Here is a 144,179-nt window from a genome sequence, read left to right on the forward strand (position 1 = left end):
ATGTAGCTTGCATAACAAATAGTGATGGGGAAAGGGAGTAGTTCATCCAACATCTGGAGGACTACATGCTACCTATCCAGTTAGAGGTGGTGGTTTGCCTTTCATGGCTTAAAGGAAGTATATACTATGGCTACCTAATGTACAAAGAAAGGGGCAATACAAACCACTGTTTTGGTCCTACTGAATGAATATATGGTATATTACAGAAGTAGAGTAGAACCTATATGCCATAGGCAATTAACGTCTGATTAATAAAGATAGTTTTCTTAAACAAACATCATCATCCAAATAAGGCAGCTGGAAGAGTGGGGAAAGTATGATAGTTTGCTTGAAGTCCCCATAAAGCAAGGGGTGGCCAGGTTTGGATCCTGTGCACACTGTTGAGTCCTGTTCCAGCCCTGCTCACTGAAACTCCACACACCCCCAGGTTCCTTGTGAAGGGCAGCGGCTGAGCTTTGAATATCACACCTGCCTTGAGCTAGGGGAAAAATCCTTTTGGGACTACAATAATTCTTAGCCTATATGGATGATGACCATGTGGCCATACTGACCGGGAGGGCTCTAAGACCTGTAGTACCAAAAAAAGGGGGGGGCCCTCCCAAGCTATGAATGACCTTCCCAGACCTCATAACTTCTCTGAATGGCCCTGGTTTCCAAGATGAAAAAACACAGAATAATTCATCAGCTGCTTAGTGGCATGAGGGTGGGGGGGGCAAGGCTTAGGGATTCAAGAATGGTATGAACTTAACACATTAAAAATAAAGGCTGTAATGCATGGTTTGTCAATTTACAAAGTGAGTTAGCAACTTGGCTGTGACTTTTGATCTGATCTCACACTGTTATTCAAACAGCAGCACTGCCAACAAAATGCTGGGACACGTGCATGAAGCTGTTACTTTGAATGAGTTGCCTCAAGTGCAAGAATGCCAACTTTAGATGACATTTTAGAGCATATTGGAGAGTTTGACTTATATCAGAAAAGGGCTTTTTTTGTCCTGTGTTTGCTCTCTGCTGCTTTCACACCCATCTATGTAGGCATTGTCTTTCTAGGTTTTATACCAGAGCACCATTGCTGGAGTCCCGGGGTTGCTGAGTTAGGGCACAGATGTGGCTGGAGTCTGGAAGAGGAGCTGAATTACACATTGCCGGCTCGAGGAACCCATGGAGATGCTTTTGCTAATCAGTGCAAGAGATATGATGTGGACTGGAACGTAACTGAGTTGAGCTGCACAGAACCAATTGATTTTTTCACCACTTACAGGAATAAAAGCAGTATCCCGCTCATTCCCTGTCAAGATGGCTGGCATTATGATTTCTCAGGATCATCTATTGTGACTGAGGTAAGAAGAACCCATACATCAATATAGTTGTTTTTAAGCAGATAGTACTAACTGAGAAGCAATGTACAGTAGATGAGATAATCTGCTCCACATTTAGAAGTGGTGCTCCCTAAAGTGATAAAAAAAGAGATCTTATTAACCTAGCAGGAGTGTTATTTCCATGTTTTGCAAATTATCTTGGTTTCTTTGGTAATTGTTACCAGGAGGTAAACACAGATTTCAGTTGTAAGGAAGGCTGCTCAGATATGAAACTCTGAAATAATCACACTGCTGATGGGAAACCTGTTCTCAGCTTTTTATTATGAGCTCAGTATCTCATCATACAGCCAACAAGGCATTAGACACAGGGGTGACCCAACTATGAGGCAGAGTGAGGTGGCAGCCTGAGGTAGCAGATGCTGGAAGGCAGGGAGCAGCAGTAAGGTGTTGGAGGATGAAGCTTTGTGTGTGTGCCACACAGCTAACTATCCCCCTCTCCTCAAGTGCCAAAGTAAGATTCAACTGCCAGTCTAGCACATTCTGTACCTAGAACTGGGATACGTGTATCCCATTTTGCCGCTTCATCTCAATAGCAATATTTCTTGGGCTGGTACCGGCCACAACCTAAACTGTCAGAGAGCAGGGTGCCACCCATAGGAATCAACTGGGCAGATAAGGTAATAATCAGCGGGCCTTCTGCAGGTTTTATTGTCCACAGATAAGTTATATAGCTCAATCCTCACTCTAGATCTTCTTTCCAAGGCAAATCTGTGTGGCATCTTTGGTATTCTGTTTGTGACATGAAATAAAATCTGTCTTATTCTGAGTCCCAATAATTCAGAATGAGAAACAGTACGGGGATGTGCTTAGTGAAATTGTTCTTTAGAAACAAACCATCCTGATTATGATGTAATTCCAACTCTTTCCAAAAGCATCAATCAGTGGGGTCCGGACTTCCTCATCCTTATGTGGCTAATTCAGTAGATCCATTGAAATCAATATGACTTCCAACAGGACTAGCTGATTTCAGTTGGTTCATACTAAACATGACTAAATAAATCTAAATAGGACCTAAGGCCTTCAAAGCTCACTAAAATCCAAAGGAGGAAAAATTATCTCTGCAGTCTAAGGAAAAAAAACATAGTCTGGAAATAGAAACTGATGGGTTAGGGTCAAGTTTAATATATTTTCTCTAACCTCAATTTGTATCTTTCTTAGTTTAATCTGGTGTGTGAGGACGCCTGGAAACTGGATCTGTTTCAGTCATGTGTGAATATAGGATTTTTTGTAGGTTCCATAAGCATCGGATACATGGCAGACAGGTTGGTCAGATTTCATACATTCTGGTGTGTTATTTTATGTTTATTTGGAAGAATAAAAACTAGAGAGCCAAACAATATTCAGAATAGAATATAGTTTCAACCAACTTTGAAGGGGCAACTGCATACAGAGATGGCTACCATATTTTCTCTGGTCACTGATCCTGGTTAGATGAAAATCAGATACCTTCTCATTTTGTTTTGTGACATTCCACATAATTTCAACAATTCTGTCACCATTAACAGCTGTCTGAATTCTAGGTTAGTGCATTCATTCAATCAGAATGATGCTTGCCCAAAATGTTTGTATTAAGAAGCAGACAGACAACTAACTAGAGTCAGATTTATATCTGTGAAAATTCTCAGTCATCCAGGTGAGGTTACCTGGAAGTTGAGTCGTGGCAACTGGACTTCTTTCTTGTTAGGCTGAAACATTTTGCAACTTATCCAAGTAGCTTTTTCAATCTGAGGAGAGTTGGTAGGAGATCCCTGATATATCCTCCATGTTGGCCTGTGTATATCCAAAATGGACCTTTAACAAGTCAATGTCCCAAGCCAGCAGGACAATGGAATGGTCTGAGACCCAGAGCTGATGGAAGAACCTGGTCATTCCTTACATGGTGGGTGTGTCTGAAAAGCGCAGAAGGATTTTTGGTAAACACCATATACCCGGGCACTTCAAACCTACAAACACACTAAGGCAGAGACATCCACTAAAAAGACCGGACGCCGAAACACAACAGGAGCAATATAGTATATGTGGTCCAATGCAAAGAGAAGTGTTTGGAGCTCTACATTGGAGAAACCAAACAGCCACTAAACAGGAGAATGGCCCAAAACAGGAGGGACCACAATCAGCAGTGTTCTTTCCGTTGAAGGACAAAGGACACCCATTTGATGACCCAGATGTACTCATTTTGGACTGAGAAGATAGGTGGTTTGAGAGAGGGGTCAGGGAGGCCATTCATGTGCATATAGAAAATCCCTCACTCAACAGGAGTGGAGGCCTTAGATACAATCTGTCTCCTATTTATCATGTTGTCCTTTCATCCTACCCAGAAAGACTGGTAAAGGTAAAGGTTCCTCTTGACATTTAGCCCAATCGTGTCCGACTCTAGGGCATGGTGCTCATCCCTGTTTCCAAGCCATAGAGCTAGCGTTTGTCCAAAGACAGTTTCCGTGGTCACATGGCCAGAAAGATTAGGCTCACACAAATCAGAAAGACCACTGATAACTACTGTGAATGACCCATGACAATAGGTGGAGAAGGACTTCAGAAGTGGAATTATCCATCATCCTCAGTCCTTTGTCCTTCTAACAAGCCTATTCAATCCTAAGGGGAATTATAACCAAAGTCAGGGATCTCCTACCAACTCTCCTAAAACTGAAGAAGCCACTTGAATGAGTAGTGAAACATTTCAACATTACAAGAAAGAAGTCCAGTTGCCATGACTCAACTTCCAGATAGAGTCGGATTCATGAATGTGCAGTTGGGCTGATGAAATCTTATTTCATTGTCTTGTCCACTGCATTTTAAAACCTTCAGCTTACTGAAGATACTACACAGAAATTTGAGGAAACCTTTGAAGGGATATGCTCTGGTGCATTGGGGAAGGTGGCAAACTGAGCAAGAATCTGTGAGTGGAAGCCTTTGGCTCATGAGAGGCCAGCCCCCTGTGTTCTGGAATAGCTGACGATAGTATGCTATAGATAAAATTTTAATTCTTCTAGCATACTCCTCTTCTTTGTTGTACTTTCATTTCTGTTGAAGGGATGTTTCAGATTTTTGAAGCTCTGAAGAGCACCTACAAGATCTGTGAACAAACAATAGGAAGTGAATATTTTTCCACCTCTGAAAAATATTTCACACTGTTTTAAGAGGAAGCTCCCAGAGAGGGGGGCAGGAAGAGTGCTTTATTGGATTAAAATGTTTTTTTTCCTTTAGTTTCAACCAGTAGTAATTCAATTTTCATTTTCATAGCATTAATTGTGATGTGTGTTCCTTCTTTTGTTTAGCTAATAACAACAAATGTTGTATATCTTGTCTCTCCAGGTTTGGACGTAAACTGTGCCTGTTAATCACCATCCTTATCAATTCCATCTCTGGTGTTCTCATGGCTGTTGCACCCAGCTATATTTGGGTGGTAATCTTCCGGCTGATACAAGGACTAGTCAGCAAAGGGGGCTGGTTAACAGGCTACATCCTGAGTAAGGTTCTTCAGCTTTGTTTCTCCTGAGAATTAAACAAGGGATTTAGAATGTTTAATAGGCCTGATCTCCCAGAATTGCATATGGGAGTTGTAAGTACTTCCAGGTCAATAGAAATCAAATAGACTATGAAATTGGTCGTAAGAGGTGGAGTAGCTGTATTTTCTCTGCCAAAACAAGACCGGGAACAGATTGCGGTGCTGATCATGAACTGTCAATACCCAACATTAAAGCTGAAAAAGTACAATAACAGAAATGTAGGGCCAAAATATAATTTAAACAATATTCCTGATGTATTTAAGGGCCACATAAGGAACAGACTTGCATTATGAAATTCAAGTGAGCATGAACCAGAAGAATTATAGATTGAAACTAGAGATGTTGTTAGGGAAGAATGCAACAATATAATTCCTATAGTAAAAAAGAAAAAAGAAAAACTAGGAAAACCATGGGACAAACACTTAAAATTGTAAAGGGCAAGTGAGAAGCAAAAATAAAAGGTGGCAGAAATAGGGTCAGAAAACTGAACGCAGTTTTTCAGCAACACTCAAACAGAGACAAAGAGAACTATTACAGTAACCAGTACAACACACACACACCCCAAAAAAGCAGAGGAGAACAACAAAAGGAGGAAAAAGCAGGAGATCTCTTCCAGAAGATCCAAGAAATCAAAGGAAAATTTCAGTCTAGGTTAGCAACGCTAAATGACCAACAGGGAAGCACGTTATCTCACCAGAAAACAGAGAAGGTGGAAATAGTATACTGAAGGCCTATATAAACGAGATGAAAGGATGACAGACCCCTTTGAAGAAGAATGATGAAGAAACTGCAGTTCTAGAAAGTGAAGTGAAAGCTGCTCTGAAAACACTAGGAGGAAATAAATCACCAGGAGTAGATGAAATACTAATAGAACTATTTCAAGCCACAAAGGTGGAATCTGTCAATCCTAACTAGAATATGCCAACAAATATAGAAGAGAAGACATTTTGGAGATCTCTCATTCATAGCTGGAAGAGACTTGACAGCATGTAACAACAACAACAACCCCTGCCAAGGCAGATAAGGATCAATGAACCATGCAGTGCAAGCCTTTAACACTGAAGATGTGAGTACTTTTTACAGGATACAGAGGCAAGCTTTGTAGATACAATGGGATTTTTAGATGAATATGTATAAGGCTGCAGATGGGTTAGCTGGTATATTTAAAAACACACACACACACCCAAAAAACAAATGGAATTGTGAGAAAAAAATTTCATTGCAATTGCCTTCAAATGTTTTTCCTCACTGTTTACTTACAATGATTTTGTTTCCTCCTCCACCCCTCTTTCCAAAGTCACAGAATTTGTTGGCTTGAACTACAGAAGAACAGTTGGAATCGTTTACCAAGTGGCTTTTACAGTTGGGCTCCTTGCACTTGCTGCTATTGCCTATGCCATTCCTCACTGGAGGTGGCTGCAACTCGCGGTGACTCTGCCGAACTTCTTTTTCTTGCTCTATTTCTGGTAAACAAGGCTTCCACTACAAACCTCGCCCCCCACAAAACAAAGAGAAACTTAGAAATGAAGTAGCAGCTGCTGAAATCACAGCCAGTTACATTTTGACAAAACATGCCGAGTTTGCTAAATTATCCTAAATTCAATGTTCCACAAAGAATGCACCAGTTACCACCAACTTTTGTTTTAAATCCGGTTACTTAATTTGAATTCAACACTGAGTTGATGTTAGAATATTTTAAATATATAAAATTCTGTCCAGAGAGGAAGCATCATTAGAAACAAGAATCCAAAGAGTCTCATGGCACCTTTAAGACTAACTGTAAAGATTCATCTTAGTGTGAGTTTTCATAGATCACAATCACTTTGAAAGCTGCAGACAGCACAACAGAACAACTTGAGGTATACAGTATATCTGCACATTTATTGGGCAGAACCTAAGCAAAATTGCATGGAGAATATTATCATTACAGTGATGACACTGACCATGGACAATCCAGACGGATATGTGTGAATAAATAACCCTGATAAGCATTTGACAGCTACTTTATCGCCAGACTATTCGTGCTAATTGTCCATGGCTAAGATGTTACATAACTTTTTACTTAGTGAATCATAAATTTGTAAATCCTTACTGATTCAATGGGCCTATTCTAGTAGTAATATACCACTGGATTTCACCCAATAGATATAACATTATCATGTTGGAATTAATAAAACAATATTCACTGTTGATCTGCTGCATGGTCCTTATAATTGTGCTATCAAGTCAATTCTTACTTAGGGTGTCTTTTTTCAGGGTTTTCTAGATAGGAAGTACTCAGAAGTGGTGTACCAGTCCCTTATTCTAGGGCCACCCTGGGACTGTGTAGCTTGCCCAAGGTCACAAAGGCTGGCTCTTCTGTGATGCCCAGTGGGAATCAGACTCCCAATCTCTGGTTCTGTAGCCAGATATCTAATTCACTGAGCTATAGAGCTTGCTGCCTGGTTCTTACCACCAGAGATATAGTTGAATAGAAAGAGTTGTAAGAATAAGTAAGAGCTGAGTGATATCAGAACCTTGAAAGGGGTGTTAAAATGTTTGTGTTTGGAGCTGTATGGGGCAAGGGAATGTCTCCAGTAGTGATAAAAATGGGGCTTGCCACAATGGCTTGTGCTAGCATTATAATTAGCATTTTCAGTATGCTGTGTTGCTCTGTTCCTATCCCCTACAATGAGTAGCGGCACCTGAAGTCGTGTTAGTATACTTTGTGCATCTAAGTAAGTGGAGTGTAAGCCACAACAGCACATGTTAAAATAAATCCTCAGAAGTATCAAAAGATACCACAAGACTGTTAAAGGTACCACAAGACTCCTTGATACTTTGTTGAAAGATACAAACATGGCTACTCTCTTGAAAATTAGATATGGGATGGTATGGTTTTGGAAAATCACATCCTAGTCATGTTACTGGCCGAAAGAAAAGTTAAGGTACAATGGTTCCAACACCTGGGTCCCCAATGTTCTTGGACTGCAACTCCCAGATATCCTGGCCAGCATAGCTAATGGTGAAGGCTTCTGGGAATTGCAGTTCAAGAACACCTGGGTACTCAAGGATAGGAACCACTGGTATAGGGCATTCAGCATGGAGATTATTATTATTACTATCCTGTTTCCCCGAAAGTAGGACCTAACCTGAAAATAAGCCCTAGTATGATTTTTCAGGTTGCTCATAATATAATCCCTACCCCCAAAATAAGCCCTAGTTAAGTGAAACCACGCGCTCCACCGTTGTGCAGCAACCAGAAGATGACATGATTGTAAAATAAAACATCCCCTGAAAATAAGCTCTAATGCTTTTTTTGGAGCAAAGATTGATATAAGACCCTGTCGTATTTTCAGGGAATCACGGTATTATTAGTTTTATTTATATGCCACATTTCTCCCAACAAGGGACCCAAAGATGTCTGTCTTGTGTCACACATTATATTTAACCCATCTCAGACCAACTCTCATATGACATTTTCCCTTTTGTTTTTCCATTAGTATCATACAATGACATACATTTTGCCATCAACTCATTGCGGCTATTCTTTTGGTGCTACAGGTGTCTTCCAGAGTCCCCAAGATGGTTGATAGCCCAGCAGGAAAATGACAAAGCCCTGAAGATCATTAAACGCATTGCCAAAGGAAACAGGAAGAAACTGCCTCCTTCTATGGAGGTAACCAGACCTAGTTAGCATTCAAATACTATACTAGGAGAATATATCTGTGAAGATATCCAGGTGAGGTTATCTGGAAGTTGAGTCATGGTAACTGGACATCTTTCTTATTAGGTTGAAAATCCCATCTCTGCAGTCCTTCTCCATCCATTGTCATGGATTGTTAACAGTAGTTAATAATGGTCTTTCTGGTGTGTGGTCCTGATCTTCCTGGGGATGGATGACAGACTGTGGACATCCAAAATGGGTGTTTAACAAGGCAATATCCTGACCCAGTGGGACAATGAAACAGTCTGAGGCCCAGAGCTGACAGAAGAACCTGGTCATTCCTTACATGGCAGGTGTGTCCCCAGAAAGATTAAGACCACACACACCAGAAAGATCACTGTTAACTACTGTTAATGACCCATGACAATGGGTGGAGAAGGACTGCAGAGGTGGGATTTTCCCTCATCCCCAGTCCTTTTCAAACCAGGGGGAAGTGAAACCAATGTGGAGGATATATCAGGGGTATCCTACCAACTCTATTCAGACTGAAGAAGCCACTCGGATGAGTAGCAAAACATTCAGCCTAATAAGAAAGAAGTCCAGTTGCCATGACTCAGCTTTCAGATATACTAGGAGAACTGGCATACAATTGGTATTACGACTGGAAACTCAGCATATAGGAACCAAGTCAACAGACCAAAATACTGTAAATGTGGGTTTCTAGTCTTCTAAGTGCTTCTTGCTTAGCTCAGACCATAATGGTAACTAAAAGCAATCCTTCTGTGGGATCCTTAGAGGGGCATGATAGAAATATAACAATAAATAAATCAAATGTTGTTTGGAGTAATGAGCTGCTTAACAGACATTAATGAACTCCAAAGCAGAGACTATCACAACTAGATTGCTTCCAGAAGGACTAGCTTTGCCGAGAGGCAGACCAAAACAATTAGCTGGCAGATTTTGAAGGATGTGGAGTGAAACCAAGAGTTTGAGATTTAGACACTCCCCAACTTAATCTCCTGCCCTCAGTTACTGTCCCATTCCCTGTTTTCATGTAATATTTCACTGCTTTTTGGTTCTTGGAATGAGGGAGTGTGCTAACTTGTGCAGCAGCAAAAGGCATCAGGTCAGCCTTGATCCTCTCAGTGTGTTCATGAACTTTGAAGCTAGTTAGGGTAATACATGTATGTGTGTGTGTTATACATTTTATCAAAATGTTTTCAAACCACAGAATTATTTTCAAAATTATTCCTGTAAACTGCATGCAATTAGAATAGTGCAAAAGTTTGTACATAATTTTGCTGATCTTACCCTTCAAATTATTGCAGATACTTCTCTCTTCAAATGCATTTAAATTTTGCCCCAGGAAAAAAAATCTAGGGGCATCTTGAAAGTATGAGAACCTTCCCTATCTTGACCCCATCAAATCTCTTTAATGAATTCACAGCAGTTCTGTTTAATTCCTATAAAATGTATACAGATGCTATGCCTGAGCAGGATTCTTCAGATTTATTTCAGACTTTGTTTTTAACAGGAATTTGGTACTACCTTTACAAATAATCCAAATATTATGGCTTGCATAGTCCAGTAGAAAGATGCTCACATAACTTTTCCCGTAATAAAATGGCTTTGTTTTTGCCAAACAACATTGCAACACATCAATGATTCAGTTCTCATACCAGATAATGATTGCTCAGAAGACCTTTTAAAGTTTCTTATTCCTCTGCCTCCAAATGGCTGTCAATCAAGGCCAGTGTGCGCCACAGGATAGTGAATGTTGAACACAGGCTAATGAGGCTTCTCAGTTATAAAGCTCTCTTGATAAATCATCTTTTCCTAACTTCCTTCTGGTGTCATTTCTCTGGATCCAAACCTGGGGCAACCATACCATTAGGCAGAATGAATAGCCTGACTCAGAAACCAAGAGAAGCAGCGGCAACTTGTTGGAGGACAGAACTGTGTTTTCTGAGCAGCCTGTCCTGTATCCCTTGAACTAGTGTGTGCCTTAAGATGCAATGGAGAATGTTGTCTTTTTCCAACTGCTGCACAACTGCTGCTCAGGTCGGCTTATTATGCACATGGAATGGGGTGGGTGGCTTGAATGGCATCTTGTCCTTTGGCTGGTGCAGAAAATGCCTTCATCTAGCCCTGATTGAAGTCATCACATTTTAAGGGGAAATGTCTTTGAAATGAGGACAACTGGATAAAAGCAATTGCTTTACAACATATTGCCATGCTTTCTTTCTTCTGACCATTGATTGCTCTGCAAGAAAGGAAGGAAGGAGGATCTTAGGTAATCAGTTTTAGACTCCAAGCCCTCTTTGTGTAAACAAAATTAGTATTTCCAGGACTTGAATGAGTAATACTATAAAGCATATCCTCGCCGACTTCTCTTGTTCTTTCCTTTTAAGAGCAAAGAGTTTGATGAAATAGGTCATAAACGAAAAATGACATTTTTATTTCTTTGTTTTAAGCCTAGAGACAAATTTTTATAAGGTCTAAAAGTAGACAGCTTCATACTGTGAACTGATAACAAAGCCTTAACTCAAAAACATCCCTGTATATCCCCCTCCAAGTCATCCGTAGGAAGGGGAGTGTTAAATGGCCTCAACAGCTTCCAACATAGAATCCGTGTCCCAGGTGTAATCCAGCAGAACAAGCTTTATTAATAAACTCCAGCAACAAACATGGCCCATTTGGGGGAAATCTAAATATGATGGCATGGTATCACTTTTCAAAGAAGTGGTATCATTCAGAATACTCTCAAGATCTTGTGTCAAGAAGCAGTTCATTTCACCCTCTCTGAGTCAGCTTTGTCCTGGGAATTACCACTGATTGGGAGTTCTGCTCTCTTGATCTCTCTGGATCAAGATTATATCTCTTGAACTCTGGACTTCTGGAACCAGTTGTTGGAGGCACTGAAATTGTATTTTGTGTTGTCACCTTTGTCATTGGGTAACCATAAGATATTCCAGTGGGATGCTTATGGGATGTCTGGTGAGGCACCATTGCGTCAAGATATCCTGAGGCTAGTTTATCACTGCATAGAGTGATACCAGTTAAGGCTGGGGCCACTCCAGTGCCCAGTGCTATTCATCTTCATCCCCTTTGACACCCTACTGATGTGTTGCTCATGTTTCCAAACCCACAGACAGACACACAACAGTCTCATATTTTGTGCACTGTGAGAATGTCTCCAACCCTCACTTGCCAAGCCCAAGCTCTTATTGGAAGACACCCTCCTCAGGACTAGAAGCCCCCTCCTGCTCCCTTGTCAGGGTTTCCTTGTTTCCTGACAGTTCTAGAAGTTTCCCTTCCCAGCCTCCCAGCCTTCTGTCCTTTATCCAAGGGTGTCAGAGTTTTCAACCTCCATTGGGGTGTGGGGTAGCGTGGGCTGGCTTGTGTGTTTGCAGCCATTTGAGGGAGTCACCACGGGTAGTGACGACCCCAGGGAAATTTATCCACTGATACACCAGTGAGGAAGGCACAAAGGTTGGCCTGATGCCAGGTCTGTCTTTTGCCACAATCCCATATATCCTGATAAAATTATTCAAATCATCAGATATTTTAATGTATACACAGAGAAAATATAAAAACACAAGTCATTTATTTTTTATTTGTTACATGAATATCCTACCTTTCTTCTAGTGGAGCTCAATGCAATGTATGCTGCTCCCATATTTCCCCTTTATTCTCACAACAACTATTTCAATTAGGTTAGGCTGGGAGACTGTCTGTGGCTCAGTACTTCAGAGATAGCACAGCAGGGAAATATGGATGCTGTTGCTTTTTGTTGCTAAAATGGCTGAAGGGTCTTAGATTCAACTGCGTTTTTTCTTTTTACGAATGCTGATAATAGAAGTTACTTCATAAAAAGCTGTAGCTGAGATCCTGTTGCTTAGCATAGTAAGTCACATCTAGAGTAGGTCCAATGAATCAGTGGGAATTTGCTGAGTTAACTCCTCTTTAAATTCCACTAATTTAGTAGACTTACTATGCTACGCAACAGGATTTCAGCCAATGTCTGTTATTAGCAGATGCCAGTGAACACTGCTGAAACTCTGCTCCAACAGCATCACAACTGAATGACAGGCTCAAAATGTGTGTTAGTTGAGTTGGCCTAATATATTTTTCCACCTGAAGCAAAGTAGCAAATGATGCCCCTGCAACTTCTACCCAGGTGAAGGTGCACAGGGCACTAAGTTGGCTAAGTTAATTTGACATAAAAGGCAGCATATCCTTCAAACATCTCTTCCCAGTTCTGGTAGTAAATGCATCAAGAGCAAATTAAATGACTAACACAATATGTTGGCCTTTCATGATGACATCTAAGAAAGGATAATTGAGCTGGGTGCTCCCCTTTGGCTAGTGTTAGGGCTGGCCCTGTATGGAATTAAGTTTCCACATGTTTATCCCTCGATGGGTAAGGAAGTATATGCACAGTTCTCACCAGTGCAAGCAGGGAATTTAACATGGAGGAGTGGACTGTAATATTTGTAAGACAGTCTCAAATGCACACGTGTATACACTAATCCTCACCCATAAGTCATCAGAAGAACATTGGTATTTTCAACGTATGTGCTAGAAATGTTTATATGGTACTTTTTTTTTAAAGAATTATTTGTTTCTCCTTCTAGAATTTCCAGGCTGAAGAAGAGGTGGGTGACAAGCTACGTCCTTCCTTTCTAGACCTGGTGAAAACAACTCAGATAAGAAAACACACGCTCATCTTAATGTACACTTGGTAATATAACTTCCTTTTTTAAAAAATTCAAACATGATATATTTTACCACAACATATGCTGTCCATGGTCATGATCATGCAAGAGTCCTGGTCCAAAATGTAACTTTTTCTGGAGCTCTGGAGGAGAGGTCTTTCTGAAGGAGCAGTGCTTTTGGAACACAAATATGGCTTCATTTTGCCTCTATTCTTTGTCTAGGTTCACAAGTTCGGTACTATATCAGGGCCTCATCATGCACATGGGAATTGCTGGCGGCAACATTTATCTCGACTTTTTTTACTCTGCTCTTGTTGAATTTCCAGCTGCCATCATCCTCATCCTTACAGTGGACCGCATAGGCCGTCGCTATCCTTGGTCTGCAGCAACACTGATGGCAGGCACCACCTGCCTCATTACAGCCCTAGTCCCAGAAGGTGAGTTCTGTGGAGAGACATCCTGACGTGTCCCTTCTCTGCACCCTGTTCAAGTGCTGCCATACTTTACTTTTCCCCACAATATTTTTCTCAATGGACAGGTAACAAACATGGACTTTCTTTCCACAAGGAAGATAAGTTTGAGAAGGTTCTCTAAATATGACTTTTTGCACCGAAAAAAGCAACAGAAACCAAGAAACACTTTCAGAGTAGACCTTAGGTCTAGATGGGTGGGATAGAAATCAAATAAATAAATAAATAAATAAATAAATAAATAAATAAATAAATAAATAAATAAATAAATAAATATTTCTGTATATCTTTTCAGATCTTTATTGGATTAAAATGACAGCTGCTTGCTTAGGCAGGATGGGCATTACAATGTGCTATGAAATGGTTTGCTTAGTCAATGCAGAATTATACCCTACATTCCTCAGGTGAGTGAAACATCTTCAGATACTCTATGGTGGCATGGTATCACTTTTCAAAGAAGTGGTATCATGAGGCATTGACAATGGAGCACAGGGTGAGGTGTCTCCGAATGATCCTTCCAGCCGGTGGTGTAGTGGTTGCAGGACTAAGGCCCCAGAACTATCTGAATAGCATGACACCATGATGTATTCCCTGCAGGCTTCCCTGTTCCCTCTGACCTTAGTAGCAAACTTCACAGTAGCTGGAAGGAAAATGAATTTTCCTTGGAAAAGTGTATAGTTGTGAAATTTGAGTGTGGCTTGTTCTTAAACAGGCAGTTAAGAGTCATTAACTTTATTGAAGACCTGTTCCTCATGCAAACAAAATCTACTAAAAGTCCTCTATTGAAATGGATCCATCCTGCTGCCCCTATTTTTTATTTTTATTTTCTTGAATAGGAGTAGCTATAGAATTGTTACAATGGGCATGTGTACAGCCACATTTACCATTACACCACTTTCCACTGCTCTGGCAGTAATGACAGTAACAATGACTCAATGGTTTCCCTGGCAACATTCACAATAAAATACAATATATGAGGTGATGGCCAGCCTGTTGAGATTTCAGCCATTAGCCTTTTAAAAATATTTGCTCAAGACTGAGCTCGCAGTTCTTGAGCCAGTCAGATGCTGAATAGAGAAGGTGGCCAGTGAGGGTACTGGAATGAGAAGAAGCTTCCCCTTTGGTTACTGGGATGACTGTAAGCATCCACCTTTAGCATCTTCATTCAAAATCTCCCACCTGGTTGTTTTTCTTTCTTTTTTTCTTTTGAACCAACCAACTAGATATTCAAAGCTCTGTTATGTACTTTGGTACATAATGGATGAAATCATATTACTTAGTGTAGTACCAGGCAACTAAAATAGGCCCACTGAATCAATAGAACCTATGGAGAAGTTAACCCACTAAATTCCCACTGATTCAGCGGGCCTGGCTAGTGTGACTTATTGTGTTGAGCAACTGAATTTCAGCCAGTATTTAGCTAGCCCTGTAGTAAGGGCAGCAAAAAGAAAGGCAAAATGGCACCAATCTGTTCAGCTCCTCCTTGACCCTGTGTGTGTGGTACATTAGCCATTGAATTCTGCAAAGGAGGAAGGAGAGACAGTAAGAAATTTAAAACTCTGGCTGTCAGCTTCTTAACAGACACCAGGAGTCAGCAGGGTGTGTATTTTTTTTTCACTTTTATCTTCCAAGCAAGAGCAGTCTGGACTGTAAGAATGAAGACTCTTAAATCTTTAAGCATCCTTAATTCACCCCAGATTCGATCATTCACTCATGACAGGGGTCAGTCCAGAGGCAATTCCTACTATATATTACAAAATGTCTTAGAAATATTGAAGACCTCCCAGCAAATGTAATTGGATTTATGTGGCATTAACCCAAGTCTGAGGATGTTCGGAGTTCAGTGTGTTGGAACAGAAAGAACCCAGATATAACCAGATACAACTCTGGTTTGAGGGAGGCACTTTAACATCTTTTGGCCTGATTTTTGACTTCCTGTTTCTCCCTAATCTCCCTCCTTTGCTTCATCTGGATGCACTAACTCAAAATGCTTTCCTCTCATCCCCTACCCTAATGACCCACCTCTTTCCAATCAAATCTCCCATCCCAAAAGATTCCTTTTCTCCACATGCCTATGCCACCGATCACCTTCCTTTCAACTTTGTGCAAACATTCATGACTCTTTCCCTCACATCTGCTGCCTGATCCACCCAAACTGCTTACCTAGATCACTTTCTAGGGCTGATTGACCAGCCTTCCCTTTTCAGGAAGCAGCTGAAGCAGCAACAGCAGCTATGGTTTGTGGGAGCTGGGCAACTGACTATGGAGACAGATTAGTTCTGCAACCAAAATGGAGGATCAGAGTGGAAAACAAGGCTGAACACCAAGTAACATTAAACTTGCTTTCTGTGGTTCAGTAGTGCACAGTATCACAGGCCATGCTTCGTAGTCTATTAGTAAATAGATACTATTAATAGGTACTATTAATAGTATCTAGTAACAGATACTAGATACTATTAATAAATATAATGGTTGTCCCATTCTTTTAAAGGAATCTGGGAGTCCTTGTCTGCTCTTCCATGTGTGATATTGGTGGGATCATAACTCCATTCATTGTCTACAGGCTGGCAGATGTCTGGCATGAGCTTCCACTTGTGGTTTTTGGTAAGAATCTGGTTGTTTTATGTTGCCTGAGAGTAGATAGCCCATTCTGGATCCATGTGTGAAAGGAGCTCATACAGAAGCTATCTATCTGTACACTGACCTATAATTCCTCTGTATGCTACCTTTAAGAAGTTTTGGCTGGGGGGGACCTTTCTGAGCTAGGGTGACTGTCAATCAATTCAGGGGTAATCAATTATTCCCTCTCTGCCTCAGATTTTGAAGAGGGCTTTGTTTCTCTACCTTTCTTCATTCTTTTTCAGTCGGTATTCAGTTAGTGTTGGAGTTAATCATGTAGTGCAGTATGTACAGTCAGTAAGCAGACCATGAGTCAGTTAAGCCCTACTCTTATAACTAGTCATTTTTCCCTACAATATGCTGTTTTTGATCTTTTCAGAAATGTGAGTAAATGGAACTTTTATATTTTCTTTTACCAAATTTCTCAAAATGAGTTACTGAGACTGTAAGTGCCAGTTGTTAACCACAAAAAGAGATGTTGTACTCTAGGAAGAATTAAAGCTAATTCTGCTCCATGGGTCCCTGCACTATCTGCTGTGTAGCTAAAGGTTTTTAGCCAAACATTTCACACTTGGCCAAGAATAATAAGGGAATATCCAGACAGCTACTTAGGACACAAGTCCTGCATATTGTTTGGAGTGTGATATACAGATGATACTTGTGTATCTGACAGCAGGGCTTAAGTTTCTTCTTTTCCTTCAAAAAATTTCTTGGCAGGACATTGTGACCTCATTTATTTAGACTTCTCCTGGTCAAGAGGTTCTTAAGAAAGAACCATCCTGAAATTCCACTGCCAGAAAGATCAGTATCATCCTGAAGAACTCCGCTTAATTATATACCTGTATAATATTGCTCTTGTTTTTAAAATAAGGGGATTCGTTTTATTTCATTTGCAAGAGTCTACGCAGTTTGGAGTGGTACAATGAAAGGATGCAAGGATTGCATGCTACACAGCACCAGTGGGGACAAAATCATTTTGGGAAGGGACAGGGAATAATACAGAGTTGATGTTCGTCAACCTTCCTGAATCTGGCAGGGTGACAGACAGCTCACTTCCTGCCTCTATAGATCTTCAGCAGTGACAGCTGGGAAATGGATTACCAGTAGTGGCAGAAGCAGTAGCATTTTATGAGTACTGGGAGCTACCATTTTAATTTTCCACAGTTCCACAGAGCACTCAGCATAGGTTCAGACAGGGGCACTGGGGAGATGGAAATGCAGTCAACTGGCCACTATGGATGGGCCTGGGCAGGAGTCAGTACTCATAGAGCTTAATGGGATCTTGGCAGCTGCCCCAGGACATTGAACATCCAAAACGAGATCAATGAAAAAGAGTATTGGCTGGTTTTGATCTCTGCACTTGATATTGTCTTTCATTACTTGGCTTAACTGCTGAGTTGGGATGGTAAGGCATCAGCATATTAAGGGGGCACTTAGGTTTGTTGTTGTTGTTTAGTCGTTAAATCGTGTCCAACTCTTCGTGACCCCATAGACCAGAGCACGCCAGGCCCTCTTATCTTCCCCTGCCTCCCAGAGTTGTGTCAAATTCATGTTGGTTGCTTCGATGACACTGTCCAACCATCTCATCTTCTGTTGTGCCCTTCTCCTCTTGCCTTCACATTTTCCCAACAAAATATAGGACATAATACAGTACTGATATTGATCAATGGTTGCAAATATGGCAAAATAATATAAAGCTCACAAAATCAGTTAATTTCAAGGAGAATATATATATAAGATGTTTTATAGCTGGCATTTGACTCCACAAAAACTATCAAAGATTTATACAGATGTATCAAATGTGTGTTGGAAGTGTGAAGCACGTGAGGGAAGTCTTTATCATATGTGGTGGACTTGTAGAGTAGGGAAGCAATTTTGGATAGGTGTACATACTTTGTTACAAAAAATATTGCTTTGTAAGGTTCCACTAAACCCAGAACTGTTTCTATTGAGTATTATACCAGACAATATAGTTAGGGCAAAGAAATACTTAGTTATATACATAGTCACTGCAGCCAGAATTCTTTATGCCAAGAATTGGAAGAAATTGGTGATACCCAGACCAAGAGGAACTCATTGAGAAGACACATGAAGTGGGAGAAATGGATCTCTTATCAGAAGTGCTGAAGGACTGTCCAATACAAAAGGCAACTGAATGATGGGATTTATTATATAAATGGCTCGAATCAACAGATAGTACTTGAATAATATAGATTAAAACTAGGAAGTAAATGTAAGTTATAAACTGGAGGGCAATTATATAGTAAAAAAACGGAAAGTCAAATTGATATGGCAATATGAATAGATTGGATGGCCGTACTTTTTGTGTTCTCTTTCCCCTGCTTCCCCCTTCATATCCCCCCTTTACCTTCTGTATCCCCTACCTTCTCCTAAATTGTTAATTAAACAAAAAGAAAAAGAAAAAACATTTTCCCAACATCAGGGTCTCTTCTGATGAGATGGCCAAAGTATTGGAGCCTCAGCTTCAGGATCTGTCCTTCAAGTGAGCATTCAAGGTTTATTTCCTTCAGAATGGATAGGTTTGTTCTCTTCGCAGTCCAGGGGACTCTCAAGAGTCTCCTCCAGCACCACAATTCAAAAGCATCAATTCTTCAGCGATCAGCCTTCTTTATGGTCCAGCTCTCACTTCCATACATCGCTACTGGAAAAACCATAAATTTGACTATGCGGACCTTTGTCAGCAAGGTGATGTCTCTGCTTTTTAAGATGCTGTCTAGGTTTGTCATCGCTTTCCTCCCAAGAAGCAGGTGTCTTTTAATTTCGTGGCTGCTGTCACCATCTGCAGTGATCAGGGAGCCCAAGAAGGTAAATTCTTTCACTGCCTCCATATCTTCCCCTTCTATTTGCCAGGAGGTGATGGGACCAGTGGCCATGATCTTAGTTTTTTTTTATTTTGAGCTTCAGACCATTTTTTGCACTCTCCTCTTTCACCCTCATTAAGAGGTTATTTAATTCCTCCTCACTTTCTACCATCAGAGTAGAAAGTGAGAAATATTTCTTCTGGCAATCTTAATTCTGTCTTGGGATTCCTCCAGTCCAGCCTTTCGCATGTTGTATTCTGCATATAAATTAAATAAGCAGGGAGACAATATACAGCCTTGTCATACTCCTTTCTCAATTTTGAACCAATCAGTTGTTCCATATCCAATTCTAACTGTTGCTTCCTGTCCCACATATAGATTTCTCAGGAGATAGATAAGGTGGTCAGGCACTCCCATTTCTTCAAGGGCTTGCCATAGTTTACTGTGGTCCACACAGTCAAAGGCTTTTGCGTAGTCAATGAAGCAGAAGTAGATGTTTTTCTGGAATTCTCTGGCTTTCTCCATAATCCAGCAGATATTAGCAATTTGGTCTCAAGTTCCTCTGCCCCTCCGAAATCCAGCTTGTACTTCTGGGAGTTCTCATTTTACATACTGCTGAAGCCTACCTTGTAGGATTTTGAGCATAACCTTGCTAGCGTGTGAAAGGAGTGCAATTGTACTGTAGTTGGAACATTCTTTGGCACTGTCCTTCTTTGGGATTGGGATGTAGACTGATCTTTTCCAGTCCTCTGGCCACTGTTGAGTTTTCCAAACTTGCTGACATATTGAGTGTACAGTAGTACCTTAACAGCATCATCTTTTAAGATTTTAAATAGTTCCACTGGCATGCCATCACCTTCACTGGCCTTGTTGTTAGCCAGGCTTTCTAAGGCCCGCTTGACTTCACCCTCCAGGATGTCTGGCTCAAGGTCAGCAACCACACTATCTGGGTTGTCCGGGACATCCAGATCTTTCTGGTATAATTCCTCTGTGGGCGTGATGGGGCTGTGGGTTAAATAGCAAAGCCTCTGGGCTGCAAATTTGAAAGATCAGCTGTTCAAATCCACATGACGGAGTGAGCTCCCATCGCTTGTCCCAGCTCCTGCCAACTTAGCAGTTCGAAAGCAAGTAAAAATGCGAGTAGATAAATTGGTACCACCACGGTAGGAAGGTAATAGTGTTCCGTATCTAGTCACGCTGGCAATGTGACCACAGAAACTGTCTACGGACAAACACTCGCTCTATGGCTTGGAAACGGGGATGAGTACCACCCCCTAGAATCTGACACAACTGGACAATTTGTCAAGGGGAACCTATACCTTTACCTCTTCTTGCCACCTCTTTTTGATGTCTTCTGTTTCTGTTAGGTCCCTACCTTTTTGTCCTTTATCATGTCCATCTTTGCACAAAATGTTTGTCTAACACCTCCAATTTTCTTGAACAGATCTCTGGTTTTTCTCTTTCTATTATTTTCCTCTATTTCTTTGTCATGTACATTTAAGAAGGCCCTCTTGTATCTCCTTGCTATTCTTTGGAAGTCTGCATTCAATTTTTTGTAACTTTCCCTATCTCCCTTGCTTTTTATTTCCCTTCTCTTCTCTGCTATTCATAAGGCCTTGTTGGACAGCCACTTTGCTTTCTTGCATTTCCTTTTCTTTGAGATGGTTTTTGTTGCTGCCTCCTGTACAATGTTACCAGCTTCCATCCATAGTTCTTCAGCCACTCCATCCACCAAATCAAGTTCCTTAAATCTGTTCTTCACTTCCACTGTGTATTCATAAGGGATTTGGTTTAGATTATACCTGACTAGCCCAGTGGTTTTTCCTACTTTCTTCAGTTTAAGCTTGAATATAGGTCTAGACCCACTGAAATACAAAGCCAGCCCCGTTGACAGATTTCACATGTAGGAAGTAATCCATCCTCTGCATTCTCAAAACACTAACAGGCTCAGTGTGAGAAAGCCAGCTTTCAAGATTAATGGCAAGATTTATGGCATATTTCAGGACCCTGTCTGTGCATGCTCATAGCCTGCCATAGTTTATCTGAATTCTGAGTAACATGTAAAAGTATATTTTGCTTATAGTCTTATTGTTGTGAAAACTATGGAGAATTTCAGCTCAGAAGAGACTTTATAGAAAAATAAGGTCATTTGCCAAAACTGGGGGAAAGGGGAAAGAACTTGCATCTATCTATTTCCATTAATATAAGTCAAGTATAATGTTTTGCTTCTCTGGCTCGTAACAATTTTCAAAGTATAACTCCATAGTTAGGCTTCAACTGATTTTTGTTGTTGTTGCATGCTGTTTGTTTTCAAGCTGTTATTGGCCTCATCGATGGTGGTTTGATTCTGCTGTTACCTGAAACCAAAGGAAAAGCTTTACCTGAGACAATCAAGGATGTTGAAAATATGCACAGGTATGGCTCTTTGTCTACTACATGGAGACAAGACTCATTGGAGATGTCAGTAATGGTAGGAGAAACTGAAGGCAGTAGGAAAAGACATAACATGAAATGGACCAATTCAGGAAAGAAAACCAAAACTTTTAATTAGGATGACTTAAGCTGAGCTGTTAGTGAGAGGATTTTTTGGAGACCATTAATTTACAGGGTTGTTATAAATCAGAAGTGACTTGATGGCACAAAACAACAAATGATCCCTGAGTCCTGAAGGGGGGGTTGAGCCCTAACAGCTGTGGATTAGTGGGAAGCTAAAATCTTCTTTAAAATGATCAAAGTACAGTGGGGTCTCTACTTAAGAACGTCCCTACTTAAGAACAATCCAACTTAAGAACAGCTCCATTTGCTAAATTTTGCTTCTACTTGAGAACAGAAATCCAAGATAAGAACAGGAAAAAAAACCTTTCCTGCTCTTTTTTTAACCTTAGGTCATTTTAGGTTAAAAAAATTCTCCCCCTAGTGGTAGAGTATGTATTAACCAGCTTTGCATTAGTTCCTATGGGAACTAATGCTTCAAAGTACGAACGCACCTCTACATAATAAAAAAACAGCCAGAACGGATTAATTGGTTTTCAGTCCATTCCTATGGGAAATTTTGCTTCAACTTAAGAACGTTTCAACTTAAGAACACCATTCCAAAACGGATTAAGTTCTTAAGTAGAGGTTCCACTGTAGTTTCTATGGACGGAAAAGAGCAGATACGGATTAAATGGTTTTCAATGCATTCCTATGGGAAATGCAGATTCAACATAAGAACTTTTCAACTTGAGAACCACCTTCCAATACGGATTAAGTTCTTAAGTGGAGACCCCACTGTATGACAAGATGGCTACTGCATTTGAACTGTCTCAGGAGATACCAAGCTGCATGAATTTGGCCCATCTGGAAATAAGCAACACTGAATTTGAACTGATGGTGAGCATTCTTAGGTAGACATTGCTCAGCATTCACAGTCAAGGCTGACTGAATGGGGAAAGAGAGAAGCACTATGCACTTAGGTGACTCTGGCACAAGAAGAGTTGTAATTTTTCAAATAGTTACCACATCACAGTGAAAGACAGGCAATCCTGCCCTCAGCCACAATGGCCTAGGAAACACCAAGCTTAAGATGTTTCCTCTTAAAAAGTAGTTTGGCAATTTAACCTGTCTCCCAGGATCCTGTTGAAAATTACTCCCTTCAAGAGCTGCTGTTTCCTTCAGGAGGGAAGCCTTCCTCAGTGCCAAAAGGGATCCCAACAGCAGATTTAGAAGAACTGGTAGTTAACAGGAGAAATGGCACTCTTCCTCGGCCACACTTACACACATCCCAGCAGCCCTAAGCATTATCAGGAGCCTTTGAAAGTTCATTAGTAGTTGGGTAGGAGGGAAGGAGAATCTCCGAGCCTAGACAGATATTTATTTATTTATTTACTTCCTGACTTAGTGCTAGGCACCACTTTAAGCAGTTTACAATTGAGGATAATTATCTCATAAACCCGCCCCATAAGCCAAATGTCAGACAGACAAATACAAATAACAAAACCAACCTAGCTAAAAACTAAACGATAGTAGGACTGGGTGACTCACATACAGTATAGACTGACTCAAGAGAGGATGTCCTTGAAAGTTTCTTTAAAGAGTAATGAGATGCATGTAGTTTTGAGGGTAATTATGTCCAAGAAGGTCACGTTAACATACTCAGCTGAAAGGACTTTGCCCCTCAGAGCCCAATATATTTTGTATTTTCACACTGTTCTTCTGGTGTTATTTCTACAGGCAAGAAAGTCCAAAACAGAATATGATTTATCTTCAGGTTCGAACTTCAGATGCGACTTCTCATTAAGATCAGTGGCATTCTCCAAGATTTTTTCCTTGATGATAAATAAAGGAAAACATGGAAAAGGCAACTAGACAACATCTTCTCTTGTCATTCTTTAAACCTTTTTGTAACCTTCTGATTTTTTTCCTTCCTGTAATGACCCTACAGTAATGTGTTTTGAAGAGCTCTGTAGTCTGAAAGAAATAACACGAGGCAGCTCTCAGTGGTCTACAAAGCAGCACAACAGTTTCAGGAAGCTGTTCTATTAAACCACAAGCTGCCACAATCTACCTTTAAGTTAAACAAAAGGCATGGTGCAGCCAGACATAAGTGTACTTAAGCCTTACTGATTCCAATTTGAGAAGGTTGAGGATGTCCTTAACGATTCTGTTGAAATCAATGGGAATTAAATATGCTTGGCTGGATTGTGGTCAAGGCTGCCAGTGTTTAAGGTCAGTTGGAGAACTGCTTTTAAAAGCAACAAATCTTTCCTCTCTCCCACCCCCACATCTGTGTCCTCCTTTGGGCTGTTTTCACAAACTGAAAAATCAAGTGTGAGCACATCAAGTGGGAAGGGTTGCCAGTGACTACTTTCCCCATGAAGATCTTTAAACAGAGGCTTGGCAGCTGAAAGGGTTGCAGGCTGTTGAATTCTGGATTTCCATACAGAAAATCAAATCTAGCAGAAGATTAGTCTAGATCACCTATGAGCCCATCCCCAAGATTGGTTTGATGTCCAACTTATTTTGGCAGTTTTGTACATTCATATTTAGAAGGAAAATCCTTGTTAAATGAATTGGACTTGCTTTGTGATACACCAGAGATGAGAAACACTGTTGTTTTTTACTTCAACGCCAAAAATTATCCAGAGATTCCCCATCCCCCATCCCACCTAGATCATCCCTGGGGGCTTCTGGGAGCTATACTCCAAAAAAGTAATATTTCCTATCTTTGAGGTAAATATAGGCTCTGACAATGATACAGTGAAAAATAACTTACTGAATCGTTATAGAAGCTCATTAAGACAAAGAACTCGTGATCAAAATTATTTAGTTTATCTGACACATTACTGATCTATTGCAGTGGTTCCCAAGTTTGAGTAACTCAAGTATTCTTAGACTGCAATTCCCAGAAGCCTTCACCACCAGATGTACTGGCCAGGGTTTCTGGGAGCTGCAATCCAAGAACACCTGGGTTACCCAAGGTTGGGAACCACTGGTCTATTGGATAAGGAACTTAATTGCCCAATTGACAGAACTTGGATTTTACAGGAAGTGCTACAGTACTGCTGGTTAAAGAAGGACCCTGTCTCACATGGTGAACTTGGCCACAAGGTTTATTGGAAAAGATGTATGAATATCAGCCCAATGAATGGGAAGAGTAACTGCCAAACACTGCTTCAGAGAGAAAATGCTATGATAATACTGGCGAAAGAAAAGACTCAGCATTTATGAGAAAATGCTGAATGTGGTGTGGAAGGTACAATGTCAAAAGTGCCTTTACACCAGCCAGATAGATAGTAGTTCCCAAGGATCAAAAGGCAGCTGACACCTACTTGCCAGATTCTGAACTGTATTCACTATTTAGAGAGCACCAGTGGTGTATTGTGTACTCAGAGAATGTTTTGATTCTGTCTTACTACTTTTGGTCATTATCCAAAACAAATTACATTTAGATCTTATTGATGTCAATGGGGAATTAAGTATTTTCTTAAATTAGAAGAATGAATTGTGAGTATCCTTGAAGTGTCTAATTTTGGTTAGTTTTTGTCCTTAACCTTCTACACACACACACACACACACACACACACACACACACACACACACACACACACACACACACACACACACACACACACACACACACACACACACACACACACACACACACACACACACACACACACACACACCACCACCACCACCACCACCACCACCACCACCACCACCACCACCACCACCACCACCACCACCACCACCACCAAAACAAAAATAAGCCATCCAATCTTGTCCATCCACTTCTGGTATCTATTGTTCAAGCTTGTGCCAAATAATAAGCTTGGTGCCATGAGAGCTTGTGTATTCTTATTTGAATACTGTTGCTCAATACATCTAGTGCAGAGGAGAGTCTCTTGATGTTCAGTTTCCCTTGAACAATAAAGCAGAAGTTCTAGAAGTAGCTTTCTACCTACTGAAACCTGTCATATTATTTATTGTCACGATAAATGAACAGAACTTGGAAAAGTTATTTTTCTAGACTTTTTTAGGCATGCTGGCTATGGATTACTATCCCAAATGTAAATGTTTCCAAGTTATGCAAATGATATCAGATCTTCAGACCAGCTGGAAACAGCCATAAATACATCCACACAGTGGACATTCTGGTGCATGTAGATTTTTCTTCATGTGCATGCATGTGGGAGGAAGGGAGTCAGTAAAGATCCTGTTTTCCATGGCTATGGATGGAAGAGGGAGGAGCTAATGGCCTATCCCAAAGAGCATATTTGTCACATTTATATTGCACTCTATCATAAAGAAGCTCAAAGCCAAACTAGACATTTTGGACTCAATACATAACCTCTAATGCAATAGAAAAAGTGTGGGCAAGTGGGTGGGTGGGTAGTCTGTGGCAGGACCACGACACATAGGAATGGTGTGCTCAGCTGGCTTGTTACACTCGCAAAAGCAAACTCTAGAGCTGGATAAGGTGCAGGAAAAGTAGACCAAAATTACTAGGGCACAGGAGCAACACTCCTATGAGGAAGAGTTAAACGTCTGGAGCTTTTAGTCCTTTGTTACATTTCTTATCTTACCCTTTTTGTTAGGGATCTGTAAAAGAAAGCATGGGGAGTGTTTTGTGGCCAGTGGAGGCAATTATTTCCTTCCTCTCAAAAATACCCTTGAGTATTTCAATATATCATGTTGTAACATCGTTCTCAATACAGTCTGTCCTAGGAGTGCAGCCAGGCTGCAGCAAAGTTAACCAGGACCCAAGAGGAGATATAAAGAAAGAACCTCCTTTGCAAAAGATGACTGTTTATCCTAGCAAAATCTTTTCTTGCCCACAAAATCTTTAAAAGTAAGAGGAAGATATTCTCACTGCCAAAAACCCGAATTCTTAGAATTTGTCCAGCCTGCCCACTTTGCCAAGTACCATCTCTTTTGGTAAATAAATAAATGGTCCTATGAAATGGTGGGCGAGTGCCAGCTTCAAAAGATACAGAAGGAAGAGAGAGTTAACTTTATTTTCACAATATTACATGTATTAAAGAGCCATTTCATAGAACTAACATTTTTATTTGGTGGTTTGTTTATAAAAGCAGCTGTATACAGTTTTTCAGCCATAATACTTTTTCTTCTGGTCATCTAAAAGCTATTTATAGACAATAGCTGAAAGAGTGCATTTCAACTTCACAGTGTCTTTTACTTAAGTTGTTTAGAATGGTATCGATGAAAGTTTTCCACATCTTCAATGGTGTCAGGCAAAGTTCTTCCCTTGGTCTCAGGCAGAAGTAACACCGATCCAGCAGCAATTAAACTAATGCCAGCTGTCAAAGAAATGAATGTGAAGCAGAGTTAAAAATCAAATGTATTATTTTGCACTTAAAATGCACATACCTTGGTTTACAAATGTCTCGGTTAACGTAATTTTTGGTTTATAAATGGAAATCCAATGTAAATAATGCCTTGGTTTACCTTTTTTTGTTTGTTGTTTTTTTCGGTTTGTGAAGGAAGTTTCCCCAGGATGCCTTGTGCCTGGAGGTTTATACCACCACCCCGTTCCTATGATAATCTGCTTTTTGGTTTACAAATTTTTTGCTTTATGTAACTCCCGTAGAATGCATTAAATTTGTAAACCAAGGTACTACGGTATAAATTATAAATCACTACAGTGGTCCCCTGCACTCAGTCACCCAAAAGTTAACTGTATTACATTTATAGGACTCGCCCAGAATCAAACTAGTCAAGATGCGTCTGTGCTAATTTGAGAAATTGTTTCAATTTATGTTCATTGAATTTCCTGTAAAACGTGACAGCTCCTCACTGACAAGGAACTTCTAATGGCATATGAGTAAACTCAAACTGCACCAGGCATGAAGAATTCAAAAACACCCTACCCCAAACTGGTTGTAAATAGCTCTCAGCTCACCTTAAGCAACGTGAACATAAGAACAGCCCTGCTGGATCAGGCCAAGGGCTCATCTAGTCCAGCTTCCTGTATCTCACAGTGGCCCAACCAGATGCCTCTGGAAGCACACGAGACAACTAGATACCTGTCTCCTGATAATACCCCGCTGCATCTGGTATTTTGAGGTACCTTCCTTTCAAGCCTGGAGATTATACATCCCCATCATGGCCTGTAACCTTTGGTGGACTTTTTCTCCACAGATCTATCCAATCCTCTTTTCAAGGCATCTAGGCCAGACGCCATCACCACATCTTGTGGCAAGGAGTTCCACAGACTAACAACACACTCTCTCCATTGTGAAAATTGCCCATTGACACCTACTCTCTGTTTCCTGGTTCTCAACCAATTCTCAATCCATAAGAGGGCCTGCCCTCTTATCCCCTGACTGTGGAGTTTTCTGAGCAGCCTTTGGGGAGGGACCATGTTAAATGCCTTCTAAAAATCTGTGCCTGGAGAATAATCTCTGTCATGACCATCTTCAGACTTTCATTCATAATTTTTCAATTCTAAGCCTGAGGAAGTGAACTTTATTCATGTTTGGTTTTTAGTGGTCTACATAAAGGCGTGACGTGACCTCTTCTACCTCTGAAAAAAAAGTTTGACCATCCCTTCTCATAAATCTTCCCCCACTAGGCACCACAGTAAAAAACTTCCATAGTTAATTTCGGCTATCAGTCAGCCAGCTTCTAGGCACCTGAGCAGCCTTAAACACCCTGCATCTGATGTGCAAAATATGCCTCCAAGTTCTATGAAATATCCATACGAGATACACAAGTGGCCTTGCTGAACAAACATGCAAACTGATTATCTAAAAGTTGGCACAGGGTTGAAAATCCTGCCCTTTGTGAACAAATAGCTGACTGCATTATGAGTTAGGTATTGTGATGGACAGCTCACACATCACTCCTGTCCATCAGGATAGAGCTCTGGTGTGGGAGCCTATGACAGGACAGAGGGGCAGAACCAATGGAACTAAGGGGGGGGGGAGACAGTTTGGGACAGTTAGGGCAGATGGAGAGAGAGAAAGAGAGAGAGAGAAGAGACAGAGAGAGGGGGGGATTGAAAGTGTTAAGATAGACAGGTTAGGATTAAGACAGGGACTTGGAAAGCTGGTGTAATGACAACTGAAGGAGCTACAAGAAATAAAATAAACTGTTTGAATATTGTAACACAGTAATTAAAGTGAATCTATATAAGTAAATATATCTAAAGTACAAAGCACGTTTAATGAATGAATAATACAAGTCCATCCATTATTTTCCTATTTACCTATTAACCTATAAATAAACATCATTATATTTGACAGCATTGATCCATTATTCATATTTGGTATAGTGAGGAGAATATCCTCTGGTGGCAGCATAAAAAGGAAGAAAAGAAAAAGTCGTGCCCAAAGGTGAACCTGGGCATGTTAGGGAAAACAAACAGGGGAGCTGGGGGTGCGCGACAGGTATCTGGCCAAGGAGCCATAGACTGGAGGTTCGATTTTTCACTGTGCATCCCAGACAGCCCTCCTTTGTGGCCTTGGACAAGCTGCACAGTACCAGAATACCTCCAGAAGAAAAGAATAGCATGCCACTTTTGAGTCCTCTATACCTAGAAAACCCTGAGAAAAGTTGCCGTAAGTTACACATCAGAAAGCACTTAATCAGCTTTTGATGACTCCAAAAGAAAAGGATATGCCACTACATCTGATTGTTCCAGTGTGCAATCCATACAGTACACAAGAGGGTAGCTTGAGACAGAATAAGGGGAAACAATGATATTCATTGGCAAAGGTATCAAATAAAGTTTTGCTTCATTTCCTTGTCTCTGCAATATCTATGCTGAACATACCATGGTGAAAATTGGATTAGAGTGAGATAAAGGAGAGGTGAAAAATGATGGAAGAAATATTAAATTTAAATTATGCAAACAACACAGTCTTACTGCTAGAAAGCACCAATGACCTGAAACAACTGGTGAAGGTGAAAGTAGAGTTGCGAAATTGGTTTTATAGCCAAACATCAAGAACGCTAAATTAACAACTACAGAAGAATTGTATAACAATAATATTGACAATGCAGAAATGTAAATTATTCAGTATATTCTATGCCTTGATTCCATCGTAAATCCAAATGGAGCTTCTACTTAAGAAATCTGAGATGTGGAAGGGTAGTTATGATGAAACTAGAAAAGATTCTTATGTTTAAGGACATACAGCTGGAAACTAAGGCTAAATTATATGCAGCCGAAGCTCACTGGACTCCCGCATGGTGCTCAATGTGTTGAGCCTGGGCTGATATCAAGCAGCATGGCAGCCTTGGCCTCGGCCTCTTGGCATGGCCTGGGTGATGGCGGGAGGGGTGATGCTGTGATGTTCTTTCCCTGACCTCCTTTTAGCTGGAGGAAGCAGTGAGCAGGGATGAGGCAGGAAGGCTTCACTCCAAATCCACGGTGTCATATTTCAAGAGAGTCTAAACTGTATTCTATTTATCTAGTTGTATTCAGCAGTTGTAGATGTGGTGGCTCTGTGGGCTAAACCGCAGAAGCCTTTGTGTGCTGCAGGGTCAGAAGACCAGCAGTCGTAAGGTCGAATCCACGCGACGGAGTGAGCTCCCCTTGCTTTGTCCCAGCTCCTCGCCAACCTAGCAGTTTGAAAGCATGCAAATGCGAGTAGATAAATAGGTACCACCTCAGTGGGAAGGTAAACAGCGTACCGTATCTAAGTCGCACTGGCCATGTGACCACAGAAACTGTCTTCGGACAAACCCTGGCTCTACGGCTTGGAAACAGGGATGAGCAACACACACACACCCCCAGAGTCGAACAGGGCTGACTAAATGTCAAGGGGAACCTTTACCTTTACTATTTAGCAGTTGTGTGGCATATCCAGGCTTGCATATGAGTTTATTGTTCCCACCTACGTTTGTGCCAATCTTCCCCTTATTACAATTTTGGGAAGCAGAGTTGTGGGCATTGGGCTAGATCTGTGGGTGAGGAGCAGAAAATGTAGATGGACCCTTCCCAGTGCTGGCAAGAATCCATTTAAGAGAGCTGGCAGTGAAGATATGATTAGGTTTTGCTCACGGGTCAGAAACTCAGATTCACCTTCAGGTGACAGGGAGCCACAGAGTCGCTATATAAGGTATCTCTGCAGTCTCCACCAGACTGTCCTTTCTGAGCTCTACCCAGCAGGCATCTTGGTGGGTGGCATCTGACAGAAACTGAGGTTTCTGGATGCTCCTGACACATCCCCCTTGCCCTGCCAGGAATACTGCTGCTGTAACCAATAAAGATACAGCCTCACTTTTTCCCCATGCTATGGTATGCCTATGGTCATTTCCCTTCCTCCCTTGAATGCCTGAGGCCATTTTAGCCTTAAGAGTGCAACATCCATACTATGCTATTTCTAATTATAGTGCACAGATGTAAAAGCTGGACAATGAATAAAACTGACTGGGGAAAAACCCAATTAATTTTAGATATTGTATTGCAAGAAAGTTTTGCAGGTACTGTACAATGGACCAAAGGATAGGTCAATAACTTGTTTGGAGAGGCAATAAAGCTTAAATTCTTCCTAAAACCAAAAAGGAATTGTCATACTTAGGACATGAGAATATTATACTTGATTAAAAAAGGCAAAAATGCTAGGAAAATGGGAGACAGTAAGAAAAGAGCAGGACCTAACATGACATGGACTGACGCAATAAAAGAAGCTACTGACTTTAGCTTGCATGACCTAATGTTAATGTTAGGAATTTTTGGAGGCCATTGGCTCACAGGGCCTCCATATGTGCAAAACAATTTGATGGCTCAGAACAACAGCATAACTATCCATGCTTCTGCAATACCCATGTTACTTTGCTTCTATGTACTGCAAGTGAAATAAAATGCAACCTCTCAGTGGCACTCCCCCCTCACAGGGAGCAAGGACCTATTTCTATGGTCCGACCTCGAAGGCTACTGGACCCTGTTGGATTCCAGGAGGCCATGAGAGGTGTTCCGGCTGACCTGGCTGGCGCTCCTGTCGAGGCTCTGGTTGACAGCTGGTCCATCGCTGCCACTAGGGCTATAGACACGATCGCACCTAAACGCCCTCTCCGGCTGAGAGCTCGGCCTGCGCCCTGGTTTAACCAGGAGCTCCGAGCGATGAAGCGACATAGGAGAAGGCTAGAGCGTAGGTGGAGGAAAAACCCGACGGATTACAATTGGACAGCTGTCAGGGTCGCAACTAACCTTTACCTGACTAAGGTAAAGGCTGCATGTAGATCATTCTTCGCTAACCGGATAAGCGAAGCGTCCAACCAGCAGGCGGAGTTATTCCGTATAGTGCGCGACCTATCTGGAACTGGTTCAGGTGATAGGCCTCCCCCTAGTTTTTCCCCTGACCAGTTTGCAGCCTTTTTAAAATCTAAAGTGGAGGCCATCCGCCGGGAGCTCTCTCCGTTTTTAAAAACAGTGAGTCGAGCAGAGATGTTCAGCGCTCCGTCTTACCCAGTGACTTTCGATTCTTTTCAGCCTGTAACGCCTGATTCCGTCTCCAGGGTGCTTGACCGCTGCCGAGCCACCACCTCCTCCTTGGACCCTTGCCCGGCCTGGTTAATCAAAGCAGCCAGGCCGATAACAACAGAATGGGCCACAGTAATAATAAATGAGTCTTTCCTTGAGGGTAGATTTCCATCCGCCCTCAAGGAGACACTCATTAGGCCCATAAGAAAGAAACCTAGTTTGGCGGTGGACGAAATTGGCAATTACAGGCCCGTCGCCAATGTTTCTTTCATGAGCAAAGTGGTTGAGAGGGTGGTGGCCGATCAGCTCCAGGCTCACCTGGACGAAACGGATGCCCTGGATCCATTTCAGTCGGGCTTCAGGCCGCGCCACGGTACTGAGACGGCATTGGTCGCCCTGTACGATGACCTGCTGAGGTAGGCCGACAGTGGCAAAATCTCCCTGCTGGTCCTCCTCGACATCTCGGCAGCCTTTGATACCGTCGACCACGGTATCCTCCTGGGGAGGCTCTCTGAGTTGGGAATTGGTGGCTTGGCACTTGCCTGGCTCCGTTCCTTCTTGGGGGACCGTCCCCAGAGAGTTCAGCTTGGGGAGAGCGTCTCAGCCCCGTGGAGTCTCAATTGTGGGGTTCCACAGGGGTCGATTATCTCCCCAATGCTGTTTAACATCTATATGAGGCCGCTGGGTGGGGTCATTAGGGGATGTGGGGCTTCGTGTCATCAATATGCCAATGACACCCAGCTCTATATCTCCTTTTCACCCACTGCAGGTGATGCTGTCCTTTCCCTTCAGCGTTGCCTGGGGGCCGTACTGCAATGGATGCAGGAGAACGGACTGAGGCTGAATCCGGATAAGACGGAAGTTCTGAGGGTGGGTGCCCCCGTGGTAGGTGGCTTGGGTGGCTCTCTCACATTTGGGGGGACCACCTTGGCCGCGAAGAGTGGGGTCCGCAGCCTCGGCATATATTTGGACCTGACGCTCATGGAAACTCAGGTGGCGTCGGTAGTCTGCACCGCATTTTTCCATCTTTGGCGGATTGCCCGGCTGCGACCCTATCTGGACATGGGGGTGCTCACTACCTTGGTGCATGCGCTCGTAATCTCAAGATTAGATCACTGTAACGCGCTCTACGTGGGGCTGCCTTTGAGGCTGACACGGAAACTTCAGGTGGTGCAGAATGCAGCGGCCAGGCTCCTTACAGGAGTGAGAAAATATCAACACATCTCTCCAATGCTGGCCGCATTGCATTGGCTGCCCATCTGTTTCCGTGTCAACTTCAAAGTTTTAATGCTTACTTATAAGGCCCTAAACGGTTTAGGACCTCGATATTTGGCGGAACGCCTCCTCCCACCAAGGTCTACCCGGATCACCCGCGCGAGTCAGGAGGTGAGGCTGGGGAGCCTGACGCCGAGAGAGGCCCGGAAGGAGAAGACACGAAACCGGGCCTTCTCGGCGGTGGCTCCTCGCCTCTGGAACAATCTCCCTCCCGCGATTCGCACAGCCCCCATGCTGGGCACCTTTAAAACCCAATTAAAAACATGGCTGTTTATTCAGGCCTTCCCTCCAGCCAACTCTTGATTTTTTTCTTACTTTTCCTTTTTATCTTTACTGCTGTTCTTGTTTGATTATTATGTATTTGTCTATGTTTTATTATTTGATTTTATATTTGGAAGCCGCCTAGAGTGGTTCGGTGGGCCAGATAGGCTGGGTATAAATTAAATAAATAAATAAATAAATAAATTTCCCTGTGAACTGTATGGAAATGGTTCAGAACATGCTTAGTGGATTTCTAATCTGCTGATCTGAAGGTACTTAATCCACAAATGTTCATTACTTAGTTCATGAATGTTAATTACTCACTTTGTGTTTTTCAGCAGAATTTAGAGTCATGGTTTTAACTTTAGAGTTCTAAACAGCTTATAATTTGTGTATTTTGTCTTTCACCTTGCAAGGCAGGTTAGTCAGCTGGTACTATATATATCTTTCAGATATCAGGTTAAACCCTCTTTATTTACCAAGATTTCTTAGGGAGGGGAGTGTTTTAGTTTAGTTTAGTTTAGTAACTGTTGTAATTAATCAAAGCTATTATTTATACTTTTGTTGTGTGTCTTTATTATTTGGGCTGGTGAATTTCTTTTGTAAGCATTTTATAGTTGAAAAGAGTCCTTAGAAGTATTTCAAATAAAATAAAACACACAATTTAAAACTAAGCCTAAGGAGACTTATTCATGGGTATGTGAGCTAAGCATTGCACTATCAAGAATTAAAGGTGCACTAATAACCCACTGTAGAATATTAGAAAATATGGAATGTCCTGTGTGGTGTAGTGGATAGAGTAATGGACTAAGACTCAGGAGACCGGAGTTCAAATGCCCACTCAGCTGTGGAAGCTCACAAGGGTGAGGAACAACAATAGTAAAATCATTCCTTATATATCGGACTTGTATTGAAAGCCTTATTGGGTTCACTTTAATTCAGTTGCACCTTGGTGACACATAACACACATGACATAGAATATTACTTACTGAAGACAAGAAGAGGCAGCTGGTGCCAAATCTCTGTCAGCCTATAAACAACAAATGGGGATATTATCCCACCAAGGTCACACATGGAGGAACAGATCATCACCCCGAGGTTTCTAAATGTGAAGGAACAAATAATTATATTTAAAGTTTGCAAATATGTATATAGTTAGTTCAGACAGCAGAGCTTGAAAACAGTTTATGGCTTATCAAACAAAAATTCTTCACTGTGGAAGAAGGAAAGAAGCATACATCCCACATTTTTTTAGACCAGCGAAGAACATTTAGCTTCTCCTAGGTGAGGGAACTAAAGATTGCTGTGGTGATTATGCCATAGTTTTATTTATGGAGAGGAAATCGAGATGTAATGGAAGCAAAAAGATTCTATGGATGCTGTTTAGAACATCTCATAAAACGACATGGACCACTGTCCCTAGCAGCTTCAAGTCCTATCAGTGGCAGCCAGTATTTTACACATTCCTTGATTTTAGACATACGGCAACTTCTGGCTGTCTATGTCCTCCTCTAGTCTCTTATGGGTAATATGGATTAACCCTTTCATACTAACTTTCTCATCTCTGTTTTTCTCCACACCCTGGTTTGGTGCCTATTTCCGGTTTTCAATCTCCCTTACAACTACTGTGCAGTAGCTGACAAAATTATTTCCAGATAATTGTTCTCTGTACAGCTTTTTGTGTACACTAGATAAATACTCCAACTATTATCACCATTCTGTTTATTTATGAGCAGGCAGTCTAAATGGAAACAGAAGGTCAGCACAATGACTTCTCGTGACATCAAGCTGATTTTCTTTAGAACTCAGTAAGAAATTGTTGGGAATTAATTCTTCCCGGGGAAAAAAAACACCCCCGCCTCCTGATTCTTCATTTTGACATTGCGAAGAATGTCCTAGATATGCAGTTTCCATTCTGGAATTCGTACTAACATACCTGTAAATCTATGGTAGCAGTGCAGTGACAAATAGAAGTATTAAACATTATCAGAAGTCAACTTCTCTTTGGTAATAAACACACTTACCTCAGGAATGTTGGATACAATTCAGTATTGACAAAGCACACCATTTCAAAAGCCATAGTGACTCCCAATCTGCCCAAGCAACTTGCAATCTCCTTTAGCCAGTACATGTCTGGAAAACAAACAATAACAGGTAATTTTCCAGAGCGGCATATTGCAGGAAGGCAATTTCATACCTATGTCATGGTAGACTATAATTTTCAAAAGAATTGGTGATGAATACATTCTTCATTTTGGAGCAGCCCCAAGTTCCATGGGCAGTGTTAACATTTCTTTTAATTTTGATTTGATGAGAGCACATTGAACATCCCTGATGTCCTGGTGACAGCTTTGCTTTATTTACACATGGACAGAATGTACGTCATTAGTCTATAATGTCCATCAGATGTTATTGGACTGCAACTCTCATCAGCTCTTGTGTCTCAAATGGCAGCATCTCTAGTTAAATCACTGCTGCAAAGCCTCATTCGCCGTGCTTTCTCATTAATCCTTTTTAAAAAAACGCTCCAAAGTTATTTAAATACATATGTCAATATGTAAATATTGTTATTATTGTTATTAATATCTTAGTGGTGCATGTGATCTGCAGGCTGTATTAATAATAATAATTTTGAACATATTTCCTAACGCACACATTTCTAATGTACAGTATTATCTCAATGTCCAGATTTTCAAATGCTCTTTGGTACTCTTTTGCAATGACAACTAAAGCACAACATGCAGCAAAGTGTAGTAGCCAGATGGTAATTATTATCTGTGCATTCAGGAACTGCAGATCAAATCAATTCATAGCTGTTTTTTTAAATGATTACTTTGTATGGAAACTAACAATCTAAAATTGATGCCAATGACTGAAGAGAATGTATTTATTGAGGAAGTTACATGTCTGTAGATAAAATCTGTTCATTATCTCTATGTAACTAATAAGATAAAGACAAAGGAAGATGAGAAAGTAAAGTTGATTCAACCGTATTAATGAATGCTGAATGAAACAACAGGAAACAGAAGTGAAAGAGGGTGCAAGCTAGGGAACCTTGATCACATGTTTTAACTTCTACTGCTCCCTGTGGGCATAGAATTGCTAGCACAAAGCAACAAAGTTGTACTTTCCCACTTCAAACAGAACAGCTAAATTCAATCATCATTTCCACTTGCCAGAATCATTCCTGCCCTTTTGCTTTTGGTGGTCCCACCTGATATCATTCCTACTTGGCTTCTGTAACAAGAAAGTCAATGTTTGACTTGCCTTCTGGTGTAAATGCTGTAACAAAGCAAGCAACTCCTGCCAGCAGATCTGCTGTGGCCCAGGGATAGCGGCGACCTACTCGTTCTATTGTCAATACAAGAATGGCAGCTGCAGGAAATTCAATCAGGGAAGAGTAGAAAAAATCCATGTAAACATTGTTTCCAGAAACTCCAATATGCATGATGAGTCCTTGGTATGTTATGGCGCTTGCAAACCTAGGAAAAGAGCCATTCAGAATTACAAGAAAATTCAAACTCTGAAAGCAGACTAATTTCTTTTAATAATAATAATAATAATTTATTGTCATTGTAAGTATATACACATACAACGAAATTCTAGGTATATTTCCTCTAAAATAGGTCATTGTTTTCTAAAGTATATTAATCAGGCTGATACATGATAAAATTTGATTTAGAGCATGTCTTGTTTTCCTTGTATCTTTTCCGATTTAGGACAGGCTTGGTTCATACCATCTCTCATTCTAGTCTAGCTTAACAGTGCTATATTCAAACCATAGAAGTAACTAGTTATAAATAATGGAATTATTGTTATATGCCATTAAATCACATCCAGCTTATGGTGACCCTATTAGTGACCTGCAAAAGGTCCTGTCATTAACAACTCTGCTCAGGTCATACAAATTCAAGGCTGTGGCTTCCTTTATTGACTTAATCCATTTCATATTTAGTCTTCGTCTTTCACTGCTCCCTTCAACTTTCCCCAACAACATTGTCTTCTCCGGTGAGTCTAGTCTTCTCATGATATGCCCAAAATACAATAGCCACAGATGAGTCATGATATGCCCAAAGTACATGTTGTTGTTGTTCAGTCATTAAGTTGTGTCTGACTCTTTGTGACCCCATGGACCAGAGCACGGCAGGCCCTCCTGTCTTCCACTGTCTCCCAGAGTTTGGTCAAATTCATGTTGGGAGCTTCAATGACACTGTCCAACCACCTCATCCTCTGTCATCCCCTTCTCCTCTTGCCTTCACATTTTCCCAACATCAGGGTCTTTTCCAGGAAGTCTTCTCTTCTCATGAGATGGTCAAATTATTGGAGCCTCAGCTTCAGGATCTGTCCTTCCACTGAGCATGCAGGGTTGCTTTCCTTCAGAATGGATAGGTTTGTTCTCCTTGTAGTCTAGGGGACTCTTAAGAGTCTCCCCCAGCACTACAATTCAAAAGCATCAGTTCTTTGACGCTCAGCCTTCTTTATGGTCCAGCTCTCACTTTCATACATCACTACTGGAAAAATCATAGCTTTGACTGTGCGGACCTTTGTCGGCAAGGTCATGTCTCTGCCTTTTAAGATGTTGCCTAGGTTTGTTATCGCTTTCCTCCCAAGAAGCACGCATCTTTTAATTTTGTGGCTGCTGTCATCATCTGCAGTGATCATGGAGCCCAAGAAAGTAAAATCTGTCACTGCCTCCATATCTTCCCCTTCTGTTTGCCAGGAAGTGATGAGACCAGTGGCCATGATCTTAGTTTTTTTAAAAAAATATTATTTATTATTCATTTATTTTTTCTACATATAAAAAACACACACACAAAAAGCAAAAACAATACAAATAAAAACAAAAAACAAAGACAAAACAAAACCCCACATATATAGGCAGGGGGTAGGCATTTCCATACAGTATTGTCCATTCTTAAAGGTCTGACTGCATCAACCTTATTACTCTAGAAGAATTTCAAATATAATTAGTCCTAAGGTTGTACTAATTCTAATAATTATTTGTCTCACATCCTTGGCTACCAATTATTCCTCAAAATATTTATGCTACCATCATGAAGAATCCATATTTCAGCAATAAACCACACCTTTAAAAAGACAAAACAAAGCAAAACCACAAAATAATATATCTAACATTGACTACTTAATCATATTATACTTCATATGTGCTTAGTTTCTTTATATAAATGCATTGATTGATCTCCTACATTATATTAGCTTCAGTTTATAGTCTATGCAAATATGTATTCCATATCAGGATTTCACATGGTATCAATATTTCAGAGAATAAGTATGTTATATATAAATTTAATCATATTGCCATTCATGTGTTTTTTATTCTTTAAATATGTGCCTTAGAATCATCAATTTCTAATATTATATTCATCATAAATAAGATCCCAAGATATACTTATTTAGATTGATAATCTCCCGTGCTCTATTAAATTCTATTTTACATCTAAACATACATATATTTCATATCCAAATTTCACATTTCATCAGCATTTCAAATATTGTCCAAATCTCTTATGGCTTTAATTGGCTACAGTTGCTTTACATCTTAAAGAGTACCTTAAGATCCACAATTTCTAATGTTAAATTCATCATACATATTTCATTTTACATAATTGATAAATCTTAATTGCCCTTTATCACCAAATATAAATCAGAATCGTTTTGTTATTGTATTCATCAATTCTTATTGTATTCATCAATTGTCATTTCCCCTTATTTTTATAGCACTCTGAACCTAAAGCTAAAATTTTCTCCTTTTTTTTTTTACTAGATTTTTTTTTATGTTGAGCTTCAGACCATTTTGCCGCTCTCCTCTTTCACCCTCATTAAGAGGTTCTTTAATTCTTCCTCACTTTCTGCCATCAGAGTGGTATCATCTACATATCTGAGGCTGTTCATATTTCTTCTGGCAATCTTAATTCCTGCTTGGGATTCCTCCAGTACTGCCTTTCACATTATGTATACTGCATATAAATTAAATAAGCAGGGAGACAATATACAGCCTTATCGTATTCCTTTCCCAATTTTGAAACAATCAGTTGTTCCATATACAGTTCTAACTGTTGCTTCCTGTCCCAAGTATAAGTTTATCAGTAGATAGATAAGGTGGTCAGGCACTCCAATTTCTTTAAGAACTTGCCATCATTTGCAGTGGTCGACACAGTCAAAGGCTTTTGCATAGTCAATGAAGCAGAAGTAGATGTTTTTCTGGAATTCTCTGGCTTTCTCCATAATCCAGCACATGTTCGGAATTTGATCTCTAGTTCCTCTGCTCCTTTGAAATCCAGCTTGTACTTGGGAGCTCTCGGTCCACATACTGCTGAAGCCTACCTTGGAGGATTTTGAGCATAACCTTGATAGTGTGTGAAATGAGTGCAATTGTACCGTATTTGGAGTATTCTTTGCCACTGCCCTTCTTTGGGATTGGGATGTAGATTGAGCCTTTTCAATCCTCTGGCCACTGCTGAGTTTTCCAAACTTGCTGGCATATTGACTGTAGCACCGTAAGAGCATCATCTTTTAAGATTTTAAATAGTTCAACTGGAATGCCATCACCTCCACTGGCCCTGTTGTTAGCCATGCTTTCTAAGGCCCACTTGACTTCGCTCTCCAGGATGTCTGGCTCAAAGTCAGCAACCACACTATCTGGGTTTTCAGGGATATCCAAATCTTTCTGGTATAATTCCTCTGTGTACTCTTGCCACCTCTTCTTGATGTCTCCTGCTTCTGTGAGGTCCCTACCATTTTTGTCCTTTATCATGTCCATCTTTGCACAAAATGTTTGTCTAACACCTCCAATTTTCTTGAACAGATCTCTGGTTTTTCTATCATTTCCCCCTATATCTTTGCACTGTACACTTAAAAAGACCCTCTTGTCTCTCCTTGCTATTCTTTGGAAGTCAGCATTCAATTTTCTGTAATTTTCCCTCTCTCCCTTGCATTTTGTTTCCTTTCTCTTCTCTGCTATTTGTAATGCCTCGTTGGACAGCCACTTTGCTTTCTTGCATTTCCTTTTCTATGGGATGGTTTTTGTTGCTTCCTCCTGTACATTGTTACCAGCTTCCATCCATAGTTCTTCAGCCAGTCCGTCCACCAAATCTAGTCCCTTAAATCTGTTCTTCACTTCCACTGTGTATTCATAAGGGATTTGGTTTAGATTATACCTGACTAGCCCAGTGGTTTTTCCTACTTTCTTCAGTTTAAGCTTGAGTTTTGCTATAAGAAGCTTATGATCAGAGCCACAATCAGCTCCAGGTCTCGTTTTTGCTGACTGTATAGAGCTTCTCCACGTTTGGCTGCAGAGAACATAATCAATCTGATTTCCGTATTGCCCATCTGGTGATGTCCATGTGTAGAGCTGCCTCTTGTGTTGTTGGAAAAGAGTGTTTGTGATGACCAGCTTGTTCTCTTGACAAACTCTATTAGCCTTTGCCCTGCTTCATTATGAACTCCAAAATCAAACTTACCTGTTGTTCCTTTTATCTCTTGACTCCCTACTTTAGCATTCCAGTCCCCCATAATGAGAAGAACATCTTTCTTTGATGTCAGTTCTAGAAGGTGTTGTAAGTCTTCACAGAATTGGTCAATTTCAGCCTCTTCTACATCGATGGTTGGTGCATAAACTTGGATTATTGTGATGTTGAAAGGTCTGCCTTGAATTCGTATTGAAATCATTCTATCATTTTTGAGATTGTATCCCAGTACAGCTTTTTCTACTCTTTTGTTGACTATGAGGGCTACAGGATTCTTGCGCACAATAGTAGATATGATAATCATCTGAATTGAATTTACCCATTCCCATCCATTTTAGTTCACTGATGCCTAGGATGTCAATGTTTATTCTTGCCATCTCTTGTTTGACCACCTCCAGCTTACCAAGGTTCATAGATCTTACATTCCAGGTTCCTATGCAGTATTTTTCTTTGCAGCATCGGACTTTCCTTTCAGTTCCAGGTTAGCTCTGGAGCTACTTGTACTTGTCTTCCACTCTTCCTCGGTAGCATGTTGGACGCCTTCCGCCCTGAGGGTCGGAAGGCGTCCAATATGATCTTCCAGCGTCGTATCTTTTAGCCTTTGTTTCTGTCCATGGAGTTTTCTTGGCAAAGATACTGGTGTGGATTGCCAGTTTTTGCTCCAGGTGGATCGCATTTAGTCAGAACTCTCCACTATGACCTGCTCATTTTGGGTGTCCCTGCACGGCATAGCCCATAGCGTCTCTGAATTACTGTACTCAAGCCCCTTCACCACAACAAGGCAGCAATCCATGAAGGGGTTAGTCATGATATGCCCAAAGTACATGTTACTTGTAATAAATTTCTCTTTTTGGCAATACAGTGGGGCCTCGACTTACGGATATCCCTACTTATGAAAATTTCAACTTGCAAAAAGCTCTGGTCGCAAAATTTAGCTTCGACTTGCAGCCAGAGCTTCCAGTTACGAATGGAAAAAGGCAGGGGAAAAGGGCGGGAAATTCAAACTGTTGGTGGTGAAGAGGCTGCTTCTTTGTAGCTCTTTTGCCCCAATGGTTAGGAAAAGGGAGGCTCAGGCTCCTGGGCTTCCACCACTGTTGCCAGAGGGAGGGAAGGGTGGCCACGGGGGCCGTCTGCCGGACACAGACTCAGACTGAAGCCTGGCCAACTTTCACCGGCCCTCCGGGGAAAGCGGGTGCTGTTGAACGAACATGCTGAGGCTGGCCAAGGTTCCCAGGTATGCTCCACTTCTCTCGGCTCCAGGGCACCTAGGCTCCCGGAGCCCTGCATGCAAGAGTGCCCTGCGACCCAAGGAAGGGCTCTTGCTGCCATGGGATGGGAGTGGCAGGGAGGAGAGAAGGAGGGGGCCTCACTCCTGTCTTGCTTAGTTGCCTGTGCGTCCCCGTGAGACTTCCTTGCTGGACAGCCTTCCCCCCTGGGATGGTGAGGTAATGGGTGGTGCTGGAAGCCCAGGTGGTGCTAGAAGCCTGGGAGGCCTCCCGGCAGTGGTGCTGGAAATCCAGGAGGCCTCCCAGTGGTGGTGGTCATGGCAGCAGTGGAGCCAGGGCCAGGCGGCAGCAGTGAAGGTAAGGTGCTGCTTTTAGCTTTTTACTGTTTTGGGTGGCTTTTGCAGGGTGGGATTGGGCTGGTGGGATTAAGTTTATGTTTATTTTTAGATTTATTTATTTATTTTTTGCAGCTGCAGGGGCTTGCAGCGTTCTATTTTTATTTGGGGGGGAGCTATTTTTTCTTCGGCCGTAATGGATTATTTAGTTTTCAATGCATTCCTATGGGAAATGGTTCTTTGACATAAAATTTCAACTTACGGCCACCGTTCCAATACAGATTAATTTCGTAAGTCAAGGCACCACTGTAACAAGAATTACTTTTATAGGACTGCAACTGTCAGAATTTCCTAGCCAGGATGACTACTCAATTAGATGAGACCAGTATTTCCCAACTTGGCAGTCGTGACCCCGCAAGGGGCTGCATGTGATTTGCACGCTGTATGATTCCATTCCAATGCCAGCCTTAAGTGCCAGCACCTTGTATGAACCTCACTGTATTTACATGCGGGAGGCAGGTGTATATAAAGTGAGCAAGGATGTTTTTGCGGAGCTTGAAATAAAAGGTCTCTTACCAGTTGTACATCAAAATAAGTGTGTATTTTCGCATCTGGGTTGTCCGCACAAGATCGATTGGTGAAGGGCTCAGTTTTGCATTTTTTTCACTTTCTTCTTCAAGGCTGATGCTCTATAAGAGAACTGTTGTAAAATTAACCAAGAGCAAAGTTTCCTTTTTACACAGTGACATAGCTGTCCTCAAAGCTGCCCTAGAGGGATTTGGGGGTGCATGCGGCTGTTTGCGCTGCCCCCATTTTTAGAATTGCATTGTAACACATTGATTTGCTCTGCGAGCACAAAATCATTGTTGCACTCTTCTGCAACAATAATATAACATCGGCCTCAAGAAGCATCCTAGAATGTTTAGTGACTATTCTGGGGTTTTTTAGGATGGTGGTAGTCCTAATAGAGATATTATCCTAGGATCTTTTTTTTTAAAAAAAAAAAATCTAATATATCAACAAATTTGCAACTAGTTTATAAAGAGAACTATTCATTTTTAAATATTTTCTGTTTCATTGTAAAGTCTTGAACTACCTCCATAACACAAATTTCTCCTGAATGTTTACATTTGATAAATAAAATAGCTAAGTAGCTTAATTGTTTTTGGCACATACAAGAGCGGTTCATACGTTGAAATGTTTGCAACTAGGGCCATATGTAAGTCGAGGGTTGACTGTAGTTGAATATTAACATAATGTTTAGTAACGTTTCTTATGGGACAATAGTAATGTTTCTTATGGGACAATATGTCCTGTAAACTACATCAGCTTAAACTGTTGCTGGGATCTGTGTTCCTGATTAACTTTGAATATAGAGTTCTCTGACTAAGGGCATGACATGTAAAGAACCATCTTTCACCAACTCAGATCAGAACATCTAATTTAACAGTATAAGCTCTCTCCCTCTCCTCCCCCTCGGAAGGAAGAATCTAATCTAACAGTTTACTGTGGTTATCTGGTTTTACCTGGATTCTAAGCCCATTTGCCAGATACATTTCATGCTTATTTCCACAATCAGCTGGCCCAAAAGCATCTTCCTCAAATCTTTGCTTTCCCTGCCTCTGTTACATCACTATGGCCTTCCCCTGGAACAGTGCAATGACCCAGCACTTGCTTTCATATTTTGGTCCTGAAACCTCACGGAATGGGATGAGGGCACCCCAAGTAAATTTATCTGTGTATATTGTCTGCTATCCAAACCCTACAAATTAGAAATGTATTGTTTATTTGAAGACTAATTAATGCTACACAAGGTAGCATTTAACTGACTGCACTTTTGGATTGCCTGATGAAAATGTTTGGGTCATATACACTATATTTTAATTATGTAGAATGAGAATGACAAAACTATGACTGGATGCAGCACATAATGAAACCAAGACAGAACTGGTAACAAATAATAAAAAGGCTATAGCATATGAAATGTAAATAAAACCAGTGGCAAGGTAAGAAGTATAGATCTAACAGTATTAGAAGCAGTTCTTGAAATGCCTGGGAGAATAAAAAGAACTTCGTCTGCCATTTAAAATACCACAATATAGGTGCTGGGCAAGCTTCTGTCAGAGTCTGACAGAAAACACATGCCAGCATCTATACCTCACAGGTGAAAGCAGGTAATGTTCTAAAACTTGTGGGGTTCATGTCTAAAGGAACCCCAAGACCTCCTGAGTTCTAGTTTGACACTTTATCCACTAGAACACCCTTTTTCTGTGTGCCAATAAGCACTCACTGAAATATCTAGGCCCCAAACTATTTGTCCTGCACTCTAGGATTGAGAACAGATCCTGCCCCTTCTCTGGAAGACAAACTCCCAAGTATTTGTAGAGTGATACCATGGAAAGGCATTGATAGCAATGTTTAAAGACCTAAATAGCTTGGGGCCTAGATATTTCAGTGAGTGCTTCTTGCCACAGAGAAAAAGGGTGTTCTACTGATAGACAGACAGGCTACTGTAGTCAAGAGGGCTTTCTATATGAACCAGCCCCACCTCCCATGGAGTTTGGCTCATATGGACAGACTAGTCTGGGTGCAGCCGCCTTCCCCTTTTCAGACAGTTTAAATCTTTTGTGATTAGAAAGATAAAGTAGGGCTTGTTCAAGTCCCTCAACATATGTGGGCTCCCTACACTTAACTGCCCAAAGCATGTCACTAAGTCGGGTGGTATATACATTTTTGAAATAAAATAAAATAATAAGTATACTTCTGAGCATGATTAAATGCGGCTTTACCAGCAGCCAACAAGGAAGCTATTCCCTGATGTATGCTACATTTAAAATTCACCTCAAAATGAGCAGGTAAAACTTTCCCGTTAGTTTTAGCAATATAATTCACAATTTCCATAGCTTTTCCATTCTGTCCTTGAGTGATTAGCCATCTGGGAGACTCTGGAAGGCACCTACAGAGAAAATCAGATGAAGTCAGCAACACTGTAAAGTGTCATATTCTAGAAGATCAATCCATGTGAGCCTGTTTCATTCATCACATTGAATGGGACAATCACGTTCTCTCTTCCACTTGTCTAGAAACTCTTAAATGTTAGATTCGCTACATTTCAACAAACATTTATAAACAATTATTATCTGTTTAATTAATTAATTATGTGCCATCAAGTCAACTCTAACTTATGGCAGCCCTCTGAAAGGTTTTAAGGTATAAAGTATTCAGAAGTGGTTGTTGTGGGTTTCTCGGGTTCTTTGGCTGTGTTCTGAAGGTTGTTCTTCCTGCTGTTTTGCCAGTCTCTGGTGGCCGGCATCTTCAGTGGACAGCACTCTGTGCTCTGGTGTAGTTTGCTTGGGAGTGCTGTCCTCTGAAGATGCCGGCCACAGAGATTGGCGAAACGTTAGGAAGAACAACCTTCAGAACACGGCCAAAGAGCCCGAAAAACCCACAACAACCATTAGATCCTGGCCATGAAAGCCTTTACGAATATATTCAGAAGTGATTTATCAGTCCTGCCTTCTCATGGCATTTTGGGGCTGTGCAGTCTGCCCAAGTTCATACAAGTGGCCAGGCACACAAACCTATCAGCCGCACACATTTTAGGTGATCTCACCTGGCTCTTGTACTGGGAGACACAGTGGGGATTTGAACTGGCAACCCTACCTCCTTGGCCAGGTGCTCCTAACACTCTGAAATAAAACATCTCTATTGTCTGTTCAGATCCCTTAGAGATTTAATTCATCTCTCTAAAACTGTAGGACTTACTGAAATGCTCAAGCTTGATGGCCCAAACATACACCAGAAGTACTCTAAGTGCAAATGCTGCCCTTCAGTGTTGACAAGCAAATGCCATTTAACCTGCCATATTGAAAGTGGCAGCTGTTCTCCACTGGAACATATTTGCCATGTAAATCCCACATCCCATAAAAAAGGACTGCCTTTCTCATTTCATGCCAGGATTTCTAATTTTCAGGTTAGGTGTGTGTGTACAGTGGACCCGCGACTTACAGACGGCTCAACTTACAGACTTTTCGAGTTACAGACTTCTCTGGCTGCAAAATTTAGATTCGACTTGCAGCCAGAGAATCGACTTACAGACCAGAAAAAAACCAAAATGGAATAAAAATAGAATAAAACCCACTGGTTATGGGATTAATCGGTTTTCAGTGCATTGTAGGTCAATGGAGATTCGACTTACAGACTTTTCGACTTGCAGCCACCATTTCAATACGGATTAATTCCTTAAGTAGAGGGTCCACTGTAGATACTACTTATTGCTTTGATTAGTCAAGTCTTTTGGTAAATAATCATTTTATACACTGAATGGCAATTTGGTCCTCAACCTGAATTGTTAGCATAGTAGGCAAGTCAATCCCTAATTATCAAAATAGCAGTGCAATAGCATTTTGGTAGAAATGTTATCAGCACGATGCCTTCTGAGTATGGATCAAACTGTGAGACTGTATACCAAGCCTCCCTAACGAAAGAAATTGCAAGGAGAAAAACTCCATTAGGCCTCTCCCTTTCTGTCAGAGACCCATTCACAGAAACATACTGAATGTTGACCTGAGATGCTTTGCTCCTTCAATTCAAAGAACAATGCAACAACCTCCACCCACCAATTCAAGTGTTTCTGAATCTTATTTCAGGAAGGCAGCAGGCCCTTCTCTTCCTGAAAGGAGGTTAGCTTAAGGGAAGCTGCACAGGTTGCTGCTGCATGGCTCACACGCAGTTTTGTCTTGCAATACTTTCCTCCATTCAGAGCACGTTACCATAGTCTTTTGAGACTGAAGGATGCCTAACTAACTTTACTGTTGCTCTCCAGCATCTGTTGCTAAAGGCAAGTACCTCACTCTGCCTAATACCATGGCCATCCCTGAGCCTGCCACTCACTCCCATTGCCTAGAAAGAAGCCCTGCCACTAAGCAGCAGTCTTGGTAGGAGCAGAGTGAAGGATTTGCCTTTTTTTTTTTTTAAATGTATCTCAGAACCATTCACCTACAGGGGGAAAGAAAAGGGAGAGGGAAGAGGTGATATTCCTAAACTACTGAGGATCAAGGCCATCCTTCTAAGCTGCATAGGCCCAGCCCCTCACAGCTCCATCTGTTGCAATTAGAGCAAGTGGGATGCGGACTTTTGGCAGAGAAATAAAACACTGAAAGACAGTGATGACAACCATCTTACCAGTAATAGAGCATAAGAAGGAAAGTTGGCAGAGTGACAGCAAGCTGAAGCCATCGCCAGTGGGGAATTGCATAAGCTAATGCATCAAGGAGGAGGAGCCCAATGCCAAATGCTGCTTGATAGAGGATGGCCACCGTCCTCCTGTAGCGTGCACCCACGATTTCTGTGACTAGAAAGTAAATGAGTTGGTCTCTGTTTTAACAACTTCATACCCCACATGCACTGGATCATTCCTTAGAGCTGGGCAGGGAAACTTCCAATTAGTTTTGGACTATTGTTCCCATGAACTTTTGCCACTGGCAATAACCAAAGGGAGTTGGAGATTACAGTGGGGTCTCTACTTAAGAATGTCCCTACTTAAGAACAATCCAACTTAAGAACAGCTCCATTTGCTAAATTTTGCTTCTACTTGAGAACAGAAATCCAAGATAAGAACAGGAAAAAAAACCTTTCCTGCTCTTTTTTTAACCTTAGGTCATCTTAGGTTTAAAAAAAAAATCTCCCCATAGTGGTAGAGTACCTATTAACCAGCTTTGGTTAATGTACGAACGCACCTCTACATAACAAAAAAACAGCCAGAACGGATTAATTGGTTTTCAGTCCATTCCTATGGGAAATTTTGCTTCAACTTAAGAACATTTCAACTTAAGAACACCATTCCAAAACGGATTAAGTTCTTAAGTAGAGGTTCCACTGTAGTTTCTATGGACAGAAAAGAGCAGATACGGATTAAATGGTTTTCAATGCATTCCTATGGGAAATGCAGATTCAACATAAGAACTTTTCAACTTGAGAACCACCTTCCAATACGGATTAAGTTCTTAAGTAGAGCCCCCACTGTAAATGCAACTTCATCTCTGCCTTAGTTTTTAAAAAGATGCTAACTGTGCAAAAAACGCAAGTGATTACAGGGAACACAGTTGCTTCAAGAATGGAAGAAATGAAACATGGAAGATCTGCTTTCAAATGAAATGAAACACTCTTTTGTGTCTGTGCATCTCTCTGTGTGTAGCTCAGATCTGTTGGGGTAAGGATGGGGAACAGTGACCATCCAGTTAATTTTGCTCTGCAGCTCACAAGAATTCCTATGCTGGCTTGGCCTGATGAGAGCTGTAGGTGAAAAACATTCCACAGGTGTCCCATCCTTCCAGTAGAGGAAGACTGTAGGTTTTTCAGAAGTATCATAATGATCATCCTTATAAAAATAAGGTTCTTACAGGTACCTTTGGGGCCATAATCAAGTGCACACCTTGGAAAAGTTACCTTTGTAGACTATATCACCCAGAATCCTGTAAAATTCTAGGGAGTGTAATTCAAAAATACTAGGTTTGCTTAAATCCAAGTATCTCTCTTTTACTATTTCATCCCGACATATGTGGCTAGCCTGTGAGACTTACTTAAAACATCACCTGCCATCTTGTTACACTTAGGAAAGATAATTTGCTGGTAGCTTCTATCTCCTTTTAATTTCTGCCAGCAGGTTCTTCAAGTTTTTGAAATACTTTGAAAGCCTGCCAAAATCCATTTGACCAGAAACAGTAACTGGACAGAAATAAGAAAAAATATATAAGGGTGCTTCCACCATACAAACCACAGTTCTGGGCTCAGCCAAGCATATTTTGCAGCCTGTGGCAAGGCAGTAAACATTACCCACTCACCACCCAAATATGTCCATTGCACCCATCATCTTGGTGCAAGATGGAAAGAGAGTAAAATGGAAAAGACACAAATTAAATAACTAATACCTTTTTCATGACACCTAAAATTTTCTATTTGGGGCACCTGCCTCACTATGCTTAACAGCAGGACAGGCTGCACACAGCTATTTTGTAAGGGAACTATTGTCTTCTGTAGCCTTCACTGCTTTGCTTCACTGATGGGGCAAATCTCCCCCCCCCCCCGCCAATCTGTAATCAATACTACTCTCAGAGAAAGCATCAGACTTACTTAGGATGTAGCCTGCTGTCCAACTGCCCTTGCTGATCAGTCCTTGTATGAAGCGAAATATGACGGCGGATAAGTAGTTTGGTGCTACAGCCACAAGGACTCCTGAGATGGACATTACCATGGTGGTAACTAGGACACTTGTTTTTCGCCCAAACCTGGATTAAGATGAATGACAAGCACAGGAAAGAATGTAGAAAAGGCTTTAAAATAGATAAGCAGATGCAGCTACAAGTGGGGGTGGGGAGGGAGGGAGGGAGAAATAGAATGTAAATGGCATAAAAATTATTTCACAAACCTTGGATTCTTTTTATTCTCTGAATAAGGACTATGTGCAGATGAATATGTGATGAACTTGGTGTTCATCACATATTGGTGGGGGCTGGACTTCATTACTCCTGAAGCCCCTTTCAGTTTTTCAGGTCTGTGATTGATGTACTGTTTGATGAGGTCTTTGCTTGCATCAGAAGCATGACAATACAATTAATAAATATACCAGATAGCTTTTGCCCAGTAACAGGCAACATCAAGAACACATGGGGCAGCTAGCATCAAAATTTACATGGTACATGTTCAGGAGCATACAGTGCATTACTATTGAAGTTGCCAGAAGGAATGTGAGGAACGTGAATACATTCAGGTGTTTCCTGAACAATAGCAGCATCCTGTTGGTTGATTCTTCCACTCCAGAAGTACCAAGGTAAGGCAACTCATTGTACAATGAGGTCTATAACTGTCACTCATTTCAAATTAATCTGATAAAAATTGCAACAGCAATGGCACATCTAAGGGACTCAGGGAAACTTTTCAGATTGGCTCCCTAGAGGCATGGCTAACGTGGGAGAGGCAGGGCCAACTTGGCTAATTCATTAGTTTTTCTTTTCAAAATTATTGAATCTCTACCTACCTGTCTGCTATGTATCCAACATATATTGACCCGATGAAAAAACCAGCATTCACGCATGCTTGAAACACATCCAGCTTCCAGGAGTTTTCACACACCAAGTTAAACTGTGGGACACAATCAGGAAAAATATAATAAAAGAGATTTGTCACTAGAACATGGATATGCAGAAATTACAAAGAAAGCTACAATAACCCTAAAGTCTGCTGGTGTAATAAATAATATAAATGGAGCAACCTGCTGTATATACACAGCTTTCATGCAAAAGAGGTTTTAGAGGCAATAGAAACAGTCATTTTCACACACTGACTAATGAGAAGCAATGTGAACTAAGGGTCTAAGCCAGGCTTGTCCAACCTTGGCCCTCCAGATGTTCTTGGACTTCAACTCCCAGAAATCCTGGCCAGCAGAGGTGGTGGTGAAGGCTTCTGGGAGTTGAAGTCCAAGAACATCTGGAGGGCCAAGGTTGGACAAGCCTGGTCTAAGCCATCATGACATGGATGCTTATCGACCTTACGGCCTTTATGTACAGTCATGTGAAAAAGGAAGTACAGTATATCATCTTTGAATTCTATGGTTTTATGTACCAGGACATAATAAAAATCATCTGGCCCTTAGCAGGTCTGAAAATTAAGCAAATACAACCTCAGATGAACAACAATACATGACATACTACACTATGTCATTATTTATTTTACAAAAATCAAGACAAAATGGAGAAGCCATGTGTGAAAAACTCAGTGCACCCTTACTCCTTCCTTAGGAATTAAAAGGCTAAGTAGCAGCCAGGTGCTGCTAACCAAATGCCCTGGTCAGCAAATGTGACCACCTCTATAAAAGCTGAAGTTTTAGCAATTTGTTGGTCTGGAGCATTCAGGTGTGTGTTAACACAATGCCGAGGAGGAAACACATCAGCAATGATCATAGAGAAGTCCACCAATCTGGGAAGGATTATAAGGCCATTTCCAAACAATTTAAAGCCCATCATTCTACAGTGAGGAAGATTATTCACAAATGGAAAACATTCAGTACAGTTGCCAGTCTTCCCAGGAGTGGACATCCAAGTGAATTCACCCCAAGGTTAGACTATGCAATGCTCAGAGAAACTGTAAAAAAACTCCAAGAGTTACACCTCAGATTCTACAGGTCTCGGCAAGTTCATGGCACTGCAAATAGAAAAAGACTGGACAAGTATGGTTTGTTTGGAAGGGTTATCAGGAGAAAACCTCTTCTCTCTTAAAAAAAGAACATATCAGCATGGCTTAGGTTTGCAAAATTGTTTCTGGACAAAGCATAAGCTATCTGGAACAATGTCATTTGAACAGATGAGACCAAAATAGAGATGTTTGGCCATAATGCACAGTGTCACATTTGGCTAAAACCAAACAAAGCAAATCAGCACAAACACCTCATATCAACTGTCAAGTGCAGTGGTGGATACGAGCCTCAGGCACAGTGGTTAAACTGCTGTACTACAGCCAAAACTGGACTCATGACCCAGGGTTCAATCCTAGGTAGTCGACTATCCCAGCCTTCTGTCCTTCCGAGTTTGGTAAAATGAGTACCCAGCTCACGGGGGGGGGGGGGGAGCAAAGTGTATCCTGCATAATTAATGGAGTGATTCAGTTAAGGGCTCAGCTGAGAACCAATATGTAATTACTGAAGGATCCTAGCTAAGGACTTCATCTGAGAGAAATGTAAAGACATGGACTCCCCATATAAGGCAGGCTCCCATGATGAAACAGTGCAAGAAATAACTGTTGTCTTTACCTGCAACTTGCCTTGGTATTTCCTGGAGTTATCGTGACCCTTGGACTGGACCTGGACTTAACACCCAGAGAATGTTTTAAGTGCTGTGGGGGAGTATATAAGCAGCACACTTTGCTTTGCTTTGCTTTGCTTTGCTTTGCTTTGCTTTGCTTTGCTTTGCTTTGGAGTGGTGATGATTTGGGCTTGTTTTGCAGCCACAGGACCTGAGCACTTTGCAGTCATTTAGTTGACCATGAACTCCTCTGTATACCAAAGTATTTTAGAGTCAAATATGAGGCCATCTGTCTGACAGCTGAAACTTGGCTCAAAGCTTGGATAATGCAAGAAGCCAATGATTGCAAGCATACCAGCAAATCTACAGCAGAATGGCTGAAAAAGAAAGTAATCAAGGTGTTGCAATGTCCCAGTCAAAGTGCAGACCTCAATCTAACTGAATTGCTGTGATGGGACCTTAAGAGAACTGTGTATAAATAGGTATAGGTAAAGATTCCCCTTGACAATTTTGTCCAGTCATGTCTGACTCTAGGGGGAGGTGCTTATCCCTGTTTCCAAGCCATGGAGCCAGCATTTGTCCGTAAGCCGTTTCTGTGGTCATGTGGCCAGCACAACTAGACATGGAACGCCGTTACCTTCCCCGTGAAGTGGTACCTATTTATCTACTCGCATTTTTACATGCTTTCGAACTACTATAGATAAATAAATGCCCGCAAACTAAAATGGACTGAAGCAATGTTCTAAAGAAAAATGGGACAAAATTCCTTCACAATGATGTGAGAGATTGATAAAATCACACAGAAAATGATTTGTTGTTTGTTGTTTAGTCATTAAGTCATGTCCGACTCTTCGTGACTCCATGGACCAGAGCACACCAGGCCCTCCTGCCTTCCACTGTCTCCCGGAGTTGGGTCACATTCATGTTGGTAGCTTTGATGATGCTGTCCAACCATCTCATCCTCTGTCATCCCCTTCTCTCTTGCCTTCACATTTTCCCAATATCAGAGTCTTTTCCAGGAAGTCTTCTCTTCTCATGAGATAGCCAAAGTACTGGAGCCTCAGCTTCAGGATCTGTCCTTCCAGTGATGACACAGGCTTGATTTCCTTCAGAATGGATAGGTTTGTTCTCTTTGCAGTCCAGGGGACTCTGAAGAGTTTCCTCCAGCACCACAATTCAAAAGCATCAATTTTTCGGCGCTCAGCCTTCTTTATGGTCCAGCTCTCACTTCCATACATCACTACTGGAAAAACCATAGCTTTGACTATGCGGACCTTTGTCAGCAAGGTGATGTCTCTGCCTTGTAAGATGTTGCCTTTGTCATCGCTTTCCTCCCAAGAAGCAGGCATCTTTTAATTTTGTGGCTGCTGTCACCATCTGCAGTGATCATGGAGCCCAGGAAAGTAAAATCTGTCGCTGCCTCCATATTTTCCCCTTCTATTTGCCAATAGAAAATGATTACTTCAAGTTAATGTTTCTAAAGGTGGTTCTACAAGCTACTGAATCATAAGGTATACTTACTTTTTCACACATGGCTTCTCCATTTTGTCTTGATTTTTGTAAAATAAGTCATGACACGTTGTAATATGTCATGTGTTGTTGTTAATCTGAGGTTGTATTTACCTAATTTTCAGACCTGCTAAGGACCAATTAATTTGTATTCATAGGCATCCTTCAGTCTCTAGAGACTATAGTGATGTGCTCTGTATGGAGGACTTTGACCCTGTATGCAAAGCTGGAGTGTCGTCTCCAGAGCACGAAGCTTGGGTAAAACACTATGGAGGATAGGCTGCTACCCAAGCAGCAAATTCCCCCTCTCCACATCACTGAAATAGTCCAATGGAAAGGCAAGAGCCAATACAACTGGTTCCAGCAATGTCGTAGGAGTTGTCAGAACGACACGAACTGCCTCCAGGACTCCGGCTCCGGATTTTGCCTCGAGGTTTATTCCTGAAGCCTTTTCCATCAGTGGATATAGCCACAAGGCAGTGGAGGTTTGAAATCGGAGTTTTCCTTCTCCTAGATGGGCTGCCTTCCAAGGCTAAGGAGTCCCACCTACCCGGGGATTTTTATTATGTCTTGATATATAAAACCATAAAAATCAAAGAGAGTGTACTTTCTTTTTCACATTACTGTAGTTCTACTTTGTTCCGTTCAAATAGACCTTCTGCAATATAAGCCAAGTTCTCTGATTGTGTCCAGACAGGATGTGATATGACGGCATATTTATATACTGATTGTGACATAGTTCCATTGGGTACTCTGTTGTTAAGTGAGGTTAAAGCTAAATAAATCATCAATATCTAGCAGAAACTGATAGAGTTAAAAGCACTTGATAAGTGGTTACTTGGACTCTGTAATTTTGCCACTCAAAATAATTCTAAGATGCCAGTGTGTTGGCGTCTATTGAGCCTACATGTAGGCAGGCTGAAGAGGCTTAGTGATAGGCAAGAATACAATGCTCATGAACCCTGTGTCTGCTTAGGGAACTTGTGGTGCTCCAGTTCCTAGCCCTCACCATTGGCTGTGCTTGCTAGATTTGATTTACAGTACAACATCTGGAAGGTCACAGTGTGGCTTACGGTAATGCTGCCAACAACATACTCACTGGTATGAATCTTCTTTCCTCAGTAGATCTCTCTACCCTATCATTGAGATGATGGTGGTGATGATTCTGGTTCTTATGCTGTCCTTAATGTTATTTTTATAAACTAGCTTAATGAAGAGTTCTGAAGAATTGGAAAGTGTGCATGACCTTTTGTGGCAATTTAGTTTGTCTTAGGGCCCCTTCGAATTGTTCTTGGTTACATAAGAAGTTTTGTGGTGCAGTGGTTATACTGCAGTATTGCAGTGAAGATTCTACTCATGATGTGAGTTCAACCTATGGTTCAGGTAGCTGCTTTGAGGTTAACTCAGCCTTCCATCCTTCTGAGGTTGGTAAATTGAGTGCCCAACTTGCTGGATGGAGGGCAATGTGTAACCTGCATAATTAAAATTGTAAATTGCCTAGAGAGCACTATGGAGTGTTATAAAATCAGCACACTTCATATCTTTTTCAGCTTACATAACACTACAAAGGTGGCCAAAGACGTAGTTCTTTTTCTTTCTTTCTTTGTATTACACAGCTTCTCATCATTCTGCAGCTTCCCATGCTTGCCACAATGAAAGAAAAACCACCTGTCAACCACCTAAGTATGAGAAGATGGAGGTTCCTGAACCTCACCTAAGACAATTTCTCCAAAATGTTTCCTACCTTGCAATTCTTTCCAAAGAGTATTTCTTTTCTATAAATTGCAAGAACATGATCAGAATTTCTCATAAGGGGATTTTTGGTTTAGCACTATACTTAAATAAATGTTTGTGTATAACAGGTACAAAAATGACCTTTCAATGTTGTTTTTGTTTTTGTTCTGTTGAGTTATTTGAGACTGATCTTGTTTTTCTGTTCTCACTAATTGGGCTCAAGCTGTTAAGTACCTGTAAAGCTAATGACCATAACATATTAAAAAGGGCAGCAGTTCATTTGGAGGAGGGTGTTATCCATCACAATGTCTTGGAAAATTTTCCTCACTCTGGAAAAAGAAAAGTTAGCCATTGATGCAAGAATCAGTTATATTAGTTTAAGTCAGGTGAGATTATTGGAAACAGATAAAAGAAAAATCTTGTTTCCCATTCACTGGAAGAATTCTATATGCATATATACCTTGGTACAACTGGGTATACTGTATACGCAGAACAATCTTTAACATGTTCTGAATGCCATGTATATGGAGGGTGAGTTTGGGGGGTAGTGTTGGGGAGGTAGACACTAGGTATACATCTGAGGCCAGTTATTTAGGCATGCAGTCGTATGATTCCTCTCATGCACTGGATACACAAAGCAGATGTCTAAACCTTGCTGTTGCCCGCATCTTTTTGAATGGTACAGCTCTTAATTGTTTGCATCTGTGCCTCTGTCATCTTATACAAATGTTTTTCAGACTGTGGTCCATGAAACACTGAATTTCCTCTAAGGCATATGACAGATCCTTACTGTGAAGGAACTTCTAGTGAGGTACAAGTTTCCCTGAAAGACAATTTGACCATTCATCATCATAAATATTCTCCTGGGCACAGAGTTTGGTTAGTTTTAAAAACCATCACAGTCAATTTAGGCCAGCAGTCAGCCACCCTCCATTCGCCTGAGCAGCCCCAACTGGAATGCTTATGTTCTTTAAAATATGTCCCACAATTCTGAGAAATATGCACTTGAGATACCCAACTGGCCTTGCTTAACAAATGTGCAAAATGATTATCTAAAAGCTGGCATGAGGATGAAAATCTCTGCCCTACATGAAGAAGTAGCTGATAAGCAATGTGCAGAAGCTACGGTAAGGAACTAAACAATCATCAACTTACAGAATCCAATATTACTTTTCTCTTCCCCTACACTTTGCTCTCTAAAGCTACCTCTTACATTCTTCAGGAGTGTAAAGAAAGTATCTATCTATCTATAACATAGATAAGTCAAAGGAACATATAGTTATATATATTATTACAGCAGCCAGAATTATGTATGTTAGAAATTGGAAAAGTATGACGGTGCCGGAACAAGAAGATCTTATGGAAAAGATACGGGAAGTTGTCGAAATGGACATCTTATCGGAAGTTATGAAGGACCAATCCCTGCAAAGGGCAACAGAAAGATGGGACTTATTTTATAAATGGACTGAATCAACAGGTAGTAGCTGAATATATATAGTGAAATGAGAACCTTATACACAAGGCAGAAAAGAGTAAATAGAATGATTTTGGATTTGATATGGCAATAGGTATAGATTGGATATTAGTATGCTATGATTTTCCCTTTCCCTCACAAATCCCTTTCCCTCACAAACCCTAACCCCCATGTTCCTATGTCACCCTTTATGTAAAAAATAAAATAAAATTATTTTAAAAAGGAGTGTAAAGAAAGTAAATAGAAATTATTTGCATTTGCTTTTTCAGTATTTCTATATATGTACAAAACGGACCTCTGTAGTATTTCTCCCATGTTGAATTCCTGTTTACGGTGTCAGATTGGAAGCATTAAACCTGCGCAAAGTGTGTGTTATGTGTTGTTAAGTTGCACCCAACTTAAGAATGACCTAAGGGGGTTTTTCAAGGCATGTGAAATATTGAAGGAATGCCTTTACCAGTACCACTCCCCCGCCATATGTTTCTATGGCCAAGCAGAGGTTTGAACCCTGGTCTCCTGATTCCTAGTCTAGATGACACTGGCTCTCACACACATTATATCTACTTCCTACTTGTTTATCTTCTGCATTTTTATTGTTCTCCTTCCTCAAATGAGGTCAAGAGAGAATACCTGGCTCTGTTTTCTTCACTTTTATCCTCATGAGAACCTATGAGATAGGTCAGCCTAAGAGAATTGACTGTCTCAATGTGGAGACAGCAAGCTGGATCTCCCAAGTCCTTGTCTGACAGCCTAGCTGCTTTACTGCATGAGTTTTGACAGGGGACACAGGGTTATGCACTCCCCTAATAACCTGCTTTGGTCATGTTGAATGGCAAGGCCTGAATAGGACTTCTACTTAATTTTCATAGAATCGCCATAGATTGGAAAGTACCTTGGAGGTCTTCTAGTCCAACCCCCTGCCCAAGGCAGGAGACCTCATACCATCCCGGACAGATGGCTGTCCAAACTTTTCTTGAAAACCTCCAGCATTGGGGCATAACTTTTTACTTGCTCAGAAGGTTCTCTGGATCAGAGGGGGCAATCAGATGAGTATATACCTTACTATTTGGTTCACTTTTGGTGCCCTATTTTCCAGCAACCACATATGTTTTAAGTAAGAGTGGTGCATCCTGCCCCTTTTGCAAGCTGTTCTGTCCCTTTCTGGCACAGCACTAAGGCTGCAGTTTATTTGGTGGAATTGGAATTGCTCCTGATTATCCTGTTCTGCAGTTTGTGTGGTTGCTTAATTCACTCCCACATAGAGCTGTGAGTAGCACTCTCTTTGATGACAACCCTGTGACATATGCAGTGGGTTATGACAGTAGAAAGAACAGTAGAGAAACCCTCTCCTCTGTTTTCCTCTCTAATTGCTATTTCAGATATAAGGATGATGTACTGCTGTAGCACTATGCCACTTCCTAAATTAAGCAAAAAGAAAAGAAAGTCAAACCATCTTTCAAAACATGGCTGTTTAGAAAGGCTTTCCCAAAGATCATATCATCATAACAGAGCAGTTTTTCAGCACTTATATTATCTGTTCTGCCACCTTGTCTTTTCAAATTAGTTTTAGTTATTTTGATGTTGTTTTCTGTGTATGTGGACTGATATGTTTGATTTTGGTTTTTCTTATAGCTATTGTATTTAGTGCCTTTTAAAGTGTTGTATGTTTTATTGTGTTGGGAACCCCTCAGAGTGGCCTTGGTAGCCAGATGAGTTGTGCAGAAGTTGAATGAACGAATGAGCCAACAAACAAGCAAATCACTACAGTGCATAGAATGACGGTCACGACAAAAGACAAGGAAAGGAGTGGCGATGTCAGTAATCAGAAGAAGAAGAAATTGGAGTGATCTGAAGAGCTGTCTGGATCCTTCTTGTGGGAGAAGAAATGTCTCTCATATGAACAGAAGGATTCCTCATTTTCGAGATAAAATAGATTGCACCAAAGATACCAGACTTTTAGAGCTACCCTAAGACTAGAGAACACCAGAGAAGCACATTCAGTTTCTGACATCAGCTGGAGGCCTAGAATGATTGAGAACTGCAGTTCCTGTCTTCCAAGATTTTTTTAAATTTAAATTTTATTTCTAAAGAAAAGACAACCCATCATGTTACAAGTAATAAATACATAGCTTAACAAAGTAAACTGTGATCTTACTTGTTATATAATTTAACCGTTGACCAATTGCTATTCCCCACAAGTCTCAAAATCACATTTACGCCATTCCCCGTTTCATCTTAAAAGAAATATCGACCAACAATTTAAATGCTCCGAATTGTTTTCCAAACCACGTGTCTCAATTTTATTGGCACATTTATTGGCATATTTTATTGGCATATTTTAATAAAGGCTTCCAATTTTCAGTGAATTGACTGTGCCTTATTTTTCCTCTATATAGTTTAACTTTATTAGTCATTTTTCCATCAACATTGTATGCCATATCTTATTTGTAAATGCTTGTAATGAGAGATCTTGAGTGTTTTTCCAATTTCCAGCGATCTCAGATCTTGTGGTGCCTATAAGATTTGCAACTAATTCTTTATTTTCAAGTTTCTCATTTCCCCCTGTAAATAATGAAAATAACAATAATGTTTCATTCATATCTATTTTTTGATTGGCCAGCGTCTCTATCCATCTAATTACCTCATGCCAAAATGCTTCTATTTTGGGGCAAGAAATCCACATATGTTCCAAAGTTCCTTTTTGTCCACAGTTCCTCCAACATTTATCTGATATATCTTTATTAATTCTATGTAAATTTGTAGGATATAAATGCCACCAATGCACTACCTTCAGAACCATTTCTTTCACATATGCTGATATACATTTATATGGGTTTTTATTCCATATTCCTGTCCAGACTTCGTCGGGTATATTAATATTTAAATTTGTTTCCCACAGTGTTTTAGGTCCTCCGCCTTTTCCATATTCTTTTTCAATAATACTTTTATATATTAGTAAGGTTAGACCTCTCTTTTTATTTTTATCTTTTTGGATACAATATTGTTCAAATTCAGCTAATATTCTTAGAGAGCCAGTTTTTTGTCATGAGTGAATAGTGAAACTTTTTATTTGTTTTATTTGTAGCCAATTGGTTTTTATTTGCTTTATTTTATCTTCTATTTGCCTAATAGTGTTTGGTTCCACTGAATCAAATAAGTCAGTAATTCTATATACAGTATTCCTATTTGTTTCCACTCCTTAAATTGTGCATATTTCTCTTGATACTTAAACTTCGGGTGATCCAAAACGGGACATAAAGGGGATATTGGCAGGGCCAAAGTTTTACTATGTTTTCACCATATCCTTAATGTTTCGGAAATGAATGGGTTCTGTATCTGTTCTCCTTTTCTAATTATTTTAGTGGTATAAATATACTTATTTACTATGTCCATTTTCATTTCATCTTCCATTTCCACCCAATCAGGATTCTTGCAAGTCTTGTCGATTTGCATAAATTTAATAATTTGGTTTATTTGTGGTATCCCTAATCCCCCTTTTTGACCCCATCTATATTTAACACTATTTATGAATTGTGTCTTCCAAGATATCAAGACAAGAGGGCTGCAACACCTGCTTATTCAACCAGCCACAGAAAGGGCTATAGCTTTCTTCCCTTTCTGCCAGCACAAGTGCTTGGGAGCCATGGAAATCACATATCTACCGGCCACAGGAAAGAGTCACCAATTGATATTCAGGCAAAAAATGAGTTCCATATTTTTAAATATATGATTAGAAAGATTGACATTGTAATCTGGAAGACTGACATTGTAATCCAGAGGTGCCTGCTTCAGGAACTGGAATTTGTCTTTAGAGCTTGATAATAAGAAAGCAAGCAAGCAAGAAAGAAAGCAAGACAGAAAGCTGCAGTAGCTGCTACTCCACCAGCAATCACCAAGTGATTTACATATCAATTGGACTTTCCTCCAAGGAGTTCCTTCCAGTTTAATTTTGAAGACTGCTGTTACCCTTATTATGCTCAAATGATTCTGGAAAATCAAGTCCTTATTTACTATGATTGTGATTGACCAGGGCAGGTTTTTAAAGGGGCCTATTGTTAACTCATGGAAATTACTGTTTAATCTGGGAAAGCTGTTCCATTTTGCATTATTTTTATTTAAGGTGATGGAAATCTAGTAGCTCCATTAAGTAAATCTTTATCTTTAAGCAAAGCTTTACAGAGCCTTGGGTCCCTTATGGGGAGAAAGGTGGCATATAAATAATTTAAATAATATTAAATAAATGGATACAATAAAATAAAGCTCCAACTCCAGGGGATGCCCAAAGTGAAGAAGGCTCTGAGTTTTATGGTTGCATCCTCTTTGGACTGCTGTCTTGTTTGTGATATATGCCGCCTTGGGTCCTTTTTAAGGAGAAAGGTGGGTTGACAATATTTTAAAACGAGCAAACAAATGAGTAGATAACTTATTATGACATTTTTGGTGTCAGCCTTTTGGTCCCAATTCATCCTTGGCATATGCCTTCCAAGACCTTGACTGCAGTTTAATTGGACCCTTGCGCTAAAAGAGATTCCCTGTCTTAGACTTACAAAGTTTATTGCTAACTAACCTTATTACTGGCTTTGTATTTGTTTTTTTTGTATTCATCAGGAGGGAAGTATCTTCTCCAAAATGCATCCATTTTCATCAGTAAAAAGCAGGCTCTAAGACTGGTTTCTGTCTGGCTTTTTGTTGTATTTACTATGCCTCTTTCCTGTTTTCTCTTTCTAAAAGTGGGAGTCAAAACAACTTGTATATAATATTGAACAGTGCTGTTGTACTAGAATGACAACCCACACCCTTCTTTCCTGTTCTGGTTTAAGCTGTTCACTGGATATTAAGGTAAAATATAGGAAAGACACCTGCTTGTCCTTACCTCACTCACAATGGACTGTATGGAAGAATCGTAAAGCCAGCCGTCTTGGCAGGGGATGAGAGAGATGGTGCCATTCTTGTAACTGCTGAAGGATTCCAATGGATTTGTACAATTCACTTCAGTTGTGTTCCAGTCCACATTGTATCTCCTGCATTGCTGGATGAAAGGATCTCCTTCTGGGACAGTGTGATTCAACTCTTCTTCCAGAGTCCAGCCACATCTGCTGCTTATTTCAGCAACTCCAGGACTCAAACAACGGTGCTTCGGTATAAAACCTAGGAAAACAACCCCGACATAGATTGGGGCAAAGACAACAGAAAGCAAGCAGATGAAGAAAAAGACTCTTTTCTGGAAAAAATCAAATTCCCCGATGTGCTCTAAAATGTGATCCAAGTCTGGCATTTTGGGGCTAAGACGGCTGTTCACCACTCAGTGCTTAATTGTTCTCTAAATAAGCTTAAATAGCAAGGCATTTGACTGAAAGCCAACGAGTTACTTTACAAATTATTAAGTCACTTATTGCAACTTTTATACAGGTTTCATTGGGGAAAGGCCAGTCCAATTCAGGGCTCAAAAGGCTATCCTTGATGACTGAAATAAGTCAGGCTGATTGCTAAACTGTCACAAATGACTACTTTTTCACTGATTTGTTTCTGATGACAGCTGGTACAGCATTTGGGACTCTAGGAACAGACATGCAAATGTAAGGTAAAGGTTATAAATGCTTTCAAAAAGGTCAGTTTGGGACAACACAGTTTTAATGAGGCAAACAACTGCCTCCCTCTCCCTGCGTAAATATGTCCATCCTTGGACACTGGAACTGTTTTGACATAAACAGATTGTGTCTTATCTCTGTTGAGGGCTCTGTGGGATGTTTCTTCACGTGCTGCCTCCGCCTGCGACTAATAATAGATGGGTGAAAAGATCCTGGGGAAAAATGTGAGCATTGTTGTTTTAAAAAGATGTTTCTCTGAGGTTTGGAAATGCCCACCAATGTGACGGGGAGAGAATAAAAGAGAGTGGGGGGGGGTAAGGCTACATATTAGAGAGACTCTTGAGGGCGTGAGGTATATCTCTTGGGGCGCTGCATCCCTGTTTCTGGAAGCTGGGCTACTCACTGTCATGGTGGGAGGCACACAATTTCCCTACTGGATAAATTTTGCTATACATCCCCTATGTATGGGATAGAGAGTGGTCAGCTTCAGAGGCATACTCATGGATACCTCTGCTGTGGGGCTGGCTTAGGTTTGCCTCAGTGACATGCCCAGATTCACCCTCAGTTCTGTCCCACATCACAACAACCCATCGTCTCTGTCACAGACACCACAGCCGGTCTACATTATACTGTTCTGTCAGCGGGGGGCGGGGGGGAGAGAATGCTAAAGCTTCTGCTGAACTGGTTTCGTTTATTTGAAAGACTCAGAAGCCTCTGTGCTGTAAGGACTATAGATCTACAGCTGTAAGATCGAATCCACGTGATGGAGTGAGCACCCGTCGCTTGTCCCAGCTCCCGCCAACCTAGCAGTTCGAAAGCATGCGAACGCGAGTAGATAAATAGGGAAGATAACAGCGTTCCATGTCTAAGTCGCGCTGGCCATGTGACCACGGAAGATCGTCTTCAGACAAAAGCTGGCTCTATGGCTTGGAAACGGGGATGAGCACCACCCCCTAGAGTCGGACACAACTGGACAAATTGTCAAGGGGAACCTTTATCTTTACCTGCCTTGCCTTGTCTCAGCTATTTAAGGTAAGGGAGGACAACCGGTATAAACAGGTGAATTAAGTTAAATCAAAACATGTTAATGAAAGATGTTTTAAAAGCATCCTTGCTCTTCTGTACATGAAGGGTTTTTGACCCAGCAGAAAGGGAGAATGTACTATTTAGCCATTTCTCCTTCCCATTGCTCAAATCACCATACTGTTCTGCACAGTCCGCAAACCATGTGGCACAGATTTTCAGGGAGCGCGAGATGGAGGGGTGGAGAGCCAAAATGGGCACCCCCCCTCCTTCTGCCAGCAGGCACATTGCACAGTGTTCTGCGGGACTTGCTCTTCCAAATAAAAGTCTCACGCCACAAATGGCAGGTAGGTGGAAACATTGCCCCTCACCTTCTTTTGCATGTTGCCATCCCATGGGACTGCTCAGAGACAAGCATAGCCTAGAGAGAAAGGAATGGACAAAGCGAAGCCCTGGGCCACACTGGCTCCTTCAAGGCTGTGTTTAAATGGCTCCTAGCCCTGTCAGGCTCTCCACTCTCTCCAAAACAGCTTTTCACAGCAGAACCGAACTTTAAAAAACCCATACAAAACAAAAAACCACCACCTCACCAGAAGAAGCCTTTTGAAGAGGCCACAGAAACTCCCTGCAGTGTTTCATACATACACACTATAGTCATTTTGCAGAAACTGGGCCCATTTCCAGTTCTCTGGCCTCCCATTTTTTTCCACAATTTTGACAACCTGGAGGATCCCAGGGACAGAAAATTGGCCTCTCTGACCCACTGAGGTTGACCATCCTGCTACAAAACATGGTTCTTTCCTTTTATTCTGCTTCTGCGACAGATGGACAAAATGGAGGTAATAACCAGGAATCTTCAAGTCCCCTCAGACATTAATGAAAAATCAGTGGCCTGATTCCAAGTGCCTTCTTTTCCAAGACCAACTTTTCAAATAGGTAACTACCAAAATGTAAGCAAAAGGTTAATGGATAACCGAAGTATTGACTTACAAGGAAGTTCATGGCTGGTTAATGTATATTTAGTTGGTGCTGTTTGTATCTTTACAACTTTGGATCATAGCTGCACATGGTGACACAGCATAAAATGTAGCCATAGTCTAATGGAGTGAAGATGGGCTTTTAATGATTCACACAAATCTCACTGAAAAATATGTTGAATACTTAAAAACCTTCCTATGCATCAATACTTCAGTTATTCACCAGCCCTCCAGTTAAGACCAGGCCATCCATAGGCAAAAAATAATTTATTTAGAGAAGCCTTTTATAGGTAATCTGGGTGGCTGTAAAAATAAGTGTTTAATTTAAGAAGGTGCTGCCTTAACATTTTTTAAATATTTGATTGTTACAATTAATTTGTTTTTATATTTGTGTTTAGAGGTTGAAGAGAACGGATAAATGATGAATAGATAAATAACATATTGGCCCAAGTCCTCTTGCCTAGCAACACAGATGTAAAAAGTTTTAACTTTGGCACTTTGTCTCTAAATTATTCTGTTGGTATTATGCCGGGCTATGGATGTTTTGGTTTTTTTTTTTTACTATAAATCCCATACTTCTCCATTATAGGAGTTCTGCCTGTTAGACACCTTAATACAGTGATCCCCAACCTTTTTAATACTAGGGACCGGTTTTCTTGAAGACCACTCTTCCAAGGACCGGTAGGGTGGGGGGGGCGGTGGGCTGCCGCCACCAGCATCTGTGAATGGGGGCGTCCGTGCGTGGGGGTAATTGTTATGCAGTACTGTAGTATGTTATGCATTAAGCACCATTTCCCATTGAAATGCATGGGAACAGGATTAATCCGTTCCAGCATTTCAAAAAAAAATACACAAAATAAATAAAATAAAAATAAACAGAGCAAGTCCCATGCTGGGACTAAGAAAAAAACCACCACAAATCCAAAAACAAAACAAAAAAGCACAGAAAAATAACCCCCAGTCCAAACCCACCCAGAAGAGTTTTTAAAAAGGAAAAAGCAGCATTTTATCAGTCCAAAGCCTCCTCAACCTCGTGGACTTCCATAGCTGCTGCTGGGAGGCCTCCGGCAGGCCTCCCACACTTCCACCACTGCCTGGAAAGTAAGCAGCTTTGACGGGCCCAGCGGCGGAACGTAAGAGCCCGGGAAATTCAAATGGCCTCCCCACTGGGCTCTGTCTCCAACTGCTGGGTCCATCCGCGGGGGTGGTGGAAATAGTAGCCTTCCCCTGGTACGACTGCACTGCAAACATGCAGTTCCTGATGGACGCACATTTAGACTGGTTTTTCGGGGGTGTTGGTGGAGGTGGGGGCGGGGGGCGGAGGCTGTAATATCCTTCCTTCCTACCTCTCCCTGGAGAAAGGGAGCTTTCCAGGAGGGGATGGTGAACAGGAAAAGGGTTTGAGAGGGAAGAGCTCAGCCAGCACCCACCCTGCCCGCCTTCCTCGCCTCGAAAATATGCAGCCACCCCCTGAAGGCTTCCTATGTATGCATTTAGGCTTCACCGGCTTTTGCCCCACCCACAAACACGGCCAAAGAGAGAGAGAGATTGAGCCCTGACAGGGCAGACGAGGACAAAGCGGCCGCCCTGAGGGGAAGAGGTGGCAAGAGCTCTCTCCCTCGGGGTGGCGGTTTTGGTGGGACAATGTGCAGCTGGCGGGGACTGAGGGAACTGAGACCAGGAGACAGGGAGGAGGGCGGGGGGTACACCGGCAAGACGCAGGAAAGGCTGAGAAAGCGGGACAAGGAGGCTGTCCGGGCGGTCCTGCTGCACTGGAGGAAATGGCTTCCCAGCCACCTCCATTCCCTCTCATGCAGCGTGATGAGTCCTTGCTGAATGGCGAGTGCAGCCAGGCAGGTGGGCAGCCCTGGGCGAGGATTGGCCGCCATCCCGCCATCTCCAGGCAAAGGCAACCCTCAGCTGGGACCAGCCTTGCCCAGGGCTGCCCACCCTCCCTTGCTCTCTGTCCCTCTTCTTCACTTAGCCGGGAAAGAGAAGAGCAGCAAGGACAGCGGCGGCGGCGGCCCGCTGTCCTCTCCAGCCGGCTCCTCTGCTCTTCTCTTTCCCGGCTAAGTGAAGAAGAGGGACAGAGAGCAAGGGAGGGTGGGCAGCCGATGGAAGGTGCTCAGCAGAGAGGGAGGGGGCCATCCATGCTGCGTATTGGAGCTAAGGCCAGCGCGACCCCCTCCCTCCCTGCTGAGCACTTTCAATCAGCGAGGCAAGCCGGGCTCCAGTGGCAGGGGATGTTTCCCCTGCTGGAGAAGGAGGAGGCGAGGGCTCCCGGGCAGGGCAGCCAGGAGCAATGGAGCCGCTGCTGCAAGGGCAGGAGTGAGGCTCCGATGGAGGCTCCAGAAGGCCAGCCCCACTCGGGGGCAGCAGCGGAGAGGAAGCCGCCCTCCTGGATCCTCTTCCACAGAGGAGGAGCAGCGCCCCTTGCAGCCCGGCCCAGCCCACCTTTCCCGCCCGGGAAGAGGCGGCCGCAGCCGGGCAGGAAGCAGCAGGATCAGCCGCTCGCCCTGGGTGGGGTGGCGCGGAGCACAGTGACCAGTCGTTGGAGCTTCCTGGGCGGGCTGCCCACAACAGCTTCCCTGCAGCGAAGAAGCGCTGGGGGACCCATTAGGATGGAAACACACCCCTCAGCCAGTTCGACACACCCCGCGGGGGAGGCGGGGGGGCGGAGACTTGTCTCCGCGGCCCAGTTCTGGTAAGCCCGGGGACCGGCACTGGGCCACGGACTGGGGGTTGATGACCCCTGCCTTAATGGATCTGCAGGTTTTATTAATAAGTAGAAGTGGTCTCCATATCTGTAGAGTACCTATTGGCCAAAATCTTCTTGTTTAGTTATACTATCATTAAAGAAGGCAGTTTTTTGGACTTCAAAATCCATAATTTTCCACTCTGGGACAGGCATACAGACAACTGAGAACAGACAAAAGAAAATATTTCCTTACACAGTGTGTTCTTAGTCTGTGGAAGTCCTTGCCACAAGAGGTGGGGCCTAGATGCCTTTAAAGGGGGACTGGACAGATTCCTGGAAGAAAAATCCATTGCAGGGTAGAAGCTATGATGGGGATGTATAATCTCCAGGCTTAAAAGGAAGGTACCTTGAAATGCCAGATGCAGGGGAGGGGTATCAGGAGACAGTTATCTAGCTGTCTCATGTGCTCCCAGAGGCATCTGGTGGAGCCACTGTGATATACAGGAAGGCCTTTGGCCTGATCCAGTAGGGCTCTTATGTTTTTATGTAACTAAATACAGCTCATCTGGGAGAAAGGCTTCTATAGGGAGGCTTTGAGGCTTAGCTAGTCCTAGCTCCACCTAACTTCCTGTTTAGAAAGAAAGCTTCCAGGTAGGAACAGGAAGCTTGGGTGGAGCTAAGAAGTAGTAGCTCTAAACGTTTACACAGATTGACTGTACTGGATAAGCCCTAGATCTGAAGGTCATGCAGAATCCATACTTTGCCAAATGTATACCACACTACCATTTAACTCGAACTCACAGAAGTCCTGTTGTGCACTAATGGTTGTTGTTGTTTAGTCATTAAGTCGTTTCTGACTCATCATGACCCCATGGACCAGAGCATGCCAGGCCCTCCTGCCTTCCACTGCCTCCTAGAGTGTGCTCAAATTCATGTTGGTAGGTTCGGTGACATTGTCCAACCATCTCGTCCTCTATCGTCCCCTTCTCCTCCTCCCTTCACACTTTCCCAACATCCTGGTCTTTTCCATATATTTTAAAGCTGAGGCTCCAATACTTCTCATCTCATGAGAAGAGAAGACTCCCTGGAAAAGATCAGGATGTTGGGAAAGTGTGAAGGGAAGAGGATTGAGATTTTAAAATCTAGGACATTGGTCACATTACTGGACCTCCCAAGCTGAAAATGGCAACAAATGAGATTTATATCACTTTCAACAGTAACACTCCTTGTCCAGAAGACAAAAACCCTAACTATTCTTCTCACATTGTGTTCCATTGCAACAGAGGAACAAATCTGGTAAGAATTATCTTTAATCTGTAGTGTTTATGGAGAAGGGAAGATGTTTTATTTTGGAAGAATTGGGAACAAAAGACAACATTCCAGAATAGTGTAGATTCCAGTGTAGTGCAGAATAGATTTCTTGCTAGACCTCTAGAAATATCCAATATTTGTCCATCTAATTCCTGTTCATCCTTGAGAGGAGGGCAGCAATAACATTCACTGTAGCTGATGCTTTTCTTCTCACCACTCAAAAAATAGATTTAACAGACTGTTTAAAACAAAAGGCTCTGGAGTACTTGTGAATGCAACTCTGTGCCTTTCTAGACCATATTTAAAACACTGCAACCAGATTGAAATATAATTTCAAATTATCTTCCAAACAGAACCAGTACAAAAGAGAAACTTCTGCTGTTTTTGTAAAAAGGGGAAACCAAAGCATTTGGTAATGGTATTGTTTTACAAATAACAGGGAGCAGGAGATGCTTGAAGGGGGCAAGTAATGGTAGAGGAAGTAGCATTGCTCCTCTTTCCATGGGTTCTTAAACTTCTTGAGCTGCAGCAGTGTATGGGGAGATGCCCCATTTCTTCAGCTCCCCTGCTGCTCAGATGCTGTAACTGTGGACCTACATCAGGGCATCTCCAGTTCTAGTCTCTCTCCAGTCTCATCTGGGACCATCCAGATGTATTGAACTACAGTTTACAGAAACCTCCCACCCAACTATGGTAGGTGTAGAATTCTGGGAATCAACGTACCCATTAATTTTCCCACCTCTCATGCGCAACTTCATCACTGTGTACGCACGTGACTCCAGCGTGGGGAGGCAGAGCCACACATGCACGCAGCTTAGAGGGAACCTTGCTGAAATTGCAGTTTAATTCTGGGGCTGAATGAAAAAATATTGTATAGTATAAAGATGTTAGCATATTGTTAGCTATGCAAGATACATCAGTGGGTCCTTTCTGAGAAAATATATTTCTACAAGTGAAGAAGGGAAGTGGGAAGTTCAGCTGATAGAAAAACAAACACAGTATTTTACTCCAGTAACACTGAATATAATAAATAAAAACATACCATGGTTGTTGTGGGTTTTCCGGGCTGTTTGGCCGTGTTCTTAAGGTTTTTCTTCCTAACGTTTTGCCAGTCTCTGTGGCCGGCATATTCAGAGGACAGGAGTCAGAACTCTGTCTGTGCTCTGTCGTCTGAAGATGCCGGCCACAGAGACTGGCAAAATGTTAGGAAGAAAAACCTTAAGAAAATGGCCAAACAGCCATTTTCTTTTGGAAGCCAGGCCCTCCTGCCTTCCACTGCTTCCCATAGTTTGTTCAAATTCATGTTGGTAGGTTCGGTGCTACTGTCCAACCATCTCGTCCTCTGTCGTCCCCTTCTCCTCTTCCCTTCACACTTTCCCAACATCAGGGTCTTTTTCAGGGAGTCTTTTCTTCTCATGAGATGGGCAAAGTATTGGTGCCTCAGCTTCAGGATCTGTCCTTCCAGTGAGCCCTCAGGGTTGATTTCCTTTAGAATTGATAGGTTTGTTCTCCTTGCAGTCCAGGGACTCTCAAGAGAGCCTCGTGGCGCAGTGGTTAAAACGCTGTACTGCAGCTAAAACTGTGCTCACGACCTAGGGTTCAAATCCCAGGTAGCCGGCTCAAGGTTGACTCAGCCTTCCATCCTTCCGAGGTCGGTAAAATGAGTACCCAGCTTGCTGGGGGGGCAATGTGTAGCCTGTATAATGAAATTGTAAACCGCCCGGAGAGTGCTTGTAGCACTATGGGGCAGTATATAAGTCCAAAAATAAATAAATAAATAAATAAGAGCCTCCTCCAGCACCACAGTTCAAAAGCATCAATTCTTCGGCGGTCAGCTTTCTTTCTGGTCCAGCTCTCACTTCCATACATCGCTACTGGAAAAACCATAGCTTTGACTATGCAGACTTTTGTTGGCAAGGTGATGCTTCTGCTTTTTAAGATGCTGTCTAGTTTTGTCATCATTTTCCTCCCAAGAATTTTCATTTATTTATTAAATTTATATCCCGCCCATTTAGACAAAGTCTACTCTGGGCAGCTTACAATAAAAAAGACTAAAAACATTCTAATATATCAAACAGTTTAACAACAAATACAATATCATTCAAAATGGGAAAATAGAAATCATGCGGTGACAGGAGAGAAGGCCTGCCTAAATAGCTAGGTCTTCAGTTGGCTCTTTAAAATACCCAGCGAGGGGGCCAGGCAGATCTCGGAGGGGAGACTATTCCAAAGGTGAGGGGCCATTGCTGAGAAGGCGCAGTTTCTTGTTCTTTCTTTTTAGTCCTCCCTCGGCGTTAGGCCCCTCAGCAGCTCCTCCTGACTAGAGCGAGTGATTTGAGTAGATCTAGGTGGGAGGAGGCGTTCCTCTAGATATCAAGGACCTCGAGATGACGAAGCAGTTGTCTTTTAATTTCGTGGCTGCTGACACCATCTGCAGTGATCAGGGAGCCCAAGAAAGTAAAATTGGTCACTGCCTCCATATCTTACCCTTCTATTTCCCAAGAGGTGATGAGACCAGTGGCCATGATCTTAGTTTTTTTGATGTTGAGCTTCAGATCATTTTTGGCACTCTCCTTTTTCACCCTCATTAAGAGGTTCTTTAATTCCTCCTCACTTTCTGCCATCAGAGTGGTATCATCTGCATATCTGAGGTTACTGATATTCATCCGGCAATCTTAATTCCGGCTTGGGATTCCTCCACTCCAGCCTTTCGCATGATGTAGTTTGCATATAAGTTAAAGAAGCTGAGTGACAATATAAAGCCTTGTCAGACTCTTTTCCCAAATTTGAACCAATCAGTTGTCCCATATCCAGTTCTAACTTTTGCTTCCTGTCCCATGTATAGATTTCTCAGAAGATGGATAAGGTGGTCAGGTACTCCCATTTCTTTAAGAACTTGCCATAGTTTGCTGTGATACACACGATCAAAGGCTTTTGCGTTGTCAACGAAGCAGAAGTAGATGTTTTTCTGGAACTCTCTGGTTTTCTCTATAATCCAGCATATGTTAGCAATTTGGTCTCTAGTTCCTCTGCCCCTTCAAAATCCAGCATGTACTTCTGGAAGTTCTCGATCCACATACTGCTGAAGCCTGCCTTGGAGGATTTTGAGCATAATTTTGCTAGCGTGTGAAATGAGTGCAATTGTACGGTAGTTGGAACATTCTTTGGCACTGCCCTTCTTTGGGATTGGGATGTAGACTGATCTTTTCCAATCCTCTGGCCACTGCTGAGTTTTCCAAACTTGCTGGCATATTGAGTGTAGCACCTTAACAGCGTTGTCTTTAAAGAATTTAAATAGTTCAACTGGAGTGCTGTCACCTCCACTGGCCTTGTTGTTAGCCATGCTTTCTAAGGCCCAATTGACTTCATGCTCCAGGATGTCTGGCTCAAGGTCAGCAACCACACTATCTGGGTTGTCCGGAACACCCAAATCTTCACAGAATTTGTCAATTTCAGCCTCTTCAGCATCTGTGGTTGGTGCATAAACTTGGATTACTGTGATGTTGAAAGGTCTGCCTTGAATTCGTATTGAAATCATTTTATCTTTTTTGAGACTGTATCCCAGTACAGCTTTTCCCACTCTTTTGTTCACGATGAGTCCTACAGTTGCCTCAGACCTCAGAGGATAAGAGACAATAGCAGTGTTGGAACAGAGAGTTGGTTACTATGTGAGGCTCCTCTACACTCTACCATTGCTTTTGAATGTTGTAGGATGCTTCCTCACCTTCAATATGGAAGGAAGACTCAACTGCCAGAGTACTAGGCGTTTGCATGTCAGATGTAAGAGGTTTGCCTCTGGCAGCAAAACATCTTGAGATGATCCTGGTGCCAGGCTTGCAGTGCAGTTGCAGACCTCTGCTGGTGGAACCTACTACAGTACTTAAAGGGCAAGACCCACCTTTTCTCCTTCCCAGAACTTAAATAAAACATGGGGGGGGGCAACAAGGGCATATGGTAAATGACCGCCCAAACCTTGTTCCTGTAAATGGAGACCATCAGAACTGAGATCATAATTTTTCCAAGAAGGGATGTGAAACTGCAGAATTGCAGGTAGAGTGTTGTGGCTGGGAAGTAATAATTAACATATTCTCATGGCAGGACCTGGGAATATATACTGTTGCTGTCATTCATATGCCACTGATGAAGGACAGACACAAATGCTATAGACAGTGTGTAGCTAGAGTTGAAAGCATATGGAGGGTTGTGACTGAGGCAGAATTTCATGTTTGAGAAATCAGATTTCAAAGGAATCCTATGTTTAAATCCCAAAGTCCTACTGCAAAACAAAGCAAGATAATTTGCAAACTATGGGAAATGAGAATACTGTAGATTCTTTTACATACTCAGATGCATTCTGAGGAATTCCCTATTCTAGTGATCAGATTATCCACAGTATCTGTTTCTCTCTGTAGTAATCACAAATCTGTCATCTGTTCTTGGTGCAAAGGTGCTTGTGTAGTGTGCAGTTGAGCTCAAATGCTTCCTTGCTCCAAAGCAAGTGCATGGAGGCTCGATTAAGATCAGGATCACCGTACATGTAAACCTTTCCCCCTTTAATTCATCCATTCATGCAAACTGAAGTTTTCTTCTTTTCAGCCCCCACATGGTGAGGAGATAAATTTAAGAGATGATGTGTCAGGTCAGGAGGTTAAGCTTTCCCTAGTCCCTGTGCCAAAATTTGAACATGGAAATATTAAGAAAGAAAACACGAATCACCGCATGCTATGCTTTTAATGTAGTGCATGATTTGGCCCACAAGGGGAAAGGTTAGCCATTTTAGTATTTTCTTTGCATGAGTAAGTATACACTAGAAAAGTTACATTTCTCAAGCAGAACTTCCAGAAACCTTCCAGTGTAACTGATAGCCTTGTTGGTGAGAGAATTCTGCTGGTGAAAGTCCAAAAGAAAAATGTTTTTAAGACTCTGATAGAGACAAATTCTTGTCATATTTGCCTTGTTCACAGACACACAGGGAGAACCTAGAACTGGTGGCAAACAGCAGAACTAGGACCTTGTGTGTGGTCCTAGGTCACAGAAGGGTCATAATGCAGTGGCAGGGCACGTACCAGCTTTAGGCCTTCAGGGTGGACTGAAAAAGAACCAATGTGCAAGGAAGGTCTCCTTTGTATTTTACATGAACCTAAAATCCCACTAACTCAATTCGAGGTGCAAAACTGTGGAACAGGCAAGCCCATATAAACAAAGCCTTAAGCATGGCTGGCTTTACCATCAGAGTGTAGCTGTTGTCCCAGAATTTAGTTGTCAGGAAAGGGCAGCAAGTTGTTGTTTACTCAATCTGATTTTGCAAGCTGGCATGTAAAATTAATTTGATTACATTTGGGTACTATGCCCTACCATCTTGGTGGTGGGTGGGATTCTTGTCCACGTCTGATCACTGAGTCAGTTTTATTTAATTAAAGTGTATTCAAAAGGTACGAGACCCTTTGGGACCCCTTCAGCCACTGTTAGGAAGGAGCTGGATGCCCCCCCTCACACCACCCCAGAAGGAGCCTTTCAAGAAAGTCCCTGCGTTCCGTTTCTCCGGGTAGTTCTCAGGTGGCGTGTGCCCCAGTAAAAGAGGAACTGCGACTGACCACATGAGTCTAGGTGTCCCGTTGAATGGAAAACAATGCTTTTATTAAGCTGAAAGTGTTTAGTAAATATGCCAGGCTAGGCCCAAGTCATGGCCCTACTGGATTCTAAGAGAAGTTTATTAACGAAAAAGGAAGCAGAAGTTGCCATACATTGTATTTTAATCATTTTATTTTTATTGAATTTTAATTATTGTAAGCTGCCCAGAGACCTCTGGGTAGAGTGGGCGGCATATAAATTAATTAATTAAATAAATAAAATAATTGCCTGATGTCTTGGTCTTAGAACATATGTTGAATTATAGGCAGTTGGCATGCACACCTTTACACAGCAGGGCAAGGCCGAGTGAGATGAACAGAGGACCAGATTACCTGAATTTTCTCATTGTTAATGTAAATTTGTCACATACATGCACAGGGTGTGAGTGGCTGGTAAGGCAGCCACATACTAATACTGTCCAGCTTGTAGCTTAAGCTAATAATGCCCTGGTGCTCAGTTTCCATTTCATTAACTTGCATCGTCCTTGGTCTGGATTTTAAACAGGACCTTATAGGACAGTGATGGTGAACCTTTTTGAGTCCGAGTGCCCAAACTGCAAAACAAAATCAACTTATTTATTTCGAAGTGCCAATACTGCAATTAAAACCCGAATGCTGTGGTTTTAGTTTAGAGAAAACAACTGCCCCTGCATTGCAAGGGTTAAATGCTTGTGTTTTTTCCTAGGGGCAGTATTAACAAAGAAATACTTTCTGGTCCTCCAATCCCCCATTGGGCTAGACTGGTAATGGTCGCCATTGCACCCCTCTTGCTGGACCACTGCACTAGCAGAGGGGAGTGCCAAAATCTGGGATCGAAGAATGAGTAAGTATTTCTCTATGGCGACCTATGGCTCGTGTGCCAGCTGTGGCATGCATGCCATAGGTTCGCCATCTCTTATAGGAGATTTGGAGTCTTGGGGAGGAAACATGGTCCATCACCCAGGACAGATGATCTCTGGAAACTGTAATCTTCAGGGCTACTGAGGTAGCAATAGAAGCATTGATTCTCTATCTGCTCTTATTTGGGGGGGGGGAGTACTCGTGCATGGGGAGGTGGGGAAAGGTACGTCTGCCACAGGGAGCAGAGTACAAACAAGCCCAGTTGGAAGTTCAAATCCCTGAGGCAGTGAGTAAGAGACTTCTGCGTTTGGTGTCTACTTAGCTCACATCAAACTGTTGCCAGTTCAGATAATCTGACATTACACTCAGAAATTCATGTGTATACTGCTAGAAAGGATACAGATATTTTTTTACCCAGATGGTGACTAACCTTTACTTTTCCGCTTTGCTTTGCAATCATGATTATGATTGTCAGCCCTTACTAGAGCACATTGCGTTGACAGAAACGGCTGCATGTGGAGGGAACAGAATCTGGCAGCATGTAACTCCAGCCAGTTTTGGCTATGCTTCATCTCTAGACTCTCATATTACCTGAGCCTGGTTGTAGAGACCTCACAGGACTAGCAGCACTAGTGATAAAGAGGGTTCAGGAAAAGTTGTAATGTTGGATTCTGGATCTGTTTTGTTCCCAGCGATTAGTCTGTGGGATCTGGCTGCTATGTTGCCTTGAAAAGATAGATATAGCCACTGGAGGTGTGTAGAGTGCGCCCTCACCCAAAGTACCACCCAAAGCATCACAAGGCTGAAAAATTGAGCTAGGACGTTGATGTCTTTTGAGTTCTGCAGGCATAAGAAAATAAACATCTGGCAGAATTTGTCCATGCGCTCAGGTGCCAAGGAAATTTGGCTTCCTTTAGCACTGATGTTACAGTACATGCTCAAAAAATATGGATGTCAAATAAATCTGGGTGATCAAATAGGAAACAATGTTCAAAAAGGCAAGACATGGTATAATTGAGATTCTCAGAGAATCAGATTGACTTAAAATATGTCATTTAATATAGAGACAATTGCCTTGAAGACAGAGATGAACCACTACAAAAAACTCATTGAGTTTGTAATAGCCATGGCCCTCTTGTTAGGCTGAAGGTGAGAGACTTGTATTGGTAGTAAATGGAGCTGTACGAAGTAGGAATTTTCTGGACTACTGTGCAATGAGAATAGGAACATTTCAGAATGGTAGAAATGGCCCTTGGTAGAGAGCCTTCCCGATTGCACATAAAGTCTGAAATGACAATCTGGTCAGCCATGTTATTTGAGACAATGAAAATGGAGGTAAAACACCTAAGGATTCAGTGCTTTTGCTCATACTGATAATTGAAGTCACTGTTCTGCATGTGGCCTCATAGTTCTTAACTTTGCACATTTTTCCAGTTTAGATTTGGCTGAAGATGAAGGCTTGCAGGAACCATGACTAGAGGAAGAAAAACAACAAGAATTTTTTTTATTTTTTAAAAAAGGCAGAAGATTAAAATTACTAAAAGAACAAGAATAGCACAAAAATAAAATAGAAAAGATTTACAAAAAGAAATAAAGATTGAGCTGGGCAAGGAAGGAGTCACAGAAGGAACAAAGGGTGCAGCCTCTTTTTAAAACCATACCAAATAGCCTTACCTCTCCTGGGTGATGATCAGTAAACAATCTAGCTTTCCAGATGTGTTCCAAGTACTACCCAAAAAAGGAATTAAGAACTGAGAGTGTAGTTTTTCTTCTCTTTTTTTAAGTGGGAGATCCAGCAAACACACTCAACATATCCCTCACTTCCTACGTTTGAATATAATACGAACATAAATAGTGACCTATCTACACCAGGAAATCTGAAGCTTCCAAATACCTAAATACTTTGTATCAAGAAGAAAGTTCTTTCTTTTATGAGTAAACGTCTATTGAAATATTTGTGTTGTAGGACTGTAATCCCCTTTCTACATGAAATGGAACAAGAAATAGTTTGTGTAAATGGAAAAAAATAACTGACTGGGAGAAACAATTAAGGAACTTGCTCCACCCCCCACCCCCAGATGATCTTGAATCCAAGATCCCATCAGTTCCTGAAAGCCTGGACAGTGAGAAAGAATGATGGAAGCAGGAGTTCATTATCATTGGAAGGTTCCCTGGACTGCCTTGAGGCACAAGTTGCCTTAGGTGATCATCCAAAGAATAATGCAGAAATAAAAGAGTTATTTATTAATGCAGATGGATAATGACTAAATATTACCGCATTTCCCCAAAAATAAGACAGGGGTCTTATATTCTACATTTATTCAGATACTGCCATGTCATCTTCTTCTGGTTGCTGCACAATGGTGGAGGGCGGGTTTTCACTTAATTGGAGCTTATTTTGGGGGTAGGGCTTATGAGCATCCTGAAAAATCATACTAAAGCTTATTTTCAAGTTAGGTCTTACTTTCGGGGAAACAGGGTATTTGCTCTTTGTACAAAATCACTGCAGTTCCTTGAGTAAAAAAAAATTGCAGCAGGTATTTGAATTTATGCAACATTTATGTACCACTAATGGATTCCTAGGGAAACATAATTTTGCTTTTATTGAAATTGTTTGAACACTTTGTAACATTTAATCTGATTCCCAAGTGGAAATCAACCTTAAGGAAACAAGTGTGAACAGAAAATGTATAAAGAAGGAAGAGCATCTGACCAGCTCACTGTCTGTAGAAACTCACTCCTTTGCCCATGAGCCTCTTACAAAAACACACAGCAGATGTCAAGTGCTGTGGGCCAGGTGTTCACTCCCACCAAGGATCTGATTTAATCACTGTGGTTCCAGAAAGTGATTAAATCAGATCAGTTACCAGAAAGTTCAATAATATTTTTGCCTTTTTTTGTTCACATACTGAGTACCGAAAAAAGAGAGTACATTTCTGTGCAAGTAAGTCTTCAGTGAGCCTGTGGCTTTACAGTAGTTCTTTCTCCCCCTTTTTATGGCTCTGAAGCAGGATATATTCCACACACATCCTCCTTGCAAAGGTACAGGACTTTTCCTCTTCAGAGAACATTTGGACTAAAGGAGTTGCAACAGAACCTCTGTGTTCAGTGCTACTCTTAGAGACAGGAAATCATCTAAAAAAAGGCTATCCTCTAATTAGCTCAGTCAGCATTAAAGGAGAGCTCTGGTGTTTTATCAACAGTTCTGCCAATACTGATGAAAGACTTCACACAACCGGTACCAAAAGAGAATCATCATGCAAAGAACAGCCACTGTTCCCAAGGATAAAGCTATAAAGATTCATACCTTCCAGTAAAAACACATTTCAAATTATAACAAGCTGTTTTAAGTTAGGATACAGGAATCAAATGCACAGGCAAGTTTAAACAGACCAGCTCCAAAACATACAACAAAGCAACCTAGCAAACATACATACAGAGAACCCCCTCATCTCCAGTACTTGTGATGGGTGAATCTGTAGAACAAATACCCTGCCTGCAGGAAGAACACGTTGCCTATTATTATTTTCGTGGACCTGAGTCGTGAGAACAATAAATACAAAGGAGAGTGTTAAAATGCAGATCTCATCTTGAAGCAGAGAGGACTTCATCCAGATTTGTTCATACCCTTGGAAAGCATTATGTAGCCTCTACAATCTACACAAAGGGGAAGAATGAGAATTCTGACTGAAGGAGAATAATTACCAGTCAAGTGCACCGGATGCTAGAAATCCAGTAATCATTAAATATATCATTGTAAACAGCTAGGATTGACCCTTCTTCCCCTCCCCTATTTTCCCTTTGAAAGCATTTCCTCACGAAAGGCATCTGAAGCTAAAGTCCTCATATTTGGTTGGAAGTGTTTTGTCCCATCGTAATATATACACATGGAATTTTAACCAGGCACAAGAGAAGTTTTAAACGTTCAACAAGTCCTCATCACTATCATCATGAAATGATACAGCGTTTGTTGAGTTCTGCGCCTTCCGTTGGCCAAAAGCAGTGCTGCCTTTGCTGCCATTGAGCAGCCTTGCCTTATCACCACTTGAATGGTTAAGAGCCTTATTATGATGAGGCCGACTTGTGTCCAAGCCTCTGGAGTGGACATCTCGAGCTGAATGAATCTTCACTTCTGGAATTGTTAGAACTTCATCCTCGCTGTCCATGTCATCAACATGAAGGGATGTCAGGGCCTCTGACCTCACTGTTTTACTGGTTATATGGCCGTTTTCTTGCCCTTCATTTTCTGACTTCTGAGTTGGTGCAGCAATTTCTTCCATGAGCCATTCTGTTTCATTTTCATTTACTTCTTCAGTATTTATCTGTCATGTTCAATAGGGTACAATTATTAGACAGAATTTAAAAGAATTCCCACAGCCACTTTAAACCTATCCAGGACAGACTTCATCTTAAAGAAAAAATTTAGATCAATGGTAGTACACATACTTTTATGCAGGTAGCTCCAAGTTCAATCCCTAATATCTCCATTTTTTAAAAAGTGGCAGAATAGAACTAATGTTAGGAAACGTCTTCATCCCTGGAGAACTGCTACTAATCAGAGCAGACAACACTGAGCTAAATGATCAACTGATCTCATTCAGTAGGAGACAACACTATACAAATGATTTTTTATTTTTATTTTTCTTATTGGCAAAATTCTTACAATATTCAAAAGTTTATCTGAAATAATTTCAATTCAAACACAAGGCAGCAGCTAGTAAGAGGGATAAAGAAAGTTGGGTGAGCTCTTTGCCCCTCAACCTCCTTGGAAAACCCCTAGTAGAAAAATATTGCCTAACATTAAAAGGTGAATCACTGCTCACAGAAGCTTCAGGAGGGCTGAATTATTTTTATGTAGGTTACACACCTCAATCTGTTTAGTGCAAAAACAAACAAACAAACCAAAAAAACAACCAAGCAAGAAAGGAACAAATATCAAACACACACCAAAAAATAAGAAAGCCAACAAATTTTTCAAAAGTGGAAGTGAGCTTCTGACCACTTTAAGTTTAGTTCTACTACATTCTCTTGTTTGTTTTGGCATTTTTGGTGATTTAATCGCGCACACACATGAATTTTGGGGCCTCTCTGGACCATCTACGCATCCACCCCACACCCACATATGAATTTTGGGGCCTCTCTGGACCTATCAAACATTTGGGGCCTTTTAACCTATAAAACTGCCCCACACCCACTCAGAGGGATGCATATCTCAAAGATATGTTTTCTTCATGAAATATTCTTCAAATTATTCCTCCTATGGTAATGTCTACTAATAATGGTTGTTGTAGGTTTTTCGGGCTGTTACCTAATAATGTTCCCTTAATCATGGGTTATATCCAACATGCTCACTGTTTTGGTGGCATACACCCCTCACCATGCTCTTGAAACCTTCCTATTCCTCCACAGCTGGTTTTATAGTGCACTAAGGCTGTAGTCATCAAAGCTACCAGAATGAATTTGACACAACTCCGGGAGGCAGTGGAAGATAGGAGGGCCTGGCATGCTCTGGTACATGGGGTCATGAAGAGTCGGACACGACTAAACGACAACGAAAGCTGTAGTGGAGGGTGGTTCCACAGGATTTCATTGAATGAAGTTAACTATTTGATCCTGCTCTGCACAAGGAACTAGCACTACTGGAAGAAATCTTTATAGACTCGAAGGAGTTTGAATTGTTCATTGTACCACTGTATTTCATTCTTGCTGCTGAACACCTGTTTCCACCTGATATACACAGCTGGGGGGAGAGGGAAAGCTCCTTAACACACCTAGATCTTAAATTCCCTCTCACACAACTGTATAAGATTCACAAATGTTCTGAACAGTCCCCTCCCTTCCTAAGATATGAAGCGTAGACATACAGAAAAACTTCCCTAAAATTCTTCTCAAACTTAGATAACATGGAGGAATTAACTGGGGATCTCTCCATGTGGATTTGATGAATAATTAAGTTTTGTATAACAGGTTTTTTTTTGGAGGAGGGCAAAGCAAAGTTCTCCTTGCCTCTTGTGCATCATGCTGAAGTGAAATTCAGTGTCACTGATTTTAAACAGTTTATAATTATGCACATCTATTGACTAAGAAGACTGGAAAGGCTCTGGGACACTTATATACACATAGGAATTATTACCTTTGTATATTTGTAAGAAACATTTGATGTTCTCCGACAGCAATTGGCTATCTTTTGCTTCATAGTCTCCCTGCAAAATAAAGTTAGCTTCATATATTTTGAATAAAATATCAATTATAGATGCACTGACTCATTTGGCTCCACTGGTAAATTAGCATCCCAGGGCTACTTCAGATATTATAGCAAGATTTGAAAGGTGGATGCATAGAGAGTGAGCAACAGAAGGAGTAGATTCAGTCAGCCATTGTTCAGTGCAAATCTTATTCCAAACGTAAGAAGAAAAATTGCAAAGGAGAGACATTTAATTACTATTCCTATTTACATGTTAAAGGCTACAATACAAAGCAAGAGGGAAGGAGAGGAGAGAGAGGCAGGTGGTCATGGAAAGGCACTGTAGGAAGGGTTGATTCTGCAGAAGGAGCTGAAGGGAAGCAAGGTGACTGGATGATACAGCAAAGGGGAAATGTTCTTTGGTTACAATAATTAAGCATGTTTTGTGGGAATGGAACCAGTCATTTGGCACAAAAGGATGCCTTCAGGATAACTGCACTAAAAGAAGAAATATTTCATAAACACATATATTAGCACCTAGACATTTGGTGCTACTGTTGTTGCTTGAGTGCTACAACTGCTAAGGCACCAATGTTCACCTGTCTGGACTAACACTGATCACACGTATTTGAGAGCATCTACTGCGCTGGTCTAAATATAGGGCACTCACAAACCTTGGTGGCCTAGAAGTACTCAACGTCTCATATAGTTAAGTTTGAAACAGTGCAAAGCTGGGCATGAGGTAAAGAACAGAAAATCATAATAAAAAAAATAAAACCTATATTGATTCTTCTTCTGTCTTACCTTCTTTCTTTTTTGTAAAGTAACAGGATCACAAGACATGCTGTAAGAACCACAAGGAGCAAACTCAGTAGTGCACCAACTGCTTGGCTTCTTCCTGAAAGGCCTTTGTGAAAATGATCTTCCTCATAGGTTTTGTCATTGGTAATTTCAGCACTTCTGTAAACGACAGAAGAAACCATCTCATTGTATTGATGGAGGTGTAGTCCCTTGTACACTGTTCCATCAGGTCTTATGACCCTCAGGGGTGTACCTCTTTGGGTAGAACCAGTGGGCAGGAAGAACTAGAGAACCTGTGGATGGGGCTCTTTCTGTCTTTCTCAGGCAAACACATCAAATCCAGAAGTAGCAGTGCTTGAAAACTTAACTGATGAGATCCAAAGAATAAGAGTGTTTGTTATCAATTGCATTTACTCATTTGACTCCACTGGTAAATTACTGTCCCAGCACAGTAATTTATCAATACTGTCCCAGCAAATGTGAGTAAGTTTGATCACATTTCGTTGGTCCCACCTGCACTGGCTATCTATGTAGTATAAGGCCAGATTCAAGGTGTTGGTTATTAACTATAAAGCCCTCCACAGTTTTGGACCCGGCTACTTATTGAAGGATCTTTCCTTAAAATCATCTGCCCACACCACCTGATGCTGTCAGGCCATGCTCCTCCGGGTTGCCACTCCAAGGTTGGCCAGGAAGTCATCTACCAGAAACAGGGCCTTCTCAGTAGTGGCTCCATCCCTTTGGAATGCAATCTCAATGGAGCTGTGCCTGGGCTCTTCCCTTACAGCTCTGAGGATGCTCAAAACAAAGCTGTTTACCAAATCCTTTGAGAGTATCCTCTTTTAATAGCTTGATGATACCTGTTTTCCACAGTTGGCGCTATGTCGCTGCCACAGGGCACGTGCACACCAAGGAGCCCGGTAAGAGAACTGGGCTGGTCCTGGGGGGCAGGGAAGGACTGCTGGGACACCTGTGCTTGCGTGCTTCATATTTATCTCCCCCGAGAGACAAATACAGAGCCATGACCTCTTTTGGAGTGTAACAATTCAGATTCATGCTCATTCCACTTAGTTTACTGTAACACATTTATATTGGGCTTTCCTTGAAGATGGTTCAGAACTCATAACTGATGTACATACCATCAGTTGCTTAGTTAAGATTTTAAGAGGTATGCTTCCTGGGAACATTTTGCTAAGACTGCACCATTTGCAGTGGGTATTTGTCTAAGCTCTGGTCCAACTCAAGATATTGAGCTTTAGAATCATCATGACTTGGGATCCACATATTTTCAAGACTATCTCCTGGCTACAGAATCTGCCCAAATACTGATATTGTGGCAACAAAGAAGTGTATTTTAGTTTTGAATTTTTGTGTTTAAGAAATGTTTCTGATAAGCAGTAAACAAGTGCATTAGGTACATAAATTATTCCACTAGGGCTAGCTTCAAAACTCAAGGTACCTGGCCAAGAAAGATCTGGGCCAAGATGCAGTGTGAATGTTGCTTAATCTACAGTTCATCATCATCATCATCATCATCATCATCATCATAGTAATAGTAATAGTAATAGTAATAGTAATAGTAATAGTAAGGTTTTCTAGGTAAAGAGTATTCAGAAGTGGTCTACCATTCGCTCCTTCTCGGGGTTTCTTGGGATTGTGCAGCTCATCCAAGGCCACAAAGGCAGGCTCTTCTGGAATGCACAGTGGGGAACTGAACTCCTAGCCTCTGGCTCCACACCCAGATACCTAAGTCACTGAGGTATCCAGCCAGCTATAGTTCATAAACTAGTGGAATAATCAAGTGCAGTTGATGTTTTCTTAGTTGAACTATCTGCCAATCATGGTACTTCTAAAAATTGGGTTGTCTGCCACCTAAGGATAGTTACTGCTATGCAGCCCCCTATGTGTGGTTATTAAATGTTACTGAAAGGGATGTTTCCAATGTAACCTTCAGTGATGAAATCCTCTCTCTCTTGGTAAGACGCAAGAACTGACAAGCCTTGCTTTCAGAAGGATCACTTACACCAGTGGACAGACTGCTGACGTATACCAGGTGAATAAGTACTGGCAATCTGACGATTCATGAAGGAATGCAGGGATGCCTTCCTTAGCCTCCTGACTACAGTGGAAGAAAATAGTTGAGGACGCAAATTTTGTTTTGTCCCTGCCACATCTGGAGTCAGAGGAGAACACAACATCCAAATCATCATCTAGGGTAGGAAAAAGAAAATATTAAAATATTCCGTAAGAAATAGCAACATCATTACAACTCACCTATTAATATTCTATACTAGTATTAATATTCTATACTAGTGTTTCACAACCTGGGGGTTTCAAAATATTTTCAGGATGAGGGGTGACAGGTCACTCTATATGTGCTGCAGCCCTTGTTAAATAATTTCTTCCTTGACCTTCCAGAATGGGATATTAAAGTTAGTAAGATGTGTATATATAAGAAACAGGCCCTTTGGGGGAGAAAGAAGCCTCTAATTTTTGAGAAGGGATGACTTTACCCCTTAAAAATGCCATTTTATGCAAACTGTGTGGGTGGGTCCAGCAGAGGTTACTTGGCAACAAAGTAAAGTGGGGCTCATGACTCAAAAAAGATTGTGAACCACTGTTCTAGACCTATAAAGGGAGTAGGCAATATTGTATCTTCACACCCATTTGGATTAAACCAAATATTAGTGGGTGGACTCGTAGTGTTCTGGATGTTGAGCAAGCTTCTTCAACATATGTCCTGCCTAGAACATACCTCTGTAATAGCAGATAAGAAGAGAATTAACTGTTTCAAGAAAACAGAAAGGACCTACAAATACCTTGCATTTCATAGGAAATGAAATATGACACCTTTGGTTTTTGTGCACCTAAAGTGTCATATGCAATTTTGGAACATAAATTTCTCATATGCACTCAAAAGAAATGCATTGTTAATACTTGTTTACACCTAAATTATGCAATATGTAGATAAGACATGGAAAGTCAGTTGCTAAGTCATAATGCTGATGGACATCCTGTAACATTATTGCCATATGTGTTTCTACAAAAATGCATTTACTGAATTCCACTCGTGCTTAGAAAGTAATTCTACTAAGAGGTCACTTGGGAAAAGGCCAGTCTTTCTTCTTGCCATTTGTGTGATGACTGTGGAGAGAAAGGAAGGTACTAGATCTGTAAGTAACCAATCAATTCATTTTGTGTTCTTCATTTATCTGTAATTCCCATTTTACCTGCCCCAGCCAATGTGAAAAGCAACAGTGTACACATGCATTGTTTGCATACTTTCCTAATCCTACAGTTGCCCTGTTTAGTAGGGCAAAAGGGAAATGTAGTAAAGACAGAAGTATATGCCATTTACTTTTGTCATGTTCTCTGCTTCCTCACCTTTGCTTGTCCCAGCTTGGAAAAGGGAATAGAAGTGGAGCAATGGAGGTGCACAAGAAAGGAAAAGTGACTTGTTTGTATGTTCCTCTATCTCAAACACCTACAAGGTTGCCTTTGAGCTCAGAATTGGACAGCAAAGGAAGACTGGAAGTCCCTTCCATAAAATGGGCTTCTCCATCCTTACCTTTTCATCAAAAAAGGTCCAAGAACCAAGGGGAAAAAGAGTGAAAATAGGATGAAAGAGGGAATTTGTGCATCCTTCTGTCTCTTCTTGTTAAGAAGTCAAGACAGTACCAGAAATATTTTGGTAATAGGCTGGATGCTGAGCTTGTGGGGAGGTAGATAGTAGATAACTTTTTGAAAGAGGTGCTGTTTCGTGTTAGATCACAATTTGCTAAATCTCACTGGAAATTTTGACAATTGTTTTCCATTGCTGCACACAAGAGTTGCAAGCCCCTTGGCAACCAAGAAGGCGGCACTTCAGAAAACAGCAAATGACAAAAACCAACCAAACAAAAAACAAAACACAACTCTCGATATTGAGGTTAACGGCCATGTTTGTTAGAATAATATAGTAGGTTGTTAGAATACATTGTTACTCACCTTGAATATAATATTTAGCTTTGTTAGAAGATCCTATTCTCCGGAAACCAGGTCCTGAAGTTTTAACTTGGCATATATTGGCTCCCATGCACTCCTGGTGGTTGGAATGAGTGATAGCAGAAAGTTGAATCTCATAAATGTAGGTATCACCATTTGCTCTAATATCACCAGAAGCATTGTATAATCTGAAACAGAGGAGGTTTACGTTGAGACATACGCTAAATAAATCTAACCACAATTTTAATAACAAGAAGAAAAGTTCAGGATTATCTAGGAATTATAAATATTCTATTTCTGTGTTACGTACTCACAAATTCAAATCCAGCTCCATCAAACAGATGGGCTGCCATGACCTGACTGTAATTAATCCATGATAGCCACCATCCTTTTATGTTGCTCTGCCTGCACAACAGAAGTGGTGTCACTGGCTGTGGAAATTGCTGCTAATTAAATTATGGGGTATGCAGTGGTGCCTTGCTTGACAATTACCTCGTTAGATGAGGAAATCGCTTTACGATTAGTTTTTTGCGATCACTATTGCGATCGCTAAACAATGACTGAATGGGCTTTTTTCACTTAATGTTGATCGATTCCCTGCTTCGGGAACTGATTTTTCATTTAACGACGATCAAAAACAGCTAATCGTTGGATTTCAAAATGGCCACCCGCTGTGCAAAATGGCTCCCTGCTGTGTTTAGGATGGATTCCTCGCATTACAGGCACCAGAAAATGGCCGCCCTATGGAGGATCTTCACTGCATGCTGAGGTATTTTGCTCATTGGAACGCATTGAACCGGTTTCCAATGCATTTCAATGGGCTTTTTCATTTTGCTTGATGAGGATTTCGCTTAACAGTGATTTGAATGGAACAAATTATCTTCGTCAAGCAAGGCACCACTGTATTTGATTTCATATCATTGTGTGTGAGTTGCATGCATCCCAAAACAAAAATAATGGAACTGGTGACATCACTCCTGCTGCCCAAGGCTAGCTATGCAACATATTAGCCTGCATTTCTAAATACTGTATTTCCCATATGTTCAAATATATTAGACTATTTTGTTCTGCCACTTGTTGCTACAATCATCTTTACTATGATTTGCAAAACCTCACTAAATCTCCCATTCATCTATCTACTGCAGTTTTTGCAGACTGGAGGGCCAAGTCAGAATTTCCTAGCCCCCACCTTCTTCAATTAATTTGTGTATATCTGTGTGTTATGAAATTCAGATGGGTATATTTTCCAGGATTATCTTTTGAGTTTTAGACAACATGATCAGGTGACCTAATGAATCAATAAATACTGTTAAAATAAAAAAAATTCATCATGTCTCATTTCCTTTGTTGCAAGTACTCTTCTAGGGGAAAAACAAAGGATTCAGCACATTTAAAACACATTTTAAGTCACAGCATGAAGCTTTTATCACATATACAAAGTGCTCTTATGTGTGCAGAACCAGGACTAACTTGTGCTACAGATTTCAATAGAACTAATCCGTTCATAACTGCCATTTTTTAAAGAAAAATCCAACATGTTGAAATTATCTACCCTATAATCTGCCTAAAATGCAACTTGCTAATCAAAATTGCAAGCACTTCAGTCCGTTTTAAGCAGCAAATCTGTGAAACTGTAGCAACTTACAAGCTCTATACACAACACAAAAATGAGTAAATTCATTTATGAGAGTGCCTACAAGGCACACTAACCAGCATTTCTGCCATCCTATTTTCCACCTTAACTCTAATCTAAAGGAAATGCGAGTTCAAGACTCAGGATTTACTGTGCCACTGAAAAATCTTAGTTCTGATTAATTACATTTGTCACTTGAAACTTCAAAGAGATGGGCAGTAGGAAATAGATGTTCTACTATTTTTGTTAACTTCTTCAGAAAATTCAACAGTCTCTTAACCCTGTTTTATAACGAAACTGTCATGAGACTTTCCTTTTCAGATGGTTCAATTATATGTTGAGAGACATTATTCACCTGTAGTAAATGTCACCCAAACTGAAATTTTTCCCTGTCACTGGATTTATAATTGTGCCATTCTTTATGTTTACTTCTTGTGGTTTCACAGCACAAGCAGCCCGAGTTTCCCATGTGATGTAATAGGCACAATTTTCTTCATCGATCCTGAGGAGAAAAGCAGGATAGAAATATTTTGAATAAATTAATAATAAATAATACAAAATATTTGAGAAGTGAGCTACAAATGTATCAGCAGTAAGTATAAGTGGCACAGTACCACAGGAGGGGCTAATGACTTAGAAAGCAACAGAAAACCTGTTTTTATCATCACCTCTATGGTATATGCATGAAAAAACATGCAGCTGGGCGATGTGTTTCTTAATTCTTATCACAGCATGTTTCAGTTAATGCTCAGCTTCCATTAATTAGTTTTTACAATTGTCAGAGGCATAGTTTTATAACCCAGAAGGCAGAGTGACATGGACTGGACCCACAAGAGAAAAACCCACCCATCTAAAGGTGCAAGGCTTTCAGAGGGAGAAGCCTTTTCAAAGGACTTCCACAGACTGGAATTGGGACCCAACAGGCTCCATTAGGCCTGAAGCCTGGGAGTTCCCCTCTGTTACTCTAAATCCCAATGACTAATTGGGGTAAATCTCAGTCTGCAGAGGCTTTGCTACTTATAAAGGCCTGAGAAACTAGGAGGGATTTACATAGAATCAGCCTTGTTTACTGTTCTCTATTAAAGGATTTCTTCCCCCCACCACCACTTTGATCCATACCAAACTGAAACATGTCTAACACCGTGCTGTTTGAACAACAGAAAGTAAGACACAGTTTAAAGATCAGCCAATTTAGTGATAATCCAATCTGTTTGAAGCAGTGATTTGACGCAAATCAACAAATACGTATGTTGTGAGACACACAATAAATGTGATACAGCTTCCCACTTCATCACACAATAAAAAATCCTAATTCAGTGTATATTTATCATATTAGTATTACGCTGTTTTCCTTGTATTATTTTAAAGTGAACATCATTGCTGAGGCTGTTGGTCACCCTGTAGATATTATAACCATAGGTTGCATTCAAGGCAAGTTTTACACTATAAAGGATTCCCTGATCCTTATATGATGGAAGAAAATTGACAATCTTGTCTTCCCTGAAAAAGAAATATTGCAAATATTTCCAATATACTCTATTCATAAGGTTGTATTGCTTTGTATTGTATTGTTTACTTGTGTGCTAGTTGTTTTAATTTATTGCATTATTGTGTTTATATGTAGGATGTTAACCGCACTGTTGCATGGTATATAAGTTAAATAAATATATAATACATAAGAAGGCTTTTGAAGGATATGTTGGAGGTTAAAGAAGGAAGAATCTGTTCCACCAATGGGAATAGATGCAATCTTCTACCTTACCTATCAAATCTTGGCATGCCAACTGTTTTTCCACATTTCAGTTCTATAACAGTTGTTGCTTTCTTGTTCTTCTTTTGACACTCATGACCATTTGAGTAACTGATGAGAACTTTGTCATCTGGAACAAAGCATCAAATTCTTCTAAACTGACAACAAAAGACTTCCAAATCAAATTTTTGACAGTGTCGTAACAAACAATGGCTGGAAATGAACCAACATTTTAGATCTTGCTGGATACCACCACTACTAATTTTCTCATCAGTAGCCATCCCTTTGACCTACAATTAGAAACCAATCAAAACACAAGACTTTATACTTGGCCACATGGATACAGTCACTGAGTTAATTAATTTAGTTTCTGAAGATTAACAGTAATCCTTTCATAACCAGCTTCATAACCAGTATCTGACATTTTGGGTGAAAAAGAGAATTATCATAGAATTAATGTCACTTCTGCTGAGGCCTTGATATTAAAAAATGGGGAGAATCCATGTCCAGTGATATCCACCCAGTAGAATGCTATCCAGTTAAAGCAGAATTGGGTTGCAACTATAGATATGATATACTGAAGATATTAATTTCCTGTACTGTACTTAGTTAAAAGCCTAATTCAGGACAAAACAGAATGACAAAGTATAAGGTAGCTTTCAGATGCATATAGAAATAATGGTTCAGCAAGCTTCATAAAACACGTATTGCTTTTTACACAAAAGATTCACTACACCTGACTACTACAGACTATTCTCTGCCTTCTTTCTTTTCCCAGGGGAAGGGTTAAAAAGACATACTATACCTGTCACATTCAGTTTCTGTGTATGCACTAATCCCAGAACCTGTACAGCCCCATTTTGATTTTTTCGGCAAACACTTGCCCGTTCAGGACAACCAGTAGGTCCTTCATGGACTCTTTGACAAAGATTCATGTAGTACCTAGAAATCAGAGGAAGAAAAAAGACAGCTCGGCACTGCATCAGGAAGAGGCCCCAAATACATTAATTTTAAAGCATCCATCCCCTGCTTTTCAGCAAAGAAAGACTTCAGGGGCTCCAAGCACTCTAGGTTAACAAGGCTAAAAGGCTGTAAGTAGCAAACCCTGCAACCCGGGCAAATTATAAAGACCAAGTAAACAGGCATAACTGCTATAAAGTTGCACAATTTATTGTGTTTTGCTTTTCATACAGAAGGGCAAAGAGGGACTGATACACTATCATCCTTAAGCCTGGAAATTTTATTCAGTATCCTCTCTGGACTGGGGATTTCAGCAGACATTGCCTATACACTCTGAAATACACCTTCATAGCCAAAGGGGCTACTGTGGTTTATTTGCTTTTCAAATAAGGGCAGAGATTTAGAAGAAGCAGAATTGTGCCCATCTACCATATTTTGTGTTTGCATGGAATCCAGCATGTGTAGACATAAACACAAGTGCATGTGCACACAAACACACCTCACTTGGTATAATAGATATGATCTCCAAACAATTGTTGCTCTGTGTTCTTTAGTAAGTTTCCAGCACCATGCTATAAATGCCAAATCTGTACTGTGCTCATATCTATTACTACAGTCCAACCTTTATTTTATGGGATGATGCAAACCTCCCAACAAGAATGCTATAGATCAAAGTCAAAATGCTGCTACTCCAGAACACTCCATATCCTACACTCTGGTATTGTCTGCTTCCAGCCCACTAAGCCAAGAAGTATAATATTACCAAGTCGTTTTCATTCTTCTAACAAAAAGGACAACACAAATAGTAACAAAAACAAAATGTTATATTTCCTTAAGTAACAGGATGTAGGCAGGAATGAAATTTGAAATGAATAATCTAACTAAAATATATATCTTGCCTACTTGCATATGAAATACTTTTGCATGAAAAACTGTATTATTATTTTTCACTAGTCATATATCGAAACTCCTAATGCAAGTTATGGTCTAATGTAAGTTAGAATGCAGAAGCAGCTACACAGTTTTGCATTTAGTAAATGTAACTGCATACGACCAAAATCTGTATCTTTCTGACAGTGGGCCTTTGGAAATTTTGATACAAATTACATTTATTTTTGCATAGATTAATTAATATAGTGATAAATTATTGTGCACACCTTTTTGTCATAAAATGGGCTTAAATCCAGCACCAGTGTTGCATCCACCTCACTGTCTGGGCCATCTACATGATGACTACTTATGACAGACACCTCTGCTGTCATTAATTGAGGAAGACACAGAATAAAAATATTTGCGAGAAAAAGCTTTTCTTAGAAATGGGACATCTGCCCATTCTTTCCTTAAACATTTGGAGAATCCCCAATAACCTGGCAAAGAAAGTTCTTCTAATGCTAAGTAACAACTACAATAGAACCATTGAATCAACTGAATGTACAAAGGAATGGACTCAGCTAAACTCCATGGATTCAATAGCCCTACTCTAATTGAAATGTACTACATTTTCTAGATCAAAGCATCTTGCACTTTCTACCATCCGACTTATCCACAATAAATCATCTGAACCTCTGTTGTCTCTCACAGAATATACTTTTGGGTCCTTCTATAAACTCCCATCGTTTTCCTCTGACTTCTTTCCTGCCTGGCAACTTCTTGAATCACACTAAGGTATTCCAATAATAAAGGGCCATGGCAAAGAGCAAGCTGAGAGATAGTAGCATTTTTATCAACAGGTAATCCCTTTTTAAAGTAGTAGCCCTTCTCTATGTCATCTTGATATGTGTACTACATTGTATGAAGAACACAAAGAGGATTAAAGAAAACATCTAGTTAAATGACTTCTCAACCAGGATTAAAACAAACTCACGAGCTGTCCTTGTCAGCAAAGACCCATGATCCTGTGAGGGATGACAGCACTCTCAAATCATAGGTTTTGTGCTTCTGAATAAACTTGCATTCCATTTTTCTCGGTGGACACACAACTTGTGTCTTCCATTCAAATGTCACAGAACAGCCAAGTGTCTCACTCAAGAGCTGAGGGCTCCCATCACCAGCATTTTCATCACACTTGAAAATAATAGTAGATTCCCGGTGCCCAGATACTGTAAGAAATATGTATGTATATCCGTCATCACAAGGAAGTGAAATAACATGGCTCGCTTCTGTAGTCTTATTGGGACAATGAAGAACTTGATATTTCTGTATATCCACCCAACATTAAATTTTCTCAGTAAAAACATTCACTATTACATTCTAACATTAAATGGAGGTTTTGTGTTCTTGTCACAGTGATTTCAGAAAGGATGGTGTAATCTAGAATCTACCTACGATTAGACTTCTGCACGCAGGACGCTGTCTGAGTGGAGGTTTTTCAATGGATTGTTGTACTGCTTTGAATGTGTTTTGGTGTAATTATGTTCTTTAGTATGACATGTTCGATCTTTTTTAGTATTTGGATAATCACTATTGTTAACTCTAATATTGATGTAAGCTGCCTTGGGTCCTTTTAAGGAAAAAGGCAGGGTAAAAATATTTTAAATTTAAGTAATAAAAAAGGATCCTGTTCACGTGCTTCAGTCCCCAGAGATGGGACAGGAACAGTCATGGTTGTGACAGCAGTTGTTCTTTGCCAGAGGAAAATGGAGGAGCAGTGGGGCAGGCAAGTGGTCATGGGGGCTGGTTCAGCATCATCACACCACTCTCACTCCCAGTCTCTGCAAAGTCTTGTGTGTGGTGGTGCCTTCTTCCAAAACTGGTGGAGGGGAAGGAGGAGATTTTCTGTGGATCCTCAGGGCTGAGGGGAGGCAATGACAGTCAGATGGTCCTCTGCAGCATCTGGGGCTGACCTGCTGAGCCCTGGTAACAAAGACACCACCCTCCCTTCTCTTCCACCTCCTGTTCCATCTCTTCATTCCCTCCCCAGCAGTGGCAAATGGCAGTTTCTCACTAGTCCCACAATATGTGTGTGTGTGTGTGTGTGTGTGTGTGTGTGTGTGTGTGTGTGTGCTCGCGCGCGCGTGCGCGTGCGTGCGTGTGTGCATGCGCGCGCAGAGGGCACTGTGGAGCCGCTTTGGCCCCCTCCAGGCCACTATTAGGCAGGCTCCAGACCAAGCAGGTGGGTGGAGATGGAAATGTACCAGCCGCAACCCAAAATTGCCCTCATAGCCCACCAGACTGGGAAGGACAGTCACTGCAAAATCAGTGCTGCCAGGAACAAAACTTTTTTTCTTTCTTTTTTAAAAAAATCTTATCTCGTCCTGTTTCCCCCTCCATGGGGCAGTTCTACCCAGTTACTGACTTGCTCTGACACTACTCATGATCGTCTAGAGCAGTGGCTCCCCATCTTGGCTCCCCAGGTGTTCTTGGACTAAAACTCTCAGAGGTCTTCACCATTAGTTGTGCCGGCCAAGATTTTTGGGAATTACAATCCAAGACCATTGGGGACTCAAAGTTGAAAATCACTGGGCTAAACTGAAAATCTATCAGGATAGCAATATATTTTTGCACCCTTGCTTACCATTTCCACAGAAGCCCCATTTGTTGTCCTTATCCATATTTTCAGTAGTGGCACACCACGGCCGCTCATGTTGCTCCATAATGCATTCACTGTAACTTTGGCCCTTGTATTGAAAAGGGAAGACACAAAGCTCACCCATCTCAGTCACTGTAGATAAAAGGGAAAACCAGTAAGAGGCATTGTGGGCTGCTCTCATGAAAAAGAAATAGCCAAAAATAAATAAAACTTTTGTGAGCAGGTTATTGTCCTACATATTCACGTTAGGAAATAGGTGACTCCTGATTTCAGAAAACTGAAGCATCTGCAACAACCAGTTATGTTGCTACAGGCTGCCCTCCCAAGGCCTTCCACGTCACAGCAAAAGGGGCCAATGGCATCAGTGAGCAACCTCCCCTCACAGAAGGCCTTATACTGCTCATCAGAAAGATGACGGGTGGGCTAAGAGAAAAATCAGACATGCATAACCTTGTTAACCCCCGGACTCTCACGTGCAAGCCTGCAACATGCACCTTGTTAACCTTTCAAGTGTCATCTGTAAGGTGAAGATTTTTATTTTATTTTATTTTATTTTATTTATATCCCGCCTATCTAGTCGCGGTGGACTACTCTAGGCGGCCAACAACAGAGATAAAATACACTAAGATAAAACAGCAAATTACAAAACAATTAAAAGTAAAGAAACAATAAAGGAGAAAAGAAAATCAAAAGTAATCTGGTGAGAAGGCCTGCCGAAACATCCAGGTCTTTAATAGATTCTTAAAGGTACCTAGCGAGGGAGCTCCGCGAATACCAGGAGGTAAATTATTCCACAGGCGAGGAGCCACCGCCGAGAAGGCCCTATTTCTTGTTTTCTCTTTTCGGGCCTCCCTCGGCGTTAAGCTCCTCAGCCTCACCTCCTGGCTCGCCCGTGTGACCTGGGTAGAACTTGGTGGGAGTAGGCGTTCCGCCAGGTATCGAGGCCCTAAACCGTTTAGGGCTTTATACGTAAGCGTTAACACTTTGAAGTCGATGCGGAACCTGATGGGCAGCCAATGCAATGCGGCCAGAGTGGGCGAAATATGTTGGAATTTTTTCACTCCACTGAGTAATCTGGCCGCCGCATTCTGCACCACCTGTAATTTCCGCAGCAACCTCAAAGGAAGCCCCACGTAGAGCGCATTACAGTTCGTCTAATCTTGAGATTACGAGCGCATGTACTAAGATGGTGAGCACCCCCACTTCCAGGTAGGGCCGCAGCTGGGCTATCCGCCTGAGGTGAAAAAAGGCGGTGCGGACCACCGACGCCACCTGTGACTCCATGGAGAGCACCGGGTCCAGATGGATCCCCAAGCTGCGTACCCCATCCTTTGCAGGGAGAGTCACCCCCCCAAAAGAGAGGGAGTTTCCCAGATCCCACCCTCAGTACTTCCGTCTTGTCCGGGTTCAGCCTAAGCCCGTTCTCCTGCATCCATTCCAGTATAGTCCCCAGGCAGCGCTGGAGGCACAAGACGGCTTCTCCTGCGGTTGGCAAAAAGGAGATGTAGAGCTGCGTGTCATCCGCATACTGGTGACACGAAGCACCACGCCCCCTGATGACCCCACCCAGCGGCCTCATATAGATGTTAAATAGCATTGGAGAGATAATCGACCCCTGTGGAACCCCACAATTGAGGCTCCACGGGGCCGAGACTCTCTCCCCAAGCTGAACTCTCTGGGGGCGGTCCTCCAAGAAGGAACGGAGCCAGGACAATGCCAGGCCACCTATTCCCAACTCGGAGAGCCTCCCCAGGAGGATACCGTGGTCAATGGTATCAAAGGCCGCTGAGATGTCGAGGAGGACCAACAGGGACACTTTGCCCCTATCGGCCTCCCTCAATAGGTCATCACACAGGGCGACCAAAGCCGTTTCTGTGCCGTGGCGCGGCCTGAAGCCCGACTGGAATGGATCCAGGGCATCTGTTTCATCCAGGAACGCTTGAAGCTGGTCGGCCACCACCCTCTCGACTACCTTGCTAAGGAAAGAAACATTGGCGACGGGCCTGTAGTTGCCAATTTCGTCCGCCGCCAAACTAGGTTTCTTCCTGATGGGCCTAATGAGTGTGTCCTTCAGGGCAGATGGAAATCTGCCCTCAAGGAGAGACCCATTTATTATAGCCATGGCCCACTCCGTTGTTAGCGGCCTGGCTGCTTTGATTAGCCAGGCCGGGCAAGGGTCCAAAGAGGAGGTGGTGGCACGACAGCAGTCAAGCGCCCTGGAGACAGTGTCAGGCGTGACAGGCTGAAAGGTGTCCAAGATCACCGGGCAAGATGGAGCGCTGGACATCTCAGCTCGACTCACTGTGCTCAAAAAAGGAGAGAGGTCCCGGTGGATGGCCTCCACTTTTGATTTAAAAAATGCTGCAAACATTCAGACATTGCAGACATTCAGCATTATGAAAATTTGCCCCAATGGAAATTTATTCCTCTTCCGTTAGCCCCATCAAAAATATGCCACTACAGACAAGAGGTATTACAAGCACCTTCTGGAAGGGTAAACAGCTTTGTGCTCTCTGTGGAAGTTCAGTTTCAACTTCTGAATATATATATATATATATGTTTCCATCCAGTCATCAAGCTGAGAGGCTACTTCCTCAGAGAGATGACTGTGAAGATAAATAAGCTAAGGAAATCATGGAACTTGTCTTAGGACCAGATCAAGTGTAAGTCTAAATAAGCAGTGGTGCAGCTGTAGATAATGAGGGCATGACTTTTGATACTTTAGTAGCAACTTTAGGAAGCCTTACCTGGTGGGCAGACATCACCATCTTTGTACTGTACAATGACAGCTTCATCTTGGTGCCGATAGTCCATTTTCATTTGTTTTATGTTGCCAAAAGAGACTGCTTTGTTGCCAAAGACAAAGCAAACTGCTGCATCTCTACACTTTCCTTGAGGAACATCTAATGCACCAGAGCACACTCCTACATGATAACTCCTGTGCCCTGAAGGGACCTAAATGGCAGAAAATATCACAATAAATTATGAGAAATGGCAAAATTTCTCCATATATATTGAAGCTCAGTAGATTGAGAGCAGAACGCTAACAGAATATCCCTGCCATCTTGCTTTACAGAGCTGTTTGCAAAGAAGTGGCACAATGAAAAGTATCTTGGGTGATATATTTACTTTGATTACTATTTTATTTATTTATTTAAAATATTTTTATCCCACCTTTCTCCCCGAAAAAGACCCAAGGCAGCTTACAATATTGAAAGACAACATTTAGAGTTTAAAACAATGAGTAAAAAAAAACACAGTATTTAAAGCTAGAAGAATGTATAAAAAAGTCATCTTACATCTTTAAAAGACAATATTAAAGCTAGGAACGATATGTATACAAATATTAAAGAGGGGAAAAAGTCACTCTGAGAAAAGACAGACCCCAAAAAGGAAAAAACCAAGAACAATCCCTCTAAAAATCATACACAGGCAGCTAGTTACTGAGGGAAGGCTTGCCTTCTTCAGGAAGGACAGCAAAGATGGGGCCAGTCTGGCCTCCAGTGGGAGGGTGTTCCAAAGTCTGGGAGCAGCAACAGAGAAGGCCTTCTCTTATGTTCCCATCAGGCACACCTGTGAGGGTGGTGGGACCAAAAGAAAGGTGTCTATCTTAACACCTGAGCTGGCTCATAATGGGAGATACATTCTTTGAGAGCTTGGACCCAGGCCATATAGGGCTTTATACCTCCAAATATTCCTATATTTAGAAAGCTTTCATTATTAAACAGGTGAAGCTAGTCACGTAAAGTGATGGAAATTGCTGGGCCAGCCAGCATCCATTGCAACTGGAAACTGCCATAGTTGCTGCGCAACACCGCCAGAATTCTAGTGAAGGCAGTGAAGTTTGAAGTCAACAGCTGCAGGATGCAAAGTGTGTACTCTATTACGGAGCAATGGCAATGTAATATTGCAATCTCCTTCTTTTCCATGACAGACCAAAAAAAAAAAAAAAAAAAAAAGATCATATAGCCCAAAATAATATCTCACCATATAAGGTTTTCCAGAAAAGCTTGACAGATTGAAAGAGTAGTGTAACTGTTCATCAGTCACTGAACAGCCCAAAACATTCACTTTATCTGGGCATACAACTGGAGTGCTCCATTCAAATATATATTCACAGGCAGACTTTCCTATCATTTTGGGCTTGCCCTGTTAATCAAAACACACAAACAAAAATAAAATGGTTCAGGTCTCAGAATTAGATAAAAAAGTCAGAAGACTAAATCCTATCATGAATTATTGTTGTGTTTAGAAATTAAACATATGCTTAAGTCTAATAATACCATCATGCTAACTCTGTTATAATGTAATTTTTCACTTTTTTTGCTTTGTTTTATACTTGCTTAAAAAAAGCAAACACACAAAAATTGGAATCCACAAAAACTAGAGCAAGCAAAATACAAATACACAGGAAACACCAATGTCTTTAATATTTTTGTCCTTATCAAAAATATAAGTCCTATTAAAAACAAGTTATGCGTGTATGCAAACAATATGTAAACAAGTGTATATACAATTGTCTTTGATAACAAGCAATTTATATGCCTATAGTTGTGACTTGTTTTTAATAAGTCTGCTTTTATTTCTTGTCTTCATGGTTTATGTCTCTGGAAAGAGGAGAAATTAATACATTAAAGACTTCTGTGTTTCTTCTGCATCTGTACCTTGTTTTCTCTAGTTTTTGTGGATTCCAATTTTTCTGTTGTTTTGCTTATGTTTTGGAAGGGACTTAGACCATGTCTCCACTGCCAAACAGCCCGGAAAACCCACAACAACCATGGTATGTTTTTATTTATTATATTCAATCTTACTGGAGTGAAATACTGTGTTTGTTTTTCTATCAGCTGAACTTCCCACTTCCCTTCTTCACTTGTAGAAATATATTTTCTCAGAAAGGACCCACTGATGTATCTTGCATAGCTAACAATATGCTAACATCTTTATACTATACAATATTTTTTCATTCAGCCTCAGAATTAAACTGCAATTTCAGCAAGGTTCCCTCTAAGCTGGGTGCATGTGTGGCTCTGCCTCCCTGCGTGCAGCTCTGTTCGTCCATGCAGCAATTACGTTAGGTTCCCAGTCATGACAGAACCCAACGCACGGGGAACTGGAGTCACGTGTGTACACAGTGGTGAAGTTGAGCACAAGAGGTGGGAAAATTAATGGGTACGTTGATTCCCAGAATTCTACACCTAGCACAGTTGGGTGGGAGGTTTCTGTAAACTGTAGTTCAATACATCTGCATGGTTCCAGGTAAGACTGGAGAGAGACTAGAACTGGAGATGCCCCAATGTAGGTCCACAGTTACAGCATCTGAGCAGCAGGGGAGCTGAAGAAATGGGGCATCTCCCCATATACTGCTGCAGCTCAAGAAGTTTAAGAACCCATGGAAAGAGGAGCAATGCTACTTCCTCTACCATTACTTGCCCCCTTCAAGCATCTCCTGCTCCCTGTTATTTGTAAAACAATACCATTACCAAATGCTTTGGTTTCCCTGGTTTTACGAAAACAGCAGAAGTTTCTCTTTTGTACTGGTTCTGTTTGGAAGATAATTTGAAATTATATTTCAATCTGGCTGCAGTGTTTTAAATATGGTCTAGAAAGGCACAGAGTTGCATTAACAAGTAATCCGGAGCCTTTTGTTTTAAACAGTCTGTTAAATCTGTTTTTTGGGTGGTGAGAAGAAAAGCATCAGCTACAGTGAATGTTATTGCTGCCCTCCTCTCAAGGATGAACAGGAATTAGATGGACAAATATTGGATATTTCTACAGTTCTACCAAGAAATCACTATTCTGGAATGTTGCCTTTTGTTCCCCGTTTTTCTTCCAAAACAAAACATCTTCCCTTCCCCATAATCACTACAGATTAAAGATAATTCTTACCAGATTTGTTCCTCTGTTGCAATGAAACACAATGCGAGAAGAATAGTTAAGGTTTTTGTCTTCTGGACAAGGAGTGTTACTGTTGAAAGTGATATAAACTTCATTTGTTGCAGTATTCAGCTTGGGAGGTCCAGTAATGCGACCAATGTCCTAGATTTTAAAATATATATGTGCATATATATAAATATATATGAATTAACTTTGTTATGATATTTTAGCATGTTCTCTGCTCTGATTTTTCAACAAACAAGTGCCTGTGGCATCTTCAAAAACCAAGACACGTAGGCAGGCCTTCAGGAACTGAGCTTTTCACAAGCAGGAATTGCACTCTGAAAGTACATTTTGGTTCATATGTTTCAACTTTATAGTTTGTTAAATTCCTCTTCGTGCAGTCACTTTAACATAAGGAAAGTGATGGTGAAAGGAAGTGGAATCTGTGTGTCTTTTCACTGTGTGAAGTAAACACACTTTAATAATGACAGACCAAATCTGTCTTTACTAGATTTTGGACAAACACAACTTCTAAATTCTGTTGTACTGCTTATAGGCTGGGACTTCAGTAACTGCCAGTTGATGAGTACCCAAGAAACTGAACATTTAAATTTTAGAAAATCCTTCTATTTTCTACCCCTTCTCTGGCAAACCCTAATACAAGCCGTCCTGAAACCTGCCCCGTCCATTTTGGAACAGGGTTTTGTCATGAGGCCAGTGGAACAGCTTCCACTCAAGAAACAAATATCCAAAGACTCCTTGAGTACAGAAAAACAAGTATGCAGTTATTTCGATACAGAACCAGGTTTTCTGGGGGCAGCTTCTTGCCACTACCCCACAATGACACAGGGAAGAAAAAATGTGCAAAGTCATTCCTCTTCACTGAGCTTGTGAAATTACATCCGATTACAAACAAACAAACAAAAAAGTCACTAAGTGGACCCAGTGACCAGAGAGAGATGCTTCTGAGAATTAATCAAAATGATTCAATGTGCACTGCAACAACAGCACATGGCTTTTTGATAAAAATGGCTCTCAGACAGAACCTGAAATACTTACTATAGGAGAGCCAGTAACTGGGACCATACAGACAGCTGCTCCTGGTGGACAGTTGACATCTCTGATGGCATTCAGAGGTTGGCAAATGTTTATATAGAAGTCTGGAGTAAGGTCAGATAGGTCAGACGAGTCAAAGGCTTCATAAGAGCCCGTTTGATGGATCAGAGGGGAAAGGTCAATGATTGTACTGCCATTCATCACTGAGCATTCCACCTGTTTTAGGGGGAGCAAGGAATAAGATTACCAAATCAGCTCTTACAGTGATATTGTTCAAGGAGTCAGCCCACAAAAAACTGATTCTCTTCTTCACATTTCTCTTCTAAAACGCCAGTGCTTCACTTTCCTTTCATCCCAGCATGGATCTTCCTGTCTCTGTTCCCATCACCTTCTACACGTTGAGGCTGCTTGGTTTCCATTTTATTGCAAAGATAAGTAGCATGAAGAGCTCTGATTAGCCCATTCCTCATTAACATTTCAGTTCATGGGATCTGCCACAGCTATGACAATATGGCTAGTTTCAGATGGCTATGACGTATTTTCCAATGCACAATGATACAGTACATTACTTCTGGGGTAAATCTGACTTCACTTACCATTCTGACTATTCTACCAAGAACAGGTACTCCAAAAGACACGAGGCCCTGCATCAACCTAATGCTAGCTGAGATGAAGAAATTGTGCTCTAGGACAACATTATCATTACTTTACCCTCTTTTAGGCAAATTTGCTCTGTTCCTTTCTCTAAACGGAGCACTGTACAGTATCTAATCATGATTCATTTGACCAAGAACTTCCATACACTTCCAGAACACCTCCTTATTGGCTTCTGTTCCTTTAAACCTGGCAGACCCTGGGAAGTTCTTGTTTGAACGTAATTTGTTCCCATTATTTATTATAGTATTTGGGAAGTAATTCATCATTGCTCATTAAAATACCAAAAAAGTAATACATTATGTCTCTTATTCCAGGTCTCATTCATCGCTCTTTACTTATAATCTGTTACAAAAACGCCAGCCTAATAGAGTGGCATAAAACATGAAAAATCTGCCTCTCAAAATGTCTTAAAAGATTATTTTAAAAGTAACTGGTGTAACTATAATTGGAAAACTTTATTTACTCCAATATAGCAACTTCTTTTCTACAATATTTTTGAAATGTCACTTCATTTGCATCCTATAACCTCTTTACTCCATAAAGTTACTAGTTACAGGCAAACAGGTTATTTACAATGTGTAATTTCCAGACTGAATCCCAGGCAGCAGTAGGTCTACGGTACACCGAGGGTACCCCTCCCAAAAATGGCAATATTTCAGAGAAATTTCTATCCTTTTTTGGCAACAAAGTTTACATTGTTCCTGTTTTCTTGTTGATCAACGGAACACCTTTGTCTCCTCTACAAAAATGAAAGTACAAAGTATTATAAATCTAATGTTATGAATCTCCGAGTTCTTTACTCTCATGACTACTCTAAATGGCAGATGTTAACATGCACTTTTCCCAACTAGCACTGGCATTTGCAGGCAGTGTTTTCACTACAGTGCCCATAACAGTAGCTTGGTGAAATGGTGTATTCTCTTACCCCACTATCTTCTTCACAGGCTAGGACAGTGTGCCAAGACAAATAATAAGCACATGTTGCCTCATCAAAGGACACAAGAACAGGCTGGCTACCAGGTCCAGCATCAGATCTGCACACAAAGCTGAAATAACTTGTATATGTCAGGTCTGGGTGTGAAGGGCAAGGTTCTCCTCCTTTGTAGGCAAATTTCAGAACTCCGTCCTCATAGGTCAATGTTTTGTTCACTCTTCCAGCATTAAGGGGTGGGTGATGACCATCAATGATGCAGACACCTGTCAACAAGTTAATGAACACAAAGCTGCTGATTTATTATGGAAGAACCAACTTTAGATTAAGAAACAGAAATCCACTTTTAGTTCTTGCACAACTCATTGTGTTAGTTACAGAAATCAGTAGAGATCAAGACTTTATTTGAAGGCTTTAGTCAAAAGAAATATTATCAACAAAGTAGCATGGAGAAGTGTTCCTGCTCATAAGAGCCCCAAATTCAAATTTTCAATGGGTCTGCACAATAGCCTTGGCATTATCACTTAGCCCTCAGCCCCAGTTCTACAAAATAGAGAGAACAGTGATCTACTATTTAAGCTGAATGGGAAGAATACAAGAATACAGCGCTACCTTGCTTTTTAACAGATTCATTATACCCTCATGAGATCTTGACTCCTGTGCATGTTCTTTCCTGTATTGCCTCACCTGATGCACTGCCACTGATCACACTGGACATTCAAGTATGTATATAGTCTTAAAAACATGTTTCCAATATTTTCTACACTGTGTTGAATCACAGATAAAATCTAGATTTTGCATGCACATTTTTTAAAGAATGTTATATCCACATATTGGTGGAAGGCTGTAACAAAAGTGAAAACAATGCCATTTGAAGAGTGGAAGGGAGCTACGCTATCACTCTCCACTACAATAAAGAGAGCAGGTCTGTGTAAAAAAACCAACAACCCATCATTCAATCTATTTCACTGACTATTAATTAGTAGAACTCAAGATCAGATCAGATTGGGATTAATTGCAAACAGTTTCTGTAAACTCCCTCTCCCCATGGAAGTTCTATTCTATATGTGATCATCACCACAAACTTAACAACTGCTGGTTTGATAAACATACCAACTCCACTACCACACGGACTTCTAGCTTCATCACAAACACTCAGTTGCAACGTTCTGTGGTTCCTAAAGTCAGAGACAGTGTAACCATCTTGCCTCTTTAGAGGATTAAGATCAAAGAGATGGCCTGTAAGAAAATAAAAGGTAGAGAGAATTTAAATTTTCTGCAAAGAAAAGCTGTGCAGAATCAAATGATTGTTAATTAAAAAAACAAAAGGACATTCAGGAAACATCACACAACAGACACACATTAAGGTAATTTGTGAAGTGGCCCTCGGTATAAGGTTAATAACTGTTCTTCTCTTTACCAAAAAGCAACATATAAACAATTGTGATAGGAACTGACAAAATGCATTGCATATCTTTAACTGTTGGTTAAAGGCTCTCCATATACCAAAGAGATCTAAGTGAATTTGTCCTGGGCCTCCATTATTAGGACAGAAGATTGTTTATCTAAAGTATATTTACCCTGATTTTCTCCTTAGAAAAGAACCAAAGTAGCTTACATCATTAAAAAACAGCATGTAAAGCTAACAACAGTGAGTATGCAATAATAAAAGGATCAAACAAACATCACACTAAAAACGGTAAATGAAAGCAAAACTGTGTAGGCACCCTTCAGTCTTGAGATACTATGGTAACGTGGTCTGAATAGAGGTCTTGGAACAGCGTCTAGTGTGGCTGCGAAGGCCAATTCGAGAGTGACAATCCCTTCCACACTGAAGACAAATACAATCTGTCCCCTGTCCAGCTCCCTGATTTTGCTGGGTTTGGGACTGCCTCTTTGCCTCGGCCTGCTGAACAAGTGCCTCTTCAAATTGGGAGAGGCCATGATGCACCGCCTGCCTCCAGGTTGAACGCTCAGATGTCAAGGTTTCCCATCTTTTGAGGTACATTCCTAAGGCCTCCAGATCCTGCTTGCAGATATCCTTGTATCCCAGCTGTGGTCTCCCTCTGCGGCGCTTTCCCAGCACTAATTCCCCATACAGGAGATCTTTTGGAATCTGACCATCAGCCATTCTCACAACATGCCCAAGCCAACGTAGACGTCGCTACACCAGAGCACATTCAAATCAATAAAGTGCACCACTCTATTAAAAAACCCCAATCAGGCAGCCAGTCACTCAGTGAAAGCCTGCCTGAAGCTAAAGGTCTTGGCCTGTTTCCGGAAGGACAGAAAAGATGGGCCAGCCTGGCCTCCTGTGGGAGGGAGTTCCAAAGTCTGGGATCAGCAACAGAGAAGGCCCCCTCCTGTGTCCCCACCAGGGGAAGGTGGCAGGATCGAGAAAATGGAATCACCTGATGATCTTATCAGTCCTTGAGATACCTTGGGCCCAAGACATTTAGCTATCCTGCAGTAAATAGCCTTATGCCACACAATCAAACAAACGCCAGGATCAAGATCTATCACCTGGTTGTTACAATATAAATTCCCACTAGAACATATTGGCTGAAATCCTGTTGCAGAGCACTGCCTGTGAAACAGGAATAATGCCATCCACCGTGGCAGACACTTGCTGATTAAAGGCTTTCTTCTGCAATTTCCGAGTGTGTACAACTCATATATAATGCAATAAAGTTGTATGCACCCTGCAATTGCAAAAGGAAGCCTTTAATTGGTAGAATTCAGTGGTAGCAGCTGCTGTCATTCCTGCTGCACAAGAGGACACTGCCCAACAGGAGTTCAGCCACTGGTGCACAATTATCCTTACAGTATGAAAGGACAGTAAATAATTTCAAGAGTTAGAAAACACAACAGAGATAAGTAAGCATGCACAATGTCCATTCAGACTTTTTAAGTCATCCGCCTCATCTTTAAAGGAGGTTTAGTACTGCAGGGAAAAGAAGAATCTCACATTCATATAAAGCTGGGTTTCTCTTTCACTGCGAATAAGAGGAGAGTGAGCCTGAAGTCCACTCCCATTTCCTGCTAAGTTACTTCAATCTGTCAAGCTCCCCATGTGTGTCAAAAACATACCTGTAAGAGGGTTGGATACCGTGCAGTTGTTGTGTATGCTGCTTTTCAGAGGGCATGCTGACGCAGTGAACCAGACAAATGTATATTCACAGTCCTCAATGGCCGTTATGAGTTCTGGCTTGGAGTCCTGAACAAAACAACAGGACAAAACAATAATAATATTTGCAAATTTTCTTTGTCAAGGTATTATCTGATTTTGACAACAAGATCTGTCGTTTTAGAAAAGAAGCACAATATGGCAGAGGCCATAATTGTGTAGCAATCCCAATACTTCCAGAAGAACCTGTCCAAGTTATTGTGGCCAACACTGAGAAATGGAAGGATGCTCATGAGATTTACAGATAAAAACTATTTCTACTAGAAGTCTTCACCACTATGCCCCATTTGAGTTTATGCTCTGATTTTTTTTTTTTCATACACAGGGAAGCCATAACAATATTAGCTGCTCTGGAGGAATAGGTGAAGTAGTTTAGTGACATAGCCCATTGTCTACACGTGAATGGTCTCAAGATGAATCTGAGACGAACTTCTCCATGTGGGGCTAGGAAAGAATCCAATCTGGAATCATGGGGAACTGTTAATAGTCAGCTAAGAGGATCAGGGTCTGACTAGTGTAAGGCAATTTTGTATGAAGTCTAATCCAAAAGATAGCTTATTCACTGCTTATCCCTGCCAAATAGTAAAGGGGATATTTCATGACACTATCTCTTGTAAAAAAGTCAACCAGAAAACGACTTGTGATTTACAGTAGATGTGCATAACTAACATACAGTGGTGCCTCGCTTAACGATTCCTTCGTATAACGAAAAATTCGCTTAACAATTTTTTCGGAGCGATCTTGCGCTTCGTTTGATTTTCCCTATGGGCGATTTTCGCTTAGCGATTTCAGGACCATGCTTCGCTTAACGTTTTTGGTTTTAGGTCCCCTTGTTTCGCTTAATTTTTTTTTTGACAGCCCCGTTTTCGCTATTTTTAAAATATTCTAAAATGCTTAAAAATGTTTTAAATGCTTGGAATTGTTAGTGCACCTAATAAAACCTTCGTTAACTTAATTTGGCTTTGTTCTGAGTCATTTTGAATTTTTTGTGAATTTTTCCCCCCCACTGAAATAGGCTTCAATGCATTTCAATGGAGGAACCGCGTTTCGCTTAACGTTTTTTCCTATGGCGATTTTCGCTTAAGGATGGTAATCCGTCCCAATTGGAATGGATTATCCGGTTTTCAATGCATCTCTATGGGAAATGGTGTTTCGCTTAACGATGTTTTCACATAGCGATTTTTTTTAACCAATTAAAATCGTTAAGCGAGGCACCACTGTACATATCATGGCAGCAAATTGCTGCTAATTAATGAGGTGCTGGTTGCATTCCTGGTCAAGCAATGGTCATGTAACCAGGAACTGCCATCCAATTAGTTAGTAGCAATTTGCCACCACAACCTACATGATTTTATTCACATACATAAATCACCAAAAGAATTCTAGCAGTCATCTCTAGGTTTAGGGCTCTGATCCAATGGCCCTTGTTTTCCCCAGAAGCTGTTCCTCAGCCCCTGCAAGTTACAAAATCTTACCTACTGAGGCACACTTACAAGACTTTTTTCATCACATTTGAAGCGGATTAACGTAGATTTCCTCCGGATCTGATCTGGGCACTTTTCTCCATTAATGTATTTAAGCACAAAAATACCATTCTCCAGCTGGAGTCCGTCACCTACTTCACCAAGGTTTATGTATTTAGACCCATCCATCAGGCAGGCTGCAGCATCTGGTGGACAGAAATCTGCACCAACAAAGGAGAGTAAATGGGATTGGTCTTGTATTATTGTAAGGCACTTCCATCCCAAAATTTTGCTATCTTTTTAATGTTGAATATATCCAGAAAGCATTTGTACATCTTCAGAAGTCCTTCTAGTTGATTCAAATACAGTGGTGCCCCACTTGACGATGATAATCCGTTCCAAGCCAAAAAACAAACAAACACTGGAATGCATTGCAAACTGGTCAATGCGTTCCAATGGGGCAAATACCTCATCGTCCAGCGAAGATTGCCCATAGAGAACCACCAATCAGCTGTTCAAAATCGCTGTAATGCGAAGCTTCCGTCCAGAAAGCAGCTATTTTGAGAACGGAGGGAAGCCAGTTTGCAGAGGGAAACCATTTTGCGAAACCAGAAAAATCATTGTATAGCGAACAAATGGTTCGTGAAGCAGGCTCCTAATCAACGTAATGCGGATTTCCCCATAGGAACCATTGTTTTGCGATCGCAATAGCGATCACAAAAATGTCATCGTTAAGCGATTTCGATGTCATGCGGGGTAAGCGTATAGCAGGGCACCACTGTACACATTTATGAGCTGGTTCCACTTCACCCTCACACAGGGAAAGTTCTATATGCTATAATACATCAGTTATAAAACACAGTTAAACCATCATAACAGAAAGAAAAATACCATAAGACAGAGAAAGAGAGAGAGCTGTAAAATTCTGAAACACAATAGACAAGGAGCCTCTCCCCATCGAGCACTGCAGCAACCCCCAGCAAGGGCTGGGACTCCCAGTGAGCACCTCTCTTTTACCTTTTGTTTCTGCTCTGTCACTCCTAGAATTCTGCCTGGGAGATTTTTGGCAAATTCTGGGAACAGAGTCTTAGAAATCTGAAAGCTCTATCCTTATAAGTGAGAACAGAATACCTTGTCAGAGAATGAACACTCTTTGGGGATTTCTCTTCCCAGGGAGACTTGTTTGATGCCTGTGTTTATTTTAATAGGTGTGGACACAGGACACGGTGATGGGAGGAGTCTGGGAATTCTAGTCCCCAAATGGAAATTTTTTCCAAGCTCTGCTTTTAGATGACAGGCAAAGACCTCTTCATGTCCCTAGGCTTTAAACTGCAAATGTATTTTTATTTCTGCTATGATGGTTTCACTGTCTTTTATAACCCTTTGTAGACATCCCTGAACCTTTTAACTATAGGGTGCTGTAAATGTAAAGGTAAAGGTTCCCCTTGACATTTAGTACAGTTGTGTCTGACTCTAGGGTGCGGTGCTCATCACCATCTCAAGCTGTAGAGCCATAGTTCGTCAGTAGACAGTTTCCATGGTCACGTGGCCAGCGCGACTAGACACGGAACGCTGTTATCTTCCCATCAAGGTGGTAACTATTTATCTATTCACATTTAAATGCTTTCGAACTGCTAGGTTGGCAGGAACTGGGACAAGCGACAGGAGCTCACTCCGTCGCGTGGATTCAATCTTACGACTGCTGGTCTTCTGACCTTGCAGCACAGAGGCTTCTGGGGTTTAACCCGCAGCACCACCACGTCCCATTGGGTGCTGTAGAAATGCTTTAAATAAATATTTTAGGTATTTAAAGGCTTCCAGTGTTCAACATATGGCCAAAATTCTTTCCAAATTTAGCCTTAATTTGCACAGTATGATTTGGCAACATGTTCTGGCACAGAATCTGGGGTTCTTTTGCACAAAATACACTGGGTGATTATTTAGAGCTCCATATAGTCCTTGCTGCAAGGTTTCTAATAAACACTACACTTTCTCATTCTTACCTACTCCTTGATGTGGCACTAAAGATTTACACACATTAATGTAATACTTCTGTGAAGAGTCAGTCTTTGAAATGGCTTCCCAGTTTTCTTTATGACGTGTCAGAGCAGAGAGATCGTAAGAGTTGCCAGCATCATCTCTGCAACACAACAAATAAAACAGTGAATTGAAGATCAATTGCAGCTGAAACAGTAAAACAGGGAGGCAACATGCACTACCAAAAATAATCCCATCTAAATGTACAGCCTAAATCACTTCTATACACACAGCTTATCTACAGAAATACCACCTTGGTCTGAATATTCCTGCTTATGAATACCAGTGTAAGCGAACCAGTGTAAATCACAGCAACAAACTGCTGCTAGTTAAAGAGTCACTGCTTGTATTCCTCACTGCCAATCAAGACAGGTGATTGGCATGCAATGAGGAATAGAAACAGCAGCTCCTTAACTAGTAGCAATCCATTGTGATTTATGGCATTCCATTCATATCAATATACGTAAGCAACAGGATTTTGGCCTATAATTCCTTCAGTAACCACTCCAAGTATGACATCACTTGCATTATAAAGGCCAAGTATCTTGGGATCCAGAACCAGAAGACGTGTTAAATCTACCCAGTTGTCGCTCATGAACCCCCACAGTTAGACATTCCTGGTGATGATGTTCTGTGTCTCTATAACAATCACACTGAACTACTGCTAAAATGGCACAGGGAACTGCTCTAAAAAGTGGAGGATGTTATTCTTTTATCACCCTGGGGAGCAGCAACTTACTTATAAGAACATTCAATAGATTTGAAAGGAGGACAGGCAAAAGGGGTGTGCCATTCAAACATGTAAGTGCAGTCTTCAGTTTCCTTCAGGAATACTGGCTAGGAAAAGAAAAATAAAGGACTGTTACATAGGCAAATTTACACAAACAGGACTGGAAACACACAACTCCAGCTATTTGTACTCTAGACAATTTATTATACAGCCAGATTTTTAGTAATCATTTAAAATGCATACAAGAAAGGAAAACTACTGAAACAATTTTTTGTATTACTGCCATGTCATGTCAATTTTGACATCTCTCAAATGTATAAACTGCATAAATGACAAAAATTACTGGTATTCCAGCTCTTGAGGGTTATTTGTTTCCAAATGTGCATTGGGAAACTCTTATTTTCCTCCCATTCAGTTTTCCTCTTAAACACACTGAAATCCATAGTGACAGCACTACTGTTTAAGGATGGTACAAAGAAAAACAGTGTCATGCAGTGGTTAGATGTTTGACTGGGGGTTGGGGGAGTCACGATGCCACTAAGCCGGTGATGGGCAAAGTGTGGGCCTGGTGCCACATCCCAAGGCAGCATCTGCTATGACCCTCTTCTTCTGTAACCCTCCCCCAAATATATATATATAAAACACAAATTCCTGCTCCCAGAAGTGTCCAGGAGCAACAATTCACGTCTTAAATAGGTCACAACCCACACTGCACAGTTTACCAGTTCCCATGCTTGCCTACCTCCAAATCTGGGTGAGGATCACAATAGAAAAATATGGCTGTTGAACGCTGATATATCTTGTGGCAAGTTTCCCCGCTGGTGTAGTTGATTTTGATCAACCCATTATCATATGTCAACTTTGTAGTATGCAAACCTAATAGTAAAATAAAATAAAAATGCAGTATTAAATGAAGTACTTTCACGTAATCTTTTCATATATAGAAAAAAGAAATATTAGCTAAACAAATATTAGCTAAACAGTGCTAAGGTTCAATAGAATGATTTGGATCTTCTTTGCCAGTATCATGTCTGTTAAGAACAGTAAAAGAACTGGAGCTTTAAAAAGGCAAAGACCAAGGCTTTTATTTAGAAATTAATTCCATTTCAGCGTTCAGTTTACTTTTCATAGCAGCCCATATGTGAAGGTTACAGATCGGTTGGAACAGATTTATTTCCGTACATTGACTGGAGTGCTGAAAAGATGGCTAACAATTTCAGTTCCATATAATCCTTTACCCCATATTATCATGATTTTTTCAAATATGGGCATCTGCCCATTTGCAGTTCCCCTCACAACCAAATGCCTGACCTATTCTCAAATCCTCATTGGCTAATGCAGGAAAGAATAGTTTTTAATATTTTCCACTCAATGAGGTATCTTCTAGCAAAATTTATAATGCTTGTATGTGTAGGAAGTTCTTATCAGAATGTATTGTCTCCTGAGGCTGACTGTTGACAGTCCTCCTCTAGAGGATCAACTCTAATAACCCACATTCAGGATAGAATCAGTTCTGCTATCACTGTAGTGTTGCTTCAGAGTTACAGTACTTCTCCGATGCTGTCAACTCTTAGATCTCTGGAGCTGTTAAAAATGGCACATTTAAACACTGTGCTTGAGAAAAATAATTTAATGACTTATTTTTATTCACTCCTACATGACAAGTCAGAGATTTCACTGCCACAAGCATGTCACCAAAACAAGGACTTCCATGTACCACTGCATGCACACAATTCTTTTAAAACCACTCAAAATCATGTTCTTATGAGACCAAAAAAGGACACAGTGACATGCTCTCACTCAGAGTGGAGAACTGTGAATGAGGCAGGGTAGCTACTTTTTACCCCATGGCCACATCTCTCCTGTAAATGATTAAAAATGGCCGAAAAGAGGGGGAAATCAGAACAGAAAGTAAGCAGATGTGCAATACTTTTGGTGGTGGTGTATCTGGGAGGATCTTGAGACTTCAATCTTACACCCATGCAGAAACTACTTCAGGAACGATGTCCAGGAACATAACAACTATCCCCCTATATACAGTGGTGCCTCGCTTAACGATGATGGTTCCCAAAAAATCACTGTTAAATGATTTCATCGCTAAGCGAAACACGGTTTCCCATAGAAATGCACTGAAAACTGGATAATCCATTCCAATGGGAACGGATTGCCGTCCTTAAGCGAAAATCGCCATAGGAAACATCGCTAAGTGAAACACGGTTCCCCAACTGAAATGCATTGAAACCTATTCAATGCATTTCAATGGGGGAAAAAAATTACAACAAATTTAAAAAGAGTCGGAACAAAGTCAAATTAGTTTTACAAAGGGTTTATTGAGTGCACTTATGATTTCAAGCATTCTAAACATTTTTAAAACATTTTTAAACATTTAAAAAACAACCAACATGAGGCTGTCAAAACCATCGTTAAGCGAAACAGGGGGACCCAAACTGTCATCGCTATGCGAAGCATGGTCCCAAACATCGCTATGCGAAAATTGCCCATAGGAACCATTGTTAAACGGAGCGCAAGATCGCTCCGAAAAAGTCATTGCTAAGCAATTTCATCGTTAAACGAAGCAATCACTAAGCGAGGCACCACTGTATATGAAGATTATGGGAGTTTGGGTGTCTCATAAATGGCTGTGTGAGCAGGACAGCTCACAAGCTGAACTTTTCTCACACTCGGTCTAGGTCCTTTCCCTTTTCTTCTCAAAACTCTTGTCTCTCCCCATCTCTCAACACTCAAGCCATGAATGAGGGCAACATGTCTGAGAAGGACTTTGTAGACTCAGTTGTCTTCAGATTGCCACAAAAAAGCATGAGAGTTACGAAGTAGCATTATGAAATATACGCAAAGGCATCTTTCTGTAGAAGCAAAGGAGTCCATATGTACACCATGAGTGCGGAACCCACAGCACTGCAGCTGATCTTAAATTTTGGGGAAAGGACATAGGAGTTTGGCCATCTTAAAACTCAATAATGAGGAGCTCTAACACTATTTTGACTATCTTTTCAGGTCAAGTGTCAATATTAAATTGAGAATACACATGAAATGCTGATTGCAGAAACAGTATTCCAACAGCACCACAGCAGCATCCTAAGCTTTTTAGAATCCCACACAGGACCAAAGAAAGCCCTTTAGAGAAAGCAAGAGTAAGCAGATGTGGCTTTACAATAAAGGTATATTTTTGACATTTGTTCTTGGAATACATCTTGATATACCAAGTATCCATCCCTATGGAGCCAGAAAAAATACTCACCAACAATTAACTCAGTAGAACCCAAAGTGACTTTACCTGCTATTTTTTTAAAACTTGGACTTTGAGTCTTAATCTGACATGACGACACCACATCCGTATTTCGTCTTGGTTGTCTGCATATTCCTTCTGTTAGTCCTCCACAGACTCTGAAGTAGTAGTCATATTCACTGGTGCTTACTTTTTTATCTTTCCCACCAAGTGGTGCCAGATCATACACATACCCATACCTTGGATCTTTCACTTGACAGTTCATACCTTAAAGAAGTGAAACAACCCAAAAAGCAGAAGGGAAAAAATATTAAGATTCACAGCAACACATGGAATATCTTATCCTGAAAAGCGCAGCAAAAATCAAAGATATCTTGTGTGGTGACAAGAAGGGTCAGTTTGCAGAGTTCAGGCAGGCACCCTGACATCAGAGGTGAGGCAACCGGCTAGCTGGGTACCAGGGAGAGAGTGTTCTTAAACACTTCATCCCAGTCTTGAAATGCTTCACCCAGAGAGGTACACCTGGCTCTTGTGTTATTCTTTTGATAGCAAGCCATTATTTTGGCTTCTAGGCATTGTAGACTTAATTAAACCCTTGCTGTTGTTTTTTTTTTAAATCATACTTGTAAAAGCTTGCACTACAACATATCTTTTGGAACATGGTTACACATCTATTTATACTCTTATTACAAGAGTAACAAGCTTTGAAGATTGTGTATGTGTGAGATAATTACACATGGTGCACTATATACATCTGTCATATTCTTTCGCAAGTTAACTAGTTATGACACCTCTCTGAATTACAGTTGAGAGGAGCATGGAAGGCAGACAAAGCTTTTCTGTTTGTGTTACAACTTGATCAATTGCCCTTTTCCCTCTTGTATGTCAAATATAAAGTAAAATCCAGGAGTTTTAGATATACTGGGTTGAAGACAAACGTTCCCCAAGCAATCATACTTGCCTTCTGCTCTGTGCACAGGACAAGCTGCTAACGTTCTCCACACAAACACAAACTCACAGTCCTCTTCATGCTGAAACACCGGTGATCCCTAAACATGAAAACAAGGTGTTCTGATGGGAATTTTAGACACACACATAAATCTAGTGGTGTTCTTTGTTAGTAAGCACTCTTCTTTAATAAGAATCTCCACCCACCACTAAGCTATGCACCAGTTCTTCAATGACCTCAAATTCCACTTGGAAAATAAAACTGTAAAGTTGGGAGACTTGCCATTCACACAATCCCTATCTGAGAACCTGTGAAGCTGAAACAGATGCATTGCATAATCAGGAGTGATCTAGCTAGCTTGTGGAGATCAAATCAGGGAGAGGGAAGTGCTGTGCTGCACTGCATTTTGGACACACGTGTATTCTGAGGATTACATTACACCCTGAAGCTGCTGGACCAAGAGATCAAAGCTGTAACAGGGACAGGCAATCTTCAACTTGCACCACACTTCAAACATAAGGCATCATCTACCTGAACAGATACTGCCTCTCATGTAGAAAATTGTAACCTGAAGAAATATCCATTCCTTTCCACTGAATGAACGAAGATCAATGAACTTCCACCATAATCATCTCATAGTTTCCAATATCTGCAAGTCCACATAGAGCTAGAAAAGCATGTTCCACCTTCTTGAGTGAGCAGCAAAAAATTAACATTGCTACACACTGCAACAATTACTCAGGCAGAAAATACACCACATCGATATGAAGGTATGTCAGCACACTGCCATGCATTTCAAACAGAAGGGAGATTCTGATGTGATACTATCTAACTTGATAGCTCACTACGATGTAAAATAGGATAAGTTCTGAGGACAGATGGAAGTATGTAGAGAGGAGAGTGTCAAATACTGTGATTAAGATTGCCTTGTAAATTGCAAAGATGCAGCTCCAAGTCAATTCTTTATACAAATGCACTGAGTTTCTTCCAGCACTAGAGGGCTACTAACCAGAGGAGAACCAGAAAATCACATGCCAGCATTAACTTGTTTCTCTGTTTTAATGGTGCAGAATTGGGTAAACTAGAGCAGTGCAGGGGTGGGGTAAGTAGAGGGTGATGGTTAGCCCTAAGGAAGCTTGTAAGGTTATTCAAAGTGCTCAAATAATCACATCTATACACTTCAGGATAATATTTCACTGACATGCAAACTCACCATAGCTTGATCACACTGGAAAATGATGCGTGTTGAATATTGCCGGTTACCTTTGCATTTATCTCCACTTAAGTACACAACACTAAGAGATCCATCTGTGGCAGCTTGAGGGCTTATTTGAATCATACCAAGATTCTGACCTTTGGTACCATATTTCACACAAGATCCTATTGCACCACCTGCAGCCAAAGGAATAGGTCAACATACATTTTTATTTCTAAATAGGGGGGGAAAGGCATCAATCCTTTTGAAAAGGGGACTAGAGGTCTAACTAAGGAGGTTCCTCTTCTTAATGAAATTAGCCAAATCTGTGTTGATCATCATTTTAATTTTCTGTTTCTGAAGTCGGTCAAGAAGACAAATTGTGAAAGAATTTGTTTTACTTACACTTGTTGTTTTAGGACATTTCCTAATTTACAACTTTTATTGGAAAATTGCTAAATACATTCTCTTTATGTTAATTGTTAAAACATTACATCAATAGTTCAGCAGTCTAGTAAAAATATCCAAGTGCAAAGTACAAACCAGTTCTTAATCCTGCCTACTGAAATATAAATTCTAATTTTAAACTCTGTTTCAGATGGGCTTTACAATTAAGGAAATTCAAGAAGATTAGCTACAGGCAACCTACAAACTTATCCTCCCACATCGCTACACATTACATGCAGCTATTACCATCTCTGTATACAAATTCATCCATCTTCAATGGGAAACATGGAAGGTGCTTTCCCAAATAATGTGAATATATCTGGGTGTCCCCTTGGCAATAATTTTGTCATCTGATCATTCCACTCCAGATGTGCCAACGTAAGGCAACTCATTGTACAAACAACACTCATCGTCTATTATTTGAAGACTCACAGATGTCAAATCAAGGATTGACTCAGCAGAAGCCACGGCCTTTAGTTTGTAAGATCTGAGCAAGGCAATTAGACAGGACCTTTTGAAGGTCATTAATTTACAGGGTCACCGTAAGCTAGAAGCAATGTGGTGGCATATAACAAAAACAAGATGACAAATAAAAGAAACTATCGGTATACAGCATTAGAAGTTGCTCACTGCATCTACACTTAATGCTCAGTCCCACTGGCTGAGATGGGCCACTCTGACACTTCTGTAAAATCAGATGAAACAATGCAAGTTCATTAGAAGAGAAAAGGAAGGCAGGAGGACTCTGAAAGGAAGAGATTTGGTTGTATATGGATGGGGGGAAAGATACAGCCCATTTTCCTGGAAGTCCAATAGTTTCAGTAACAAGTAAAATAATGTTAAAATTCTTACCAGGGCACCCTGGAACATATGGAAGAGGTTTACAAACATTCAGATAGAAAGTTCTTGTCTTTGCATCTTTTGATGTATCCAAAGCAATCCAAGGCTTGTTTTCTCTGCTCAAGTCACTCAGGTCATATTCATTGCCAGCAGCATCTTAAAATACAACAGGAACCAAGTTTCAAAAAATTCAAACCAAGATTGCTTATACAAGTGGGGAAAACGATGTCAAGGGTGCTTCCATTGAATATCTGCATAGATCTGCATTCCAGTGATCTTCCTATGGAATCTCCAGTAATCTTTCCAGAGAATAGTCCCATTTCATTTTACTTACCTGTAACCTGACAGTCAACTGGAGCAGGTGGACATGCTAAGGCTGTGTGAAACTCAAAGAAAGTATTATGAATGTTGCGGGCAGAATTCATCTCTTCGTGCACAAATTTAAGTTCTCCAGGATAGGACTGATTGCAGACAAAGGTGATGATGAAGCTGTCATCAGGCCCTGAAAAGTAAAAATAAAGCAACATTGTCTACCAGCATTTTACATTTTTCTGCATTCCCCCATTTGTCACCCATACTCTTATCTCTGTGACACTTCTGTCTGCATTTAGTTTTTTCAGTCTGATAAAAATAGCAATGCACAGTGTTGGACAATTGGGTAGAAGCAATGCCATCAGAGGTGCAACAAGACTTGAAAGTAAAATCCATTACTGACTTCAACAAACACAATCCTGGGCGAAGATAAGTAATGCAATCATAGAATAACTGAGTTGAAAGGGCCCTTTAAGGCCATCATGTCCAACACCCTGTTCCATGCAGGAATCAAAATCAAACCAGATCTGACAGAGTGTTGTCCAATTTTCTCTTGAATACTTCCAGGGCTGCTGCACTCTCCACCTCCCATGGTAACTGGTTCCATTGTCAAACTGCTCTAACAGTTAAGAGGTTTTTCCTGATATTCAGCCTAAATCTGGCTTCCTATATGTGTCCTGCACTCTAAAACAGATCCTGCCCCTCTTCTGTATGGCCGCCTTTTAAGTATTTGAAGAATGCTATCATATCACCCTTCAGTCTTGTTTTTCTCAAAGCTAAGCATGCCTTATTCTTTCAGTCTTTCCTCACAGGGTTTGATTTCCAGGCCCTTGATCATCCTTGTTGCCTTCCTCTGAACTTATTTCAGTTCACTGGCATCCTTCTTAAAGTGCAGTGTCCAGAATTGGACACAGTACTCTAGATCAGTGGTTCTTAACATGGGCGATAATGACCCCCAGGGGGCGATTTCATTTTTCAGGGGGGCAGTAGAACGAAAAGGGGCGGCGTGGGGGCGCTGAAGCAGAAGGGGGGCGGTAGGGGGGTGCTGGAGCAAGCCAAACCTGTGAAGATGGCTGCAGCCTTTTTACAGTGTGCATGAATATATATTTTCCTCCAATCTTAATTTAGTTTCAGAGTTTTCGTCTTGAAATTTTTAGTTCCTGCATTGCAGTTTGTTTTTATGCCCTTTTTATATTTCTTTTTGCGTCTTAAAATTCACTTGCAACTAAATAATTAAATGTTACTTTTTGGGGGGCATTTCATTTTCTTGGAATTTAATTTTGTTTTCAGGGGTCATTGGATTTAAGTGTCTTAAATAAATAAATAAATAAATAAGATATCATCACCGCGGGGAGGGGGGCGATGATAACTTCCTCAATGGCTCAAGGGGGCGTTTCTTTCAAAAAAGTTAAGAACCACTGCTCTAGATGAGGCCTAACCAGTGCTGAATAGAGAGGAACTAGTACCCCACGAAATTTGGAGACTGCACTTCTGTTAATGCAACCTCACATTTCTGCAGCCACACAGTATTGCTGGCTCATATTTAGGTTTTGATCCACAATAATTCCAAGGAAATATTACCTCTGTAAGTAAGAGACAGATACCCTTCTGTAGACAGCTGAAGAGTTTTGTTCAGTTTCACCAAACGAATGTGTTTCAAATCTTCTGTTTCACACCCACCAATTGAATCTTCATTTGGTGTATTTTCAGTAGGCTTACAATCATTTGCTGGTCCACAAATATTTATCTAAGTGATTTAAACCACATCTAGTATTGTATTAGTTGTCCTAAAGTACATCAACATGTAACTGGGTGGGCTTCGCTATTACTAGCTACACCATTTGTTTGTTTTTGCACCTTTATACATTTACATATATTGCTAACTGCACACTGAAGGTTAAATGAGACAACTGTTTATCATAGGGTGGTTTTCTTTTGAGAGGTGTTCCCCATGTGATTGAAAACATCTGTTTTTCCCATGACATATCTTGCAGTAAGCATGATTTGCTTTGTGATTGGTCATGTGTGAGGGGGACAGGCTGGTGGAAATTATCATGGATTCCCTTGTCAGACACAGGAAAAATATTTTTCATGCTCTGTAGGCATCTCCAAAATAATAGAGAACCTAAAGCTGAATTCACCTGCAAACATGTAGGCATTCCTATTCTACCACAGTAGTACAGAAAAGTGCCTTATAAAGAGTCAAACGTTTGGCCCCTTGAACTCAAGCTTAATCCAGACTCTTACTCAGCTCCACACAGGGTAGAATGAGAAAAAGTTATTCCTGTCCACCACAACCCCCAGGATCCCAGAGTGATGGTCACAGTCCAAAGAAAAGACACTTTTCAGAGACTAAGTTTGGAACTCTGTCATCCCTGAACCCCCCTCCATTTGGCTACTTCCATTCCTGATGGTCAATTAGAAATACTGATTTGGTGCTGAAAGGAAAGCCAGAAGACAACAGAAGTTTTTGATCAGGGAAACAATTATTACCATGTACTCCTTCCCAACTCCCATGACTAAGTATCCTCTTTCTGAAGCTAATGACTCCAGGTTATATACAAAGCCAGTGTTCGGATCCTTTACAGAGCAATTCTGCATTTAAAAAAAAAGAAAAAAAACCTCAATATTTTATTAACAGGAGAAACATGAAGACATGATGCTGATACAATACATACTCAGAATACTTGCAGCATTAGAAATAAGTCAGTTAAAGGTGGGCTGTCTTTCATATCAATCAGGGTGGGGATGAGAACCTCCAGAGAAGTGGAGTCTATATTCTTCCAACCAGGACCTGAAGGCCACACCTGCCCTCCAATCCCCCCTCCATCCAGATGTTTTTTTAGATTAGGAGGTCTTCTGAAACATGATAATTATTTGGGGCCACTCATACCCAACTAGCCAAACTTGACTCAGACATGAAAGCTTTTTCTTCTTTTTATTTTCAAAACCAAAAGTGACTGGCCTGTCACTTCCTGTATGGAAAAAAAAGGATCCCCATAGGCCTAAATCAGGTTGGTAGAAATAGTCCACCATGTTCCCAATAGAATTTCAGGCCACAAATAAGCTTTTATTTAAAATAATAATAATAATAAAGTCTAAATGTGCAGGTTGTCCAGAGCCACTGCACTTTTGCCACTTCTGAGTTGGGGTTTATTTTGACATCAGTTAAATACTACTTTCAAGTAAAATTAAAGGGACATATGGTTATTCTACAAGTCAGCAGAAGGCAATGAAAATCAGGATTACTGGTGCCCAAAGTAAACGTAATCCAAGAGCATGTCTTGTAAGTCACATTCAAATATTGGACACCACAGGAATGTACCATCCTATGTCTTATTTTGCTATACAATCATGAAGTTAAATAAGCTTTCCAAAAGAAGCTATTTTAATGAAACCTGCCATTCTCTAGAAGCAAAAAGCAGGGACATATTTCAAAGTAAGAATATTGCAAAGTAAGCAATAATATTAAATGAGAATGCTTAAAGAAGCGAACACATAGGGAAGACCTGTTGTCTGCAGGTTTTAGTCAGTGACTTCTTAGCTTGTATGAAAATACAAGTACGATCTACAAATATCCTTTTTATATATATCTTCTGGCCCTCACCTGAGCTTCTCCTTCAGTTGTTGTCACTGGACAGGCAGCTTCTGTCTCCCACAGAAATGTTGCAACGCAGTCTTTTATCTCTATGAATCTTGGGCTACTATTCTAGAAGTGAAGGTGATCAGAAAGTTAAGAGAAGGAATGCACAAACAGCCTGGATTTGCAACCAAAACAGTAACAAATTTAGGGTTCATTGAAATTATGATTTGGAAGGACAAGATTTCAGCTGCTAGCAAAAACTTTCAAGTTGGCATTTTATGAAAATCAAGACAGACTAGGAATACTCAAAAGATTTGCTATTAACATGCCTACACTAAAAACCACTCACTATTTGTGCATTTACAGTGGTGCCTCGCACAACGAGTGCCTCACACAGCGATAAATTCACACAACGATGGCTTTTCCTGAAAAATTTGCCACCTCACACAACGATGTTTCCTATGGGGAATTTTCACACAACGATGTCCCTTTTCGCTCCTGTAAAAGTGCCTTAAACTGTTTGAAAAGTGTTTTAAATGCTTGCAATTGTTAGCCCACCTCCTGAAACCTATGCAAACTTAATTTGGTGTTGTTCTAAGGCGTCGTTAATTTTTGGTGATTTTTTGTTTTCTCCATTGAAAGCCATTGGACGGTCCAATTGGAACGGATTAACCGGTTTTCAATGCATTCCTATGGGAAATGGTGTTTCACAGAATGATGTTTCACAGAACGGGTTTTTTTTTTTTTGAACCAATTAACATCGTTTAGAAATTCACAAAGCACAGTACAAACAACAAAATGGCATTATAAGAATACAATACAGAAATAATATTAAAATAAATTAAAATGATTCGAAACACTTTAAAACAATTGTGCAATATTTATTTATCTTTTAATATATTTGTCATTTATAGGCTGCCTTTCTCCCAGTAAGGGGACTCATAAGGGGACACAAGGTGGTTCACAATATTACAAAGAATAGAATTAAAAATACAATAAATTATACATTAAAAAACATTAAAACTTATTAAAACACACTGAGCGTTTAAAAACATATAAAATATTTAAAACTATCTCAAGTAAAAATGGAATTCTACACAAATTAAACAAGACCAGCTCTGTCCCAAACAGAATTAAAATAAAGATCTGAGAGTTTAAACTCATTCTCAAAATGGCAAAAGGTCATATATGGGGACTCCATGGCAAGTACCGCATTTTTCGCTCCATAAGACGCACCTCATTTTTAGGGGAGGAAAACAGGAAAAAATATTCTGGCAATTTCAGCCCACTTCCAGGACCCTTCCGAGGCTTTCCAAGCATCAGAACAGTCCTGGAAGGTTGCGATTTCACCCCCGCTGGCCCCACGGGGGTGGGCAGGCGGGTGGAGCCTCCAAAGGCTCCTGGAAGGCACTCCTGGACCCTTCCGAGGCTCCCCCCACCATACCCCAACTGGGCACTGGGGAGCGCTGTTTTACAGTTATTCACTCCATAAGACGCAGACACTTCCCCTCCACTTTTCGGGAGGGGAAAGTGTGTCTTATAGAGTGAAAAATACAGCAGATAGAACAACTGAGATGACATATATGACATTTTCTGGACATGGGGAATTAGGGAGAGTGGATTCTTAATCATTATTATCAAACTCTATGAATCCTAATTTTCCACTACACTGTCTCCCCAAATGACCGGCACAGCTAAACAAGGCAACAGTTGAAAACCCCAGCAAGCAATCAAATCATATAATGCATATGATGCCACAGTGTGATGAGAAAGGATGTTAACTGAGAACTTACAAGAGCACCCTTGGAACAGGAGAGATGGATAAGGCTTGAGAAAGGCTCAATCTTGTCATCATCTGCTCTGACACACAGAGCACCACCAGTGTAGTTTAGGAGGATTCTGCCTCGTCCTTCAATTACGGGAGCATGGCTAGCAATTCCCAAGTTACTGTTGGAAATTTCTGAAGAGCCAGTCTGAAATGAGGGAAGAAGTCACTGTGAATATTGTAGAAGATTGATCTATTTCACAAAGTTGTTTCAAATACTTGCTTCAAAACAAGTGGAGTCATACTATAAAGAGAAACTGAGAGATCAAGCCTGTCTTCCACTTTAGGTAGCCCTCAGGGTAACTGCAACATTTAGAACCTTGTTTGTTGGGTTACAATCACAATAACACAGAGATTAAGGTTAAAATTGGAACTCCCCACAAAGAATTCTGACTGAAGACTAAGCTTAGTTTATGAGGTTTTTCTTTCATCAGTATAGATATACTCACTCTCTCCCCTACCTTATAAGTCATTTCACAGACTGAGGCCCGTCTGTCACAGCCTGGGACAGGGTTCAAAGGTCGGCAGATATTTATGTAGTATTTTTTGTGAACATGCTGTTCAGAGTTGTCCATGGCAAACCAGTTTTCGGTTCTGCCTCCTGATAATGATAAACTGAAAGTATGCAAAAAGAAAAAAAGTACTGAGTTCTAAAATACTGTTCATACTTTTAACAGAGTTACAAATCACAAGACCATTTACTCTGAAGTAATGTTGCTCTCCCCCCACCGCATTTATTCATCCACCCCAGTGTAGCAGCCACACTACACAAATGGTGTTTAAACAATCACAAATTTAAGTTACACTACGAGTGGAAGCAAGTTCAGTGAAACCTCACCACAAACATATTCAAGAATACAATGTATTCGCGAAGGCTTTCATGGCCGGGATCTAATGGTTGTTGTGGGTTTTTCGGGCTCTTTGGCCGTGTTCTGAAGGTTGTTCTTCCTAACGTTTCACCAGTCTCTGTGGCCTGCATCTTCAGAGGACAGCACTCTGTGCTCTGGTGTAGTTGGCTTGGGAGTGGAGTATTTATGGTTGTGAGATGGGCTTTTGTCTTTTTCTGTAGATGGGTGATTAGTGTGTTTTGTTGTGGGTGTATTGTTGTGATAAGGAGAAATTATCTGTCACTGTGGTTGATGGGTGTCATTAGCTGGTCTTTAGTGTGTAGTGATCCCCTGTCCTTGTGCCTGCGTAGAGTTCGTTCGAAACGTTAGGAAGAACAACCTTCAGAACATAGCCAAAGAGCCTGAAAAACCCATAACCGAGAATACATTATTTATTGCCTTTCTCACAAGAGCTCAGGGCTTTTAATTATGAAATGAGTAAAAATACAAACAATCCTTAGGAAAAGACATGGTTCGGAAAGTTATTTTGAATTTTAATTCCTGTATTCTGTCAGCCAATACGGTAAGCAGCCATTCTGGTTGGGGATGTATAGGAGCTGTAAAACCAAAAAGCAGTTTTCTGCAGTTCTGGGAATATGCAGCCCATTAATCCATTTTTATCAGGGTAGATTCCAGGGCATTTTAGTGCCTGGAGAGCAAATGGCTCTTCCCAGCCATCCAAGTCAAGGTGCACAGGACTTAAAGCCAACCACATTAGCTTGGCAGAAAAGGCAGAAAATGCCCAAAACATCTCTTCACATCCATAAAAACAGAAACACAGGAGTAGGAAACAAAGTAAGTCACTGTCTTTTCATGATCCTCTTAATCTACTGCCTGAGGTGGTGACCTCATCCTGCATCATGATAGGGCTAGCTGTATCCCTTATGTCCCATTTATTTCAAGCTGTGGAAGAGAATGCCAACCCTGCCATTTTACACAGAAGGCTTAAGTATAAAATATATGATCATGCTTTCACTAGGAAGAACTTGCTCAGTGACTATTTCCAACCACATTTTAGAATAAGAGAGATGCTGCTTTTTTGTTTACCTTGAAAGATCATATTGTTCCAGAGTTTGAGGATCCGTTACAACACATTCTATGGGTATCTCTGGACAGGCATACTGAGTGTACCACTTGAAGTTGTATGTGAAGTTGTCTTCTGCCTAAGTTATCATGATTGCATGGCACACAAAACAAAGAAATTAAAAACTGGAAGTAGCTATGGTTACTTAAAATGGCGAGTTTCAACATATACAATGCAGGTTTGTTCTAATACATGAAATCTCATTTATACCATCAAAAGTTCAACTGAAATGTGTGCCAGGAAATTGAAATTTACAAGTACAAACTGTAATCTCATTTTCAAAAAACAAAAAAACAAAAACCAAGATTGTTTTTACAACAACTCTGCATAAAAGAAATCCCCAGCACAGTGCACTTCATCCAGAAAACAAAAACTACAAGAAATTCTCCAAAAGCTACTTACTGACAACCTTTTGGGCCACTCAGGAAACCACAATAGGAAGATCTAAAAATGGTGGCATGCTAAGCCTCTTAGGAGCCCTCCCAATACATCTGGAGAGGTTAACTTTCTATTATACTAAAATTCTGGCATTTAAACAAGGACGCAATGTAAAGAGGAAGAAAATAAAGTTCTTCAAATTCAGTTCTTACCTGATACTCAGGTACACCCAGGCCTGCTTCACGATCACATAGGAAAGTTATATGGGTAGACCGTTTTGTCTGCTTCTCATTGTTGTAGGGTGTACCATTCTGATAGTTCAGCTGAATCATTCCATCATAGTAGGAGAGCTCAGAACTGGGCATCCCCAAACTCCACGCACCACCACTAAATAGATACATAAATGCAATTTCATATTACGTTTCACACATAACTTCAACTCTATCCTCTGAGACAGGGGTCCCCAACCCCAGTCCGCAGCCCAGTGCCAGTCCGGGGGTTGCCGGAACTGGGCTGCGGAGACGGATCTCCGTCCCCCACTCGCACCCCCCTCCGCAAGTGCAACATACCCAGCTGCAAGCGTGGAGGTACCCCCACCCCTACCCCCGCGCACAGAGCCCTCATCCCCCAACCGGTCTGTGGTCAGAAAAGGGTGGGGACCACTGCTCTAAGACAACAGAGAGTCAAATGTGTTTTGAGTGATGGAGTGGAGCTTAGAAGATCAATATTAAAGTCACCACTGAGCCATGAAGTTCATGGGCTGATCTCTCATCATTCTCTCTCATCACAACATTATTCTGAGAACAAGGTAGAAAGGAGGACAGCTAAGAAGGGTGAAAAGATAACCATGAGAGGAGAAGGAGAGCACTGAAGTAACTGAAGTCTAAAAATGTGGCTAGTAAATAGAAAAGAAATTGCACAGGTGAGCTGAGTTTTACAAGCCCTTTCCATCTAGTACCAGAGGTTGACAAGCCAAATAAAAATCAATGGGCTAATATGGTCTTTTTTCAAACACGCACAGCTATTTCAAATGACAGAGGCATGGGATACAGAATTGATACTAAGACATTGCATATGCACCACAGAAGTAACAGGCTGATGTAGAAATCAATTGTGGTAGAAGTATACATCTTGCAAGGCACTCAACAAAACTCAGCACAATCAAAAGCAAAGGAGCCCAAAACACCTGGGAAACCAAAGATTCCTCACATCTGCTTTAAAGCCACAACACTGAACATGATTTTAGCATTCAGAAGGATTCTGAACACATATTCACAAAAGTAAGATTGAATAAATTCAAAGGGACTGTCTGCTTAACAATTGTTCTTTGGCTTACAGCTATGCAATGCAGTTCTGAACAATTATTCAGAAATAAATCCCACGCCATTCAATGAAGTGTACTCCCAGGGCAAAAGCATGCAATGGATTGCTGCCTCAGCAAACATTACATGGCATGTTAGTATATTCAAATGATCCAGGAAAAATCATAAGCAGCCCTTACCCTTTCTTTACTTGGCATGCTGCAGACTGTGATCCACACAACGTGTTCTCTACACTGCCACAAATACTGATATGGAAAGTATAGTCACTTGTGTTTACTGGATAGGTCTTGTTCATCAGTGGAGATAAGTCAAAAGAAAACCCTAAGCAAAATATAAATCTCGTTCAGTAAGGAGTTTAAGGAAGTTTCACAACAGAAAAGGTGTACAAGTGTGATTTAGTATTTATTTATTGCATTCTTATACCAACCCATGTTAAACAGACACTCTCTGTGTGGTCTAGACCAAAGGTCGTCAACCCCCTCAGGTCTGTGGCCTGAGCTGGACCGGGTTGCGGAGACAGACCTCCCCCCCCCGCATACACTCCCCTTCCCACAGCTGCTTTGCACACACACGCTTACATACCAGAACCAGCGTGAGCACTCCCCCACCCCTTCACAGATGTGTCCAAATGCCCACACGAATGGGTGGGCGGGCGTGCAGGCACTCCACATGTGCGAAGGGGTGGGGGAGCACTCATGCCAGTGCTGGTGGGCGTCCATGCACTCACCTACTGCTTTGTGCATGTGCCCGAGAGTGTGCATGGCCCACGCACACCTGCGCAAGCGTGGGGGGGGGTGCCCCACCTTCCTCAGAGGCTCAGCCAGTCCACAGTCCCAAAAAGGGCGGGGACCGCTGGTCTAGACACTCCATGTATTATATATTATTAAAAAGTGGGAGGGGATGACAGGTTCGATTTGGTTTAGTAGGCATGGCTTACATGCAATTCCAATTTCATTCTGGGTCAATTGCTTTCGGAGGTAGAGACAGGTCTGCCCCTGTTATGAAAGACAAGTGGCATATGACCACTGGGGGTTCAATCTAATGCAGGGCTGTAGATTTTCATATACACCGACCTTCTACATCCCAAGCACTGCTTAACTGGTTTCAACAGATTAGTCACTTACCAGCTTGAGAGTCAGAAACTCTACAGTGGTCACCTTTTGTTTTGGAAAGGACACAGGCTGCTGCAGTATGCCATTCAAACTCATACAAGCACCCATCATACCCAGAGCTAATCAAAACAGGAGCACTTTCCAGGTCACCTGGCAAGACAGCAGTTAAGAGAAATGATCAAATGACCAAACAGCACAGGTTCTCATGTTCAAGTTCACTTCAGCTGCCCTCAGAATTCTTGGTCTAGCATACAATTCATTACTATAACAAGCTAAAGTGTCTCGTTACTGCAGAAGAGATAACCTGAAATTAAGTGTTTCTTCCAACAGGCATCCCCAGATGCTGGCGGTGGCACAACATCAGAACAACAAATACAGCAGCAGAATGGGCCCAGGTACAAGAATGGAGAAGGGAGAAAGCAGCAGCTTTGGTAGGCTTGGCATAACTCATGGGCCGCACACTGAGAACTACAAAACTACCTCTGCCTTTGTGGAGAGACACTCCAGTTCTGGAGGCCACCACCAGTTTTTTCAACCTTCATAAAAATTAGCTGTTCATTTATTTAATTTATACAATTAAACTATTTACATAACATCTTTGTCCTGTTTGCAACTGCAATTGTAGGCTTGGGCTTTAATAAATACAAAGTACTCACCTGGTTTGCATATAAGAAGAATCTTTGTTTCAGCCTTCTTGTTTGGTTTACACTCATCACCATCTGAATAGAGAAGCTGAATATTCTCCCCAACCTTTGTTGGAGAAGACATAAATGTCCCCAGGTTTTTTGTACTATTGTTTTTATCTAAACAGCAATGCACAAGAGAAAAATGAGGATACCTGTTTAATACAAATACCTGTGAGCATTCAAGGTTTGGTACAATAAAGAAAAAGATTTCAAAAGACAGCCTCCTCATTTTTTTCAATTTTTTAAATAAAGCATTTATATCCATCCACTGCACAGTGTTCTTTTTATACTGTGAAATCATCTAAGGCAAAAGGAATTCTAGATTCATCTAACCTGTTTAACATCCATTGATAAAATAAATACATGCATAAAGGCTACACTCTATCAGGGACTTATATGGGAGAAACAGATACCTAAGGATGCAAAACAGTAATAAAACAAACACCTTAAGGTAAAGTTTTCTTAACCATAACTGTCCTGAGCAATAGTTATCTTAAGCACACACCCTGTACCACTACATCCTCTATCACTACTTTGTCTGCTGACAGACCTCATAGGAGCTTCGAAGGTCAAATGGAACAGTTACATAGTATGTTTGCAGGGCCTTCCAAAATGTTTGCTGACACGATCGATGGTGTGTGTGTGTGTGTGTGTGTGTGTGTGTGTGTGTGTGTGTCTGTCTGTCTGTCTGTCTGTCTGTCTGTCTGTCTGTCTGTCTGTCTGTCTGTCTGGGGTTCAAAAGACATTAGGATATTTATGTAGAAGCCATGATGTACATACATATCTTTTATGTAATGAGAGGTGAAATTTTAAAAGATAAGAAAGCTGAGGTCAAAACTTCTGCAGAAAAACTTTGCTACACACACACACACACACACACACACACAAGGTAGATGAACAGCACAGCCTGTATTCAAGAGAAACTGGATTTATTCATCTACTCACCAACTGAGCAGACAGAAGCCTCCTTTGGACAGTTCATTGCTGCTCCTTTCTGAAGGACTTTGTGACAGACATTTATGAAAAAGTGTTTCCTTTCTACTTCTACAGGATTTCCATCTACAGCTTCCCAATTCTGTTCTGAGTCTAAAATTAAGCAATTACATTTGACATTTAAAATTGTTTACTATATCATATTACTAGAGAATAGAGATGGGCATGAACCAGCGAACCAGCCAGTTTGTTTTTCAGCCAATTCGTTTTCTTGACAGTTTGTTTTTTAGCAGAACAGGTATTCGGCAGTTCCCTGCCCAGTCTTGTAGAGAATATACAGAGCAGTAGCAGCTTATGGCACCAATAACCCCACATATATTATATAAGATATATTGCTTAAAGTAACATGAAATCAAATGGTAAAAATCATGTTAACCTATAAGTAAGAGCAGGGCAAGGCAAAAAAAAAAAAAATCTTCCATCCCAGGTAACTTTCCCCACCAGAAGGAAATCAGCCAATTACAGCCCTGCTCTTGGGGGCAGGGGGTGCAACCAGCCATTTAAGTCCTCTTTTGGGGCTGCTGGGCCTTTTATTAGGCCAAAAATAACAGTTTCTATTTTTTGAAAAAAGTCTGTTTGGGTTGGGGGGGGGTTAAGGAGCAGGGGGAAGCAGCCTGCAAATAGCCATTTCAAACCCCTTTCTGGCATCTAGAAGCACAACTGAGCATTTTCACATTAAAATTTATTTTTTGCTTGGAAGTGGCATGTGGTACATTCCAAGTCCTCCATCCCTGGTTAAGAGGGCAAAAGCCAGAGAAGGATCCACCTTCCTCCAGAGGGGAGTGGGGTTAGACTGACCGCTGGGACTTCTGCCTGCACTGTCAGGTGACAGCACAGGCTACAACAGTGGTTCTTAACCTTTATTACTCGGATGCTTTTGAACTGCAACTCCCAGAAACCCCAGTCAGGACAACTGGTGGTGAAGGCTTCTGAGAGTTGCAGTCCAAAACTCCTGAGTAACCCAAGGTTAAGAACCAGTGGGCTACAAGACCTCTTCTAAGAAGTAGTGCAGAGGGGGGGAAACACACCTCCCTTTCTGAGAAAGTCACATATAACAATTGAAGTGATCTCATACCTTCAGAAGACTTATTAAAGAATGCCCTTAGATCACCCTGCAGAATAGATGTCTGCTAATAGCATATTTTACCAGTGGTTTATGTTCTCTGCAATTATTCATATGGTATTTCAGAAGTAGTTCTAAGCCACACATTTTGACTTTAAATCTTCAAACACTTGGCCTCAGACCAAAACTTCATGTATCACTAGTTCCCAAACTGAAGACCTCACCACGCCGGATTGCATCTCTCAGAAACCTTAACTATTTATTTATTTAATTTATTTATTTATTGGACTTATATACCGCCCCATAGCGCTACAAGCACTCTCCGGGCGGTTTACAATTTTTAATTATACAGGCTATACATTGCCCACCCCCAGCAAGCTGGGTACTCATTTTACCGACCTCGGAAGGATGGAAGGCTGAGTCAACCTTGAGCCGGCTACCTGGGATTTGAACCCCAGGTCGTGAGCACAGTTTTAGCTGCAGTACAGCGTTTTAACCACTGCGCCACGAGGCTCTATTAGCCATGCTGGCTGTGACATTAGGGGACCCAAATTGGAAACTCCCATCCGACACTACACAGAAACTTTATGACCATAAAGGTGCACCAGGTTCATGCAATCCAGTTGTGTACCGTTTTCAAAGAAGCACAACATGGAGACTTTGTTTGTTTGTTACTAATACTCGACAACAAGGAACTCATTCTGCTTTATAGGATCACCAGCATTTGATAACTGGCCAAAGCAAACACTCTGTCAACAATTCAATTTAAATTTGAAATGTAAGACTTTAACGGGTACAGTTTTCAGTTTATGTATTACCAACTCAGAATCTGTCTAAACGTAGAATAGATAACAAAAACATACCAACTGAATTAATAACAAAATTTTAAATTATCCATACCAGAATGACGAATCAATCGTGTCAAGTCGTAGCGTTTCTTTTTATCTGCTACCATGCAAGGGAGATCTTCCTTTTCTCCAATACATGCATATTTTGTTTGCCAGCTAAAGAAATATGTGCAGTCTGTTTCACCAGTAAACTCTGGGTGACCTTTGCCATCATCATCTTTAAGAAATTCACAGCCATACAAAAAGATTACACACCAATTTAGATAACAGAGAGCAGGTAATATATAAAAATATATAGAACAATGATTTAAATAAGTTATACTGTATTCCATCTCCTATTAAATTTTTTTCAAGATATGGTTAAAACAACAATATTATCAATTAATAGCAACAGAGAATTCAGGAAGAACCAAGAACTGTCTGATGGAGGAACAGGGATTACTGAACTATATACCTTCAAATACATCAGAATTTATACCAGGAGAGATTATAACAAGAGGGACTTGCCTAGGAGTAGTACTGTTGCAATTAAAAGCTGGAGTACCCAGAGAAGGGTAGGCACATGTGGAATAAGCAGGACCATAGCTTGAGAATTTTCAATTCTTAACCAAGAGTGTAAGTATGTCACAAGCCCTAGGCACAGAATTGTCTATAGAGTATTGATGCAAGACGAAATAAACATATATTCTCAAGAATTCAAGATTCCTCTATCTGTCAAGTCAGAAGAATGAGAATGTTGCTACGTTCCATCAAGGTCACCTGAAGTCTACCATTTGGTGTCCAGTAAAGGGGACCCTAAAAACTCTGGAAAGCAACAAAAAAGAACAAACAAGCAATGGCATCCTCTTTTGTGTCATCATCTAAATTTTAAAGGGATATCGCCTCTGATCACGAAGGTGTGATTTTCCACCATCAATCTATGGCATGCCTCACTTGCGCTGACATATGCCATTATTATTTCACTTCTCCCCAATCAGTATAAAGCTACTGACAGGTATAGATTTATAATACACATCAATAAAAATCTTTTCCCTATTTATAAGAGAAAACATCTAGTATCTATTCAAGCATGTAACTTTGTGCTTTAAAAAAGAACTGCTACATGTAACAGAGCCAAAGCAAAAGCAAACACATTGTTCAGCCCAATCCATAGATTCCACAAGCTCGTTTATCACCTGCTGTCTGGTTGCATTCAAAGTTTATGACAGTCATTCGTTGGAAACCAGAGCTGCAAGGATCTCCTCCTGGATATGTCAAAATGAGGTCCCCATCAGCATACCTGGATTTCAAAAGCCACAAGTTGCTGATTAGCTATAACAAATATGAGGTAAGGAAGAGAGAGTGTAGCCATGGCCCACACTCAAAAGATACCGAAAAAATATGGTGTATATTAGATTAACAACCTGGATGCAAACAGTGATAGAAGTCTGTAATCAAACGTGGTAACTATTTGTTTTTGTTTACATTTTAAGACTCTGAATATTCTGCATGCATATTCACTAGAATTTAATACATTACGGGTAACAGTTCTTTGATAGAACTACAGCTGTCCCTTGTAATCAATTCACAGCTCACCATGTAATCCTCAGGAGCAAGCATTAGCAAATGCATTACTTCTCATTAATATTAATTCTCTATAGTTCTATTAACAGTCAACTGTGCAATTCTTCCACAAACCAAGAGTGGGCAACACACAGTATGCAGGTCACAGGTGGTCCCCACTTCTTAGGCATTATGTTTGTGTGTATGCAAAATGTAGTCAGTGGACCACACAAAGCTGTAGGCATTTTTCTGATCCCCAGCATATCCTGGGATATCGGCCCCCAATCCTCTAAAACAATTGTAAACATTTTTGAGAAAACATGTTTCATTCAGAATCCTCTTATACTATACCATGTTTTGAGGGACCCCCAACACCCTGTATACTGCCGTAAAATTTAATTTTCATAGCACTAAATATGAACAGGAGGTATAGTTTAAACTTTTAATAGTAGAACCCATATTTCAGTTAACAAAATCCTACTGTTCCAACCTTTACAATATACAACGACTGCATTAATAGTTTAAAAACAAAATATGAATAATTAGGGGAAACAGTCTGAAAAATCTCTTTACTACTCAAAGACCACAACTGGCTAGATAGGTTTCACTTGGTCTTTTCTCCCAAAAATTTCCTATATGATGATTAGACAAGCCATAAAAATCTTTGACATGACCATAGTCTGGATATAACCATGGTACTTAGAGTAAGACTGCACAGGAAAAGATTTTGTTTCTAACAAATATTACTTTCGCTAATAGTTTTGGACAACTGATTACTCACCTCAGAGTTTGATTTGCAAATTTTCCTGCCACTTTATTCTGATTATTTTGAGGTTTGACTTGGCATGAAGCAGCATATGCATCAGTGCAGGAACCTCCTGTTGTTTTCCCACATACATTCAGGTAATAATAATATTCTTCTTTGTCTTTAGCAAGGTAAGGTGAAACATAGTCTAAAGAAAGGGAGGCATAAGATGACTGAAGCACATTTTCAGTTAAAGGTATTTAGCCAGCTTTACATAGAAAAATAAGGCTTTGCATTAAAATGTATTTTGTTTTAGTCCTGTTACTACCCACATGTGTAATCTCAGGTACCTCCTTCAACATCAATTATCAATTTTTACCATACCCTCCTAAAAAACACATACATACATAGTATGGAAAATTTAATTGCAGGATGTTGTAAGCCACACTTTCAATTAATTTATTATGCAAACAAAAATCATGTCAAAGGAACCCTCTTGTGACTACACCTCAATCTCTTGTGCTGTGATTTAAACCCTCTGTAAAAAGACGCTCATTGTGATTTCAGTGTGTGGTATGCAGATATCAGCTTTTTCTGCAACAGGTTAATTTGAGATAGAGAGAGCTTTACATATATAAAAACGTTTCAAAATAAATAGCTCTAAAAGTGGTACAGCCCCATATGGGTTATAGTGTACACCTTCAGTAATAGCCAGCTCTCTCTCAGTTAAGTTGCCTGACAAGATAGGAACCCGCAGCCTACAGTCGTAATTTCACCTGCAAAGCTTCTTGTGCCCTTACTTCTAACTAATGAGCAGAGCAGAGCAGAGGGACACTTACAATCCAAGATTTTGTATTAAAACTAATTCTAATTTGTAGATCTAGAAAATTTTGTAAGGATCCCTGGATGAAACAGCAAGAGTTAAACATGACCCTGTTTGCTGCTGCAAGGTACTTGTACTCTACGTAAATTGGAATCGAGCTCTGCATACAAAATATATTTCACAATCTAGTTATATGAGGCTCCTGCCTTTTTCTTTGCCACTGCCATTAGCTTTACTGATACAAATGCTTTTCTTGACTTGTTAAGGAAAAGAATGCTTACCTGGAGATTGTGTGAGGGATGACAAGTTTACGTAGATACCATGCTGTTCATTGGTTAGAGTACAGCTATTACTCTCTAAGTAGTCCCTGACACAAGCTGACTCTGTAACCCACTCAATTTCAAACCGGCAGTTGCTTTGAGCTGTGAGTTTAGGACTTGTGTCCTGATATAAAAAGGTAAAAATAAAATTGTAAATAGAAAGGTCAAGGAAATAAATTTTATTTAGGGAGACCCAAAATGCAGCCTTATTTTTGCAGGTAAGATGCAAGTCTCCAGAAATAGGAAATAGCAGCAGATACTTTCATTTAATACACAGGGGCAAAATTAACAAGCGCAACAAAACTCTTACTTTTTATTTTCCTGCATTTATGGCTTTTACATTTGGAATATTCACTGACACAATCATCATCAACATAAGGTCTGAGAAATTTGTCCCCCACCAGCTCTTGTAGAATTGCAACTCCCATAAATCTAGCCAATGGTGAGGGATCACAGGAATAACAGTACAACATCTTGAAGCTGTGCCACCCACTCTTAATATAAACCATAGTTAGACTTTATGATCATATTGTGATCAATTTCTCAATTCACACATGCTCCCTCCTTCACAAGAAAATGTCTGTTTTCACTTCTGAACATGGTTTCCCATTATATACAAACTTTAATAGCCATGATTTTATATTAACAAAATAAATAGCTTAATTATCATAGAATAATGGAGTTGGAAGAGGCCTATCAGGCCATAGAGTCAACCTTGTGCTCAATGCAAGAATCTAAGTGAAAATACCATATATCTGACCAACAGCTGTCTAGTTTTCTCTTGAATGCCTCCAGTTCTGAAGAGTTAACCACCTCCTGAGGTAATTTGTTCCACTGTAATGTTCCACTGTAATGCAGTTAGGAATTGTTGCCTGATACTCAAGTCAAAATCTGACTTTCTGTTACTTCTATAACTTAACTCTTGCACTCTGGAATGGCAGAGAACACATTCTGTCCCTCCTTCATAGGGCAACCTTATAAATATTTGAAGAATGCTATCATATCTTCCCTTATTCTTATTTTCTCAAGACGACACATACCACAATCTTTCAGTCCTTCATCTTAGCGCTGGGTTTCCAATCCATAATTGTTCCTTACAAAGTTGTTTTATGGAACTAATACAAGCTGTCTTCCATGTTTTACTATACACAGAAAGTGTGAGGTACAGATGCTCTCAAACACAAATAAAGTATCAAGCCATCATTTGATACCCTAGTGAGGTTTTACTGACCTAGAAGGAATCTGTACGTTTTAATTAATACTGCTTACAACAAACCAACATTCCTCATATTCATACTTTCATGCAGTATTATCAGCCACTTATTTATTTTAGACTGTGGTGAGCAACATGCAGCCTCTTCTGGCTATAGTTCAGGTCCCCTCGCTCCCATCTGCTTCTGCAGAGACTGATAAAGCTACCATGGCTGCAATAAAACAATGCCACTACTGAGTGGCTGAATGCAAGCCCCCTTTCTCTACATTTATGGTTTTTTGTCCCTTTCTAGAACTAAAAAAAAAGTGCTGTGGAATGTATGATGAGATACTATCGTGTGTTGGAGGATAATCTGACACCTGCCCCCACAAGCACTACGGAGTTATCAAAGTTGCTCAATTTTAAAAGCAAATGTAGGAATCTTGGTGCCAGCTGGCAACTACCAGCTACCTCAACTGACAATATCCCTTCAACTCTCTCCAGGAGATGAAGAATATCTGCTGCTCTGTTTCAAACCTCGTTGGGCTTACTGGCCCCATTAAGGAGGAGTATCATAATTTATTTTACGGCTAAGGACTTGATCTAGCACTCTTCCTTCCCCCATGGCAGATTGTAATTACCTCTCTTCTCCTCCCTTGCGGACATACGAAAGTAATAGTCACTGCAGGATCATGACCTTCGCAGAAGTCTGGCTTCTCCTCATTGCTAAATCTTTCATACTTCACAGAAAGCCTGGAAAACAGGAAATAAAATATGAAAAGGCAGCAAAAGGACTCATTCACACTCTTAATGACAGAGTGTGAAAATGAATGCAGTTAATAATTATTTTTAAATTTTCCATTTTGTACCATCCTATTACTGTTGCCTCTCTCTGGGCATTTTGCATTATATAATAAAGCATATGCCAGAACTTACTTTAGGTCATCATGACCAAATTAGTTTCATAACAATGTACCACAAAAATGATGGATTAAAGTTATGAGAAAGAAGATACAAGATATAACTATATATTTTAAAGGCTTAGGAAAAATGGCAAGACAAGTGCAAAGTAAGCTTAGAAAGAAAACATATTGGCAAAAGTAATAATGATATACTTATATTGTTCTCTATCACATTCTGTATTTTATTACCCCAGTACCCTGTTCCAAATCCCCTTCCCTAGGAATTTCCCTTACCCAATGGAAATTGGAAAAAAATTATAAAACAAAAAGCACCACAAAAATGTTGGGTTTGATCTATCAGCATCAACAACGTGAGGAATAGATTTCTATATCACAGTATTGTATCTTATAATCAGGGCAGCACGTAGTCATGAAAGCTCAAACAAAATGATATAAAAGCCAAGATAAAAAAAAACAGAAATGGTAGTCATAATGCCAATAAAACACAGCACAACTGTAACATAAAACTAAGAACATTAATAAAAATGTTGCTCTTTTTCTCAGCTAAAGGGGGCAAAAATAAAAGCAGAATCCATTTAAGTACTTTTATCAGCACAATGGTGAGGGCAGCAAGTTCTCTGCTTTCCCCCATGTACACCCAATATCTGGTCTAGTAGCCCCTCTTGCAGTGGAGTTCAGCACTTGTGGATGTCTGCCTGCTGCTTACTGGAATTCACCCAAGGTGCTCATAAGATTCCAAGCTGCTCTCTTTTTGTTGTTGTTTAGTCGTGTCCGACTCTTCATGACCCCATGGACCAGAGCATGCCAGGTCCTCCTGTCTTCCACTGCCTCCCGAAGTTGGGTCAAATTCATGTTGGTAGCTTCAATGACACTGTCCAACCATCTCATCCTCTGTCTTCCCCTTCTCCTCTTGCCTTCATGCTTTCCCAACATCAGAGTCTTTTCCAGGGAGTTGTCCCTTCTCATGACATGGCCAAAGTATTGCAGCCTCAGCTTCAATTTTTTGTTTTTTAAGCTGCAGTATTTAACTGTACTCGCATACGTTAACAAAAATGGCTAAATTAATTCCTGAAGTGTCGTTTAAAGAAATCTCAGGGGTCAAGGCACCAACATTCCCCATAACATTATAGTTTGAATGCTAACTTTAACTTGGTGATTGCAACAAGCCTTCAAATAATTATTTCTTTAAAGTATCACAAGGAACTAGCTTATTGGTTTAGGTATCTGGCTGCAGAGCCAGAGGCTGGGAATTGAATTCCCCACTGTACCTTCTTGACAGAGGCTGGACTTGATGGTCAATAGGGCCCCTTCCAGTTTTGCAGCTTTACAATTATATTATACATACCTATATTTATCAAGCGATTTGAGTTGTTCTTTAGGATGCCCCAAATCAAATGCTTGACCACCCTTCAATAGGCAAGCTGCACTTCCCACTGGACAAATCCTGGTTTCAGTTGAGGATCCTCCTGTTAATACAATATCAGATGTAACCATAGCTTGAAATCATAGGAGAAACACTACTCTTGGATAAGGTTTTGAGTCCGTTCGCCCAAAACAGATTACACATAGAGTATTAAAATGGAAAAGTCAAAAATTTTTAAGACGTTTTGTATAAAAATAAATAAGGAAAAATGCTGAGCTACAAAACAGTAGGACTGTGGTATCCACTGGAGATTGGTTCTAAGCTTACCCTCAAATGCTGGAAATGGTGGCTATAGCAAAGCTATATATTGCATAGTCTCTAGTTACTTCTAGTGGCCACGTCTGGTAATAAACCTTGGAAACACATATTTCTGGAGGTTTTTATTTAATATTTTTAGGCAGCCGATTAGAGATGGGAATGCCTGGGGGAAAATGGAAAAATTGGGGGGGGGGTTTCCTGTTTTTACCCAAAGTTGTTTCACACAGCTTCAAAGTTTCTGGAAATTTTACATCTCTACAGCAGATAAGTGAAACTGTTGAGTACAATGGTGCCTCGCATAGCGACATTAATTCATTCTACAAAAATCGCTGCAGAACGAAAACGTCGCTATACGATATTAAAAAGCCCATAGAAACACATTAAAATGCGATTAATGCGTTCCTATGGGTTTAAAACTCACCATTCTGCGAAGATCATTCCATAGCGCGGCCATTTCTGGTGCCTCTTAAGCGAGGAATCCATCCCAAAAAACAGCGGGTGGCCATTTTGTTTACCCGGTGGCCATTTTGAAACCGCCAATCAGCTGTTAAAAAATCATTGCTTTGCGATGATTGGTGCCCGAAACAGGGAACCGATCATTGCAAAGTGAAATTCCCCCATAGGGAACATTGCAAATCGATCGCTTTTGCGATCGCAAAAAATGCGTTGCAAAGCGATTTCGTCGTAAAACGAAGCGATCGCTATGCGAGGCACCACTGTACTGATCTCGCAGATACGGTGGTCATACTGTACTAATCTAAGCAAGAGAATTCAAGTAACCCACTAAACCCACAAGTGGCCAAGAAGGATTGTAACATAAATAAAGGAAATTTAAGATCATTTACTAACTAATGCTACCTCAGATGGTGCTCAGTTACATATATGAAACAAAGTTTATATAATGGCCAGAATCCTACTGGTGTTCACGTAAGGTCTATGAAGCTTGCTGTAGCTGACTGATGAAGTACAAAGGCCTACCTCAGCTGCGTCCAAGCTGCTAGGCATGCAATAGAGACATACATGGCCATTTTTTCAGCTAAGAGCAAATTGTAGACAAACAGTAGGCCATTGAATTAACAGAATTATAGCAATAGTGCTTGTTTCAACTTCATTTAACTCCCCCTAAAGAAGATAAAAATCTTCTTTAAAAAAAGAGGACATTTTAAACTCAGAAATATCACCCCATCTGCTGCTTCCTTATCCCTATCAAGTGTTATGCTAGGGAGATTTTTTAACTCAAAGTTTTATTGATAACCAGAACGAAGGTTGAAGGTTCTTTCTGTTTCAATATTCTCAACATAGATACTATGCTATGTGGAAGACGACAGTACAAAAAGTAGATTGTCTACAGACTAGGTATAAGAAAGAATGAGTTCAGGATATATTAAAAGGTCTAATAAATGTTACAACTGTTAAAGATAAAGAAGTGAGTGATGTAGACTCTGCACTTAGAACAGTATAACAGAAAACCTGAAGTAGAACAATCTAGCAATATATTTGGAACAAAGGGAATTTGCTTTCTCTGTCTTTAAGATAGGACAATATGAAATTATAACAAAGTCTGGTATTTCAACCTATACACTTAGAAATAGGTCCTCAAATAGATCTTTGAGTCTACTGCAAAAGGTTTTGATCTACTTACATAATGAGGGGCACACAAAATGCAATGTTAATTGACAATTACACACCATTTAACCAATCATTAAGCACATTCTCCCCAATGCACCTGAAATTTATTGTTCCTTGCAAAATTTCCACATACTGTGAAGACTCAATGTGCACTTGTGAAGACCCAATACAGTAAAAACAAAGTTTGAGAAAGTTATTTTTTGGATTACTACCCTCAAAATTGGCCATCTATCTGTGGGAGACTGGATACTCTATTATTTGGAAGTAATTATGCCATACTCTGAGCAAAAATGTGTAAATTCATGAGCATATGTAAAAGCCATAACTCGATGCTTAAATTTTAGAATGTAATTATGACATGAAAAAACTAACTACTGGAAAATTATGGGAACCCAGTATTTGGATACACTCACTTTCTAAAACATGATGGCCCATATCCTATTCAATATTTAGGCATATTGAATGCCAGCTACAAAAGCTGTTGCAGCAGTCTAACGAAGTGCCAACACAGCCAGGACCTAATTAGACCACTGCAGAAATCTGAATTGGTGCTCTAGTTCAGCACAAATAAATACTGACAGCAGTGTATGGTACACAGGAAAATCTGGAGACAAATATGTGAATATAAAAATGTAAAAGAGGATGTCGCAAAGTGTTGTAATTACAATGAACAATACAATAGTCAGAATTTTGCTACTATTTTCATAAGATTTGTTTAACTTGTGACAGCTAATTGACAAAGCGCCACAGCGCACAAAGTGCTCAATCAGGCATGTAACCAGATATGTGACCAAGATGCACTCTGGAATCTCATCAATTAACTGCAATTAGACATGGTAAGTTATGCAAATCTTACATGAACATCAATAGGATTTTGCATCTAATATGTGATAGATTCCTTTTTCTTACTGTTGTTGCCTCTTTCTTTGAAAGCTTTATTTTATTGAAAATGTATTTATGTAATTCATCTCAGTCATCCATTTATATAACCAATGCATCAGCCAGTTTGAGACATAAACCCCCAAAACAAGTCTCCAAAAGAACTGACTATGTATTTCAAACACAAGATCAGCCCAAAACAAGAGAGCTATCAGATTTTATAACTATTGGTACAAAACTTTGTAAGTAAACAGTTTATCCATCTATGAAATGTTATACTGCCTAGAAAATTCTGGGACATGCCTGTTTCTCTGTTACAGCAGAACCTCAAAACTGCTGGAGAACCGTTGATACAAAGCCAACACATTAGACAGAAACTCCTTGCCTGGAGAACCACTACTAACTAGAAAACTGGACTAACATTTTTAGCTCATAAATGAAGATTAAAAGCCTCTAAGTAGCTGCACTGAAACCTTTTATGACAGACAGAGGAAGCAGATGTAAGAACCAGTGGACGGAAGTGTACCTGCAGAAACAAAAGGAGGGGAAATGTACATTCCTGACCTGTACATAAACAAAGGATTAGGTGGAGACTGCTAGTAAAGTACAAAGCATATTGATGTGGGAGTGTCAATATTTGAAATGTTGCGTTTTATTGGGGGGAGGAAAAAGCCCTAAAAGTAAATTACAGTTTTGAACTACAGCTTGGAATTGCTACTAAGAGGAGTCATTTCATAACACAAGTGCTGACCAGCTGTACTGCAGATCAAGGTTAAAGAATTTGTAAAAAAAAAAATTGTCACCTAAATGTTTGTATATCTTTTACATTGTGTTGTATCACCATCTAATGCCATTAATACGTATTGCTTTAAAACAGCAGACCTAGCCAGTACCACCCTAGCTGTCCACTGAACCAAGCGGAATAAAGGATGTTTGTCTGGGTTATGATAAAGCACATGTAGAGTATAAATATGGGGGATAAAACTCACATTTGTATGAGGCATCTCATTCAAGGAGGGATAAAGAGTGTGAGACACAGAATGTACATGATGCCCGGCAAATGTTGTAAGACCAGCAGAAAAGATGACAACACAGCCCCCGAAAATAAACAATGGACTTCACAAATGCCTTTAACTGGCTTGGTTGCATGAGAATATTTGGTATTGATTTAGTGTGTGTTAACCACATGCTTAGAGTCTCAGTTACGCTTTTCACTTTATATATTCTTAATTTGAGAATTTTGATATTTCTTCATGTATTAGCAAGAAAACTTTTACATTTCTAAAGTTTATTTTTTTCCTTTTCAATAAAGTGTTCTAGAGAAGTATTTTCTGCCCTTTTGAGTTATAAGCTAGGGTATTTCAAAATGTATGTTCCTGCAATTATCAAATATGTTTATGACTTAGGTATGTGCTTACAGCTTAAATTCAATTTTCCTGTATTTTAAGTATTTGTGCCTACAGTTTTTCCTCACAATTGTAAGACTGTCTTCAATATATTTGAACTTCTTATTTTTGAAGTATGGAACCTAGAAACAATGTACAAATAAAAGTTTGTAAAACTGGACAAGTTGAAGTTGTCTAGAATTATGGCAAAAGGGGGGTGGAAGGGAGATGAATTTTGAAATATTTGTCTATGATTGTCTGATTTCACTGTGGGATTAAGCCTTAATTTGAATTAATGCCAGCTATGATGAACATAGGCTTTTGATCTTTGCCAGGAGATGGTGGGGATGGGGTGGCTGGATGTGTGGGGGGTGGTGTCTTTCTCTTTCCCCCCTGTGCTTAGAGCTGTAAAACAATGTTCACATCTTAATGTTCTTTTACTGCAAGAAAATGGATATTTCAGCCTTGTTAATAAATATATACAGGGTTGCCCTCAGCACACTTCCTGTCAAGTCAACAAATGCATACATTTAAATTATATTCTTAAAACCAAAGCAAGCAACATTATTGTGTTTCCACATGCTATGTACACTGAGGTTCAGACCTATGTTTCTACAGATGTTGATGTATAGCTCCGAATCTTCATCAGAATCTTCCACCAAATATCCTCCAGAACTCTTAATCAAGGGGTTCAAATCACGCTTCTTCAAGTCTTTATCAAATACATAGCAGGGTACCTGGAAATGTGCAGATACTAGAGATTACCAAAGTTTTCCACAACAACTCTCACCTTCCATCATACTCTATTAATTTACTGACACCACTGTGGGGCAGGGACAGCTCAGGCTTAAGGACTGGTGATGGTGCTGAGCACCTTCAGAAGTCGTGCCAAAACTAAGGAGTTGTTTAAAGCAGAACAGGCAAATTGAGTATTTCATTCCGTGGCTAAAATCCTACTGTTCAACTAGGCATGTATAAGTTGAGCTAATGCATGTGGTGGCTCTGCTAGCATCAAGCAGGAAGTGTATCAGTCATGATGGGGACATGCACTCAATTGTGCAATTCCATAGTACAATTCCTTGTTGCCAAGCATAACACCCAGCATATTTATGCCAGTGTAACTTTATGTTGTGCCACCATGAACAGGATAGCAGCCAATGTTTTAGTTGATCCCATGACATTACAAGAAACCTGATAAAGGGGCTAAACAGCAATCATTTAGAACAAAACTAGTGGATCATGAACTAGAAAACTGCAGTCTCAAATCAACTTATAAAGCTGTAAAGCCCACTGAACTGAAACATACTTCTGAGTGAACATGCGCAGTATTACAACAGAAGTAACAGTACTTTGCCTAGAACTTGCATTACCTCTTTTGTTGGTTTGAACAAGTCCTTCTTGCATGCAACAAAAGTCCTCCACTCAAAGTAGTGCACACATTCAGTTGAAGCTACAAATTCTGGGGAACCCTAATACAAAAAGCAATTGAAAACAACATTTGCCATTTCACATGTTGAAAATGAAAACAAAATTTAATCTCATCATCCAAACTAGCAAATAAATTTTAAAAGAAACTACAGCTAAAAGAAGATTAGTTATTCATTGTTGAATTATTTTTCTCGTGTAAACTGGAGACTACTTCAGCTCAGATGCATAAACATACTAAAAGGAAGAATCATCTTAGACCCTGGGATTATTGAGAACATTAACTACTGCAAAAAAAATCATACACCAATTATCACTAATAACTTATTTTCATAGGAATCATAACTTAAGCTCAAATGGTACCCACTCTTGGCTGAAAAGTGGGATATAAATATACTAATATAAAATTTATTGCCTATTTCAACAAAGGAGGAATAATTTATTTTTACTCTTATACTATTCAACTATAAATGGAAACATTCAATTTGGTATGAACCAAGTTCATGTATTATGCAGGAGCTAAAAGAGATTAGTAGAGAAGACCAATATCCTGCTGCATAACTCTGCCATGCAACAGGATTGACATCACCTTCAACAGAAAACTTATACTGATTAAAGACATCTTTTCTGATTTTGTGGTGCAAGCATCTCCATCTCATTGCTTGTGAGTTGCACACAGCCTGAAATAAAAAAGGAATTCTTTAATCAGCAGCCATCTGCCACTGATGATGATATCATCCTGTTGCAAAGGCAGACCTATGTATCAGAATACTGGCCAATGTGCCTATTTTTATGTCTTCAGAACAATGTCTAACCATAAACTATTTAC

At 40.7% G+C, this 144,179-nt stretch overlaps 3 protein-coding genes across 5 annotated transcripts in view; 1 reads left to right on the forward strand and 2 right to left on the reverse strand.

The window, feature by feature from the left end:
- Window positions 1-718: 718 nt before the first annotated feature.
- SLC22A2 (solute carrier family 22 member 2) lies at window positions 719-23,513 on the forward strand. The gene is made up of 11 exons (XM_020809084.3): window positions 719-1,340; window positions 2,538-2,641; window positions 4,692-4,846; window positions 6,183-6,351; window positions 8,429-8,543; window positions 13,169-13,275; window positions 13,472-13,686; window positions 14,015-14,123; window positions 16,211-16,323; window positions 21,476-21,575; window positions 23,373-23,513. Exons 1-11 carry the CDS (start codon window positions 924-926, stop codon window positions 23,437-23,439), a joined length of 1,671 nt encoding a protein of 556 aa, XP_020664743.3. The 5' UTR covers window positions 719-923; the 3' UTR covers window positions 23,440-23,513.
- Window positions 23,514-26,640: 3,127 nt separating this feature from the next.
- LOC110087397 (solute carrier family 22 member 2) lies at window positions 26,641-64,593 on the reverse strand. Of its 2 annotated transcripts, XM_020809071.3 has the most exons (10): window positions 62,063-64,593; window positions 50,714-50,817; window positions 49,810-49,964; window positions 47,863-48,031; window positions 45,520-45,634; window positions 43,255-43,367; window positions 36,898-37,112; window positions 35,655-35,763; window positions 34,620-34,732; window positions 26,641-26,962 (listed from the first exon to the last, which is right to left on the reverse strand). In XM_020809071.3, the coding sequence occupies exons 1-10, from the start codon at window positions 62,462-62,464 to the stop codon at window positions 26,838-26,840; spliced, it is 1,620 nt and encodes a 539-aa protein (XP_020664730.1). In that variant the 5' UTR covers window positions 62,465-64,593; the 3' UTR covers window positions 26,641-26,837. The 2 variants fall into 2 exon arrangements, with proteins under 2 accessions (XP_020664730.1, XP_072850741.1); XM_072994640.2 differs by lacking the exon at window positions 34,620-34,732.
- A 12,138-nt stretch (window positions 64,594-76,731) lies between these two features.
- IGF2R (insulin like growth factor 2 receptor) overlaps window positions 76,732-144,179 on the reverse strand; it is an 86,058-nt gene continuing 18,610 nt past the window's right edge. The window contains exons 4-48 of one of the 2 annotated variants that reach the window (XM_020809104.3): window positions 143,296-143,394; window positions 142,530-142,662; window positions 137,697-137,817; window positions 136,070-136,181; window positions 134,198-134,360; window positions 133,130-133,301; window positions 131,982-132,085; window positions 130,859-131,023; window positions 128,848-128,988; window positions 127,873-128,019; window positions 127,229-127,366; window positions 126,284-126,425; window positions 124,995-125,169; window positions 124,368-124,483; window positions 122,895-123,048; window positions 122,402-122,581; window positions 120,633-120,734; window positions 119,519-119,620; window positions 118,607-118,772; window positions 117,048-117,215; window positions 116,726-116,869; window positions 115,445-115,623; window positions 114,244-114,331; window positions 113,331-113,549; window positions 110,778-110,911; window positions 110,045-110,142; window positions 109,272-109,408; window positions 107,299-107,489; window positions 105,709-105,835; window positions 103,732-103,857; window positions 102,613-102,884; window positions 101,034-101,246; window positions 99,984-100,133; window positions 98,085-98,246; window positions 96,845-97,052; window positions 94,083-94,229; window positions 92,433-92,667; window positions 90,414-90,550; window positions 89,621-89,738; window positions 88,214-88,360; window positions 86,229-86,413; window positions 84,265-84,451; window positions 82,245-82,400; window positions 81,390-81,459; window positions 76,732-79,578 (exon numbers count right to left, since the gene is read on the reverse strand). In XM_020809104.3, the coding sequence (XP_020664763.3) occupies window positions 79,174-79,578; window positions 81,390-81,459; window positions 82,245-82,400; window positions 84,265-84,451; window positions 86,229-86,413; window positions 88,214-88,360; window positions 89,621-89,738; window positions 90,414-90,550; window positions 92,433-92,667; window positions 94,083-94,229; window positions 96,845-97,052; window positions 98,085-98,246; window positions 99,984-100,133; window positions 101,034-101,246; window positions 102,613-102,884; window positions 103,732-103,857; window positions 105,709-105,835; window positions 107,299-107,489; window positions 109,272-109,408; window positions 110,045-110,142; window positions 110,778-110,911; window positions 113,331-113,549; window positions 114,244-114,331; window positions 115,445-115,623; window positions 116,726-116,869; window positions 117,048-117,215; window positions 118,607-118,772; window positions 119,519-119,620; window positions 120,633-120,734; window positions 122,402-122,581; window positions 122,895-123,048; window positions 124,368-124,483; window positions 124,995-125,169; window positions 126,284-126,425; window positions 127,229-127,366; window positions 127,873-128,019; window positions 128,848-128,988; window positions 130,859-131,023; window positions 131,982-132,085; window positions 133,130-133,301; window positions 134,198-134,360; window positions 136,070-136,181; window positions 137,697-137,817; window positions 142,530-142,662; window positions 143,296-143,394 (7,035 nt within the window). In that variant the 3' untranslated portion in view covers window positions 76,732-79,173. Of the gene's footprint in view, window positions 79,579-81,389; window positions 81,460-82,244; window positions 82,401-84,264; window positions 84,452-86,228; window positions 86,414-88,213; window positions 88,361-89,620; window positions 89,739-90,413; window positions 90,551-92,432; window positions 92,668-94,082; window positions 94,230-96,844; window positions 97,053-98,084; window positions 98,247-99,983; window positions 100,134-101,033; window positions 101,247-102,612; window positions 102,885-103,731; window positions 103,858-105,708; window positions 105,836-107,298; window positions 107,490-109,271; window positions 109,409-110,044; window positions 110,143-110,777; window positions 110,912-113,330; window positions 113,550-114,243; window positions 114,332-115,444; window positions 115,624-116,725; window positions 116,870-117,047; window positions 117,216-118,606; window positions 118,773-119,518; window positions 119,621-120,632; window positions 120,735-122,401; window positions 122,582-122,882; window positions 123,049-124,367; window positions 124,484-124,994; window positions 125,170-126,283; window positions 126,426-127,228; window positions 127,367-127,872; window positions 128,020-128,847; window positions 128,989-130,858; window positions 131,024-131,981; window positions 132,086-133,129; window positions 133,302-134,197; window positions 134,361-136,069; window positions 136,182-137,696; window positions 137,818-142,529; window positions 142,663-143,295; window positions 143,395-144,179 lie in introns of both variants that reach the window. The other variant, XM_020809112.3, reaches the window with a different exon arrangement.

This window comes from Pogona vitticeps, chromosome 1, assembly GCF_051106095.1.
Source record: "Pogona vitticeps strain Pit_001003342236 chromosome 1, PviZW2.1, whole genome shotgun sequence".
In the NCBI taxonomy this organism is placed as follows: Eukaryota; Metazoa; Chordata; class Lepidosauria; order Squamata; family Agamidae; genus Pogona; species Pogona vitticeps.

Coding starts and splice junctions, on each gene's coding strand:
- SLC22A2 (XM_020809084.3), top strand. CDS start 924: ATGCCAACTTTAGATGACATTTTAGAGCATATTGGAGAGTTTGACTTA. Junction 6,352..8,428: donor TTTTTCTTGCTCTATTTCTG/GTAAACAAGGCT, acceptor TTGGTGCTACAG/GTGTCTTCCAGAGTCCCCAA. Junction 21,576..23,372: donor GATGTTGAAAATATGCACAG/GTATGGCTCTTT, acceptor TTATTTCTACAG/GCAAGAAAGTCCAAAACAGA.
- LOC110087397 (XM_020809071.3), bottom strand. CDS start 62,464: ATGCCAGACTTGGATCACATTTTAGAGCACATCGGGGAATTTGATTTT. Junction 48,032..49,809: donor GACAGCAGGCTACATCCTAA/GTAAGTCTGATG, acceptor TTTACTTTCTAG/TCACAGAAATCGTGGGTGCA. Junction 34,733..35,654: donor TTGTATCCAACATTCCTGAG/GTAAGTGTGTTT, acceptor CTTCACATTTAG/AAACCTCGGGGTGATGATCT.